Genomic DNA, 144179 nt, shown 5'->3' with positions numbered 1-144179 from the left:
ATTGACACAAATTTACTATGGAATAAATTGAATTTGACATTAGTGCCTTTTTGTGCATATATCTCATCCCATACCATCCCTTTTAACTTACTCTTAGAACATTTTATCCTGTTGTCATTAATAAGTCTCACTCCTCTGTATGAACATGCCTCAGAGGTTTAAGATGCCATACTGTTTATTTTGATTAATTGTGCTTCACAATCTGATAGTCCATTAGCAACTGGGTACACATTGTTTCAGCCTGGGCAATGTCTATACAAATGTTATCAATCAGTGTCATATTACCTTGCTGCACACAAATTGGAAAACTGACTATAGCAATTAGATTGAAACAACCAAATAGCAAATCTAGTTAATTTTTTCTGTCTGTATCTTTTAATAAATCTACAATGAAATCCCCACAAACTACTAACTGTTTCTTCTTCTCTGACAGGTAGCTCAATAATGCATCTAGATTTCTCAGAAATAGCTCATAGTTTCCTACATGGAATCTGTAGATTGTTACAATTGTCAGAGAAGTAGTCTTCAGTAACAAACCACAAGCAACTGTTTCTAAGTTCTGGCAAATATATAAAACTATTTGTTTCAATATTTTTTATTGTGTCCGACTTTTACATATTTTGCAAATCTTCCTTTTTATATGTTAATTCTACACAAAACTGATGCAAGTCTATAATTCCTGGTATTTAATCCTGTCCCCTGGTCTATAATTATTGTCTCTGGCACCCCAAACTGCAATATGCAGTGTGACCACGCTTGAGCGATCATGACCACCTGTTAGTCTGGCATCAATACCGTCTTCATGCAGCAATAAAAATGGTCTATTATGGTCAACACAAAAGAATTACCTGCTGGTGTTTCACTGAATGGGCCTAACACATTCACCTCAATGAAACTGGATTGCTCCACTGTTTCTAGCAGACTCTGTGATAGTACCTGTTTCTTACTCAAATCTGTCCACTGTGCCCAATCCACACAATTTCTGACACATTGGTTGACATCACCATTGCTTTCCTTCCACCAGTACTTCTCACCACTCTCTGATTCAGTGAGCGTCCCCCATAGCCTGATAAAATGCGATCACACATTTCACATATTACTTCTAGCTTCAACTTGGCCAGCACCACAATTCATAGTCCTACTTTTGTTTCTCTAGATGATAATCTGTCATGCATGCTAAAAGCTGCTGTTGCTTGCCGTACTGCTTACAGTCTTTATCAGCACTCTGTGTTGCTTGCCATTCCACAAGGCCCTGGACTAGTGCCTACACTACAGTTATTTTTCTGCTTAGCCTGTCTGCATTTCCATGCTTCTTCCCTGGCTTGTGGATTACTTCATACTCAGATTTACTGAGTTTTATGTCCACTTCGTCTATGTAATGGGTAGGTCCTCCAAACATAGTAACCACTTCAGAGCAGCATGGTCCATCCCTACAATGAACTTCCTTCTAGACAGGTAAAACTGGAAGTACCTCACTCCGTATACCAAGCTAAGCATCTTTCTCTCCACTGTTTTCAACTGTCTTGAGGCGAAGCCAACAGGGTATTCTTGACCATTGACCTCCTGCCCCAAAACACACCCAAGAGCATGATTTAATGCTTCACATAAAATCAACTTCTTTTGAAAGTCTGAGAACACCAGCACTGGAGTGAATGTCAACACATCTTTCAATTTGACACATGTTCCTCGTCATTCCTCTGGCCATACAAACTTAAATCCCTTCTACAACAGCTGTTTAAGTGGTCCAGCAATATCCATAGACCACTTCACAAACTTCTTATAATAATTCACGAGACCATGTAAAGATTTCAACTCCTTGGTTGTTCATGATACCAGAAACTCTTGCACCACTTATATTAACATCAGATCTGTTCTCACATTATCCTTACTAATTATATGGCCCACGTAGTTAGCCTCCTCCAGACCAAAATGACATGCTGTGCTGAGTGACGAGCAGGCTACTTGTAATCTCTAGAATCTCTCGGACATTGCATTTACTCTTACATATGTCTTGAAAAGACAGTTATATACTCAAGATATATGACACATTGATGAGGTTTCAGTTCTTTCAGCATTCCACCTAGCAACTGATGGAATGCTGACAGTGCATTTTTCAATCCAAAGGGCATCCTTATATATTGACAGTCTCCACAAGATGCTGAAAACACCAATTTTGGTCTATCTTCCAAAGCAGCTTCTAAATGATGGTATCCACTCTTCAAGTCCATTGTTGAGAAATATTGCCTTTGCCCTAGGTTATCTATCATATCCATGATGTTTGGAATTTGGTAGGAATCTGCAGTAGTTTTACTATTCAAATGGTAGTAATTGCAACAAAACCAATACTTCTTTGACCCATGCCTAGACTATTGGGCAAAATCGCAATTCCTGCCCTCCCTCCCCCCAGGGGCTATTACTCTCTTCTATAATTCCATCAGCCAATTGTTGATTTATAAATTCCTCCATAACTGGTTGCAGTGATCATGGTATTTGCATGGCCTCCAACACTCTGGTGCTTTGTTCCCTGTCAGAATCCTGTGTTGTGTAGTTGGTGTAGCAGGCAATGGCACTTGTGGAAAAAAACAAATCCTGAAATTCTATCAGTGGGTCCACCATCTGTGTTCTTTCTGTCCCCTTTAAATGCTTCAATTTCTTGCAAAATGCAGTCACAGCAGCATCCTGTGTCCCATTAAAGCCAACAACCCCTGTGTGGCAATCTTCCTCATCCAAAATCTCTAGTGTAGCAATAATGTTCCCTTCTTCAGCACCAAAGTTATAGACATTGATGGGTACTAATTTGCCTCTGTCCTTCTCTTGCATGTGTACAAGACTACATGTTACCAAACAACATGTACGGATTCAGGGGAAATTGGCCACCCTCCGTAGACAGATGGAAGCTGTGTTGACCATGGCCGACTGGCTCCAGGCTGTTGCCCTGGGCCGCGGCAACATTGGGACACCCAAAGCAAGCACTTTGGCGCCTCTGGAAACTGTAGCATTGCCTGGGATCTCTGATGCCACTGCACCCTCGGATTCGGATGTCCCTGCCGGTCATCACTTGGCTGACGGTGACAAGCAAACCGCAGTGTGGTCTCGAATCCATGGGCAGAAGGGGAAAGTTGATGCTGCCCACAGCATCACTTACACTTACACTTCCGTAACAGGTTTGAGGTGCTGCCCACTGCTGAAAGTACTTCTGAGCCAGCAAGGGTGGCCTCGCCTGTTTCAGAAATGGCTGGTCTTCCTGAAAGGTCTGGACAAGCCTAGACGGTGGAATTACTTGTCATTGGGCGCTCCAATGTTAGGCAGATGATGAACCCCTTATGGATATAGCAGCTAAGGATCGGAAGAAAGCCAATGTGCACTCTGTTTGCATAGCAGGAGTAGTCATCCAAGATGTGGAAAGGGCCCTTCCAGATGCCATGAAGGGTACAGGGTGCAGCCAACTGCTGGTGGTGGCTCATGTCAGCACTAATGACATGTGTCGCTATGGATTGGAAGAGATTCTCTCTGCTCTCCAGCGGCTATCTGAGTTGGTGAAGACTGCCAGTCTTGCTAGCAAGATGAGGGCAGAGCTCACAATTTGCAGCATCATCGACAGGACCGATTGCAGAACTTTGGTACAGAGCCAAGTGTAGGGTCTGAATCAGAGGTGCAGGCGGTTCTGCAACCATGTAGGCTGCAGATTCCTCGACTTGCGCCATAGGGTAGTGGGGTTCTGAGTTCCGCTAAATAGGTCAGGTGTCCACTACACACAGGAGGCGGCTACACGGGTACCAGGGGCTGTGTGGCATGGACTGGGCGGTTTTTTACGTTAGACAGTCTCGAGAAATATCAAAAAGGGCTCCAGTCTCAAAGGGTACAGGGCAAAGAAACGACGAGAATCGACCAAGCAACAGTCAGTATTGTAGTTGTAAATTGTCGTAGCTGTGTTGGAAAGGTACCAGAGCTTCAAGCACTGATACAAAGCACTGAAGCTGAAGCTGAAATCTTTATAGGAACAGAAAGCTGGCTAAAGCCAGAGATAAATTTTGCTGAAATTTTTACAGAAGCGCAAACCATGTTCAGGAATGATACAATAAATAAAGTAAGTGGTGGTGTGTTTGTGTCTGTTGGTAGTAGTTTATCTTGTAGTGAAATTGAAATATATAGTTCCTGCGAATTACTATGGGTAGAGATTATAATACTCAACAACTGTACCAAAATAATAATTGGCTCCTTCTATCGACCCCCCCAACTCAGATTATATAACAGCTGAAAACTCCAAAGAAAACTTGAATCTCATTACAAATAAGTACCCCAGTCATACAGTTACAATTGGTGCAGGCCTCAATCTACCCTCGATTTGATGGCGAAAATACATGTTCACAGCCGGTGGTAGACAGAAAACATCTTCCAAAGTTGTACTAAATGCTTTCTCTGAGAATTACTGTGAACAATTAGTTAATGAGCCCACACGAACTGTAAATGGTTGCGAAAACACACTTGACCTCTTAGCCACAAATAATTCTGATCTAATAGAGAGCGTCATGATGGATACAGGGATTAGTGAACACAAGGTCATGTAGCAAGGCTCAAACCATATAAACCAAAACCACTAAAAATAAACGCAAAACATATCTATTTAAAACAGCAGATAAAAATTCGCTTGATGCTTTCCTAAGAGAGATTCTCCATTCCTTCCAAGCTAATTATGTAAGTGTAGACCAGATATGGCTCAAATTCAAAGATATGGTACCGACAGCAGTAGATAGATTCATACCGCATAAGTTAATAAGAGCTTGGGCTGATCCACCATGGTACACAAAACATGTGAGAACACTGTTGCAGAAGCAATAAAAAAAAGCATGCCATATTCAGAAGAACGCAAAATCTCCAAGACTGGCTAAGTTTCACGGAAGCTCAAAATTTAATGCGGACGTCAATATGAGATGCTTTTAATAGTTTCAACAATGAAATATTGTCTCAAATTATGGTAAAAAACCCAAAGAGATTCTGGTCATTTGTAAAGTACACAAGTGGCAAAAAACAGTCAATACTGTCACTGCGCAATAGCGATGGAAATGTTGCCAATGATGGTGCCACTAAAGCGGAGTTACTAAATACAGTTTTCCGTAATTCCTTCATAAAAGAAAATGAAGTAAATATTCCAGAATTTGAAACCAGAACTGCTGTTAGCATGAGTGACGTAAATATAGATATGTTAGGTGTTGCGAAACAACTCAAGTCATCTAAGAAAGGCAAGTCTTCCAATCCAGATGGCATACCAATCAGGCTCCTTTCAGAGTATGCAGACACAATAGCACCTTTCTTAGCAATCATATACAACTGCTCACTTGACAAAAGGTCTGTTCCTAAAGACTGGAAAGTAGCACAGGTCACACCAATATTCAAGAAAGGAAACAGGAGTATTTCCAGAATCAGATTTTCACTCTGTAGCGGAGTGTGCGCTGATATGAAACTTCCTGACAGATTAAAACTGTGTGCCCGACCGAGACTCGAACTCGGGACCTTTACCTTTCGCGGGCAAGTGCTCTACCATCTGAGCTACCGAAGCACGACTCACGCGTGGTACTCACAGCTTTACTTCTGCCAGTATCTCGTCTCCTACCTTCCAAACTTTACAGAAGCTCTCCTGTGAAACTTGCAGAACTATCACTCCTGAAAGAAAGGATACTGCGGAGACATGACTTAGCCACAGCCTGGGGGATGTTTCCAGAATGAGATTTTCACTCTGTAACGGAGTGTGCGCTGATTAAGACTGGGTGCCCGACCGAGACTCGAACTCGCGACCTTTGCCTTTCGCGGGCAAGTGCTCTACCATCTTTTTTTTTTTATCTCATTTTGGTCGCTTTTGTTCGTTGCATCTCCTCGGGGCGGACGTCGTAAGACATCCATTTATGTTCGTTGTTGATCGACTGACTCATTTTTTTTATTACAGAGGGCACGTAACCCTCTGACCGAACACGCTGAGCTACCGTGCCGGCTGTAGTCCCCCATCTGAGCTACCGAAGCACGACTCACGCCCGGTACTCACAGATTTCATATCAACGCACACTCCGCTACAGAGTGAAAATCTCATTCTAGAAACATCCCCCAGGCTGTGGCTAAGACATGTCTCCGCAGCATCCTTTCTTTCGGGAGTGCTAGTTCTGCAAGTTTCGCAGAAGAGCTTCTGTAAAGTTTGGAAGGGAGGAGACTGAGGTAGATACTGGCAGAAGTAGAGCTGTGACTAACGGGCGTGAGTCGTGCTTCGGCAGCTCAGATGGTAGAGCACTTGCCCGCGAAAGGCAAAGGTCCCGAGGCCGAGTCTCGGTCGGGCACACAGTTTTAATCTGCCAGGAAGTTTCGAAACAGGAGTAACCCATTGAATAACAGACCCATATCACTCACCTCAATCTGCAGTAGGATTCTGGAGCACATGGCTTCAGAAAATATCGTTTTTGTGCAATACAGCTAGCCCTTTATTCCCATAAAACTAATGAGGTCTGTCGATATTTCGAGATCCGAAATGTGAAATAATTTGGGTGAAGGTCACGGTTAAAGCAGACCCAGACATGGTAACTGGATGTCTCTATAGGCCCCCTGGCTCAGCAGCTGTTGTGGCTGACGTTTATAGCGGGTGGTAGGGACAAAGAATCCAGTGAAATTTTTTAAAGTGCTTTATCTGAAAACTACCTTGAGCAGCTAAACAGAGAACCGACTCGTGGCGATAACATATTAGACCTTCTGGTGACAAACAGACCCGAACTATTTGAAACAGTTAACGCAGAACAGGGAATCAGCGATCATAAAGCGGTTACTGCATCGATGATTTCGGCCGTAAATAGAAATATTAAAAAAGGTAGGAAGATTTTTCTGTTTAGCAAAAGTGACAAAAAGCAGATTACAGAGTACCTGACGGCTCAACACAAAAGTGTAGTCTCAAGTACGGATAGTGTTGAGGATCAGTGGACAAAGCTCAAAACCATCGTACAATCTGCGTTAGATGAGTATGTGCCAAGCAAAATCGTAAGAGATGGAAAAGAGCCACCGTGGTACAACAACCGAGTTAGAAAACTGCTGCGGAAGCAAAGGGAACTTCACAGCAAACATAAACATAGCCAAAGCCTTGCAGACAAACAAAAATTACGCGAAGCGAAATGTAGTGTGAGGAGGGCTATGCGAGAGGCGTTCAATGAATTCGAAAGTAAAGTTCTATATACTGACTTGGCAGAAAACCGTAGGAAATTTTGGTCTTATGTCAACGCGGTAGGTGTATCAAAACGAAATGTCCAGACACTCTGTGACCAAAATGGTACTGAAACAGAGGATGACAGACTAAAGGCCGAAATACTAAATGTCTTCTTCCAAAGCTGTTTCACAGAGAAAAAATGCACTGTAGTTCCTTCTCTAGATTGTCGCACAGATAACAAAATCGTAGATATCGAAATAGACGACAGAGGGATAGAGAAACAATTAAAATCGCTCAAAAGAGGAAAGCCCGCTGGACCTGATGGGATACCAGTTCGATTTTACACAGAGTACGCGAAGGAACTTGCCCCCCTTCTTGCAGCGGTGTACCGTAGGTCTCTAGAAGAGCGTAGCGTTCCAAAGGATTGGAAAAGGGCACAGGTCATCCCCGTTTTCAAGAAGGGATATCGAACATATGTGCAGAACTATAGACCTATATCTCTAACGTCGATCAGTTGTAGAATTTTGGAACACGTATTATGTTCGAGTATAATGACTTTTCTGGAGACTAGAAATCTACTCTGTAGGAATCAGCATGGGTTTCGAGAAAGACGGTCGTGTGAAACCCAGCTCGCGCTATTCGTCCACGAGACTCAGAGGGCCATAGACACGGGTTTACAGGTAGATGCTGTGTTTCTTGACTTCCGCAAGGGGTTCAGTACAGTTCCCCACAGTCGTTTAATGAACAAAATTGGAGCATATGGACTATCAGACTAATTGTGTGATTTGATTGAAGAGCTCCTAGATAACAGAACGCAGCATGTCATTCTCAATGGAGAGAAGTCTTCCGAAGTAAGAGTGATTTAAGGTGTGCCGCAGGGGAGTGTCATAGGACCGTTGCTATTCACAATATACATAAATGACCTTGTGGATGACATCGGTTGTTCACTGAGGCTTTTTGCAGATGATGCTGTGGTGTATCGAGAGGTTGTAACAATGGAAAATTGTACTGAAATGCAGGAGGATCTGCAGCGAATTGACGCATGGTGCTGGGAATGGCAATTGAATCTCAATGTAGACAAGTGTAATGTGCTGCGAATACATAGAAAGATAGATCCCTTATCATTTAGCTACAAAGTAGCAGGTCAGCAACTGGAAGCAGTTAATTCCATAAATTATCTGGGAGTACGCATTAGGAGTGATTTAAAATGGAATGATCATATAAAGTTGATCGTTGGTAAAGCAGATGCCAGACTAAGGAAATGCAATCCGAAAACAAAGGAAGAAGGTTACAGTACGCTTGTTCGCCCACTGCTTGAATACTGCTCAGCAGTGTGGGATTCGTACCAGATACGGTTGATAGAAGAGATAGAGAAGATCCAACGGAGAGCAGTGCGCTTCGTTACAGGATCATTTAGTAATCGCGAAAGCGTTACGAAGATGATAGATAAACTCCAGTGGAAGACTCTGAAGGAGAGACGCTCAGTAGCTCGGTACGGGCTTTTGTTAAAGTTTCGAGAACATAACTTCACCGAAGAGTCAAGCAGTATATTGCTCCCTCCTACGAATATGTCGCGAAGAGACCATGAGGATAAAATCAGAGAGCTTGGGGCCCACACAGAAGCATACCGACAATCCTTCTTTCCACGAACAATACGAGATTGGACTATAAGGGAGAACCGATAGAGGTACTCAAGGTACCCTCCGCCACACACCGTCAGGTGGCTTGCGGAGTATGGATGTAGATGTAGATGTAGACAAGGGATCTCAGGTCGATTTCATATTCTTAGATTTCCAGAAGGCTTTTGATACTGTTCCTCACAAGTGACTATTAATCAAGTTGCGTGCATATGGAGTATTGTCTCAGTTGTGTGACCAGATTCATGATTTCCTATCAGAGAGGTCACAGTTCGTAGTGATAGATGGTAAATCATGGAGTAGAACAGAAGTGATATCTGGCATTCCGCAAAGTAGTGTCATAGGCCCTCTGCTGTTCCTGATTTATATAAATGATCTAGGTGATAATATGAGCAGCCCCCTTAGATTGTTTGCAGATGATGCTGTAATTTACCGTCTAGTAAAATCATCAGATGATCAATTCAAACTACAAAATGATCTAGAGAGAATTTCTGCACGGTGCGAAAAGTGGCAATCAGCACTAAACAAAGAAAAATGCGAGGCGATCCACATGGGTACTAAAAGAAATCCGATAAATTTTGGGTATACGATAAACTGCACAAACCTAAGGATTGTCAAATCGACTAAATACCTAGGAATTACAATTACAAGCAACTTAAATTGGAAAGCTACGTAGATAATTCTGTGGGGAAGGCAAAACAAAGACTGCACTTTGTTGGCAGAATGCTTAGAAGATGTGACAAAGCCACTAAAGAGACAGCCTACATTACACTTGTCTGTCCTCTGCTGGAATATTGCTGCACAGTATGGGATCCTTACCAGGTAAGATTGGTTGAGGACATCGAAAAAGTGCAAAGAAGGGCAGTTCGTTTCATGTTATCGCGCAATAGGGGTGAGAGTGTCACTGATATGATATGCGAGTTGGGGTGGCAGTCACTGAAACAAAGGTGGTTTTCTTTGTTGCGAGATCTATTTATGAAATTTATATCACCAATTTTCTCTTCTGAATGCAAAAATATTTTGTTGACACCCACCTACATAGGGAGAAATGATCATCATAATAAAATAAGGGAAATCAAAGCTCGAATGGAAAGATTTAGGTGTTCATTTTTCCTATGCACCATTCGAAAGTGGAGTGGTAGAGAAGTAGTATGAAAATGGTTCGATGAATCCTCTGCCAGGCACTTAAGTGTGACTTGCAGAGTAACCATGTAGATGTATATGTAGATGTGAACAACATGCTGTATCCAATATTTCACTAACCTTCAATGGTTCTATTACACGTAACATATCAACTCATAACACAAGCCCTAAATTCACCTGTAGCATCTTTCCAGTGCCTTCTGACACACAGTCATGTAAATCATGCCTTCATCTCATTGCTTGCAGTTGATTGTTTCGTACACGAGAAATTCTTCGTGGCAGATCAACATTGAGAACAGTTTCCCCAGCCAGAACATTTTCCCACTAAGTTCCACTATATGTCATCAAAGGTCAATTATAGCATGATGTTGATGTAGAAAGTATAGCCCCAAGATCATGCTATAGCCCTGACTGACATGAGACAGCACTTCCACACATTGTCTAAACCTGGTTACTTGGAAAGAAAAGTTCACTAATACTCACTCTAATGTTCGTATATCGCTATCCTCCACCACAGCAAATTCTAACATGGTGGATTCACCTTTTACACACTAACTGTCTTGAGGCCACTGACATGTGTGTCCCTGTGTCCAACAAAATTTTATATTTTCTGCCATCTATCACACCCATTGTGGCACATTCAACCTCTGCATTTGTTCTTACTGAATGTATTTTTCCAGGAACTTCTGTCAGAGTTCTGGGATTCCCTCTTAAGTTTAATGGACCATTTCTTCCCCCTGGACCATGTCTACCGCCACTCTTGTATCACTATCAATGACCTACACCCCCCGTACTACCATTCCCATTAAAATGTTGGCTGTCTCTGTTACCTCCATCACTCCTTCTTTGCTCATAGCACTGCCTTTTTATATGTCCTGTGTCTCCACAATTAAAACATTATACATCCAATTTCAATTCAATTTATTGCTTGTAACATGTAATTTTAAATGCGTGTGTGTTTCCAACTAAGTATAAAGCTTTTAAAATTATATTTTTTCATTGTAACTCATAATAAATTCAAATTATAAGGGCATTTTTGGTTAATCCACTGCTTGAATCGCTTTTCAAAAGTATCCTCTGTCAATATCTTAACTTCATTTGGTAGCAAGTTATTAAAAACAGCTCCTTTGACATAGCGGCTTTTTGCTGTTAAAGCTAGTCTTCTGTTACCCATATGAGAATCTTTTCTATGCCTTGTTTCACAGTTGTGAATATTCATGTTTCTTTTTGTAATCTTAGTGTCTTCTTTCACTGCTATTATAGTTTCTAGTATATCCATGCCATAAACTTTGAGAATATTGTGTCTAATGAATAGGGGTTTGCAAGAAGTTCCTGGTTTTACTTTTGCTGTAATCCTCAAGGCTCACTTCTGCAGTATGAAACTCATATCAGTCTGGCATGTCCCACCCTACAGTATCTTTCCATAAGACAAGAAAGCATATGCTAACCCATAATATACAGTCCTTAGGGTTTCAGAATTGAGATATGGTGATAATCTTCTTAATACATATAGAATGGGAGTTATATTTTATTTACAGACATAATCAGCTTGCTGCTTCCATGAAAGTTGATTATCTATGCATAAACCCAAGAAGTTACTATCTGTACAGGTTTCTGGTAGATTTTCATCAATCACAGTATTTTGTCTGTTTGGACCACTTGGTTTAAAATGAATAATATTAGTTTCTTTATGTTTACTTTTAGATTCTCTCTTTCAAAGTGAACTCTTGCTTGTTCAAAAAAAGTTATGTATATCTTCATCTAGGCTGGGCTCATTGTCTGCATAGCAGACACTAGATGTATCATCTGCATACATAATGATCAATTGCTTATGATCAAGGGACCTTGGGAAATTATTTATATACTGGGTAGCATATGAATAAGAGTGGACCTAAAATAGAGCCCTGAAGAACACCAAAATTTATATTTCCTATACTTGACCTTCTCCTCTCCAGTATTTCTCCCTTAGAGTACATAATCTTCATGCACTGTTGTCTACCCTTTAAATATGTTTCTAGCAATTGCATGAGTTTTCCAGTGACACCACTCTTCGCAATTGTTGATAAGAGCATGTCACAATGTACTCTATCAAGAGCTCTTGAGAGGTCCAGGAATACTCCTGCTGCTTGGGATTTTTCATTTATTTTTTCAAGTACATTATGCACAAATTGTACTGCTGCTGACATGGTACTTCGACCTCTTCTGAAACCTTGCTGGAAATCACTCTATATGTCAGCATTGTTGTATTGTTCCAAGATTTTTTTAAATATTGTTTTCTCTATCAGTCTGCTGAAAGTTGAGATTAGGCCAATGGGTCTATAGTTCTGTACATGCTTTATTTCCCCCTGTTTGTGTATTGATTTCACTACAGACAGTTTCAACTTGTCAGGGAATATACTATCTTCAAGAACACAGTTTATTAGATGAACTAGTGGTTTCATTAGTTCGTCTTTATATTTCTTCAATAGATATGGAGAAATTTCATCTAATCCTATTGATTTTTTTGTTTCTGGGGTTATCAGTATGCTGCAGAATGTAATATGTTCTTACTGTGGGTAGTGTACTGCAATTCTGTTTCTTACAGGACTCAAATGAGTGCTGTATAACCTGGTTCATAGATATATCATTTTAAACAGTATCTATGCAGCAATTATTAAAAATATTGCCGAATAGAAGAGGACCAGAGATATCTTTGTTATTCACAGACAAATGTACATTATTAATTTTAGTTTCTGTTTCATTGTTTCTGAAACAGCAAATCTTTGAAACATTATCTGAAACAAATAGCTGTTGGATGATTCTTTCTGATTGTAGTCTCCTGACTTCTTTGTAGTACTTGTATTTGTACTGCTTGTGGAGCTCTTTATGTAACTCTGAGTTAGTCTGTGTAAGTTATATGTGTTTTCCATATTTCCTTTCAGATCGTTTGTTTTAAAATCTAATGGTACAGGTTTTGATTTTAAAGGTTGATTTTTCTGGATACTCACTTTTCTAATGGCATGGTTCTATTTAAGTGTTCAGTCATAATTTCTGTGAACATGTTCCATTTAATGTTGACCCCAATGGTTGTCACAACTGAGTCCCATGATTCCTGGCTTAAACTATGTCTTAGTGTAGCAATGTTGTTTGCAGATAATATACATTTGTTCTTGTACATTTTTCTTGGTTTGAATTTGGTATTACATTTTAGCACTAGTGTTTGGCCTAAATGATCTGACAGGTGACTATTTATTACATAAGTTGAGATGATGTGGTCATAATTTGTGATAACATGATCCATTGAGCTACTATGTGTGTTAGCTATTCTGGTGGGTACTAGTCCAAGAAGATCATTAGCCCCATAAGACAGGATAAAATCTGTAAAATGTTTGCTTTCCTGAACATCATGTAAAGTGCTGATGTTCAGATCTCCCATTATGACAAGATTTACACTTCTACAGCCTGACATTAATTTACTTAAAACTCCATCAAGTGATTTCAGAAAAGCATCAGTGTTTCCACAGGGGGATCTATATACACCTATGACATAGAAAGGAAGAGTGCAAAATGTGATTTTAAGAATTTCATCAATACGGAAATTGTTCCCCCATAGCACTTTTTCTGTGGTGGTTAAGAACTTACATTTTCTTGATTATGTGGCAACACCACCACCTTTATTGTGTGCTCTGCAGTAGAACTTAGCCAGGTTGTAGCCTTCTAATTTGCAATATTGAATGTTGTTCACTATTTTTTGATGTTCTGTAACTATTACTACATGTGAAGATAGTCCTGTGATAAATGATTTAAGAGCATCTATTTTGTTTCCTAAACCCTGTACATTATAATGAAAAAATTTCTTCATATTAACAGTGCTAACCTAATCCCTTTGTGGAGGTCTTTACGTGACCCTGTTTACATCTTGGTGGAAAACCTTTCAGAAAGGCATTAAGTGTGTCTTGCTTGGCCTCCTGCAGCACCACTTCGTTCACCTCCTAATTCTGTGACAATTCACAGGTGTGAACATTCAAAAACCCCTAATCCCTAATCCCAGTGATGAATTCAGGGGTTGCCCGGTGGAGAAAGATATGCCCCCCCCCCCCCCCCCCAGAAATTGGAACGTCCCCTGCAAGAAATTCATATCTATAGTTGTGGTGAAACATAATAATTATCACCTGGTCTGTTAACTTGTACCGTTGTGGCAAAATTTAAACTACATTTAAACTACACCAGCTGCTGTTGCTAACAAAGTTTGGAGTCAACTATGTAGAAGTTGTGATGACATGCAGTTTTTAAAAGCAAAATGAATGTGTAACACAATAGGTGGCAGCTGGGTCCCTATAGTTTGGTTTTGTTGCTTATCGGTTTGGTTTGGAACACTTAGCGTCAATTGTTCTGTTTTCATTATTATTATTATTATTATTTCTCTTCTCAGACGTTATGTCTGGTCAAAAATGGAAAGTGACGTGAACTTTGATCAAGCGTGACTTCCTTTTAACTGTATGGTATATGTTACATTGCAGTTAGGAACTTTCGGGTAATTGAACATGTATCAATAATTACAGATTTAGGTAGTTGTATATATACGTTTGGATGTAGCTGTATTGCGTTGATGTACTGGTGGATATTGTGTGGTATGACTCCTGTAGTTGATAGTATAATTGTTACAATGTCAGCTTTATCCTGATACCACATGTCTTTGACTTCTTCAGCCAGTTGGATGTATTTTTCCATTTTTTTCTCCTGTTTTCTTCTGTATATTTGTTGTATTGGGTATGGATATTTCGATTAGTTGTGTTAATTTCATCTTTTTATTGGTGAGTATGATGTCAGGTTTGTTATGTGTTGTTGTTTTATCTGTTATAATGGTTCTGTTCCAGTATAATTTGTATTAATCATTCTCCAGTACATTTTGTGTTGCATACTTGTATGTGGGAATGTGTTGTTTTATTAGTTTATGTTGTATGGCAAGTTGTTGATGTATTATTTTTGCTACATTGTCATGTCTTCTGGGGTATTCTGTATTTGCTAGTATTGTACACCTGCTTGTGATGTGATCTACTGTTTCTATTTGTTGTTTGCAAAGTCTGCATTTATCTATTGTGGTATTGGGATCTTTAATAATATGCTTGCTGTAATATCTGGTGTTTATTGTTTGATCCTGTATTGCAATCATGAATCCTTCTGTCTCACTGTATATATTGCCTTTTCTTAGCCATGTGTTGGATGCGTCTTGATCGATGTGTGGCTGTGTTAGATGATACAGGTGCTTGCCATGTAGTGTTTTCTTTTTCCAATTTACTTTCTTTGTATCTGTTGATGTTATGTGATCTAAAGGGTTGTAGAAGTGGTTATGAAATTGCAGTGGTGTAGCCAATGTATTTATATGAGTGACTGCTTTGTGTATTTTGCTAGTTTCTGCTCATTCTAGAAAAAAATTTCTTAAATTGTCTACCTGTCCATAATGTAGGTTTTTTATGTCGATAAATCCCCTTGCTCCTTCCTTTCTTTTTAATGTGAATCTTTCTGTTGCTGAATGTATGTGATGTATTCTATATTTGCGGCATTGTCATCATGTAAGTGTATTGAGTGCTTCTATGTCTGTGTTACTCCATGTCAATACTGCAAATGAGTAGGTCAATGTTGGTATAGCATAAGGATTTATAGCTTTTATCTTGTTTCTTGCTGTCAGTTCTGTTTTCAGTATTTTTGTTAGTCTTTGTCAATATTTTTCTTTTAGTTCTTCTTTAATATTTGTATTATCTATTTCTATTTTTTGTCTGTATCCTAGATGTTTATAGGCATCTGTTTTATCCATTGCTTCTATGCAGTCGCTGTGGTTATCCAATATGTAATCTTCTTGTTTAGCGTGTTTTCCCTTGACTATGCTATTTTTATTACAGTTGTCTGTTCCAAAAGCCATATTTATATCATTGCTGAATAGTTCTGTTATCTTTAGTAATTGTTTGAGTTGTTGATTTGTTGCTGCCAGTAGTTTTAGATCATCCATGTAAAGCAAATATATGATTTTGTTTTGGTATGTTCCAGTAATATTGTATCCATAATTTGTATTATTTAGCATGTTGGATAGTGGGTTCAGAGCAAGGCAGAACCAGAAAGGACTTAATGAGTCTCCTTGGTATATTCCACGCTTAATCTGTATTGGCTGTGATGTGAAATTATTTGAATTTGTTTGGATATAAAGTGTGGTTTTCCAATTTTTCATTAGTATGTTTAGGAACTGTATCAATTTACGATCTACTTTGTCTATTCCCAATATTTGTAGTAACCATGAGTGGGGTACACTATCAAAAGCTTTTTGGTAATCAATGAATGCTTAGTGTAGCGAACTTTGTTTAGTTTTAGCTTGATATGTCACCTTTGCATCTATTATCAGTTGCTCTTTATTTCCTCATGCTCCTTTGCAACAGCCTTTTTGTTCTTCATTTATAATTTTGTTCTGTGTTGTATGTGTCATTAATTTCTGTGTAATGACTGAAGTTAATATTTTGTATATTGTTGGTAGGCATGTTATGGGGTGATATTTTGCTGGGTTTTCTGTGTCTGCTTGATCTTTAGGTTTCAGATAAGTTATTCCATGTGTAAGTGTATCAGGGAATGTGTATGGGTCTGCAATGAAACTGTTAAATAATTTAGTTAGATGTGAATGTGTTGAGGTGAACTTCTTTAGCCAGAAATTTGCTATTTTATCTTTTCCTGGGGCTTTCCAATTGTGCATAGAATTAATTGGTCGGGTGACTTCATGTTGCAAAATTATCACATCGGTCATTTATGGTATCATCTTGTATGTGTCTGTTTCTGCTTCTATCTACCGTGCATGCCTGTTATGTTGTACCGGGTTTGACCATATGTTGCTCCAGAAGTATTCCATGTCTGTTATGTTTGGTGGATTGTCTATTTTAATGTGTGTGTTATCTATTGTGTGATAAAATTTGTTTTGGTTTGTGTTGAATGTTTGGTTTTGTTTCCTTCAATTTTCACTTTTTTTGTATCTTCTAAGTCATTTGGCCAATGCTTGTAATTTCTGCTTCTTTTCATCTAATTGCTCTATCGCTTCTTGTTGTGAGATTTTACCTAACCTTTTTCATTTTTTGTCTGATATTTCATTTCTTATAAATTGTGTTAGCTGTCCAATGTCTTTTCTCAGTTTTTCTATTCTCATCTTTAGCCTGTGTTGCCATGCTGGTTTTGTGGGTTTCTTCTTTGTGTTGGTTTGCTCTGATCTCTGCCTAGTGTGTATATTTAGTGTAGTGAGTGCTCCTATATAAACCAATAGTTGTAACTCTTCCATAGTTGTATTTTCATTTATTTTGTTGTGTATGATTGTGTTGATAGTTGTTATTGTTGTTTCGGCTTGTGGGTTATTTGGTGGTCTATGCAAGAATGGTCTAATGTCTGTATTTGTGTCTTTGTATTCTATATATGTCAGCTGAAATTTTTCTTCTATATCTATTTGTGCTTGTTCTGGTGGCTGTCTTAAGATTTTGTTTTCCTCTGATTGTTTAATTGATGCATGTTGTTCTTTGTTTGTTTGCTCTGGGATGTTTGAGTCCATTACTGTATTTTCTTCTTCTTCTGATTGCACATTATTTTGTTCCAGTATTTGTTGTACTTGTTTTTTGATGTTTTCTAGTTCTGACTGGGGTATCCTGTTATTTTGGATTATTACACGGATCTGATCAGCTAGTCGTTGTTCTGTTAAAAATTTTAATTCTTGATATCTGGTAGTAAATGTTGTGTATACTTGTGATCTGTATCCAGTTGTGTTGGTTCCTAAATTTGTTGCTTGGTAATAATAGAACATGAGGTGTCGGTTAACTTCATCTGACCATCTCATCCACTGTTGTTGTTTTCCTTCTAGGGTGGTTGCAGGAAGCATATCCTGCAAAACGCCTCTATTTGGATTTAAATAATTTTCTGTGTGGCTAGCAGTGTCATTACCATTCTGGACAGGCATAGGGTTCAAGCGCCGTCCCCGACCATGACAGCGCTTGTCCGAGGCTTCATTAGTTCTGTCCTGAACCAACTAATCACACTAAAAGGTGGTTAGCCCTATTAGCGGTTTGTTCTTTTCGTCGACTTTTATGACTGGCAGAACATACCGAAGGCCTATTCTTTTCCCGGGCCTCCACAGGGTTTATTATTATTATTATTATTATTATTATTATTATTATTATTATTATTGACAACACCAACAAATGAGCAGTTGCTGTATAATAAGTGTGCATTAAAGTTAAGCATTGCAAGGTGTTTTGGTAACGCTGATTGTGGAATAAGTCAGCCTTTCCTCACCACACCTCCAATTGGCCTAAAGTGTAAGCTAATCCCTTAGGTACGCAGCCCACCCTTGCTGTGAACTTTATTCTTATCCACCACTCGTATCTATACTTTATTTGTCCTTAGAATAAACCTGATGTCGCAAAAGACGTCCCTGGGTATTGCTATGGAACTGGAAGTAGTATCTGACATTATAAAACATTGTTTTAATTTTTTTTATTGCATTACTGGGAATATTTCCAAGATTTAATAGCCATATAGATTTTTCCTAGTTGATGAGTCCAAAGCTCAAACCAAATATTTGTGTACACTTGACAATGATTTTCGCAGTGTTGATGGGGATACACAATTTTTGCCTAGAGAAGCGGTACATTCCACCATGAGTGGGACATTTGGCAATGCTGCTCTACGAGTATAATCTATGCTTTTATTGTTGTATAAAAACTCAATGCACTGTTGATATTGTTGTAAGGTTGTAACAGTCAGTTGACAGGTTACTATGGAAATGTGATGTGATTATGTAGTGTACTACATGCAGTCTTCATCAGTTTATAACTTAAAAAGAAGTGTTACTGCTGAAATACAATGTCGAAACAACAAACTTTAATTTCTTTCTTTTCTAATAAAAGGCAGTGTATTGAGAAAGACAAAGGCGAGTGTGAGGCTACTGAAAGAAGTTATAGTGATTGTGACAAGGAATTGCATAGGTCTACCAAGTCTTCAGTTTCCCTTCCACAGTTTTCAAACAATAAATGTGCTATTTCTGGCCCATCCGTAAATTGCAGTTCTAAACAAAGTATTGAACGCAAGATTAAGTATCAGCAAAAATGGGAGTGTAAGTACAATTGGTTGTACTTTGATCACAAGTGGGGTGGGGCTTTCTGCAAATTGTGTGAAATGCATTTAAAAAATGATATCGAAGCTCTACAGAAGACATTCCTATACCTTTCACTAAATTTAGAAAAGCTACTGGAAGCACAGGAAAACTAGAAAAGCACGCCAACTCAGAAAAACATGCAAGAGCCGTTGCACTTGAAAATTGTAGATTACAGGGATTAAACACTTCAATTCATACACAGATATTTAAACAAAATGTAAATGAAAAAGCTTTAAACCGCCAAGCATTGTCATCATTAATTCGAAGTCTGTATTTCCTTAGTGTCAGCCCCTGGTAGCTGAGTGGTCAGCACGACAGAATGTCAATCCTAAGGGCCGTGTTCAATTCCCCGCTGGGTCAGAGATTTTCTCCGCTGAGGGACTGGGTGTTATGTTGTCCTTATCATCATCATTTCATCCGCATCAATGTGCAAGTCGCCGACGTGGTGTCAAATTGAAAGACTTGCATCCGGTGAATGGTATACCCGACAGGAGGCCCTAATCACTCGACATTTATTTTATTTTTTTCCTTAGTAAGGAGGAAATACCCCACACAACAAAATATGAAACTCTAATTCATAAGGTAGTACTGAAAAGTGACATTAATCTTGAAAAGTGGTTAAAATTTCAGAGTAAAAGGTCCACATATCTTAGTAAGTATACTGCGTCAGAATTGTTGACTTGTTTGGGAGAGTCTTTAGACTTTCAAGATGAAACACTTCTCCATGACAAATATTTTTCATTAATGGCAGATGAATCTACAAATGTTTCCAACCAAAGTGAACTGTCTTTAGTAGTTCAATATGTTGCACCACCTCCATCGTTTGAAGTGAATAAAAGTTTTTTATGTCTCGTTGAGCTGAAAAGCACTTCAACTGAATCCATATTTACAGCAACTGATACTGAACTAAATAAAAGAAAACTTTCTTACGACAGATTATTATCTTGTTCTTTCGACGGTGCTGCTAATTTTACTGGTTCTATATCAGGAGTCCGCCCTCAGTTGTCAGGGAGGAAGGGCCATAAACTGCCATACATTCACTGTAGAGTACATGTTTTGTCAATTGCTGCCACCAACTCTAGGAATAAACACCCCAATTTAAAATCACATTACATGTTGTTAAAGACATTTACAAACTTTTTCATGGTTCTTCCAAACGAGAAAATGTTTTGCATGAAATTCAGTGTGCTTTAGAGCAACCTGTTTTAAAAATACCTGAAGCTGTTGACATCCGATGGTTAAGTACCTATCGCACAGTTCATGCTATTTTCCGAACCTACAAGTCCATTATAATGGCATGTGAACATATACACAAGGACGGTGTGGATTTAACAAGTTTAGCTGGAGGAATCTTGAACTCCAATTTCATTGTTGGTTTAGTGATTTTAGACGATACATTAAATGCAGTCTCAAATTTCTGTAAAGTTTTGCAGAGACAAGCACTTAAAATTTCACAAATCCCTCTACTTGTTTCTGGAAGTCTGGAACATTTAAGACACATCAATTGTCTTTGTGACTGCAATGGATATAGTGCAGAAAATGAAACTGTTAATAAAATTAAAAAACTGCAAGAGGACGCAACAGAAGTTAAAGGTGTGCTATTCACAAACGTAGAGAAGCATATTCAAGCTATGAAAAGCGCAAGGAAATTTGTAAAAATATGATTGATGAATTTGAGCAACGGTTTGATGAGAAGGCAATAAAAATGATAGAACTAAGTGCATATTTTGAAAGTTTTAAAAATTTTTTAGTGTTTAGTGATAATGATTGTAAAGAACTGTGCTTGATTTTGGGACTTACAAACATCAACACTGTTATTGCAGACTTGCATTCGTTTAGGTATGTTGTTAGTAATAAATTAGATGAGACGTCTTCTGATGTTGCTTCTTTCATTCTGAGAGTCGACATCAGCTACGAAGCACTACAGACACTCGCTGAATGTGTATTGTGCATTCCATTTTGACTTGCAGAGTGGAAAGGTCATTTAGTACAATGAACAGGGTGATGACAAAATTAAGGAATAAGATGGGTCAGGAAATGCTCCAAGCTTGTGTGAAGATTTCAACTGAAGGGGACGAGGAGCCAACAGAAAGTTTTATTGATGACATCATCAAGAGATATGCTGTAAAAAAAGCCTTGACATATTAGTTTGATGTAAATGTGAGTCTTTTTTGCATGCAATAAAATTATTTTATTATTTAATATAATTAACTTAGGCTTAGCCTAACAGATTAGTACTTAACCTACATATTATTTAATTATATATTAGCTATTCATGAAAAATTTTAAAAATTAATAGCACTGCTACATCTTTAGAATGCTATCGCTTAAATTTTTCCGTCAAGCTACATATCCCCGCCGGGGGATAGTGGCTGTATTCATCACTGCCTTATCCTATTCCCAAAGTCCTTCAGTACCTCATTATGCTTTCTAGACACCACAACCCACCAATCACGGAGTGGGGTGGTTGGAGGGTGAAGGAGGGGTGGCGGACATGCAGTTCATGTTCCCTGTACCATTGTTCCAACCCTTGTCTTAGTTGATCAAAAGTCTCTGCATTGTGAAATGCTCCTGTGTACCTTATGAACAACTTCGATTGCCAGGAAGTTTCATATCAGCACACACTCCGCTGCAGAGTGAAAATCTCATTCTGGAAACATCCCCCAGGCTGTGGCTAAGCCATGTCTCCACAGTATCCTTTCATTCAGGAGTGCTAGATCTGCAAGGTTCACAGGAGAGCTTCTGTAAAGTTTGGAAGGTAGGAGACGAGATACTGGCAGAAGTAAAGCTGTGAGGACCGCGCGTGAGTTGCACTTCGGTAGCTCAGATGGTAGAGCACTTGCCCACGAAAGGCAAAGGTCCCAAGCTCGAGTTTCGGTTGGGCACACAGTTTTAATCTGCCAGTAAGTTTCATATCAGCACACACTCCGCAGCAGAGTGAAAATCTCATTTTGGAAACTTCGATTACTTTATTGAATGCAACCATGCAATCTGCAATAACTGTTTATTTGACCAATCCACTATGCTAGCCAATGACTGGAGATCTTCTACAAACACTAACACATACTCAGACACCCTACCAGAGAAGGGAGCAACCAGGTTAGCAATAGCAGATCTCCTAATGTCTGAGACCTCAAAAATCCTTCTGTGTCTACTCCCCCAGATTTACGGATCCCAAGGACGGCATGGCCACAGCAGCCGCCAGAGGGTGTCATCGTGACACTTTTGAGATGACCCCATGGAGATGGAGCCTTCGTCTCCTCTGCCTCCTCTCATCAAACCGATGGAGCTGGACCTGCCCACACCTCAGCAGCCGACACCTTCTTCATCTGGTTATTGGCCTGCACAGGTGCAGGTGGACATGAACCCTTGTGGTCATTTTCTGGGTGATATTTCCACCAGAGCAAAGGCCGGATGGTGGGGTAGGACCGTAAACTTGATGCCCCCTGTAGCGCCACAGCTTCTGCTCCAGCGCAGTGTCCACCTCCCCCCCCTCCATTGTCGTGCTCCCTACATGATGACGATTCATCGCTTTGGCAGGGAGGAATACCGGTATGTCAGCCTGGAATGTAGCAGCAGAAAAGGCTGTGAGACAACGTCAGCCAATAGTATGCTGACTAAGACCGCATCACAAATGGAGCAGCCCGTATAAAAAGGTAATATAAGCATTGCTCCACATTAGGAGAGCTGCACTAGAAGACGAGCTGTGATCCAAACAATTCAGCTGTGACTTGTGATCTATATAATTGCTTGGATGGAAATTGTATGTATTGATGGACATTGATTATTTGCATGTCGCCAATTGCTGGCGACACCTCTTTGTAAAAAGGCAAAGTTAAGTGTTGCCAGTTTTGTTTACTGTAATAAATTCCATTACTATGACTTACTTGAATTGTTGTCTAGCTTTCGAAGAGAACAGCTTCATAGGCACCCTATATTAGATGAGTTGGCCAGACATGAAAGATGGGCAGTGGCTTCTGTCCACAGCTGCCAAGGCAGCACCCAGTGTTGCTGAGACTGACGGCCTTTGGAGGCCATGGCCATTGACATCAGTAGAGCTACTTGTGCTGCAGTGGTATTCTGCTCAGGGAATGTTGCCTTGGCTCTGCACACAGCCCCAGTTGTGGCATGTAGAGTATGCTGTGCATTGGATCAACCTGCTGCCCTTAGATAGGAACCTGATGACAGCTGGTACTGTGGCACCAAGTCCAACTAGAAACTCGGCATCAGTGGTGGTAGGCACGAGCAGTGGGGCAATTGCACCAAGCCACATGAGGGACTAACAGCTGTCAAAGGTGAAGCCTAGTCTTGAACCCATTGGCTGCTGCTAGTGGTGCCCCATCATCTCGCTGTCTGGCGTAACTCTGGCACTGTGGCAGTTCTGCTGTCTTCTGGTGTTTTGGAGAGGCACAGTGGTGCTACTCCTGACATCATGGTATGAAGAGCCATTGAGTGTCATGTCAGGTCATGGCTGATAGTGACTGAGAGAGCTCTGATGACTCAGTGGTATTTCATTGACATCCTACATCCTCATGTGCTGCTGCTCATGTGGCAGTATTGTGGTACCATTTTTCAACAGGATAATGCTCATCCAAACAGGGCACTTGCCTCTATGAACAGTATGCATAATGCTGAAGTAGTCCCTAGGCCAATGAGATCCCCTGCTCTGTGTCCAATAGAAAATATGTGGGGCCAGGCTATCAAGGACCAGTTACAACAGTTGTGGGCCAGCTTGCATCAGGATGGGCTCTAATGGCTTTATGTTATCCTTCCCAAGCAAACGAAAAATGCATACAGGTGAGAGGAAGTACAACATCATATTAATAAATATTGACAGCAGTGGTTTTTAGGCCAAATGTTTTCCTGTGCTCATTTAGCGATAAGTGTAATTTTTGTCATAATTACTATACATAGATACAGTTAACTCTCTTACATTAATATGACTCCTGGGAGATGTGCAAATGCATATGTCTACTGACTGCTGAGAATTTGTGGCTTTTGCATCTGCAACTGCCAGACAGTGCCAAACTGTTTATATTTATGAGGTGTTTTACCAGCTATGCTCACTCTGTTCAAGGCAATTCCAAGTTGTATTTATTTTAACTCTTTGGTACCATTGGTTTCTACCTGAGCCTCATTTTTAAGTACCAGTGCCTTTAGCAAAAAACCACCAATACTGACATATGACAGAAACAACTACTGGTACACTGAGGTACTTCTGTGAATTTAGTGCATTGTAACAGTCACTTACTGTACTCAAAGCAACAGCATTAGTTGAAGTAGTTATTAAAACAGATCAGAAAGCAAATGCAGAGGGAGAGAATTTTATCATAACAGTTATTAAACAATGGAGTATTAGCAAAGTCCCAGAGCTCACTTGTCTTAGAAACCAGTAACCCCTACATTATACTAGGAGCAAAATTCACTGAAACCTAAAGTAGAAAGTACAAATACAAAGGACGTTCAAAAAGCTTTGCACAGTGATCTCTAATTTTGCAGGAGGAGAATTAAATGTTTTTTGAACATACTTGGAACATTTAGCTACACATTGAGCATACTCAATGTAGCCTCCATCAGCTGTGATACATCTGGCCCATTGTCCTTTCCATGATGTAAATGCACTTTGGTAAAATTCTGGGGATTGACTTTTACACCATCGCTTGAGGCAGGAACTAAGGTCTTTCTCACTATAAAATATTTTACCACACAGGTGGGCCTTCAGGCGACCAAAGAGGTAAAAATCAGATGGAGCCAAGTGCAGACTGTAGGGAGGGTGAGAAACCATTTTCCAACCCATTTTCCTGATTTTCTCCTGTGCCATTAGGGCTGTATGGGGTTTGGCATTGTCATGGTGTAGTCTGATGAGCTGACCCTGAAGCTGTGGTCTGTGGATCTTGATATCATGTTGCAGCTTGTCCAGTGACAAACAGTAACAGTCCCAGTTAACTGTAGAGCCAAGTTCCAAAAACTCAATGACAATGACACCACATTGATCCCAGAAGAGGCCATCACCTTTTGGCCTGCTGTTCGTGAAAGACTTAGCTTCTTCTTCTGAGGGAAACCCAGTTGACGCCACTCCATGGTTCAGACAAAAACAAACACGTTTCTTGTGGGTAATGATGCCATCCAAATACTGTTTCCACTCTTCAGTAAAGGTCTTCATGAGACCCTCGCACACATTTTTCCTCATAGTTTTCATTTCTCTTGTCAATAATCTAGGCACCCAAAGTGCACAGATTTTTCTGTACTCTAGTGACTGTACTAGTGATACCACACTACCCAATGACAAACGAGTCATTTCCACAAGCTGTCGTGTCGTCACACACTGGTCATTTTGGATGATTTGATCAATGGTCTCCTAATTCACATCACTCACTGCCGTCGATGGTCTACTGCATTGTGGATTGTCCTGTAGTGAGAAATCACCTTCTTTAAACCTCTGCAACCACTGCTGGATACTGCTGCGATCCACTGTGTCCTCCCTATAAACAGGGAGCAACTTCCTGTGAATTGATGAGGCAGAGTCATCGCCAATCTGGAAGAGGAACCCCATCACCGACCATCATCGCAACCTGACGTCTACTTCACAGTCCACTATGGCTCACCTGTAAATAAGAGAACATACTTTTATATGCCAACTTATAGCTAAATGTTTCAAGTATGTTCACAAAAAAATTCATTCTCCTCCCGCAAAAAATATTAAAAAAATGGAGATGATGTGCAAAACTTTTTGAGTGCCCTTTGTATTTTCGACAACACATGGAACACATATGGCAATGACAAATTAGACTTTACAGGAGGAGAAGTATTCATAGTGACAAGAAGAAACATTAGGTCTGGAATGGTCAAAAATAAATCCAACTGCAAACTAATATGAACAAGATTAACCAGAGTCAGTTATTTCAGAGTAACAATAATGACCAGATTCAGACACATTGGTCACACAGTCATTCAAAGACAAGATAAACTCAGTATCATGGAAATGCCATGAGTATGAAGCAGCAGCAGCAACAGGAGTAGTTGTAATAATATGTGATGAGTTTAATGTGCCCAACATCAACTGGAAAGACTGCACATACAGTATTCATGGCAAGGATAAATAAAGAAAGGAAGGAAGATTGGGTTTAAAGTCCCATTGACATCAAGATCATTAGAGATGGAGCATAACTTGGATTGTGTCAAGGATGGGGAAGTAAACTGGTCATGCCCTTTCAAAGGAAACATCCCAGCATTTTCCTGGAGCAGTTTGGGGAAATCATGGAAAACCTAAATCTGGGTGGCTGGACACAGGTTGGAACTGTCATCCTCCCAAATACCAGTCCAGTGTGCTAGCCACTGCACTACCTCACTCAGACATACTAAAATACTGAATACATCATCTCTGATAAGTGTCTTGACCAACTTGTCCAGCAACCAACACATGTAAGAAATGTTTCAGCTGTCCTGGCTACTAACAGGCCCAATATTTTTGAGTGTCACCTGTGAAAGAAGGATTAGCCACCATGGTGCTATTACAGATATCATGGTCACCAAAGGCAAAATGTCATCACGAAATTGTTTCTGTTTGGTCAAACAGAAAATCACTAAAAATTATTTACAGGACTAATTGAGAACATTTGAGTAGCCCAGATACAAAAGCCGCTAACTGCGTGATAAACGAAACTGAGATAATCATGAAAAACTCATGCCATCCAAACTATTAAAGTTAAAGACCTCATTTCTTATGAAAAATAAGTAAAATAATAATTAATTACTTGAAATTAATGGCTGAACTCTGCAGTTATATTTTATGAGTTAAAATCTCAAGTGAAATATTGACTTAGTGGTGTTTGCACTCGATTTATGCAGTTAGCTGGTTTTGCAAATGTACTGACCTGATAATGGAACAAACAAACATTTAGTTGCAAAATCTGATATTCAGTGGTGTGTTAGGAATGACAGAAGGATTGGATTTAATTATTGCAAATTTAAACACAGTACATTTTATTTCAAAGAGAAGTTGGGAAACCCTACAAAATTGTCATATAAAAATCTAAAAGTTACATTATTTTACCATGAAAAACTAACTTATTTAACGACAAAAATAGAACAAAATGAATGTTCAACATTAGGTTTTTTCAAAAAAAATACACCATCATACTTTCAACACCACAAGATAGAAAATAAAATGAGCTTTAAATTGCATCTTAGTAAAACACTAAAAAAAATTAGAAAATGAAACAATTGGACGAAGTTGCAACAAAAAATTCTAGAAAATGAAAGTGACTGAATCAACCTCAACACTGTCCATCAACTCACAATTGCTTCTGGCTTCTTCCTCATCCTAAGGGTTGGCAATGGCAGGAGCGACTCAAGGAGTGCCTTCCTGCTCATAAGACACCTCAGTGTATAATTTGAGTTTGTTGTTGGTCGCCCAGTTTTCACCAAAGTGGAGCTCTAAGAGATTGTTGACGTCCCTGAGTTTGGCTCCTGAACATTCTACACCTGCTGTGATTGGTGCTGGGTCATTTCCTTTGCTGATATTTCTTCCCCTCTTCAAGATGCTCTTCCCCACTCCAGCTTCAAAATTGTAGAAGGGCTCTTCACAAACTAGACAAATCTTCTTGTTTTTGCTTTCTGTGAACATTATTTTCTTGGCTTTCTGAGTCTGGAAATGCCAGTTACCAGTAACATTCACTGAGCCTTCTGTGTATTCTTTCCAGAACACGTATTTTGTCCTATACATACTATCACTGCGGATTTCTCAATGTGATGTGTGTATACAGACAGGATGTTATCAAAAACCCTATCAGGTGGGATGAATGAGTGGTCAACTATCGTGAACCACAGGTCTGTTTCTTCTAGATTGTTGCAAGCTTTGAGAAAAAGCAAGTGACGTACCATGCTAATCATCATCCAGTTTTTATTCTGATCCCATATCCATTGGAAAACAATCAAAGTTTCTTCACTCCTTCAAAGTTTAAGTGAGTTAATCTGTGGTGAGCCATTGATACTGTTTTATTTTATCGTATGGGATATTCATGTCCGAACCAAATGTATGAAAACACCATACTAGTATTCTGGGGGGGGGGGGGGGGGGGGGCCTCTGAGGAGCCCTGGCAGACTCTAAAATTGTAAAGGTACATGTGACAGGAATAATAGGCCACTTGGTGTAGCATCTTTCATAATACTACATTCTTTTGACAGTCATAGCTGAGAGTTGTTCAATGCTAATTATTTTCCTTCAGCTTTGTGCAGAACGCTCCACCTCTCATTTTGTAGACTTTGTGCTAGATATATAGGTTCTCCACTTAAGCACTTTCTTTTTCCACTTCAATATGATTTTACAGCAATGAGCATGTCGAGCAGGTATCAACATATGGGGCACCAAAGCCGGTATTGAAATCTCATCAAAAAATATTTGACAATATTTTCAGAGTTCTCTTCACATTATATGGGCCACATATTCGTTATGCTGAGTTCACTACTGAAATCGATTCTTTGAGTGTTGGTTCCTCATGAGTAGTGACGTTCAAAGGATGATCTTCTTAGTGTTACTTTTCACTTTCTCTTTTCCCACTTCATACATCATTGTTCTTCTGTCAGTTTCTCTCTTCTCAGGGGGAACCATATCATGCTCTAAAATTTTATGGCACAGCCTGGTAACACTATCTTTCCTAATCTGTAAAACTGACAAAAAAGCTGCTTTGCAAACAACAACATTTTTGATCTCCTCACCCATCTTTTTTGTTAAAGAAAATTGGGTAGTGACAGGTTGTTTTCCTTTTTCGTCCCCACTGGATCTTGTTTTAGGTGACAAGAAAGGGGGAGGAAGGGGGGGAACTACATCATGATTCTTGAAAAGTATGCAGAACTCTGTACATCAAGATAAAACAAAAGGGACAGTAAGCACAACAACCTAAGTTAAAAATCATGTGGTATATATAAAAAAACATGATAAAACAACATCACTAGTAGAAAATTTCATTTTTTACTACCAAAAACCCGTCCTCCATTGGCTGCTTACAATCCTCTCCAATGAATAATGCCCACAAAACTGAAACAGGGAGCAATCTGGCAACAGTGTAACTCCTTGCTGCTCCCTGCGATATCTACTGCATTAAACACGAATTTTCTTTAGTTTTGTTATGCACTACACTCCTACTGAGTTTTGCAAAAATTGTCCATTAAATTTGTCATACTATGCCTCTGTGTAGAGCAGAGCATAGGCTGTACTACAAATTTGTTGAGGTTATGTCATAACAATCACAGCCAACACAGTTTTCATGGCATAACATTGCTTTGACAATACTTTTCATGTTCTTACCTTTCTGTTTTGGAAAAATTTCTCTTCCACTGATCAGGATACCACTTCCTTTTTGGGGAGGGACTGTCACCCTCAGTCTCATTCTGGTCATTTACATCTACTACGATGAGTTTGACTTCTTGCAGAATTCCTACTATTCCAATAACTCTCGCTTCATTTGTACCATCTTCTGCACCTAAACCATCTGCAAAATCATGCATTTTCTTCAAAACACTCATGCAAATATGTCAGCAAACACCCTTATGATCAGCTGAACTGTGCTTATCAGCATATATTTCAACAATTCATTAGCAGCGAGAGCTTCATTGTTGCATACATGTTTGCTACAGTGTATTCAACCTAACCCTGAATAAGAAAAATACCTCTTCTGATCATAAAAAAAACTTAAAGGTAGCTCTGAATGTCTAGATTGGTAAGTCTGGTGTCATTTGGCGCGCTTTGCATCTGGACATGGCACAGCGACTGCCATGCCTTGCAAATGTTGGACATTCAGTGGGCTTTGCACCTGAAGACAATGTGGGTTTAGCAGCTGGAAAAGATTTTCTACAGCAATTTTCAGCAGTTTATAGTGAGTTTTGCAACCTGAAACCTAATCCATCATGTAGGGACTGAAAAAATCTATATGGCAGTGTGCACAACTCAAAATCAACAAAAAAATCCATTTAGCAGCTTTTGCACCTGGGGTAGTTTACAGGTGACAAATATAGACTAACTGTCTAGTAGGATTTCCTTGCTGAACAATAGAATGTGAAACTATAGTGCAGTTATGTTTGAAATAATCCCTTGTATCATATTTAAGAAATGGGCTCCTTCAGTTGCATGGCCGTAGGATGTGGTACTACATAACATTTGATTCTGTGATTGACCTTACTTTGAGATCACTGAAGCATGCCATACAGTAACTTTGAAGTGTTTTAAAATTACATAAGGTGTGTAATTCTCCAAACTCCATTTACAAAAGGAACAGGAAAGAAGGCGTACAATAGTGGTATCAAAAATACCTTCGACTACATTCTAAAGGTGACTTGTGTAGTATAGATATACATGCAGAATTTATAATCAATGTGAGGCAGTGGTAGACAACCAGCTGAAGAGCTTCCACTCCTCACTCCTCCACCTGCACTGCACCCCCGCCCCCTCCCCCCGACACACAAACAATGTGTGAAGTCAAATGTTGAAGAATGCATTTTTGCCAATTTGTTGGTCCACCACAGTGATTTGAACTCCATTATTATAAGTGTGTTTGTCAAAGTCGTGTGGTTACTGGAAGCTTGATATTACGGGTTGTGTTCAGGCAACATGGTTTTGGTTTGTGACACCAAACAGTGTGGAGTTTACTGGAAGCACTGGCCACTGGTATTTGGGTGATGTTTGTTGCTGCATGGTGCACATAAGATGTGAGATCATCGTATGTTGAGGTCATTGGGGCACACTTTTGATCACACCATTGGTTATTGGTGGACGTGCTTAGTTTGTTGGTTCAAGGCGTTTTAAGTTGATCATTGAAACTTAACATAGTTTTGTGTGTTGGTAGCGTGCGCTCCCGAACAATGATGACAAGATTGAGAAACTGAATTCTGCTTCTGCATGAGTGTTTACTTGTTAGGAGACATTCGTTCACTGTGTGTGTAAAATGCTGGTGCAATCCATGAGTTATGATTTTTCGTCTAGTACCTCATTCTCTCTGTTGTATTTTTGAGTTTGCTCATATTGAATTACAGTGAGAAAGGGGTTGCCTTGTCATCCTCGTAAGAGGAGGACACTATTCGGCCACACAAAAGACAGTCAAATGATGGCAAAGGGCAAGTGAAGTCGGTTACCGAAAGGACAAAGTACGTAAGTCTGCTCCTGCTATTAATTTAAATGATTGGTTCATTCATGTTGCAAAAGATTGGCAGTTGATTCTGAGTGTGTCATGTGAGTGTAAGTTGCCTGTGTGTGAAACTTGCTTAGTTGTATTGGCTGATAACTTGAGCTGTTACGGTACAGAATCCGAGTGGGTTTCCAGAGACACTGTCAATGGTATAAATTGCTTGATATTGTATTACTTGAATGGTTTTGAAAGCATATACTGTCCAGATGCCTTGAGGTCCTGTTGTTTCAATCTGTGCTGTGGTGGCTTTGTGTTTCTGTATGAATGACTGAGGAAAGGAGGCTTAGTTACCTCAGTTCACTTTAGGGCACAGAAGGGTTTTTCGGTACTCAACCATAACTGCACGAGAGGAACATTGCAGCTGAGTGCTGTTATTTGTATGTTGTGCTAATTCATGATAATGGTGTTCACTGCCTTGTCCAGCGTGTCTCTTAGTGATTAGCAGTCAGTGATTAATTACGCTTGCTTCCCTGCATATAAGCAAGCTATCACTGAAAGTGCAGTTTAACTTGTGTTAACTGAGCTAGTACCTGACTAGTGATAGGGGGCTAAAATCTGCAAAGTATTAAGATCTAAATTAAGTTATTGCCAGTGCCAGTAGAAAAAAGGTTTGATCCTACTAGTTGAAAATTATAAGAACTAAGTGAACTTAATGCCTTGCTTTAAGTGGTATTATAGTTACTGAGACTATGTAGTTGTAAGAGAGCTCTAGGTGGGCAGTAGTGTTTTTTTTATTTTATTTTTTATTTTTATGTCTTAAAAACTGTGTGTGTGTGTGTGTGTGTGTGTGTGTGAGAGAGAGAGAGAGAGAGAGAGAGAGAGAGAGAGACCTGAGGAATCCAATGTCCTTGTACAGTGAAATCTGGTATTTTGGTGCTCACTTATTGACAGACATTTTTGAACATGGCACCACATGATATTGAGATTTAAGTAGATTTTATAATCATTATTTAAATAACCATTTTTTAGTATTGAAATTGTTAAAGTAACTTAGTTGTGACTTTTACCAGAAATTTTATAATATCAAGTATCTTGGAGTTCCAGAGTTTGCTGGAGACATTGTTTACTCATTCCATTTTTAAGTCTGGTTATGTTACAGTTGCATGACTGTATTGCTTTAAAGAGATAGATATGATGACTAGATACCAAATTGATTAGTTATTCTGGTTACAGATCAAGGGTCTGCCACCAGTTTCTTCACCCATGGGGATCCTTATAAAACGCACTGTTGCAGTCATCGACAGTGTTTGCTACAGCAGTGAGGAGCAACGGTGTCTGTTGTTTGGTCTCCTTAATCAGCACACGACTGTGCCTACATGCAAGGCTCGGAGTTCTGTGGAATTGGAATTTCAAGAGCATAAATATAATAGAGCAAGATAAATAAAAGAAATCTGAATCAACATGACTTATCCTTGATTAAAAACCCAGCACTCAACATCCCAATTTCTTTGGTATTAAGTGGTGGCACATATTTCAATTGCTGCTCTCAGGAGTTGGATCGCAATTGCTTCCCTGGTCCACACCACAATACAGTGGATGGTATCATATCTGCCAGAGCTGACACCCTCTCCACACTAAGAATGGGCAGTTCTGAGCTTCAGTATTATAAGAACTTTGCACTGTCTACTCAGAGTTTAACAGTTACTAGTATGGGTGTAGAGCAGTAAGTCTCCAACAGCTGTCACTCCACCCCTGGGATCATTCTTGCCACTGACGTTGAAGCTCCACATAATTTGACTCTCTTATGTACAAGTGCCCACCCCATGCCACAGGTCTCAGTTCTTTCAAATGATTTCAAAGTCCATTCATATCCTATTACAGTTGAATCATTTTTTGTCGAGGCTCTCCACATGTTTCTCTGTCAAATATACAGCCTACTCAGATCAGGAGAAAGTGCAGATAGATTGCTGGAACATGCTTTCAGTAATGTGTGAAATTCCATACCAGGGTAGCAACTATATGGAGTTTTGTAACCCAACAGCCACAGCTGTTTTGTTTCCTTTGCTGTCCTTTTTCATTACTTCTCCCAGAATAGTGACAGTACTGATGACATGGGTGAAGATAGTCTCTTTCAAGCAATTATAGACTGTTTTCATCTGTCTAAGAAGGAGTTTGGGGTTTAACATCCCACTGATACAAATATCATTAGAATTAGCTCTGATTGGTGAAGGAAATTGATTGTGCCCTTTTCAGAGGAACTATCCTAACATCTGCTTTAATCAGTTTAAGGAAACCAAGGAAAACCTGAATCTGGGTGGTCAGGCAGTGAAATGAACTGCTGCTGTCCCGAAACTAAAACTAGGCATAGTGACGGTCAGCGAAGTGCAATGGAAATGAGTCAAGGAATTCTGGTTGGGTTGGATTGGGTTGTTTGAGGAAGGAGACCAGACAGCGAGGTCATTGGTCTCATCACATTAGGGAAAGATGGGGAAGGAAGTCGGCTGTTCCCTTTCAAAGGAACCATTTGCCTGGACCGATTTAGGGAAATCATGGAAAACCTAAATCAGGATGGCCGGACGCGGGATTGAACCGTCGTCCTCCCGAATGCGAGTCCAGTGTTGCTCTCCTGACTGACTCCATTGTCTTAACCACTGAACACCTTACTTGGTACCAGTCTAAAGGTGAGCTGGAGATATTTGGGCTGGATTCTGTTACCTTTGTTGTGCTGTTACCTCGATCTTTTTCATGAATGATTTAGGATAAAGGGGACCACTCACTAAATAGCAGAAGTGTTGAGTCGTTGACAAACCCACACAAAAGAGAAAAAACTTGCAAAGTTTCAAATAAATTCTTTGACAAGCTTAGAGAAAGCACTCCCCCCAGCCCTGCCACATACACATATTTGTGCCCTTACATTGCTCTGGCTGGACACATAATGTGATTGCATTAAAGCAGATGAACTTGGGTGGGGGTTGTGGAGGGGAGGGGACAGGAGGGGGAGGGGTTGGGGAGGGGGGGAATGGAGAAAGAGGGTTTGGCGATGGGTAGCTAGCGGCTCACAGGGAGGCAGCAGGTTGGCTAGGAATGCAGGTGGAAGTGAGGGCAAGTGTACAGGTTAGGCATGCACAACAGGGGTATTGGAGATGGTGAGGTGCAGCACACAAAGATTATGTGGAGTGGGAGGGGGTAATATGACAGAGCTGGGTGTGACAACAATGGGTTAGCACAGAGTGAAGCCAGGAGGGTTACAGGAGAGAAAGGCTGTGAGAACGAAGGATGTGTTGCCAGGATAAGTCCATCTGTGTAGATCAGAAAATCTAGTGCTGGAGAGAAATATTCAATGGCTTGGGTTGTGAAGTAGCCATTGAACTTCAACATGTCATACTCAGCTGCATGTTGTACCACTTTGCTCTTGACCCCAGTTGGACAATGGGCATTCTTTCTCATGAACAGCTGGTTTGCTGTCATGCCACCATAAAAAGCTGTGCAGTGATTGCAGTAGAGTGGTATACGAGATGGCTGCTTCTACAGGTGGCTTCTGATGGGATAGGAAAAATCTGACAGGGCTTTTCGACAATTCGTTTTCTTCAAGGTTGTGACAAATGTTAAAGACTGTAACTCTTTATAAGAACTGATGGCTCAGCATACGTAATATGGCTAATTATCTTCAGCTATTCACATTTTTTTATTTGTGGTGACACTGGAAACGGCTTCTCATGATTGCTGAAGTGATTTACACGTACACTAGTAATGTCAAACCTTTATTTCACAGTTCATATGCACCTTAACTACAGTCTTACACCTTTTACAGTATAGGGAAAAAGTAAGGAAGATTAGGGTTTATTGTCTTGTTGACAAAGTTATTAAAGATGAAGCACAAACTCTGATTGGGAAGGAAATCAGTCATGCCCTTTGAAGAGAACTGTCCCTGTATTCACCTTAATCAAATTAGAAAAATCACAGAAAACCTACGTCTGGATTGCTAGACTTGGATTTGAATTGCTGTTCAGAATATGAGAGAGTCCTACACTATGCAACCTCACTAAGTATTTGCATCACAGGATAGTGTGGTCAAATCTAAACCTTATGGCATTGCACTGAGGCTTTAACATGTTGATTGCTGCACACATAATGATGGATGTTTCAGTCAGTCACAGATCAGGTGTGCAGTTCTGTTGTGACTGCCACCAGCCGTCATGTTAATATGTTTACGCAAACTGAACTGAAGGTAAGAATGACAGGTTACATCCTCTCCAGTTCGTCATTGACTTTCACTGAATATATTTGATTTCAATTACCCCTTCATTTACTCATCAATTTTGCAATTGTACTTCCAAAAGTGCATTAGGTTACTGTCAGTACAAAATCCTTGCTAAAATTGAATATTTTGAAGAACTGATTTGACATCTGAAGGAAATCCATAGGATTACTTATACTTAATACAAATGGAATGTGGGAGGTGTTTCCTAGTAACTGTTCAATAACACCCAAAAAATTAAGAGTATCCTCAATTCCATTGTCACAGATTAGACATTGACATTTAAATTTCTGTGTTCCTTGTAAACCAGGCCAACATTTCACTATCAAGCCTAACAGAATTTGCTGACGTATGGCATCAGAATATAATGGAGGCCGGCTGACACATTGACATCTCCCTCCCCCACTCTGAACCCATACGTTTACGCAATCATTAATGGCCGACACTGATTTTTCTACTTCGAAAGTATGAGGTACACAACTGAATAAAAAATCTAAACAAAGAAGAAACCAAGTATAGTGCGCGCAAAATGCCATGGCTGCTAGATGTGCAGACAGCTGGGGAAGTGTGGGGAAAGCGGCAGTGGTAGGCGGTTGCTCAGAGCACTGTAGGGGGACATATCGAGTGCTGGAGGGGAAGTGGTGTTCTAAACTGAAGCCTATGCTCACATTTTTTGTAAATACTAAGTGCCCCCCCCCCCCCTCCACACTCACACTTGAATGGTGACCATTCAAAAAATCTACTGTCACCTCTGATTTCATTAATATCTAAAAAGAATTCCATCGAGAATGCAACGACTTATTTTCGCCTGCCTTGTTAACCGTTTGTAACTTTCAGAGAAACATCATTAATAGCGAATTTTGAGTGAAACCTACACATTTCTCTGGTTGCCATGTCAAAATTTGCTTGTTTTGACAAAAGGCAGCGGAGTTTACACTGTCTCACCTCACCTTGTGCAGACACAGTTGTAACAGAATTCTGAAACAGTTGTTTATTAAGTTTATTAAATGAGGAACTAAGGAAAACTCAAGTCAGTAGCTTGTGAAATAGCACATTCTCTATATAAAAAAAGCCTGTAATGTCTTCAAATATGTTGTTCCAAAACCTATAGCATTTCTCGTTTCACCAGCTATCAATGGCCCTTAAAAATTACATTCTTTCACCAAAAAAAAAATCGGTAGCTATTGGAATAACACAGTAGATAATGAAGCTACTAGACAATAACAATATGGTAAAATACTCTCCTCTTTGCGTACTATCATTTGCCAAAATCTCATTTTGATATCAGAAACCATTAACAAAATACGAGGAATGTTGTGGATATTTCACTCTGGCTTTATTGCTGGCACAGCACCATCACAAATGTGTGTGCTACATCAAATCAGTTTTCTCAAGATTGGTGACATGTAGATACCTATACACATGTCTAAAGAAAATTTCAATGTTACCCAAATCTCATATGCAATAACATATTATGCAATATGCACCAAATGCAAAATCATAGAGACCCCCTATTTTTCATTGCACACTTTCTGAATTTTGCACAGTATTTTACTTTTGCATAAATCACAATAACTAAGATCATTAATGAAATGATGGGCACATCATCAGGAACATGCCATATAAAGCTATCAGCAAAGCAAAAATGAATTTTTTTTTTTTTTTACTGAATAGTAAGATCATTAACGAAATGATGGGCACATCATCAGGAACATGCCATATAAAGCTATCAGCAAAGCAAAAATGAATTTTTTTTTTACTGAATAGTTTCTGTAAAATCACTTGAAAAAGATTGCCGCGTGTACACCTCGATTCTGTCATCGCTGACTAGTCAAAAGGTGGAAAACACTTATCGGCCTCCTCTTCCAAGCAAACAAATGAACTAGCCCAGCGCTTTGGATGAAAACTGCATATTGTCCAACGTATCCTGTGAGAGGTGTACAGGGAACTATCAACAGAATGCAAAAAGTTTGTCACATGCCCCCCCCCCCCCTTTTCCCTCTAAAAATAAATATTAGGAATCACACTTATCACATAGTAAACAGCACCTCTTGACTGAAAGTAAGAATTCTAGGAGGGGTGAAACTTTCTTCATTGAAACACACAGCAGCTTTTCAATAAAACATATGTTTATTAAACATTTTACTGCATAAAATATTGTAAACATTTAACAAATGTATGTACGTAAAAATGCATTTGACAAAGATGCAACAATGGATGGATTACTTTTCACAATGAAACACAGTTTCTTAATTGGACGGAATTGTGTAGAATACTTCAAGGTACATTCTGAGTAATCAATGTTTGACAATTTTTGTGATGAAAAAATAAGAGTCAGTCTTCATGAAAGACTAACACTAACTACTATAAACAGTACAAATATAACATTCAACTACAAAATAACATTACAGTAAAAAAGTTTTATAATACTTCTCACTAATATTTTATTGGACATATTAAGAATTAGAAACAATGATGCATGTATATGATTTTCCCCTTGCAAACAGTGGTGTGCAAAAAGGTAACCACAGTTTAGTAAAAGATAATTAATAAATTTAAAGTACTCAGTGGGGAACAGAGAATGAATGTTTCAACACAGACTGAACATGCAAAATAATTCAACCCTCTAAAAACAGAACCTGTGGCATCTCTCCTTAATGCACAGTATTTATGGATTTCAAAGTATGACAGATACTTTTAGATTAAAATTTACTGTGTACATCGTCAATACACATTAGCTCCTGTGTAGCATTTTATAATGATATTACTCTATCTAAAAGTACTATTATGCTAGTCACTTATTGCTTTGTAAAGTACATTCTCTGACACTGTGTGTCTATGTTTACAGGCTATGTGAGATTAGAAATACCTTCAGATACTGATGATAACAGAATACACTGCAGCATTAATCTTATTTGTAAAATGATCGCTCTGTGTGTGTGTGTGTGTGTGTGTGTGTGTGTGTGTTTTGGAAGACAGTGATGCAACACTATTTTAATTACCGAAACAGGAAACAGGCAAAAGCAAATGATGACAAAACTGTACAACATATAGCAAGGCCTCTTTGCTGTAGAATAACTTTAAAAATAGCCAGTTTTTTCAGTGATAATTACATGTAAACTAGATAGTGGCTACAAGTGTAACAGAACACAAATTTTAAGAGTTCATTTACATTATCTTTGAAAAACTACAGATGGGTGTTATAAATACATTCAGAATACCAATGCCCACAAATGGTAATTCTAAGTCTGATTGGTTGACAGGAACTAGTTTGTAGTATTTACTGATACCGTAGCATGGAGTAAATGTTCCAGAACACAGTGTTCCAATGTATTATTCATATGAATGCAATATAAACCACAATGGTTACATCATAAGATCCGCAAATGAACTTTCCTCACAATGAAAACTAAAAATATATATAATGCTATGAACACTTTTATTTGAAGTGGAAGTACTGTTTCTATTCACGTGAAGTAAAATAATAAAGCCAAAGCATGCTGGGGAATTTTATTGGAATAATGAGAGACCAGATCCCTGTGTTCATCTGAAGAAAAAATGGAGGAAAAATACTTAACTTCATGCTAGTAGTGGCAACATAAGAAAATGCAACAAATACTTTCCCATTAAAACTTACTTGCTGAGCACATACTCAACCAACATGCATTAATTGTTGGGTTGTTTATACTAATCTTACAGTATCTAAAAATACTGTGATGATATATTTCTTTTGTGAATAATGCCATCCAGATCACTTAATACATTTTGATTGAGAGAGGAAAGAGTTAGAGCTAACTACACGATTACATCATTAAGTGAATTTTCAAAGATCTGGTAAAAGCAGCCACAGCTGGATCTTATATGCCTTTATGTGAATATCTTGGTGACTTCACACAACTTCCGAATCATACTTTCCCCATAGCTGCTAATCCTAGGAACCTCTATTTGTGAACATTTCAGTGTTTAAGCCACCTCTTGTTTTTATTTGTGGGAAAAGAAACAAAAATGAATTATAATTAACAGAACACCACCACAAACTAGCATTTTCTGGCTTATCTTACTGTTATCTGCTGGAGCATGGTGCTTGTTTTTGATTGGAACTATGTAACAATGGATCTAGTTCAGAAACAATGAATATAGGGTGCATTTGGCACAGTTAATGAGTAAAATGCATGTCACTTATTGAATTAAAGAAACCACAAACAAAAGAACTGCAAAAACAGAGATGGTGCATGTATTCTTAAATGGTATTACTGATGGCAAACTGATCATGACAATCTCATAAAAAGTTACAGTTACTATTTTATGAGTAGACTGAAGGCAATACTGGTTGCCTCAATACTTCGGTTTAGAGAGACCAATCATTTCACTGAACGAATAAAAATAAAAGCAGCACTGAACAGAAGGCAAAAAGCCACTACAAATCACTTTCTTATTAAAATAACAAAACAAAATTTATAAGAAAGCTACAGATAAAACAAATCCTTACATTATTAATGTCACAATTGATAATTAAGCTCCAAATCTCTTCCAAAACACCAGCAAAATAAAAAGCTCTTGCTTTATGAGTGCACCTGTTACTTTTTCTTTCACAAAAGGTCATTAGCATTCATTCTTTGGTTACTCATAATACAGAAGTTTCATGTCACATAAAAATCATCCTTCAAACTATACACAGTCTCTAAATACTGGAGTAAATATTCATTACAAAAATACAAAATATCAATACGAGATTCATAATTTTGTACATGAATTAAAGTTTCTCCTCTTCTAAACCAGAAACTTTACACAATCTTATTTGATATGTAACTTCCAGTTAAAAAAAAAAAAAATGTGGTCGTAGCTATATATAATCTATTCATAGATTTATATGGTGCTTTTCTGATGATCAGAGCAACTGCTATAGTTCATGGGTACAGCAGTTCAATATTTGGTGACTGCATTTCCTTAAATATCTGGTACAGAGAATACACACAGGTCCAGCAGTATGCCTGAAAAAGAAAAACAAAGCTCCAGAAAAACCTCTAATCAAATATCTTAATGGAAAAAACAGCTGTTCTTTCGTAAAACTCATCAACACAAGAACTTAAAGTTATATTAGAATTAGGTTCAAATACAATTTCATTTTGTTGCAGTGATTAAGAACACCACAGTGGTAATGTAATTGAGTAGTCCTGAGCCATTATAAGGAAAGACTCAAGACAGTTGAAATTTTGCGTTTTGTTAATTAACTGTACGAAAATTCTTAACCTCAATGGTAATCTGCAAGTTTAAAACAATATATTAAACAATAGTGGCTAATGTGTGTTCCCCACTAGAAGCTCATCTGCTGAACATAGCATTTACTCCTATTTTCATAGTCTTATTAGCTTAACATGAATCTTACGTCACACTGCAAAAAATAAAAATCATGTTTCTATGCGAAAGGTACTTCTCCATATTTTAAATAAAATATGAATGGTCCCAAGCACAGCACTGAAAAGATTTATGACTATTTGCAAACAAATGGCAAGCTACTGAATACTTGATGTGGCAAACTGCATTTCAAAAACAAAAAGTAACTACTTTAAAGTGATTAATATAAGATCAAACATCTCTTCATTTCCTTGATGTACACTACTAGTGATTCATTTTTGGAGCAACTCTATGCAGCCTCCACTGTTTACAGTGTAGTGGAATTGAGACTGCTACAGCATCACTGCATGCACCACCTCAAGATCTCTCTGCTCAAGTGACTTATTATCACAGAAAAGTAAATACGCAGAATGAGCTAGTTCCACAAACCAGTTAACTGTTGGGCTGCAAAATATCATTTAACATGCAGTCACAAAGGTTGCTACACTGAGTTGCATGTTTTATTCAGGCAACCTGTACCCTTCTGAAATTGATTACATACACCCAGGGAAACTGTGGTGTGTAGTATTATCAATGGTATAGTTGTCTCAAATAACAATACAAACAAAAATAGATGCAAGCTTGAAAACATTGTATCTTAACAAGAGTACTATGTGAGAGAGAATGTGTATGCATGCACACTGTAGATAAGGTGACAGTACTTATTTTTGTGAAAAACTGAATACCACATGGATGATTATAAAAGCATGGAACTTGTGGAACACACAAAACAATGTTAGACATGAATGTGATTAGAAAAACTGGGAGAAACTATATCGATATAGCACATTACTTCATTAAAAGGTGGTGGTAGTAGTACAGAAAACGATCTCGCAAGGAACCAGACAAAGTAACTTCATCAGTGAGCTGTAGATGGTCAGAAGGAATTCCTGTTTCAAATTGATCTTTCGCTGTAGCTAGTCATGTGGCGAAAATTATGTGGCTGAAACATCAACAATTCAACTCAGTTCCCGAAGTTCATACACTAGAAAAAAATATTAGAGGATTTCACTATGTGTGAGTGATAATAAAGCCAGAAGGGGAATCCTGCATGGTAATATGCATCTTAATATGGGTCTTCATATCCAGGGCATACCAAACTAATATGTGAATTACAGCATCTCAATACGTACAGGTGAAATGGAAAAGCTTTTAAATACAATTACAAAATCTAAACCCAAAATTAAGAAATGTAACCAGGCATTAAACACACGAACACTAACATTGCACATAAGGTGTATCATTTCTCTGTATCACACCTTTTTGGGGGGGGGGGGGGGGGGAATCTGCAAAAAGCTACCTATGGGACACTGACCAACATGACTGCCAGTTTCTGTTAAATGTTTCATAAGAAAGTATGATCAGCAGTATGTCTTTTTAAATAGTATCCTACATTTTTTCATTCAGTAATCTTCCTCCTCTCCTCAAGACCTCTTCCAACACATCATTCAAGGACATTCATTATGTTGATACCATATAAGTAGTCTTGCTGTATGTGGCACTTCATTCAAAAGACTAGAAAGAATTAATGAGAGAAAGTCAGCACATGCCTTGTGTGTTAGGTCACCATTGATGAAATAAGGGACAATAATTTTAGTAGCAAGTATCCCACACCAGAAATTAACTCTCAATTGACACTGATGTTATACATGTCTGAGCAATCTCTGGTTTTCACTGGATCAACAAATGTATGTTCTTTGTATTTATCTGCCTTTTGTCTGAAAAGGAACATTGATCAGTAAAAAGAAATTCAGAAAAAAAATCTGGTTCATGAGGATTTGCTGCTGTGTCTACTGGCAGAACTGTACGCAATGCTGGAAACCATTCCCATGCAAATCTTGGTGTAGGTCTCCATGACATAACTAGAACTCGCGACGTGTTGGAAGGCAATGTACACTGGTCCTAGGAATGCCAATAACCTGTTCAAGCTGTCATGTGCAACAGAAACAGGAAGAGTAACTTTGTTATCTTCATCTGTGTATGTTCTATGTTGTTTCTGTTGCCTCGGGTTGAAACTTCTTGTTTCCTCAAGCATCACAACAAGAAGAAAAAACATTCATCAGGAAGGTGGTTTTTGTCAAGATACTGCTGTCTGTAGAGTTCGTCTGGCCGAGTATCAATACACCTACCTCAAACCACAATAAAAGGAAAGTAATTGAAGTGCAGTTTTTAACCAAGTGCTGCATTCACTGTACAAAACATATCATTTAAACAAACTTAAGTACTGTACTACATGTACTCACATTGTAAATGTTGTTAGCTTCATTCTCTGTATATGAGCAGCATTTCTGCCCACTCTTTGTTGGTATACATTTTACAGAAGACTGTATGACCAGTGTGCTCTTTCCTTGAGTTTCCATTTGTTTACAGTCATCACCAGAAAGTGGAAAAGTTGCGCTATCTCAAGTACCTGCATTGTGTGCTGGTACAGGACACTCAAAGGCAATTTTGTGTTACATTTCTGTTAATGTCATGCTTGCATGAATTGTACAATGTGATATTTTTTAACATGTCTTGAGGTGAGGAAATGGACTGCTGAATTAAAAAATATAAGGTGGTATTTTAAAAAAAAGTTTACTGCTGGTCATATCTTCTCAACAAATAAAATTAAAAGAGACGTAATCACACTCGTTACTATATCCCTGGTAATGAAATAACATTTGCTTGATATGTTTTTTTATTTTGTTTCTGAACAAAGAGTTATTTGGGGTTGTCAAGATAATGGGAAATCCCAGAATAGACTTGCTCAATTCAATACAGATCATAGAACTGATATTACAAGAAACCAGATTCACAGATGAAGTAACACTAGAGTCAGATAATTATCAAATCTTGAAATGGAAATAAAGACATTGTGGAAGGTGTGCCACACTTACTTACAATATCCATTATTAAGTGATCAACATACATTAGTGCCAAATTTATTATCTCCAGAAATAGTTTTGGGAACAACTGGAAGAATGGTTGATTAACTAGTAGGGTTGAAAGGAAATGAACAATAAAGCCATCAGTCCTATCTTCCTCTAATAATCCAAGCCCACGAGATTCCACAAGGAGAAAAGGACAGACAGCCAATATGATGATGCATAAGTAAGAAGTACATGGCAGGACCAACAAACAAAATGAAGTAAAAAAATCAGTGAGGTGGGGGAGGTGCAGCATCCAGCAATCAGCCAAAGGACCATCGAAGGGCAGGGGCTTAGAAGGAGATTGCCCAAGAAAAGATAAACAAATACAAAAGCAGGTGGTCTACCTTTTCTTTCTGTCCAAATTAGAAGTGGTATGAGGTATAAACCACTGTTGGAGGGGGTGGGGGTTGGTAGTGGTGTGTGTTACAAAGGTGATCTGATAAGAGGATTCAATGACGGAAGGTCAAGACCACAACAAAGAGATTCCAGATGAACTTCTGCTGGGACATCCAACCTGAGTCACCATTGTGGAAAGTGAATCATCCTGACAGGAAAAAGAATGTGGTTCTGGGAAGTTGAGGACATGTATTGCAAAACTCAATAGGAACTGGTGGCACCTGATGTGCAGAGAAGGAATTCCAGCCTCTGCGAAGAGGCTATCCACAGGACTTGTTCAAAAGGCACCAGTTGCAAGTCAGATCCCACAATAGTGCACTGTGTACAGTAGCTGTAATACAAAGGTGGCCACTAGTCCATAAGCCCATCAAAATAGGACAAGGGCTTAGCAAAGTTCCAATAGGATGGAAGCCCTGGCTGAGGGCCCAGTGACTCCACTTTCCTTGAGGCACCTTGTAGCTGGCATTCAGCAATAATGGCAGATGAAGAGCTTTCATATTTACTAAAGTTGTCAACATACAGGGACAGTGAGGTAACTGGCCCACAGCCTATACGAGCCTGTTGGTTGATTGATTAATTGAGTGGGGTTATGGGGCCAATCGGCGAGGTCATCAGTCTCTCAATTCTGAAGTGAGTCACAGAAGAAAGATGGTCTGCTAAAAGTGGACGGATCCAGTCAGGGGAGTCAAATTATAAAATAACGATAATTACACACACACACACACAGTAAAGGCATAAAAGGTGAGACCAAATCTAAAAACTGGAAAAAAGGGGGCGGTCATGGGGTCACAGACCGAGAAGACTGTAAAAGAAGTCCCAACCACAACCAACCTGCCCCTGCTGAAAGATTAAAGTAGAACATTATATCGGGAAAGAAAAACCACTTTCACGGAGGAAACTGAGGACCAGTTCAACCATCCGTGGATCGTCTGCTAATATTAAATTTAGGGAATCGGGAAGACTATTTTTAACACAAAGGGCCAAAAGAAGGGGTCATTCCACCAATATGAGAGATATCGTCAGTCTGGCTCCACAACCACACTGTTGGGGTGGGTCGTTATGTAGGAGGAAACAATGGGTGAGCTGGGTATGACCGATGCATAAACGGCATAAAACAGTTGACTCCTTGTGAGAGGAGTAGAAGGAAGAGTGCCAAACTGCAGTAGACTGCTTGATTGTGCAGAGTTCATTGCCATGAGCAGTAGAGCACTCCACATGGCATTCCACTTTTGGGCAAAGAGAGATCTGACCTAAATTTTTGCATATCTGCAGATGGAATCATAAAAGGAAATGGGGGGTAATCATCTGCTTCTCTAGCCAAACGGTCAGCCAGTTTATTCCCTGGAATGCCCACATGACTTGGGACCCAGAGAAAGACACTTTAACAGGCAGCACGCTCAAGGACAGCGAGAAGGTCATGGATAGCAGAGACCAAAGGGTGATGAGAGTAGCATTGGTCGATAGCCCGTATGCTGTTGATGGCGTCTGAACAAATTAAAACACTGTGGAGGGAGGCCTGAGAAACAAAAAGGAGGGCCCTGTGAATGGCTAAAAGCTCTGCTGTGAACACACTACATGATCCAGGCAATAAATAGTGTTCGAAGACGGTAGGGAACATGAAAGTGTATCCCACCTCATCGATTGTCTTAGAACCATCAGTGTAAAAGATGGTGGCACCCTGGAACTCTGCAAGGATGCCACATACAAGACGCCAGTAAACCATATGAGTGACAGATACCTTAGGACCCTGAAACAGATCGGTCCTAATCTATGGTCTAGGCGCCATCCAAAGGGGGTATGGGAGGAAAGTGAGTGCAGTCCAGTGAGTGGAGATGGAGATCCCGATACAGGGAAGTGAGACGCATGCCAATCAGCAATCCCACCCATGGGTGGGTGTTAGGAGGGAGACATCCCTTATTGGTGAAGAGCACAGGATATGCAGGATGGTTAGGGAATTGGCGAATGACAATTGTGTAAGAAACAAGGATTTGGTTCCATGGGGGAAGGGGAATTCCCGCTTCAGTGACAAGACTATCAACAGGACTAGTGCAAAAGGCACCAACAGTGAGACGCACCACACAATGATGGACTTTGAAGGAACTGCTGAGCCGTAAAGCTGACTACCATAATCAAGTCGGGACAAGACCCAAGACCACAAGATGTGTGGGGCAGAAGGCAGAGAGCTTTAAGCTTCCGTATACATGTAATCTTTAGGTGATGAATGTGGGGCAGCCATGTCACCTGGTTATCAAAAATAAGGCCCAAGAAACAGGACTGTGCTACAACATCGAGGAGCTGGTTGCCTAAATAAAGTTCTGGATCAGGGTGTACTGTGGGTCAACAACAAAAATGCATAACCAGCGTTTTGGAGGGAGAAAACGAAGCCATGGGCGGTGGTCCACACAGAGGTGTCTTAGAGCTGGCAGTCAGCAGATACTACTGAGTGAGAGTTGCCTCAGATGCAAAAATCATCAGCTTACAGTGCTGGGGTAACCAGAGGCCAACAGAGATCACAAGCCCATTGATGGCAATGAGGGAGACTGTCACATTTAGCACAGAATCCTGTAGGATACCATTCTCCTGAATCTGAGGGGCAATGAGTGGAGTGCCAACTCGAACCTGGAAGAGCCGATGAGATAAACACTCATGGATAAAACTCTGAAGGAGGTCACGGAACCACCAGTCATGGAGGGCAACTAAAATGTTATGGCACGGAGCCATGTCATACGCCTTATGTAGGTTAAAGAAGACTGCAACAAGTTGCTGGCCTGTTGCTGGCAGTAAATAAAAGCCTGTCAGATGGCTGATTCCAATCAGAGTAAATGGTCAGTTGGAGATCGCTTGCCCAGAAGCCACACTGATATGGGGGCAAAAGGCCCCGAGATTTGAGTACCCAACATAATCTGAAGCCGAGATTCGAGTACCCAACATAATATGAAGCTGACCATCCTTTCAAGCAGTTTACTAAGTACATTCATCAGGCTAATTGGGTGGTAGATGTCCAGAGACATTGGGTTTTTCCCAGGCCTAAGGACGGGGATAACTATACAGTCTCACCATTGTGACGGACAAGCACCCGTGAGCCAAATGTGGTTGAAAACCCTGCGGAGCTGTTGCCTCTGTGGAATGTCCAAGTGTTGGATCATCTGGTTGTGGATGGAATCTGGGCCTAGGGCTGTCTCTCGTGAAGAGCTAAGAGCCTGCACCAATTCCCATTCAGTGAAAGGTGCATTATAGGGCTCAACGTGGTGTGGGATGAAATAGACGGGGTCTGTTTAACTATGTGTTTCTGCCGGAGAAAGGTAGTAGGGTAGGAAGAGGAGGACAATGCCGTTGCAAAGTGTGCGCAAGGTGTTCTTGAAGGACTAATTGATTAGTGCACAGAGCACCTTGGAGGTTCAGACCCTCGATAGTTGACTGTCTCCTGGTGGCCCAGAAGGCTACAGAGCTTGGACCAAATCTGCGATGAAGAGGCATACGTCCCCAGGGAGGTAACATAGTGCTCCCAGCATTCCTTTTTACTCCACTTAATAAAGAAACGAGCCTTAGCACGGAGATGCTTAAAAGTGAGGAAGTTCGTCTGTAAAGGGTGTTGCTTAAATTGCTGCAGCACCCGTCGGCAGTCCTGGACAACAAATGTGACAATCTTGGCCCACCACGGTATCCGTCGGCGATGAGGGGGACCTGTGGATAGGGGGACAGCAGTGCCAGCAGCATAAAGAATAGTGGTAGAGATGCCTCGCATGACAATGGAATTCGAGAGGGAGCTATCAAAGTTGACAACAAATATATATAAATGCCAATTGGCCCTGTGCAATGACCAACGTGGGGGGCTGTCTGCCTGGCAGCAGCAGGGAAACTTTAGACTCACTGGAAAGTGGCCACTGTCACAAAGGTCATCATGGGATGACCGATGTAGGGAAGCCACGAGGGCAGGAGAGGAGATCGTGAGATCGAGAGCAGAGAAGGTGCCATGAGTGGCACTGAAGTGGGTGGGGGAACCATCATTGAGGAGACACAAATTGAGGTCTGTGATAAGTTGGTCAATTAGGATACCACTACCCGTTGAAGTAATTCTCTCCCACACTGGATGGTGGCCACTGAAGTACCTGAGAAAAAACAGGGGCGGGAGCTGCCGGATTAAGGTAGTCAGTGCAACGTAAGGAAGTGAACTACCTGGAGGGAGGTAGACATTGCAAATGGTGATTGCTGGAGTCGTTTGCACTTAAAACACTATCAGTTCCAAGTTGGTACATAGGGGATCCAGTCACTAATGACATCGGAGCAAACCTAAGTGCAGACCCCACCAGATGCTACCCTGGGCCAGCATGGTTCTGACAGAACATCCGATAACCACGAAATGTTGGAAAGTAGTCATCACGGAAATGCGTTTCTTGAAGAACAAGACAGAATGCAGAATAGGAGGAGACATTCCAATTCCATTGGATGATCATGTGGCGAAAGTCCTAGGTAGACATGAAAAAGCCAAGGAGGAGGTCAGGTCACTCGGTCAGTAGTCAGTAGTCATCACCGTCAAGGATAGGGTGATATCCATAAATAAGATGTCAGACTCACATTGCGAGGGGGGAGATGGCACCTCTGGGGGCACTGGGGGCACCTTGTCTTGGGATTTATGTTTATTCTTCTTCTTCTCTTTCTGAGGTGGAGGAGGGCAGGGCACAGGGGGAGTACAGGCTTCTGCAAGATCTGGAACTGACAAGAGCGCGAACAACCTTGGGGTGCACAGATGGTGCGCCTCATGGCCGAGTGGTGGTAAGAGTCTTCTGGCCTGAAACATGCCGGGGAGAGGGGTCCCAGGTGGGAGTCTCTCATACTTTTGGCAAGCGTCAGCGTAAGACAGGCAATCCAGGGACTTGTATTCTTGGATCTTCTGTTCTTTCTTGTACGTCAGGCAATCCAGCAAGCAAGGGGAGTGGCGATCAGCACAACTGACAAACACAGGTGGCAAAACATAGGAGCTTCCCTCATGGAGTAGGTGGCCATAGTCAACACACAAAGGGTCCGCTGTACATCAGAAAGACATATGCCCAAAACAAAAGCACCGAAAGCACCGTATAGGTGGAGGGACGTAGAGATTCACATCACATCTGTAGCACATAACCTCGAAAGCAAGAATGACGGCACCAGTGTCAGTGCGGTTGTCTTTGCGACCCATCTGCACATATTGAACAAAATGAACACCAGATTAGCCCGGATTTCCTCATAAGTTTGCAGGATAAAGTACCCATAAAAAATTACTCTGTGGACCATATTCAAAGACTGATGAGGGCTAATAGACACCAGGACACTGTCAAGAAGATCACAGGCACAAAGGGCTGTGGACTGGGTGGCAAAAGCAGCTTTGATCAACAGGCAGCCCGACCACATCTTGCTAAGAGACTCCACTTCACCAAACTTGTTCTCGATATTTTCCACGAAAAACAATGACTTTGTGCTGGTGAACGTGTCCTCATTTGTCCTAGTACAGGCGAGGTAAAAGATAAAGGGTTTCATCCCAAGACTGCGAGCCTGGCCCTCCTCCCATGGTGTAGCCAGGGAAGGGAAGTTTTCTGGGTCATACAAAGCAGTGTTCAATGACCCTTCACCATTCAAAGTGACGGCTGTTTGAGAATGACCAGATTTTTATAGCTTGATACACTTCATGCGCCAAGTATCCTCCCTGATACTACCAACTCCAAACAGGGGCTCTCCCCATGGGTGCCACTCAGACACAGCAAGGGCCATCTGGCATGGCAGCTGTTGCCGGGAGTTCAGATGCTCCAAGAAGATAAGCAACCACTCCTTGGCATACATGGGGAGAAACAGCTCAGGTATCAGTAGTGTGATCCCTGTGTTGACAGGGGGTTCAGCCATATGGGTACATAACAACCCCACCACAATGGCTGGTTACACATGCTGGCGACATAGCAGGGTTGAAGGGACTACAGTGGGGAAGGGAGAGGGGAGAACAACACACACCATAGATGCCAGGGAGGGACTTTTTCCCTATATGGCTCACACTAAAAAACAGGAAATTTTGGAGGTCAAAACTCAAGGGAGGATCTAAACGCCTAAAAGGATGAAAGAACAGGCTAAAGGAACAAAATTGCAATCAATAGATGAAATCAGATGGATAGTAAGGTCAACACAAATCAGGAGGAGGAGGAGGAGGAGGAGGAGGAGGAGGAGGAGGAGGGAGGATAGGAAGGGTTGGCAGGGTGAAGGAAATGCAACCAGGGAAAGAAGAACTGGCTGCAATAGCTCGGGGCCATGCGCGATCTCGCGAAAGAACTGTGAGCCCCCTGGGGAGAGGGTGGAGGACAAGCCTGTTAATCGCTATCACGGCAGAGACCAGTGTGGCCTCCAGTCTCATGTATATGGTCTCTTGGATAGGGAGGGTATTGTATGACAAAATAAACACATAAGAACTGTAGACACGCAAACTTACAGAGAAAAACTGAGAGACAACCTCTGAAGCCCACCCTCACACAGTGTGTTACAGATATAGTAAGGTCATGAAGTGTCGTTGGCCTTTCTTAAGTAAAAAAAAGATAGAGAGATCTTGAGAGGCTAAAGCTGTCATTATAGCTGGCTCCAGACAAATTAAATGTTCAGTTCTGGACTGGTCCTTTTGAACTCCACATGGAGTTGGATGAAAGACCCCATATTCAAGAGACCACCAGCCGCCAGTTCACCACACATTATGACAGCTTGGGTCATTTGTAAGGCAGGCGGTTATACATCTCTGTAACTCATATGGGTTTCTACCTGGTTTAAAGACTGGGTCAATAATTGTGCTTTTCCTTCACTGGCCCTCTGGCAAGGTATCGTTAAAGACTTGAAAAATGGTAAGACAGTAACAGCCAGAGGGCTTAGGAGTTCCCATTAACTGTAAGGAACATTACATGACTCTAGACGAACCCTAAACTGTTATGCTCTACTTATCTTCTGTGTAGACAGAAGACACAGGAATTGTTGTCAGACATATATTTTCATCAGAAATGCTGGCAAAGGAGGAATCAGTGTGCAGTATAATAATATCAAAATTTTATATATTACGAAACATGGTGTGTCTGACAGTGCAGTCGCCTAAAAAGTGATAAAGAGTGGTTGTAGGCCCTTGAGGCAGAACGCGTCAAGTGTTGACTGAGCATGGGCATTTAAGCTGATGGCAGTTCCACCTCAGTGAGGCAATAATCTTTTAGTAGTTCATCTGATGTTATCATAGTGTAAGAAGTTACTTCCATTGGTGTTTCAAAGTTATATTTTTGACTGTGACAATACCTGCAGCTTTAGATGTCGGTAATTCAGATGTACTAAGTTTACGTTGCATTCTTCCATCACCTCTCACTTTGATGACGGTATGTAGGACGATGCTTATTTTCTCGCTGTGAGCTTCCTGTGTTGTGGTAAATAGCTGCTGATGTAGTTGTCAGTTTTTATAATTTTGGTGAATATTGATTGTTGCAGTGCCCAGGAGATTCAGAACTTTCCTGGAGTTTCATTTACAAAGCCACACATGGCAGCAATATTAGCGTGATTTGAGACTGGAGTCAAAAGAGTCAAACTGAAGTGTGATTATCATCAACAGAAATTAGCAACAACAGTAAATGTTCTATGGATTTTGGTGCTTGGCACTTTTGTCTTTGTGCCTGTATTCTTGTTACTGTATATCAAGTTAATCGGAGGACACAGGGTCCTGATAATGCAGTTTGATTTCACCAGAGTAGCGTGATATTTATTTGATAGTACATAAACCTATTCCTGAGTTGGTATTGGTAACGCGAAGAGTAACTGGGCCACATCGATTGGACTGCAGTGTCAGAACACCTGCAAAGCATGTAATGGCAGAACCAGAGACTGATCATGCACCTGTGTTATTACATCATTCACAGCTGCAGACAGTTGAACCTAAAATACGCTGCACAGATTTTTTTGTCATATTCATCCTATTCATTCAAAATTGATGCAATAGTTATTAATAAGTACAGAGGACTGATATTTCAAGGTGAGAAGGCCAGAGGTACTGATTGAGAGATTGACAGCTGATACGTTCCACATACCACACTAAAATGAGTTGGACAGGCACTGTCCATCTCTAATTACTTGTTACATTAGATGCCCCAGTCAAATATACTGACACTGCTTCCCAGTGGACTGTAAAAGCTGAAATCACCTAATAAGAGAAAAGGTGAGGATAGTTCATGGATTAGGTTAACTCTCTCTTGATGTAGGTTTCAACCTGATGGCAGATAGATATTACGGTGAGTAAAATCCTAGTTGTCCATCTGCGAACAGTTAAAGACTCTAATGCTGTAAAGTGTCATGTCTGATCACTAAAAATGTCTACATGGCCTGAAATAGGCACTGTTATTAAATAACATTGGGTCATACATTTCAGGGAATCTAGTTTTTTGAAGGGAAATACATATTTTCGTATAAAATAAAAGTAGGTGCCTGAGTTCTACTACACGGTGAAAATAGCCATTACAGTTTGACTGGATAATGTACCCAGGGGTTTTGTGAAGGTTGTGGTGAGATGGGGCTCACTTCTGATTGCATCAGCTGAGACTGGGAGGGATCACCATCAGGACTAACCCCAGAGCGCCTCCTGCTGTTTTCAACCACTGCACCTATTCTATGTCACAGTATTTTCCTACTTTTTATGGCTGTTTTATCTTTGCTCTTCTGACACTATTTTGCACTTCAGATAAAATTACTGAAGATTGGCAATGTCATTTTCTCCTCAAGAATGTACCAGCTTGACACAAATGGGAGATTCTGCCAATTGGATCATCATCAGTGTGTGTGTGGTGGTGGTGGTGGTGGTGGTGGTGGTGGTGGTGGTCCAATGAACCTATGGCTGCCAGATCCACCTTCATCTTTGATGCTTTTTTCTCTTTTTACTTCCTTTTGTCTATATTTCACTTGTAGAGTTTTATCTGTTATTGGGGATACAAGACTGTATACATGGAAGAAAGAATGAGTGAACTGCTCTGTGGTCCATATACCACGCTCCATCAACCACAAAACATATTTGACACGAAGCCAGAAATTTTAAAAACGAAGCTACGGCAGATTCTGTGCGAGGGAATGTCACTATTAAATAGAAGAATTCATAGAGGATGAAATGATCATTTGAGCAAGGAGTAAATAAGTGCTGGATTTTATTGTATGTCTGTATGTACAGGGTGTTTAAAAAATGACCGGTATATTTGAAACGGAAACAACAGATGGTGCTGCGGTCTGGGAAACTCTATAGTACGATATTTTCCACATATCCACCATGCGTAGTCTCTGAATGAAATTACCTGAAACCTTTGACAACGTGTCTGGCGGAATGGCTTCACATGCAGATGAGATGTACTGCTTCAGCTGTTCAATTGTTTCTGGATTCTGGCGGTACACCTGGTCTCAAGTGTCCCCAAAAAAAGAAGTCACAGGGGTTCATGTCTGGCGAAAAGGGAGGCCAATCCATGCCTCCTGTATGTTTCGGATAGCCCAAAGCAATCACAAGATCATCGAAATATTCATTCAGGAAATTAAAGACGTCGGCCGTGCGATGTGGCCGGGCACCATCTTGCATAAACCACGAGGTGTTCGCAGTGTCGTCTAAGGCAGTTTGTACCGCCACAAATTCACGAAGAATGTCCAGATAGCGTGATGCAGTAATCGTTTTGGATCTGAAAAATGGGCCAATGATTCCTTTGGAAGAAATGGCGGCCCAGACCAGTACTTTTTGAGGATGCAGGGACGATGGGACTGCAACATGGGGCTTTTCGGTTCCCCATATGCGCCAGTTCTGTTTATTGACGAAGCCGTCCAGGGAAAAATAAGCTTCGTCAGTAAACCAAATGCTGCCCACATGCATATCGCCGTCATCAATCCTGTGCACTATATCGTTAGCGAATGTCTCTCGTGCAGCAATGGTAGCGACGCTGAGGGGTTGCCGCGTTTGAATTTTGTATGGATAGAGGTGTAAACTCTGGTGCATGAGATGATACATGGACGTTGGCGTCATTTGGACCGCAGCTGCAACACGGCGAACGGAAACCTGAGGCTGCTGTTGGATCACCTGCTGCACTAGCTGCACATTGCCCTCTGTGGTTGCCGTACGCGGTCGCCCTAACTTTCCAGCACGTTCATCCGTCACGTTCCCAGTCCGTTGAAATTTTTCAAACAGATCCTTTATTGTATCGCTTTTCGGCCCTTTGGTTACATTTAACCTCCGTTGAAAACTTCGTCTTGTTGCAACAACACTGTGTTCTAGGCGGTGGAATTCCAACACCAGAAAAATCCTCTGTTCTAAGGAATAAACCATGTTGTCCACAGCACACTTGCACGTTGTGAACAGCACATGCTTACAGCAGAAAGACGACGTACAGAATGGCACACCCACAGACTGCGTTGTCTTCTATATCTTTCACATCACTTGCAGCGCCATCTGTTGTTGAAAATTGTAACTACTGTAATTTCGAAAGTTTGTCCACTTGAAAATGTACTGTTGTCCCAAGCATATTGCAACAAACGGTGTATTTCTATCGCTGCTCGTTTATTTTTTATTGCCGTTTTAAATATACCGGTCATTTTTGAAACACCCTGTATACCAAAATTGTATTATTATTATTATTATTATTATTATTATTGTTGTTGTTGTTGTTGTTCTGTTTGTTAACATCAGCTGTTCTTTGTATGTGGCGAAATTTTACCACAATTTGACGTCTCTCCTGTGCCCGAATAAAATGATTTAGATTATGTAATTATCAGACAAACTGCAATTCACAATGAATGACACTGGCACATGTGGCAGTGTTTAGCTTGTCAAGTAGGTCCAGATGAGGTAACCATCCACTGAAGTTTGCCAGCTGAGTAGGACTTTTCTACCAGGAGGTGGGGAAATGAGGTCCCTGTAGTTGGTGTTGTGGTAATGTATCTTTCCAGGTGGCCACCTAGGCCCAACATTGAGTAGATGTGGGTGTCTTCACCATCGCTACATACAGAAAGCTTAGTCCCAATGTTCTCAAACTTTTCTGTCATTTCAAATCGGTGTAGGGCTTCACTTTTTTCCTTTGCTTCAAAATACATGACACACATAATTTTCAAAAGATTGAAAATCTGACACATTAAAACTTAAAGGTAATAACATGGAATTCATAAAGCACCTTTGAAAATCGGATTCAAGAAATTTGGAAGAAATAAAACAGGAATTAACCTGTGCAGAAGAAGAAATAAACCAAGTAGAAAGAATAAGAAAACACTTCTCGTGGTAAACTGATTGTGGCAAAGCAGAAGAAAGTCTAGTGGCCTATAATCGTGTTACTAAATATGCAAACAAATCATTAGAAGAATCTACAGCAATGTAAAAAAAAAAGAAGGAAAGCTACATAAATTTTAGCCACCAGATCAGTGTTTTAGGGACCAAGAAAATTTCCTGTATATGAATAACAGAGGCAAATGTAAAATTTCAGCTAGATATTAAAGTTATGAAAAAATTTGGGAAGACACAAAAGTTACAGGACAACTGAAAAATAGTACCAAACCACACAAAATTGGGCAAAACATGTCAATAACTTAAGTGGTATATCCTTACTCATTGCAGCCATTTTTTCCTGCAGCATTTGTCAGAAGTGCTGAACAAGTGGATGCATAATCCCGAAAGCCTTAGGCAGGGTTTAGGAAACATAGATACTTAGTAGAACCAAGGTGTGTATGTGGACAAGGGAAAAAAAAATCCCAGATTTTCCTCGGAACTATGAAACTTATCAATCCATAGAATCAATATGGTTTTATACACTGGCATAACATTTCCTGGCACTTTACAAAATGAAACTTAGGTGGAAAAAAAAACCACATTTTGGAAAGATCTGTGATGTGCAGCAATGTGTACGCTGCATATTTTCATATTATGAAAGTGTAAATTTGAATTCCACCAAACACCTCACCTTACTTTCTGAAGCATTGAAATCGAGATTGCGAGGCGATTTTGTAAGCCAGCCATAGCTCATGTCACATGATCTCACCAGCCAATGATGGCAGATATTCAGAGCATAGGACATGTGATGTAGTCAGCCAATAGCAATATCACTGTCAAGATGCGCGACCACACAAATTGGAGAAGTTAATGGTTTAAATAAATGTACATAGTGTTGCTACAAGAAAAGAAAAGAAAAGCTTTCACATATAATACTGGCCTCAAAGATTAATAAGCTTTCACAGAATCTAAGCTTGCACACATAACGTTGATCTTTTATAAGCGTGTAACACTTTAAGATACATCACAAAAATGTGCCAGTAAAATTTTTGATGATGGCATACATCTCTGATCATCTTGGCTTGAAATTCTTCAAAAGGTTGTCCTCCAAGAGTTGATTTTTAAATGAGAGTCAAGAAATTTATTGTATATTCTCAGACGTCCTGCGTAAAAGGAAATTTACTTTGAAAGTAACGCTTTTCAAAGCACCATTCTCAATATTTTCCCACGGCCTGTTAGAAATAGGTTCGTTTCAGCAGTTGTCACAGAGTGCCAGATAATAGGCGTCACCGGGCCTGCGGAGCTACGATGACGATGGAAGCCCATATATTTGTATGCGTAAAACATTAAAATATCTTACATTATGTCATAAATTAAACAAGACATCAGAGGATACTCCAAGAGCATCGGAATTTTGTGAACCCTACTAAAATGCATGATTCGGCTTAAAGTGCACAATCGTGTTTAAAGTGCACACACTTATGTCCAGATTCAGATGTAAATTTTCTTGGAGTACCAGTAGTGTATTATCACATGGTTCTTTATTATGGCATAATGCCATATGTGCTAGAAAATGAAAATGCGCACTTGAAATGCAGAGAACGTTTTAAATTAGCCAATAGTGTGGAATTAAATGCTTTGTTTCAAATAAATGGACTGCCCTCAGGAGAAAAGGTTAATAAAAGCCAAATTGCTTTAGCAAACCGACAAAAATAACTACACTATTCTACAAGGCGATTAATGCTTGACTGTCAGAAAGGTGGAAATAAAATAAAATCTGAAACTAATAACTTGTTTTAGCCTTCCATAATTATGTGAATGTATTTTAATTCATGTAATAGCTCCCAGCTACAGAAACCCTTCTTGTTTTCATTTGACGTGAGAGCAATAAACAAAGAGGGAACAGCAAAATCACTAAACATAAACACGGATCACGTGGAGACTACCCCCCTCCCCACTACAACTCTGACTGCTTGGTTGGTTGGTTGGGTTAAAAGAGCGGGAAAGGGACCAAAGTACGCCGTCATCAGTACGTTGTTCCGAATAAAACATTGCCACAAGTGTGAGAATAAAACAAACGAGACTGACTACTCAAAACGGAATGAAAGGAAAAATCACAAAATGATGAAGGGCAACAAATATGTAAATGGACAAAAGGGGACAAAAAAGTCACAGAAATGCAAGAAACGGGATGAAGAGATTAAAACAAAAATGCAGATTACCATGGCTGGCTGAACATGAGAATAAAAAAGGAGAAGCCAGCCACTCTGCAACACATTGAAGCTCAAAATGGCTCAAATGGCTCTGAGCACTATGGGACTTAACTGCTGAGGTCATCAGTTCCCTAGAACTTAGAACTACTTAAACCTAACTAACCTAAGGACACCACACACATCCATGCCTGAGGCAGGATTCGAACCTGCGCCTGGAGTGCAGCTCCAGACTGTAGCACCTCAAACCGCTCGGCCACTCCAGCCAGCCACATTGAAGCCTCCACTCTAGAAGCACTAGGGTGTAGGACAGAGAGGGAGAAAGGACATGCACTAAAACTTAGATCTAATGATAAAACTCACCCTCACGAATAAACCATGAAACTAAATCAGCTGATGAGGCACAGTCAGATGAAATTAGGGGCAGCGAGTCCGGTAACCCAAGATTTCATCGCTGGGCAGTCAAAGTGGGATAGTGCACCACACTATGGGTCACTGTCAACCGGGTGCCACACTGACACTCAGGCAGGTCTTCACGATGCAGGGGGTAACTGTGGGTCGCCCAGCATGGCCAATGCAGAGGACAACTGATTCCCTGCGAGAGGCCTGCATGGAAGACTTCCACACATTTGTAGTCTCCTTAATGACACACAGTTTGCTGGGTGTACTGTTATGCCATTTCGTCTCCCAAAGCCGAAAAACCGAATGGCGTAAGTCAGAACGCAGGTCATGTTTAGATATGCCCATCTCCAGAAGCAGTTTCCGCGTAGCCTGTTTGGCCAGCCTGTCAGCTAGTTTGTTGCCTGGGATGCCGACATGTTCTGGGGTCCACGCAACCACCACTGAACAACGGGACCGGTCCAGGCCATAGATGGACTCCTGGGTGGACGCTACCAAAGGATGGCGAGAGTAGCACTGGTCGATAGCTTGTAGGCTGTTCAAGGAGTCAGTACACACAAGAAACGATTCGCCGGCGCATGAAAGGATATACTGAAGTGCACGAGAGATGGTCACCAGCACGGCAGTGAATACACTACTACCATCGGGCACAGAATGCTGTTCAAAATGGCCTCTGTGGACGTAGGCGAAGCCAACATGACCATCATCCATCACAGCGTTGGTGTAAATCACTTCAGAGCCACAAGACACGTCAAGAATCGAGAGGAAGTGACAGCGGACAGCAGCAGGAGTAGCCGGGTCTGTAGGGTCTTGCGAAAGGTTCTCACGAATCTGCAGCATAGGTGTACACCATGGATGTGTATGCAGACGGACCTGGATGGGAGGTGGTAAGGGGAAGGAGACTCCAGTTCAGACAGAAGGGATTGCAAGCGAACCGCAATAGTTAGCTCTAACCTGGGCCGCCGATGCAGGAAGGGGTCATCACACAAAAGCCGAAACATGTGAGACTCCTTTTAGTCACCTCTTATGACAGGCAGGAATGCCTCGGGCATTTTCTAACCCACAGACCAGCAAGGGGGGACTCTGACTGCTCTGCGTATCAGTCCTGGATCTACGATATTTCCAAACCAGGGCAATACTAGATAGTGGTGTCCCCCCCCCCCCCCTTCCCCCTATCCAGTGTTTGAGATAGCATGCCAAAAATTAAATCAACTTCTCAAAAAATGTTCGTTTTGCAGCGCACATGTCTCTGAAGATGTCTCATACATAAAACATATGTCTTCCAGGAAATGAAAGCTATGTTATTTGGTCTTAAGTGTTCCAAAGTACAGTGCCACGCCTCTTCACACGGCATTCTTCTACTGCACGTCACTGTATTTCGCGCTGTCGAATTCAAACATGTTTATTTTGTAATGGATGCCATTAAACTACACTCAGAACAGTGGAAATTAAAATGTCCCGTGATGTCTCTCCTGCACACTGTCAACCGGCTTGACAGCCCAACCACCCCCCCCCCCCCTTTATAAAAAAAAAAAAGACCTCACAAAAAATAGTACTAGCTGGGATTATTTGTAACCGAGAGAACAGAAATCCTCAGAAAATTGGCACTATTTATCATCTATTAGCTAATAACTCTCTCTTTGATGTGACATATTAAATATACGATACATTAAACCAGTAAAAGCAAGAGACCAGCAAGACGTACACACTTCTCCAATCCTTAAGTGCCAGCATTTTTTCCTCTCTAAATTTGCTATGGCTTTTCATGGTGTGCTTCCCTTTCTGCGAAAGAATCTATTACCCCATCAAAGTTCCTCAAACGTTTTGCTACATGAAAAAAACGAAATGTCATTGTATAATACTGAAAAAGCTGTTAATAAAAACAGTACCCAAAACTAGTGTGGTTTCTCAAGCTGATTATGTGTATTTTGTCACTGTCTTCTAGGTACAACAAAATAGGCCTGTCTAATATTGCAGCAATTTCAATACACACCAAATAAACAAGACTGTTTTGGAACAAATGGTCATATAATTCACAAAGTTCCAATAGCAAACGCCAAGGCTTACTACAAGCAAAAAGCTTTATGTTAGGAAATAGCTTCACATTTCATTCATAGGCGCCAGCTTCTCAAGCATGAGATCGAAAAGTAATGGTTCAAAAGGTTTGTATAAATTTGGAATTGTCATATTCTTCCACAACTTGTGTGATGTCCCCGTTTTGTCTCCTTCCTCGTTCTAACAAACTATCTTGTCATCACTAATTCTGTAACTATTACCTGCCAGTGTCAAAACTCATTCTCTGATTAACTTCACCAACCCTGCCACAATCATCAGTTTAGTTATCCTATGTTTATTCTCAGGTTAGGTGTTATTACGCGTTCGTACAATGCATTTCCCGTGTTTCTCCCACAATAGAACTTACACGCCCGCTAGCCGGGGACTGTACAACTGGCCCTTACTAGAGTACTGCTCTGGCCAAAAACTCTGTCAAAATTTCATTTTCTTGGAAACACCGGGAAAATAATACATAATCTTTCTTACTTGTTATTCCTGTTAGTCCTTTATTTACACTCTGGCAGTCTAAATCTATGGCTTTTGCTAGTAATTATAACAACGCTGAACAATCGCAAACCCAGTCAACCTCATAAATTAACTGCAATTGGCATTCACCCATTCGGCTATATTCCGCTCAGCTCGTATAGCCCCGTTACCTTTTGTTTACAGGAAAGTTAACTTCTAGATGCGACAGGGGTTCTCCTGGCAGAGGGATCATGTACAGTACGCACGCATTTAAAAATCAATTTATGATACATTCAGAAATCAACTTCGAATGTTTTCAAAAATTTTCAAAAACCAACAGACGTGTTTCTAAATCATATGAAGAATCAATAGACCAATGTCACTATATGCTAGATACTTTGTGAAAAAAGGTTTTTCCTCAAGAATATGAATTTGGCCCCACCGCCTCGGAAATTGCCGCCTGGAGCAGATACCCAGGTTTGTCCCTGCCGTCTAGATCTGTGCCTGTTGCGCAAGTGTGAATCTGGCAGCTTGGGAGTGGCAGTAAATTTTTTTGGGTAGCGTCTGGCTGCTTGCTGCTACTGCTTATACAGCTAACAGCCACACTTCTGTAGCCAGAAGTGGGAGAAGGTACTACTCATACACAACTCAATTGCGGATCACATTCATTGGAGGCAATTTGTTGTTCTGAAGTATGGCATAGTCTTCCTAAAACCATTGTCACATTTTGCTCTTGTAAGGCGTTTGTACGAACACTGTTTTTTTCTTGTATATGGCACATTTCCTTTGAAACTTAAGTTTTATTTTCATTTTTTTCCCTCTCGTTCATGTTTTATTGCTGCAATATTATTCTGCAGTGCCAAGATATGGTAATATCCTTTGTTAGAATATTGGTTCTTACCAGTCAAAATTACAAAAATCTAATTGAAAAGTGAAACCATGAAGAATTCCCCAGAATCATAAAAAATTTACGGGCTTTTCCCAGATTTCTCCCAGATGAAAAAATTCCCGGGGTTTACCTGGATCTACTGGGTTGTATACACTCTGAGAACAAATCAGTAATTGCTTCTTCTTCTTCTTCTTCTTCTGTCCAACAACCAATTTGATGCACTGGACAGACTGACATGCTCGGCACGACCTCATTCCCTTCATCTACATTCAATTATCCTTGTTTTACTTTTGTCGATACTTGTACAACAACTTCCCTTCAAGAAACTGTCTGGTCTGTTCAACTAAATTGTATAACCTTTCCCTTTTTATCCTTCTGTTTTAAAGCACAGGCTGAAAAACATTGATGTTAGGCTACAACGTTGTCTCAGCCCTTTGATTCTTGTAACTGCAGTCATGTTACCGTACAAATTGTAGCTAACCTTCTGCAACCTGCATTTTACCTACACTACATTCAGAATCTCAATTTGTGTATTCCTATCAACATTATTGAAAGCTTTCCTGAAATCTAGAAGTTCTTCAAACATAGGTTTGTCTTTCTTGAGTCTATTTTGTAAGGTAAGTCATATACTTATTTATTCTCACAGAACATTAATTCACTTTCAAATTCCTCCTCAGGTTGCTCAATGTACGACAAGTCATCAATTACCTGTAGATCAGAGTATCTCAGTCAACAATGCTAAAAGCTTTTGCACAAATGTTATAAACAAAGGTTTATTTTCCTTCAGCCTAGCTTCTAAGATGAGCTGTAGGGTCAATATTGCCTTGCATGGTCCTACATTTCTCCAGAACCCACAGTGACCATCCCTGTGGCACGCTTATACCCAATTTTCTGTAAATAATTCGTGTCATTATTTTGCAACGATGACTTGTTAAAGTCCTTTTTATGACTTCCCTTTTGTAAGGTTGTCTTCAAGTTTCTTTCCTTTATACAGCCTCTCCGTACATGACTTCCTCTTTTCTGACATTTCTTTTTTGCTTAGTACTGACTTACCATATGCACTTTTAATATTCATGTTGGAGCGTCTCTTGTTTCCAAATGTCTCTTTAATTTGCCTATGGGCAGCTTCTATTTCTCATATTCATGCATGCTTCTAAAGTTTTGCTTTTCTCCTCTAGCAATTTCCTGCTTTGTCACTTTGCAGTTTCTGTCAGTCTAATTTTTATCTGGTTTTTGTTCACTTTTGCTTTCAATCATTCACTTCAGTTTCACACAGTCTCCTTTTGTCAAATTCGGTATCTCTTGTGTCACCCAAAGATTCCTACCGATCCTTGTCCTTTGCTCTGCTACCTTCATTATTTCATCTCAAGATCTACCCACATCACTTTTATTGCATTCCTTTTCTCTGTTTCAGGTCAATATTGTGCAATACTCCCAATGAAACTCTCAACAACCTTAGCGTGTTTCAACTGGTCCAAGTACTCTCTCTGAAATCTCATACCTTTCTGCAGTTTTTTCACTTTTCATCCACAGTTCATAATCAGTAAATTATGGCCACAGTCTACATCTGCCCCTGGAAATCTTTCGCAGTTTGAAAACTGTTATCAAAAACTCCATCTTACCATTATATTTCTTTTAAGTAGATAACCTTTTTTCGTGATATTTAAAGCAGGATCAAGTATGATCAAATTGTGCTCTGTGCTAAATTCTACTGGGCAGCTTCCTCTTTTATTTCTTTTCCCTTCAATTGAATGCCAACCTCCCAAAGGTCAATAATTTTATCATTGAATGTCATCTTGTTGTATGTATGAATCTAATGTTGCTAATGAGAATGAAAAGGCAACAGAATACTGATGAATATTTCTAAATTTTGAACAATGCTTATGACCCTATACACATGCTGGTTTTATTCCACAATATGGAAGAATTTGGAATGGAAAATAAAATACAAGGGCTATTGCAACAAACCCTAACACAATGTCCCAGACAAAATTCATGGAATAAATATCAGATCCATTTCACATGAAGACACAAGTTTGACAAGATTATCGACTACTCCCTGTTGAACAGTGTGCTGTAAATAGCTAGGGAAAATAAAGTCAAAACTGGCCGTTTAGCAGTTGCAGATAATTTAGCAAATACTGCACCATCGAAATTAAGCACGAAGTATGGAATAATCAGAGAGTTCATAAAAATTTAAGTCCAAAGAATAAATTATTATGGACAATGCAGAGGCTAACAGAGCAAGATTATGAAAATGCATTAATAAAAACATCATTCCCTTTAAACATAAAAAAGTTTATCACTAGAAGACTGTCATATGGCTAAAATGCGTGTATGCATCAAAAACACTAGTTTTTGATGATTAAAGAAGATGAAAAAAACAACAACAGAAAAATGAAAAGAAAGAAGTGATGAGGACATTAGGAAACACTGCAACAGCAGAAACATCTAAATTAAGAAGTAACTCTGAGGTATAAAAATACACAGGAAAATATTGCATTAGAAATTGGAAAATAAAACTAATGTTTTTTGAACATTGACAAAGAATGAATCCTACCATACTGACAAGAATTTTGAAAAATTAAGTCGAACCAAACTGATTCGGGTAAGTGCATGGAGATGAAGTTATTGGCATAAGTACACAAGATATGCACAAAGAACAAAATACTAACTAGTAATAAGGTTTCCATAAAAGACCTGGAGGGGGGCAGTTACTAGATAAAGCTGGTTTGTAATGAAAGAAAAAGAAACAAATACATAACACTAATTCCAACTGCAGAGTTTAATTTTTTTATTTCAAATGCAAAGTTAATCACGTCTCTTACATTTCTTATGATGTAAAAACCAGCTGGACATATGGACTGTAAATGACAGTTAAGAGATCACCACCCAAAGCCAATTAAATCATTGTGGGTGCACGGCTGTGAATTGCTTTTCAACTACTCATGTTAAGCAAATTATTTTGCGAGTCCAACAATTTTACATTCACAATAAAATCTCCACATGTTACTTGCCATGTCAATTTATGTGAAAGCATTAATACAAAAGCAACATCTCACTCGACATTTTAAATAACCACAGCATTTTGTCTTTTTGTACTAATGGTCCCCTTTCATGCTTTCTACACACAGATCTGCTAACTTGTCTTTACCTCACTGATACAAATGTAGGCCATGAGAAGAGTACCATGATCCGTCTATAGAATCCACTGCAATAACATTGATGTGGTACCTTGCTTAAAATCTAAGATGCTTCCTCATCTCTACATTTATACACTTTAAAACATAGTCAATAGCAGCAATGGAAGTGGAACCATAGGGCTTCCACAAAACACACATTTGTGTGTTCAATATATGTTCTTATTTTGTCCATGACACACAAGACTATATTTTATGCCATTAGCTAAATCACTTCTATTTCCCACCTTACAGCACTAACCTTCTTAATAAAACCCTTACAAATTTTTCTCAAGTTTCATGCTGGTATAGTCTAGGAGCTGGTTTCACGAAGCTTGAGATCTAATACCCTGAATCTAATTTTTCATGTAGCAGCTAGCCTAAACTACTTCCACGACTACTACTAGGTGGCAGGACTCTCATATTATACCAGCTGATCTTTAGGAAATCAAGCAATGGCTTGTTGCACCCTTCATTCCTCAACACCTTTATGATGCTCTTCATTGTCTCATTCACATGAAAAACAAAGTGTGAACATCTGTACTCTTATAGATATTTACATGTCATTACAGACAAAAACTCAAGATTTAATACAGCACAACAAAAAATATTATACCATTTGTCTCAAAAATATCTTAAATTTAGCTCCTGTTATTTACATTTCACTAAGTTTTACTCAAAATTTTTAAAAAAGGGAGGAATGAAATAACAGTAGTCCTAAACCAACAAAACTTACATTGTATGCCATCCAAAGCCAATCAACAAGAGCTGCCATAACGGAATCCAGCTGCAAAAATAAGGGTTTAATTTATTTCAGTGTAATCATTGAGTTACCACCATTAAAATATGCTTGATACTAACTCATTGAACAATAATATTCTTACATATATGTAGTATCCACCAAGCAACCACAGGCCAAAAACTAGCTGAAACAATATTACTATTCCAAAGCAGATCATCCATGGCAGCATCATTCCTCGATTAGTTTCCACCACACCAAAAATGAGGAATACAGAGAATGCAATCAGCAGCAGAAGGTAGGCAATGAAAAACCCTCCAACACCAAGCATAGCTGCAAAACAAAATTGTAATCAAGTTTTTGCAGTACTTTCTGAGAAATAATACAAATGAATTAAAACATTATGTTTGTTAGAGACACTATTCCTCTAACTACACAATACATGGCAGACCATCCAAATCGAGGAGGACAAGTAAATATTAAATAATCAAATTTCAATGTTCATTCCATTTACACACTTGACTTACTTCCACAGATGTTTATCATTACTTTCTATGTGCACGAGTTATTTACTTTTGCATTTACTACTAGCTGACTGCTGTTTTCTACTATGATGCCAACAATGAACATTATTCACTGCATTCTTGTTCATAATATTTAAATAAGTTTACAATTTAAGAATGCTCAAAACCTATAAGTACTAAAACGGTTCACCCTTTAAGTCAGAGAACATGCTACATTAGGAGCAATACCAAACTATTTGCATAAATACACTTTTTATGTATACTGATTGTAGAAAATTGTGTATTTATACTGCCAAATTTTTATTTCTTTATGTTACTTATCTAAATTGTTCTGCATTTTTGAGTACACAAAAACTCCATACTATTTGAAACTTCCTGGCAGATTGACACTGTGTGCTGGACCGAGACCTGGGACCTTTGCCTTTTGTGGGCAAGTGCTCTACCGACTAAGCTACCCAAGCACGACTCACGACCCATCCCCACAGCTTTAATTCCACCAGTACCACGTCCCCTACCATCCAAATTTCACAGAAGCTCTTCTGCAAAACTTGCAGAACTAGGACTCCTGGAAGAATATGCAGAGACATGGCTTAGCCACAGCCTGGGGGATGTTTCCAGAATGAGATTAATCTGCCAGGAAGTTCCATATTAGTGCACACTCCACTACAGAGTGATAATATTCTGGAAATATCTCCCAGGCTGTGGCTAAGCCATGCCTCTGCAATATCCTTTCTTCCAGGAGTGCTATTTCTGCAAGTTTTGCAGAAGAGCTTCTGTGAAGTTTGGAAGGTAGGAGACGAGGTACTGGCAGAATTACAGATGTGGGGCGGGTTGTGAGTCATGCTTGGGTAGCTGAGTTGGTAGAGCCCTTGCCTGCGAAAGGCAAAGGTCCCAAGTTCGAGTCTCGGTCCAGCACAAAGTTTTAATCTGCCAGGAAGTTTCATGTCAATGCACATTCCTCTGCAGAGTAAAAATCTCATTCTCCATACTAGTTGTTGTTTTCAGGCTCAAGACTGATTTGATGCAGCTCTCCATGCTACTATGTACTGTGCAAGCCTCTTCATCTCCAAATAACTACTACAACCTACATCCTACAGTGAAGTTGTCTGATCACATGTAACAGGTCTAGGTGAAATCAAATTAACCATTTGATGTTGTTACCAGCCTCCTGATTCTGGTATGATGGTTTTAGATTATATGAAATAAAGTCTATGGTCAACAAACGGAAATACCCAGATCATGTGATATTGATTGGAGGTGACTTAAGCCTACAGAGTATAGACTGGGACATCTATGGATTCATTGCAGGGGGCACAGATAGACAGTCTTGCGAAGATCTTTGAAACACATTTTCCGAAAACTGTCTTGAGCATCTAATTTCACACAATGGAAATATTTTAGATCTTGTAGCTACAACCAAGGCTGACCTAATCAACGGCATCAGTATCAAGACAGGGTATTTCTGCTGCAGAGAGCAGTTAGACAGCTGTTATCATGTCACTTAGACATTAGACAATAAACTGGCGTTATTCAGTTCCAGTACAATGGATGGAGAGGTATTATGGGAAAAGTTTAAATGGATAGTAAATCATTCTCTTGAAAAGGATGTTCGAGTAAATGGATTAAGGAAAGAAAAGATCCACTGTGGTTTAACAATGAAATTCAAAAAATGCTGAGTAAGCAAGGCCTGTTGCATTCTTGGATCAAAAGAGAACATGCAAATGACCATAGGCAAAAGGTAACAGAAATTAGTGCACTTCTAAAAAGACCACTGTTTGAAGCTTACAACAACTACTAGCACCATACCTTAGCAAAAGATCTTGCCGAGAACCCGAGGAAATTCTAGTCCTACTTAAAATCGCTAAGTGGCTCTAAGGGTTCTATAGGGGCACCCATTGTCCCGTCTGGTGTGGCAGAAGAAGAAAGCAAAAGTAAAGCCAAAGTTTCTCATTTGCATTTAAGAAATCGTTCATGCAGGAGACTTGTACAAGCACACCATCATTTGACCATCGCACAGACTCCCGTATGGAGAAAATAGCAACAAGCCTCCTTGGCACAGACAAGCAACTGAAGGAGTTGACAGCAAATAGGTTGCCAGGTCCTGAGAATTGCCATTTGGTTTTTACTAAGAGTCCCCTATGGCACTGGTCCCTTTATTAGCTAGCATTTATCGTTAATCTCTCGCCCGATGCAATATGACTGGAAAAAAGTGTGTATGACTCCTGCATAGAAGGGTAAAAACACGGACCTGCAAAGTTACAGACCAATATCCCTAACATCACTTTGCTGCAGAATCTTTTAACATATTCTCATTCAGAACATAATAAATTTCCTTCACAGGGAAAAGCTTCTGTCCATAAATCAGCACGGGTTTACAAAGCATTGCTTGTGCGAAACCCAGCTAGTCCTTTACTCACATGATATCCTGTTAACTATGGATGAAGATCAACAGGTAGATACCATACTAAAAGATTTTCGTCACGTTTTTTCCACAGTACCCCAATTCTGACTGACAATGTAGGTACAAGCATATGGAATAGGTTCCCAGGTACGTGAGTGGCTTGAAGAGTAATAGGACCCAGTAATTTTTCCTCAATGGTGAGTATTCATCAGAGACGGGGGTATCACCAGGGAAATATGATAAAACTGCTACTATTTTCCATAACACAAATGATCCGGCAGATAAGGGTAAACAGAAGTCTGCGACTGTTGATGATGCTGTGGTGTGATTGTATGGTGTCATTGTTGAGTACAACGCAAGATGACTTAGACAAAATTTCTAATTGGTGTGGCGAATGGCAGCTAGCTCTAAATGTAGAAAAATCTAAGTTAATGCAGCTGATTAGGATAAACAAATCCATAATGTCTGAATACACCACTAATTGCGTCCAGCAAAACTCTGTCACTTCAATTAAATATCTAGGTGTAACACTGCACAGCAATATGAAATGGAATGAGCATTTAAGGGTTGTAGCCGGGAAGGCAAACAGTCAACTTTGATTTATTAGGAGAATTTTAGCAAAGTGTACATCTGTAAAGGAGACCACTTATAGAACAACAGTGCGACCATTGTTGGGTACTGTTCAGTTGTTTGGGATTCACAACAGGTTAGATTGATGGAAGAAATTGAAGAAATTCAGAGGCAGGATGCTCGATTTGTTACTGGTAGATTTGAACAACATGCAAGCATTACAGAGATGCTTCGAAAAACCTAATGGGGAAACACTGGAGGAAAGGGGACATTCTTTTCGAGGATCACTATGACGAAAATTTAGAGAACTGGTATTTGAGGCCGACTGCAGAACAATTCTACTGCCGCCAAAGTATACTATGTGATCAAAAGTATCCGAACACATGGCTGAAAATGACTTACAAGTATGTGGCACCTTCCATTGGTAATGCTGGGATTCAATATGGTGTTGGCCCACCCTTAGCCTTGATGACAACTTCCTCTCTCAAAGGCATACGTTCAATCAGGTGCTGGAAGGTTTCTTGGGGAATGGCAGTCCATTGTTCATGCAGCGCTGCTCTGAGGAGAGGCCTGGCATGAAGTCTGTGTTCCAAAACATCCCAAAGGTGTTCTACACGATTCAGGTCAGGATGCCATGGAGGCCAGTCCATTACACGGATGTTATTGTCATGTAACCACTCCATCACAGGCTGTGCATTATGAACAGGTGCTCAATCGTATTGAAAGATGCAATCGCCATCTCCGAATTGCTCTTCAGCAGTAGGAAGCAAGAAGGTGCTTAAAACACCAATGTAGACCTGTGGTGTGATAGTGCCATGCAAAACAACAAGGGGTGCAAGCCCCCTCCATAAAAAACACGACCATACCATAACACTGCTGCCTCCGAATTTTACTGTTGGCACTACCCATGCTGGCAGACGACGTTCACTGTGCATTCGCCTTGCCCACAGCTTGCCATCAGATCGCCACATTGTGTACTGTGATTTGTCATTCCACACAACGTTTTTCCACAGTTCAATCATCCAACGTTTACACTCCTTACAACAAATGAGGCATTGTTTGGCATTTACCAGTGTGATGTGTGGCTTATGAGCAGCCGCTCAACCATGAAATCCAAGTTTTCTCATCTCCTGCCTAACTGTCTTAGTACTTGCACGGAATCCTGATGCAGTTTGGAATTCCTGTGTGATGGTCTCGATAGATGTCTGCTTATTACACATTACGACCTCCTTCAACTGTCGGCGGTCTCAGTCAGTTTGCAGCATCACATTTCAAAGCCCTTTATTCTCTTACTGACTGAACCGTTTATCGTCCATGTTACACTTCCACACATGGCTACACTCTATACAAACACTTTCAGGAAAGCTTGGTAACACTCAATTCTATATTCAATGTTAAATTTCTCTTCTTCAGAAACACTTTTTTTGCCATTAGCAGTCTATGTTTTACGTACTCTCTATTTTAGCCATAAGCAGTTATTTTGCTGGCCAAACAGCAAAACTTGTGTACTACTTTCAAGTGCCTCGGCCCTGAGCTAATTCTCTCAGTGTCACCTAATTTAATGTGACAACATTCCATTATCAATGTTTTGCTTTTGTTGATGTTCACCTTATATCCTCCTTTCAAGACACTGTCCATCCTGTTCAACTGTTCTTCCAAGTCCTTTGTGCCTCTGTCAGAATTATGTCGTCACTGCCCAACCTCGAAGTTTTTATTTCTTCTCCCCGAACTTTGAAATTTTTCTTTGGAATCATTTATTGCTTGCTCAATGTACAGATAGGACAACTTCAGGAACAGGCTACAACCCTGTCTCACTCCATTCTTAACCACTGCTTCCCTTTCATGTCCCTTAACTTGTAACGGCTGCCCGGATTCCATAAAGTTTAATTAGCCTTTCACTCCCTGTATTTTACCCCCGCTCCCTTCAGAATTTCAATGAGATTATTCCAGTCAACACTGTCAAAATCTTTCCCTAGGTCTACAAATGTTATAACCATAAGTTAGCCTTTCCTTGACCCATCTTCCAAGATAAGTCATAGGGTCAGTAGTGCCTTTTGTGTTCCTACATTTCTCCAGAATTCAAACTGATCTTCCCCATGGTCGACTCCTACCAATTTTTCTTATCTTCTGCAAAGAATGTGTGTTTGTATTTTGCAACCTGATTTATTGAACAGGTATTTTGGTAATGTTCACACCTGTCAGCAGCTGCTCTCTCTCTCTCTGGAACTGGAATACTGCATTCTTCTTTAAAGTCTGAGGATATTTAACATGTCATATATATCTTGCACACAAGATGGAAGTTTTGACATGACTGGCTCTCTTAAGTTATCATTAGTTCTGATGGAATGCCATCTACTCCAAGGACTTTGTTGCAACTTAGGCCTCTCAGTGCTCTGTCACATTATTCTTGCAGTATCATAGCTCCCATCTCATTTTCATCTCCGTCCTCTTAAATTTCTTTAATAGTGCTGTCAAGTTCATCTCTCTTGTACAGACACTGTAGATCCTCCTTCCACCTTTCATCTTTCCCTTCTTTGCTTAGGACTGGTTTTCCATCTGAGTTCTTGATATGAATACACCTACTTCTCTTTTTTAGAAAGGCCTCTTTGATTTTCCTAAAGGCGGCATCTATCTTTCCCCTATTGAAACATGCTACTAAATCTTTACATTTGTCCTCTGGCCATTCCTGCTTAGCCAGTATGCATTTCCTGTCAATCTCATTATTTAGACATTTGTACCCCCTTTCACCCACAAAGGATTTCTAATAGGCCTTTTCTTTCTACCTATCTGATCCTCTGCTGTCTTCACTATTTCATCTCTCAAAAGCTACCCATTCATCATCTACTGTATTCCTTTTCCTTTTCCTGTTCTGGTCAGCTGTTGCCTAATGCTCCCTCTGAAACTCTGAACAAACTCTGGTTCTTTCAACTTATCCATGTGCCAGCTCCTTTATTTCCAATTTCTTCAGTTTTAATCTACAGTGCATAACCAATAAATTGTCATCAGGGTCCACATCTGCCCCTGAAAAGTCTCACAATTTAAAATCTGGTTCCGAAATTTCTGTCTTACCATAATATAATCAATCTGAAACCCTCTGGTGTCTCCAAGTCTCTTCCACACATACAACAAATTTGTGTCCCTCTTGCCTTCAATAATGTGTTAGGTATGCTGTTCATAGTAACTAACTCGCATTAATATTTTCTTATTCAATACTAAAATTATTCCTGTATTACCGCTATTTGATTTTGTGTTTATAAAATTGAATTTCCCATAACAGAAGTCCTGTTCCTCCTGCCACCAAACTTCACTAATTCCCACTATATGTAATTTCAATCTATCTATTTTTCTTCTGAAATTTTCTAACCTATCTGCCCCATAAGGGATCTGGCATTCCATCCCCCAATCTTTAGAATGCCAGTTTTGTTTCTCCTGGTGACAACATCCTCCTGAGTAGTCCCCACATGGAGATCCGAATGGGGGATTATTTTACCTCTGTAATATTTTACCCAAGAGGAGGCCATTATGATTTAACCATACAATAGAGCTGCATGCCCTGGAGAAAAACTGCAGCAGCAGTTTCCCCTTCCTTTCAGTTGTTCACATTACCAGTAAAGCAAGGCCGTTCTGGCTGATGTTAAAGGCCAGATCTACATCTACATTTATACTCCGCAAGCCACCAAACGGTGTGTGGCGGAGGGCACTTTACGTGCCATGTCATTACCTCCCTTTTCTGTCCCAGTCGCGTATGGTTCACGGGAAGAAAAACTGTCTGAAAGCCTCCGTGTGCACTTGAATCTCTCTAATTTTACATTCGTGATCTCCTCGGGAGGTATAAATAGGAGGAAGCAATATATTCGATATCTCATCCAGAAACGCGCCCTCTCGAAACCTGGCAAGCAAGCTACACCGCGATGCAGAGCGCCTCTCTTGCAGAGTCTGCCACTTGAGTTTGGTAAACATCTCCGTAACGCTATCACGGTTACCAAATAACCCTGTGACGAAACGCGACGCTCTTCTTTGGATCTTCTCTATCTCCGCCTGAACCCAATCTACATCTACATCCATACTCCGCAAGCCACCTGACGGTGTGTGGCGGAGGGTACCCAGAGTACATCTATCGGTTCTCCCTTCTATTCCAGTCTCGTATTGTTCGTGGAAAGAAGGATTGTCGGTATGCTTCTGTGTGGGCTCTAATCTCTCTGATTTTATCCTCATGGACTATCCGCGAGATATACATAGGAGGGAGCAATATACTGCTTGACTCTTCGGTGAAGGTATGTTCTCGAAACTTTAACAAAAGCCCGTACCGAGCTACTGAACGTCTCTCCTGCAAAGTCTTCCACTGGAGTTTATCTATCAACTCCATAACGCTTTCGCAATTACTAAATGATCCTGTAACGAAGCGCACTGCTCTCCGTTGGATCTTCTCTATCTCTTCCATCAACCCTAGATTTCTAGTCTCCAGAAAAGTCATTATACTCGAACATGATACGTGTTCCAAAATTCTTCAACTGATTGACGTTAGAGATATAGGTCTATAGTTCTGCACATCTGTTCGACGTCCCTTCTTGAAAACGGGGATGACCTGTGCCCTTTTCCAATTCTTTGGAACGCTTCCCTCTTCTAGAGACCTATGGTACACCACTGCAAGAAGGGGGGCGAGTTCCTTCACGCACTCTGTGTAAAATCGAACTGGTATCCCATCAGGTCCAGTGGCCTTTCCTCTTTTGAGCGATTTTAATTGTTTCTCTATCCCCCTGTCGTCTATTTCGATATCTACCATTTTGTTATCTGTGTGACAATCTAGAGAAGGAACTACAGTGCAGTCTTCCTCTGTGAAACAGCTTTGGAAGAAGACATTTAGTATTTCGGCCTTTAGTCTGTCATCCTTTGTTTCAGTACCATTTTGGTCACAGAGTGTCTGAACATTTTGTTTTGATACACCTACCACTTTGACATAAGACCAAAATTTCTTAGGATTTTCTGCCCCAAGTCAGTACATAGAACTTTACTTTCGAATTCATTGAACACCTCTCGCATAGCCCTCCTCACACTACATTTCGCTTCGCGTAATTTTTGTTTGTCTGCAAGGCTTTGGCTATGTTTATGTTTGCTGTGAAGTTCCCTTTGCTTCTGCAGCAGTTTTCTAACTCGGTTGTTGTACCACGGTATGGATCCCACACTGATGAGCAATACTCAAGTATAGGTCGAACGAGTGTTTTGTAAGCCGCCACCTTTGTTGATGGACTACATTTTCTAAGGACTCTCCCAATGAATCTCAATCTGGTACCCGCCTAACCAATTAATTTTATATGATCATTCCACTTCAAATCATTCTGCACGCATACTCCCAAATATTTTACAGAAGTAACTGCTACCAGTGTTTGTTCCGCTATCATATAATCATACAATAACGGATCCTTGCAACTACTGAAAAGTCTGATGTCCCTTTTCAGGAAACACATGTTTGTCTGGCTTCTCAACAGATACCCATCTGCTGCCGTTGCATCTATGGTACAGCAATTTCTATCACTGAAGCACACAAGCCATCTCACCAACAGCAAGGTCCATTGTTGAAGGGGGGAGGGATTCAATTCACTTTTCCCTTTATTTCTCCTCAACTGAATTCTCAGTGCCAAAGAAGAATTATCTGGAGCATGCATGTTTTCAACTCTTATGATAATCATTTCATATACAGGTGATTACTTGTTATACAGGGCACAGAAAAATTCACACACATTGACATCACAGCATGATTCCTCACATACTTGCAATACAAAAATGTCTGTCACAAAATTTCATCCTGCACATATTTTTGGCAGTAAATGGGTATTACAGATTGGCTATCACACTGTAATCACAATCATGGTGTCAGCATATAGGCACAGTGCTGTGCAGCTGGTATTGTTTATGAGGTGGGGGGTTTGATTCTGTTTGAAGCATATTTGTTTTCATTTGCCATTTTCATTCTGCCATATAATACTGTACAATACACCATTTTTAAGCCACACATATCCAACATTTACATTGTACAGTGACTTCTAACAGTGAACATAACAAAAACATGATCAGACAAGTCGTAATTGGATAGTTGAAACGAATGACCTGTCACACAATAAGACAATTACAAAAACAACAACAATTTTGAGATGGCGAAGATGATTGCACTCAACATCTTCTAGTCATTTATACTACATGCAGTACGTCCACCCAGATTTAACACATTAGCAACCTTTGACAATAATAATTTCCATTTACAAATGACAGAGCACAGCAGTCAGTCATCCTTTGTTGCAGGTTTTATTTGGCAAATTTAGATTTTGGCTAGTTCCTAGCCATTATCAATGCATTATTTCATAGTATCAATGCATGTCAGTCCCTTATTGTTCGAGCGTCACTGTTTTTTCAAGACTACTCTTGAAAGAACTGCAACAGACGTCCGAACAACAGGGAACTGACATGCATTGATATTATGAAATAAAGCATTGATAATAGCTAGGCACAAGCCGAAATCTAGATTTGCCAAATAAAACGTGCAAAAAGGGACTGCTGATTGCTGTGTTCTATCATCTGTAAATCGTATCACAGTTGCTGAGTGCACCCACACTCCTAGTGGAAGGTAATCTGATGAATAATTTCCATAGTAATGACCACACAATGTTCACAAAAGAATACACTGCCCTCAGAGCAGATGCTCAATGCTACCCCCCTGCAGCTCTGAACATTGCACAACCCGCTGTATTGCACAGCTGTGATATCTTCACAACATGGCTGCATCCAAAGATACAAGAGCTATATGAACATGTGCTACCAGATCTTCCACATGCCCCGATGGAGTATAATACTTTTGCTCCTTCAAGTGTGCCCCAGGAAAAAAATTCAGTGGACTTACAGGTCATCTGCAGACAGGATCCAGGTATTGCATTAAAGAATAATGATAAGGGTGCAACGTATGCTTGTACAGCACAACAACAACTGTGCACTGTGAGACATGCAGCTACCTTGCTACACTACGTGTACTTTGCTGGCATTCTTCATGTTTAACCTACAGAATAGCTTCCTCAGTAGCTGGAGTACGGCGAGTCCAAGGGCGACCTCTATCACGTGATAGTGGAAGGAGGGAACCTGTCTCCCAAAGATGAAGCTCCAGACGATGAAACACATTTTTATCTGGATGACTTTGACCAGTACACCTAGGAACATATTCACAAGCAGCAACACCAATCTGGTTATCAGCTGCATAATGGACCAGAAGCATATCCACATATTCATTGTTTGTGTATGCCATACACCTGCCACACTGTTTTAGAATAACACAAGAAGAAAATACAATATGTGTACGAATACACATGGAGTCTGTCACGGGTGCATTACTCCACTAGCTATTAGTTCTTGTCTGGTGAACAGTGCATACAGTATAAACATGTCATTATTTGCAGCAGGCTGTTCCACTTTACGCGCATCGCCTCTTACAGCCTCTGTTCTGCAGATTCATCCAGACACTGCTAATTGTGAAATGTGCTTTTTTTAAAAAAAATTACACTGTTTCCCTAATGGTAATGGACATGATGTTTCTACATTTCCATCAATTATAATAATGAAGACAATGATACTAACACGTGGAGATAAATAACAGCAAGTGGTTATCAGAATCAGTATTGAAAGGCATAATTAGTGGTTCAATGGTAATAACACACACACATGGTAAATGAGTTTGAAAATTATTTGAAAGCATGTTGCTAGCCCTACTGGTGATGTAAGGCCCTAACGAAATGTAACAGACCGGAATGTGGCAAGAATAACAGTTCTTACTAATCGATGGGACCACTGTGGGAGAGTACACAAAAACAAGTTTGGAATCTAGTACACAGTGCTGCGAAATAATTTGCGCCCATGACATGCAAAAGATTTCTTTAAACGCTGAGCAATGATATCAACTGGACTTACATTTCTGTGTTCATAGTACATAAGTGAAAATGTTTTGTATAAGACCAACTGTAATCGCTGTATGACGATTAAGACGTCAGGTACCATACCACAAAAACTACATTCAGCAAATAAAAACAAATGTGTGTCGATCTAGAATCAAACCGCTGACCCCCCTGCATAGTAACCCAAAATGCTATGCACTACACCAACTGCACAGCACTACTACTATATATTGTCAGAGGTAGAGGCTGACATGTGACTACAGTGATGCCAGATTGCTAATCTGTGACATCCATTTACTGCCAGAAACATGCGAAGGACGAAACTTTAGAAGAGACATTTATGTATTGCTTGTACATGAGGAAATGTGTTGCGAAGTATGAGTGTGTGAATTTTTCTTCACCCTCTGTAATTTATCCTAACACTTTATAGATTCCTTAAAAAACTGTAAGCCCACTGTTCACTGACTATAACAAGCTACTCACTACTGCATATGATGTGCTCTCATACAGCAATGTTTTATGTTTTTAGCTGTCTCTCAACATGGGTGAGGTTTCTGTATGAGAAGTGAATTCAGCGCTAGTATGGTGACAAAATGTGTACACTATTAAAATGGGGAATTCAAAAAGTTCAGAAAGTGATCATACCATGGACACAGGGTGAATTTGTGGATGATGCACAATGGTGAGAGGCCATACTGTGTTGTTCAGAAAGCAACATACTTTGTCTTCCAGACAATCATCACAATCAATTCACTAAACTATAATCATACCAAAAAACCGTCACTTATTTTTCTTTGACCACCAAAGATGCAAGCAGTCAATTAGGGTATGGCAGCTGGGGCACAAGCCCTAGGCATGTTTTGTGAGGGTGAGTGAAAGGAAGAAGTGGTAAGCTCTTGCTAAGTAAACATGGCCCCCATCACACGAATCTCTCCACTGCCTTGTGTAACTATTGCTATGTACAGTGGATAATTGGACTCCAGCTGACACAAACAAGTCACACAATGACGCAAAAAGTGCAATAAAAACTATGTGATGCTAGTTGCTGTTAGTGTAACATCCTCATACACTCGCTGTACAACGTGAGCCATGAAGCTGAAATCCCAACAGGAAAATGTCATGGCAATACACTGTTTGTATGGATGCAAGGATATCATAATTGTCTTCACTCAGTTTCAATACATCTAATGAGTTTCAAAGTACCTTAAAAGTTAAAAAAGGACTTACAGAGGCAATTCTTATTCATTAACAAGAGTCACTTCTAGCACCTACAATGTTTTCAAGCACTTACATTCACATAAATATTAAAGCGCAGAAAGATACTATTTTTCAAAACAGTACCTTCACAAATACAACGCTGACTTTACCTTATCTACGTGTGATTATAACTAAATACAAGGTCCCCGCATTATACATATAACAATATAAAAAATAACAACTTGACAATTAATTGATGCATTTATTGACAGTACGTTCCTACAAGTATGGGAACTCGAAATGTTGTTTATCATACCTAACACACCCTGATATGCAGACCAACAGTAGCGTGAGAGACATGTAATCTGTATTCCAATTCTATCCAAAGGTGTTGCAGCACTGCAGGTGAAACATACATGATGGTGCAGGTCTGGTATATTATGAAATGTGATCTGGTACATTTGATTCTTGAAAAACCCTCAACAGAAAAACATCAAGTGGGGTAATGTCTGGACTTCTAGGGGACCAAGCAATCGATGGACTACCTCTCCCAGTCCAACAATCCTGGAACCCACAATTCAATAAATACTGCACAATGTTCGCAAAATGGTATGGTGCACCATCTTGTTGACATATCATGTCACAACATACCAGTGTAAAAAGACTTTAGCTCCCCCAGAGAAACCACATAGAACACCTGCTGTGGAGTCCCTACAGGTACTAATGAGCGTTCACATAAAGCTGTTACCAACTGCTGCAAGCAAACACACAATATATTGTAATAAAATAAGAAGCATAAAAGAAATTTAATTTTTTTACCAGTTTCGGGCACTTAGAGCCCATTCTCAGAAGGCTATGCCTATCGCATTTGTGGATATCAAATAAAGTGCATACAGCACAATGCCATGATCCTAAAAAATATATGCAGGGGCAATAAATATTACAATACTGAACCCATTAATACAATAAGAGCTCTTAGATGCCTACATACAGTTTGGTGTTTGCATAAAACTAGCACAAAGAAGTAAAACCAAAATAACACGCTCTTAAATATTGTAACAGTTTATTTGATTCAGAATTGTATTACTTATTGCTCCTGCATTAATTTTGCAGGACCAAAGCATTGTGCTGCACGCACTTTAGTACTGACACATGCAAATAATGCGATACGTGTAACCTTCTGATGGAGGTCACTAAGTGCATGAAACCAGTACAGAAATTAAATTTCTTTTATGCAAATGGTTGCTTATTATTTCATTACATACAACTACAATTGCTGAGGATGGATAAAATACTAAACAATACCTTTTGAGATAGCATACTTGTAGAAGAAAACTGTCAACAAATCTCTCAATTATGTCTCAAGTAACTACCTTTTTATATTATAAGTTTAAAGCGGACACCCTGTACTAAATTATTGGGTGACCTAATTTGTTGCTATAAAGATTTTTGTACTACTTATAATATCATATTAACTTACATCCTCTGACATCCGTCTCAAATAATGGTGAATATAGCTGGGTTGATTCCCCACCACTCATCATATATGCAATCAGTGTAATTAGGACAACACTGAAGGACTGGAAACAGAAACCATATCAGTACACATAAACAGTTACTTTTGATAACACATCTAAAGTGAAAACTTATTATGCACAACTTAATTTAAATTGTGTAAACACGTCATTACAGTCGGTGGGCATTGTTATAGATCACTTCACATTTTTTAATGTGCCTTGAAGAAACATAATTTACACCTTACTTCATCAGTATAGAGCTATGTATGTGCACTGCCATCCTATGACTATAGTGCTCATCACAAGCATCAAAAAATCTCAACAGTCAAACATAAATTTTCTATTGTATGATCTCTTGCAAAGCAAGTAACTTAAAAAGGAAAAAAAAAAAAAAAAAAAAACAACAGGGAAAGACTCAGAAGCTCCCCAGTTTGGACAATTGAATGCTTTTACACACAGTTACACATAACTTTGAGATAGTAATCTGAGTGCTTTTCTTCAATAAATGTATACAGCTAAATCAAAAGGGACTAGATATTAAAAGTGATCCCAATGATTTTAAACAATTAGAACTTTATGACCAAGGATATTTCATAAATACTTGACAACTCCCATCCACTACATGGCAACCAATGTAGAGAACATTGCACGTACACAAAAACTATGCCACCACACAAATCCATATCACCATACACATTTTTCTTCCACAGACATTATTCTGCCTACAGTCAGAGAACACTACTTAACTTCAAGTAATATAATGTTAACAGAATTTTAATTCCACACAGTGCGTTACAACTGTCCCAAGAATGCTTTTATTCAGTTGTTATATGCACTACAATGAAAGACTTCTGTATGTCTTTCAAAATGCTAGCTTTGAGGTCCAAGAAGCATTTACCTCAACAAGCAATGAGCAGTAACTGTAATAAAATGGACACATTGTGAACAAATGAGTAAGTTCATTTCCTTTTTCTGACAAGTACACATGTCTATCCACATAATAGATTACAGCTTCAAATTTCTGTCCATAATGAATTTATCCATGGCAAATTCCACATTGATCAAAAATACAAATTAGATCAATACATGAAAAATGTGTCACAGCATCTATGAGTCAAACACTTACTGCAGTATAAGCTGCAACCATGTAGGTTCCAACTTTGACATTGCTGTTCCATATACAAGGAGACCAACATGATCTTATGGCAACCATTCTTGTTCCAAATATTCAAGGGATATCAGGATCTGACAGCAACAAAAAGGCAGCAGCTGGTGCTAAAATGGAAAAAGTTTTTTTTTAAATATATTATGCATGAATTTGATATCTAGTTTAATACTTCCATGTCACTCAAAAATAACATTCTATGCACTGATTACAAAGCACTGTATGCAATGCAAGAATGAAGTTTAAACAACATGACGTCACAGATGAAACAACTATGCAAACTACAGTAAACTAGCAATTAACTCTTATGTATTAACTACTGCATAAACGCCTATACTGAATATTGCCAAACCACATAAAACTCAGGTGCAGTTTTACAGGCGGGGTACAAACTGCATTACTTTAATCACGTTGCTTCTAGAATTTTTGTTGTACCGTGCCCATAAATTGTCGTAACGGTGATCCTAGAACTCAAAAAACAACGCTCCGCCGTCGGGCTAAAATAGCCTTCTGTCTTAAGGTGATTCTAATAGAAGGTTCAAATTACTTCGCACTGTAGTACTCGCATACTACACAAGGCACAATATAATTTTGTTATTAGGTAGTGAAATTAAGATATGTCAAACAATGACGACGAACATAATTTACTTTAACCCTTTCGTAAACGCAATCTTGAATATAAGCATGTGAACCGTGTACCTTACATGTCTCCAGTAATTCAGCCCTAATTCCAATCGATTTTTCAATATGAACTGGTTCCCTATTAGCCACAGATGTAAACATATCTGTGGGCCAGCTGCCGCAAGGTGCACATGCATCTCTTCAAATGGTTCAAATGGCTCTGAGCACTATGGGACTTAACGTCTATGATGATCAGTCCCCTAGAACTTTGAACTACTTAAACCTAACTAACCTAAGGACATCACACAACACCCAGTCATCACGAGGCAGAAGAACACATACATCTCTCTCCCCCGCGCCAGGTGCGCATTTACAAACACAAATACATGGTACCTTAGGCAGTCAGATCCACGCATGTAAGTCAACCATCGCGAATAACATACTATGACAACGTATTCCATAAAGCTACAGTGGCATGACAACCGTGAAAAACAACATACTAACACAACGTATCTCATAAAGCTATAGTGGCTTGACAACTTCTGCCAACACGAACTGCTAATAAATAAAATATATGCCTGTATCTTTTGTCACCGGAGTAATGAGTAGGATTATACACGTAAGGTCAGTAGAAAAAGAACTTCACTCTTTTAGTTCAAAAAAATCCATGGCCTTAATGAGATATCCCGAAATACAAAAATATTTAAAAAAATCGCTGTCACTTTACGCAAATACACAAGATTTCTCCGACCAAATGAAAATAGTTACTTTCAGATGAAGAAGAGATTTCGCAAAGGACATTTTAAGGACTAGCAAATGACACTGAACAGTGGAGTGCAACGCGAAACAACTCTCTTAATGTCAAGCAATGCTGGTATTTTCATGAACGTGCATAATAACCTCTTCCACATATATATATTACAATCGGCTAACATTATTCTAATTGTAGACGAACATTATAATTCACGTTGTTTCGGAAACACCAATAAAGATTTCTACATTCAGTGCATTTCAACATAATTATTGCGGATTGCGAGGCATATTTTGAATTTTTTCAGAAGATATCCGATGTCTCAATTTCTGTTAACAAACCTCACTTTAGAATAATAAGCAACGGCAATAGACACACTCGTAACAATTTTTCACTCATCAGATGGCTCCACGATCCATCCAAATAATTGTATTCATCTCAACATTATCTTAACAGCAGAAATCAACAAAACAAGGCAACGCCCTGGCCTAACGGATTCAAGCATTCCGACGACGTAAACACCAGAGAAGTAGTATATGAGAAACTGCGCGTGTAGATAGAAATATAATCGCTGACTTCTATCGAGTCAGCTCAATTAAAGGTGAAAAATACAGTCGTGTAAGACGTTATTTGCTAAGTAGAGAGAAAACATAATAGATTAGCTAACCGGGCTCTATGTATTCTCTTATAAATACTGTATGATGTGTATATTTCCGCCAGAAAATAAATGCCTGTGTTTTCAAATGTTTCATTTCCCAGCAATTTTCCGTACAAAACTGATAAAAAAAATCCGTTATAAAGTTTGCTTTGACCACTAATAGGCTTTATAGCTGTTAGTTCTTATACTATATTTTGCCTTTTTGTGTCATGGATGGTGCTCATAACCTCACTTCCACGGTTTGGTATTGGACAAGTGTATTGATGTCGTGTTGATTTTCCGTCTAGTGTGAACCGTCACCAATTGATGGTAACATTGGCAGGCCGTCCATTGCACTCCATCTAGTATGAACTGGTCTCTAGCGACATCATGAGGTAACGAAGGAGGTTAACCTATTTTCAAAGAGTCCACACATGTTACAGTAGTAGATTTTGAGTTTTTGTTTCTACTCAATGTTTATTTATTCTTTGCTTTGTTTTAGTGGAACTCTGTAAGTGTTTCATGACAGCTTGGATATTTTTCCATGAGTGTCCTTCCACAAAATAGACACCATATTAGAAAACAAAAATTATTTATAGTTTACAGTGCCTAGGGGTCGCTGCACAAAGGCAGGACAACCCTGTTCTTAAAATAATTATGGAATCGCATTGTACTAGTTCGAAAGAACGCTTAGCTGACGTATAAAGTTCGACGAGCAGTCAAAAATAGCTATACAACTTTACATTAATGATGAGGTTTTTCATAATTACTGCCCGGCAAAATGAGAAGACATAAACTGAAATGTTGTCACCATTCGTTTGAAGAACAGAGCGACTCGTAATTTTTAACTAGACTGTGAGCCAGTTATACAAGCTACCAGCTAAACTCTGTTCTCAGACGAACGTAGAAAATGCTTTGTACAAGTGTGGAATAAGGCCTAATAGGAGTATAAACACGAGGTAAGTTAATTGGCGACATTGGCTGGGTTAGCAAAGTCATCTGGAGAATAAGTTTGATAAGTAGTCCGAAACAATTATAGAATTGACGCGTAGTTACAAGATTTTCAGATAGTTAGTCAGAATGAAATGGGATAAGAAAGTGATGTTGGCCCAGTTATTTAGAAAGTATATGTGGACTCAGAATTTATAACTACTTTTTCTCTGTTAGAGGAAACTGACCTTAGCATTTTCGATCTTGTAAATGAGGAATTGGATAATATGATACAATGAATCTGGAGCTATGTTTCAACTTAATTCTGCTGTTTACTGTATGTATAGTACACGGCGTTAACTGAGACATACGTTTTTCTTTGCCATAATTTCAAGGAGAACATCTGGTAGTGTTATTTATAAATAAATTGAGTACTTGTCCATTTGCGCTAAAAGAGTCCAGAATGTTTCTCCTGTCCAACATTCCCGTGTCCCTGTGTTACCAATGCTACAGTATTTAGCAATTCATCTTTCAATTTAGAAAAATCATGTTACAGAGGCCTAAGCAATACTAAAACAACCATCATTTGCGGATAATTACAGTTGGACAGAATATTCCGACCTTTTTTCTTACCTCGCTAATGATAAAGGTAGTTTCTAATGTTCCCACAGTGGTAGTATTTTGATATCAGATAATGTTATTCCCTTTACAGGTCATACTTTCTGTAAAGAGGTCAACAGTACTAGAACAACCTTCTTTTATTTTGTGGAAGTATTACAACGACAGGCTCATGCTGAAAAGAAACAAAACTGTATCTCACCTTGTATCACTTTCAACACTACTGCTGTCAGGGTTATATATTATGATCCATATGGACTACATTTTGTTTTGCATGTGTCCTGAAGAGTAAGTGTTCCAAAATTGATCCAAATTGAATTGGCAATGTTTCCTATAATAACTATGACTGATGCTGATCTATATAAAAAAATTAAGTTGTCAGCTGGTTGTCTCATATAATTTTCCGTTCAGAAATGACTTTTCCATCAATGAATCAGCTGCTTCTGACTTTTAGACATTTCTTCTGCAGATTTAGTTCTGTTTCTTGGAGATTTAGGCTAGATTGATAGTGATAAGGCGACAACCAGCAGGACAAGTTTTAGTCTAAGAATCCAGTATGTAACTTGCCCTTGCACACATCTAATTTTCAAGCACACAAGAATGAACTGCTAGTGCAAAGAGTACTTTTTATAAATGGCTCCATTCCTCTGAATATTTGTTACTATACAGTGCTCTTTATAAAAATGAAAACACAAGGTAGTGAAATTATGGTTTAATCTACAGTACATGATATGTATTTTATGTCATGTACTGCATTCATTTTGTGGGGCAGCTCAATGAATTTCACACACTTTGATTTAAAAATGACATTGTTGCAGAAACAATAAAACTATATAGATGATAAAATATATGTATGGCTTGTTTCCTTAAGCACAAAGTACCATATACAATTTCCAGTTGTAATTGTGAGGGTCTATTTGAAAACCTACAACAGTGTGTTTTTTATAGTTTGCAAGAAATGGGTTCCAAAATTTTTACAACATTCATATTTCTGACATTCTCCAGACGCTGTTATATGTACAAGATCCCACAGTGCAATGGATTCAATTTTTTATGAAATAGCTTTTGTGAATCTTGCCTGCAGATTATGTGGTTAAAGTTACTGGTATACTAACTGACAAAAAGACAGGGAATAACATCTCAGAGTTGTCAGCAGATAAGTTTCGGTCAATTATCCCTTTGTTGTCAAGAAATGAAAGACACTCCAAAAAATACCACATACTATAGAGTAACATTTTCACTTAAAATTTTAATTTCAAAACCTTTATTGCAGTATGTAGAATTACAATAATCACAGGAGCTGTAGCATTATGTATCATATAGCATTTCATGCTGGAAAGTAAGCTTAATTTGATATGCATCAAAACTCTGTTATCTCAAATATTATACTGTACATTACACAAGATTTAAGTTCTGTGCACTGAACACCACCGATCTGAAACCCATATTGCTTTTGCTAGTCATAATATTTCCTTGTTTATTTGTATGAGAGTCATACTTCTGCCTCAACTGTCTGCCTAATCATTTTCCTTTTTTTTCCCTGAAATCTGCACAAAAAAGTTCGGGAATTGAAAATCTTACATTCTTTTACCCGTTTCCTTCCTTTAAGACGTATCTCTCACTGGCTAAATAACATACAGCGTGCGTTGCATAAATCCAGACAAATTTCAATCTGAATTTCCGGCCATATCGTAGTTCCGCCAGAAGTCGTGGTTAGCGTTCTTGAAAGCCATAGGCTACACTGTCAAAACCTCAAAATGGACGAGATGCTACGGACTAGTGTGGAGTACAACTGAAGAGCCGCGATTATCGAAAGTCTTCGTGACAGGTGTTCGCCCATTGAAATAGTTCGATTCTTTGGGTACCTGATATAAACTGTTTACGATATTGTGGCCAATTACAATGCTTCATAGAAGTTTGGGGAAGGTTCCACTAACTCGGCGAGGAAACCTCATTTGAGGAAACGCATGTTACGAACTGAAGCAGTCATCGAAAAGGCTCACGCACCAGTTTTGCAGGACCTAGGGCAATTTCTAATGAAACTGGCGTCGCTATTGAATCTCAGCGAGCGAAAAATGCGTTGGATAGCAGAAGAGGACCTCATATGGGCTACTTAGTCTAAAACTGGCTCTTGGATAACGTTGACATGTTTTGGTCAAAGGAGTTCAGGCTCCCTTGACTACTATGTTTGGAATTTAGTCGAAAGAGTTACCAATAAGATGAGGCACCCTAATGTTTCATCTCTATGCACTGCTATGAAAGCAGCATTCACGAATATGGACAGTGCTGTTTTAAAGAGTGTGTGCGATCGCTTCAGGGCAAGATTGGAGTAGTCATTGCGGCTGAAAGTGCTTACATTGAGTAATGTTACTCTTGAAAGGTACCACTGCAGATATGTAAAAGGATTTTCATTTTCGTATGTGTTGTGTTTTAATGAATTTGCTTTTATAAAAGTTTCATTTGTCCAGATTTAAGTGCTGCATCCTGCATATCTGCTTCTTTACTTAACTGTCTATAAAATAAGAGTGGTGTGTGATATGTCCAGATTGTTTTCAAGTTTAGTGAAGAATTTCTCATTAATATTTTCATTCGATGAAAGAACTTTCCGATTTTCACAACATTCTTGAGGCCCATAATGATGTCCACTGGTTTCATTCTTCTTAATGGCGTAATTCTATTATTTCTATGGCTATCACACATGTTTGTAATTTATATTTCCTGTGATGATGACGAAATAAACTGAATATCGCGAGTTTCACATGCAAAACTGCTCCGTAAGCTGAGTTTGCTTTGGCACTCTAACTGAATTGGAACACCATACCAGGAATAACTAATTAGGAAATAAAATGGCATGATGCAGTGTTCACAGCATATAATGCAGTTATTCCAGGCTTTATTCTGTGATTAAACAAGTGGTCCCTAGACAAATAATAATATTTGATGCATTTACAGGAATATAAATTGGTTTTTACCGTAAGTAAGCATTTTTAATAGTGAAAAAGCAGACTATATTTAAAGTGAAAAGTACAATTGCTTTTGATTTACTTAGTAAAAACGCAATGTTGGCTGAAGGTATCTGAAGCAGGGTGTTGCACCAAAGTTTTCACTGTTGCAGTTTATAAGAGATGCTTGGAAGGGAAACGATTTCTTGACTTGGAGCATCATTTTCCAAATTCCAATACCAATAAATTATATTTCATAATATGCCTTTTTGAGAGGTTGTGAAGATTACCAGCACATAAAAAACTCTTAAGACCAGACACGAGATTACAAGAAAACAGAATATGTCAAGTAAGATTATTTAAGTTAAACCCAGTTTGTGATTTTTGAAGTTTCCCCAGTGTAATGAATATTCCAAGATATTTCAGACTTCTAGCCAAATGATGTTGACAGTTTTCCATGATGCTGACTAGCTATCAGCTGAAATTCTGTAGCAAGATGCTGACATCATTAAGTTTCATGGAATAAATTCAATATGTTGGGCATGCAGAACCATGAGCAGCTAGGAATACAGAAACATCACATAACACAATAGCCATATAAAACCACAGCACTTAATCTTTAAAACACGGCAAAATTTGCACCATGTTATAAACATAAATACAATGCCCACAGTTGCACCAACAATACCATGTTGCCATAGGTCAAGCCACTTTAACACTTGAGACAATGTTGGCACTAAAATCAATTTACAGTTGACAAAAATAAGAAATGAAGTTTGCTGATCAGAAAACATTTGTGTGCTGTAATACAAGAGGGAGCTAACCCTCAAGTTGTTAAAATGAATTATTTACATATTTGGATATTATTGTTATATTTTACTGTTCCACAATGCATGAATAATTATAATCTCCTTTTATTTTTCCACTGTAGGAAAGAAAGATTCGGAATATCTCTGAGCAACAATCTTTTGGTGGGAGAGGTAACAATACATCAGCTAGAGGTAACCAACAGCACATCCACTTGCAGTCGTTTGTTTTAATGTTGATATTATCGGTGATGTTGGAGATGATTCTGTGCCTATTAGTTGTGATAAATCTAGAAAAGTGCAAGAAATGAAAATTGCTGGAAGAAAAGAAAGACAAATGTATGAATAAACAAGAGACTAGACTACATGAATTGAAAAAGAATCAAAACCGTTCCAATGATAAAACAGGGTAACCATTGCGATTGTGGTGTGAATTTTATGAAAATTAACCTCATTTGGTACAAATATCACACATTTACAGTGAATGAAAGGGACATTCTTTTATTATACTCTGTAAAATGCTGTTTTGTGCATTCTTGTACATGATGGAGGATATAACAGAGAGTATAGAATTAGTGCATATTTTGATTGTGTAAATAATTCAAAGTTATTTTTTACGTGTTGTATAAAGAATTCAAATGTTGTTTCAATAGGGGTGTATGATGAATTATTTTGTGATATATTGCAATATCCAGAAAGCATCTGTCTTCCACCAGCGGAGACTGAAGACACAAACATCTGATATTCATCAAGAAATGTTTAATGACATTGATGATTCCAGTGATAAGTCTCACAATGCAGAAATATTAGTAAACAAAGCTTATGTATCTTCTCCTTCTGTTAACCAAAAACGAGAACATGGCAAACAAAAGTCAAAGTTTATCGATTTAGAAAATGGAATAATTGATCAGACAAAACGATTTTTTCTTTGTAAAAGAGCCATTACAATAGGAAGAAGTCGACAAGGAAAGATAGACATTCTGTGAAATCTGTAGCTGAAATTACAAAAAAGAAATCGAAAGGAATGGTTTTTAGAGCGTCAGGTGTAAATTAGATATGACATTCACAAGAAAATTTAATATAGGTATAAGGATGTCTCATATCGATACATGTAAGGTGTGTGATGTAGGGATACCCAAGCAACAGGGTATAATACATCAGCTACATCAAACACAAGCCATAGCTATTTATAATCTTCTGAGCCAGTATTAAGATGAATGTCCCAAAGAAGAATCAGACTATGGTTTTGTATAATGCTTTTCCAACATCCACATTACCTACGAAATTTGTATTCCGTTTGAGGCAAGTTTGTGTGTATGAGTTTGGTATCCACATATGTAATAACAATATAGATGTTATGTGTATGTGGCTTGAAAATATGACTTCAAGATGTGCTTCAGAAATCGTGTCTTGTTTGTTTAAATTTATAGTTATCCTAGAAAACATACTGAAGAAGAAAAATTTACATTTTTTTACACATTCCTGCTCAGCACACTGCAAGAATAATGCATTGTACATGGTGTACTATGTCCTTGTACTTTAATGACTTGAATTTTTGATTCCATAGAACATTCTTGCTTAATTCTTTCACATACCGTTTTGATTTCTTACAATGACATTGGTGTTGCTGAGAAAAAGATTAGGAAAACGTACTGTATCTTTAACCCAGAGGACTGATACAGAGTGGTAGAAAAGTCCTGTATATAGAATCCTTTCCATGTGCAGATGATGACCACAGAAACGTTTCGAGGTTTGCAAGCTGCAACTTCAAACGAAGATAAGAGACAAACGTGCACATTTGAAAAGAAAAGGAAATTTCGCAAAATCCGTTGGTTAGTTAGTTTCATGTTCCTGTTATGATTTCCTTTGTATGCTGTGTGGTTCTTTAGTAGTGGATACAGGAGCAAGGAACATGTGCTGCCCCTGAACGTAGAATTCATATGTTGATATAGTGATTTATTCTACATCTAATATCAAACAGTGTAAATTAAACATAGATTTGTTACTACATTTGCAGTATCAGTTGGTAACAGTAGCTCTGAATGTTGAAACATATACAGATGCAAAAGATGTATAAATCTATCACTCTCCAGTACAATGTCCATCCAGCAGATGTCGAGCACTGGCCACTATTGAAGTCTGTAAATGTTAATGAACTGGCAAACATAGAAAATGGGGACAGTGCATGAATGCTCGATCTTAAGTACAACAAACGCTTGAGCTCTGGAGAGGGGATGCTTACATCTCACTGGCTGCAGCGCAATCGATCATGGCAGCGCCCTTGTGCTGCAGTGGTGACTTTAGGAAACATGGTGCCATAACCGATGGTGGGCATATTTGAAAGTTCAGCCAGCAAGATTGCAGCTGATACTGCAGTTTCATGGATTATTTTATATGATAAATTGCAAAGATGTGGAATGAGTCATTTACTTTACCAATCTGTAAATAAGGCTATATGCTGAACTTGTTTTCAAGGAGAAAATTTTTTCAGTTTGTTTTCAGACTTTACTTTGCTATCAGTCTGGCATTTTATATCCCCAGATAATTGATCAAAAATTTTATTTGCAGCATTTGAACACCTTTCATTCTAAAGACAATTTTAATGTGGAGTAATGAACATACTTTTTTCTTCTGTACTGTAATCATGTACACCAACGTTCCTTTTGAAGTACAATGGATTATTTACAACAAATTACATGAGAGGATAAATATATTGTGAATCAGTAATAAGGATGTTGAAGTCCTTGAACAGATATCTACAAGATGATTGTGAGTAAGCACTACATATTGTTCTTACAGCACGTTTTTGAGCTATTAAGACCTTCTTGTTTAAAGATGAGTTACCTCAGAACATTATTCCACATGACATTATTGAATGAAAATATGCAAGATATGTAAACTTACTGATTTGTCTCTCCTCAAGATTTTCAGTGATCCTAAGTGAAATTGTGGCTGAATTAACTAATTGTTTCAGGTATTCCAAAATGTGCTTTTTTTCTAATTGAAATTCCCCTGTATTTAGACACCTAAAATTTTTGAAGTTACCACCATATTCATTATTTCCACACCATATATTGCACTTATTATTGATGTAGCGCCATTACTTGTGCAGAACTGAATATGACAAACCTTTTTAAATTCGGAGTGCAGAGTGTTAGATATGATATTATCCATGGGTTGACTATAACACCAGTCCGGTAAATCTTCAATTTATCTAGGAGAATACTGTGATTCCTACATTACTTGTTCCATAGATCATGAATATGACAATATGTGTCAGTTAAACATAAGTTTACACTACACAATTTACTTATTTATTATACAATTACTACTTCATATCTAAAAATTCGCCTACTCGTTAGAGGGAGTTGCCATTGAGAAATTCGTTTAATTTGTTTATAAGTATTGGTTGGCTGTCTGTCAGACTTTTAATGCTATTTGGCAAATAAGATTTTTGTGGCAGCTAAATTCACCCCTTTCTGTGTCAAAGTCAGATTCAACCCAGGATAGTGAAGATAATCCTTTTTTCTAGTTTTGTAGCTATGCACTTCGATGTTATTTTTCAATTGGGATAGGTTATTGATAACAAATTTCAAAAGTGAGTATATGTATTGCGAAGGTACTGTGCACATCCTGAGTCCCTTAAATAAATATCTGCAAGATGATCTTGGGTGGGCTCCACCTATTATTCTGGTTACACACTTTTGTGCAATGAATACGTTTTCTCTTGATGATGAATTACCCCAAAATATGATGTCATACGAAAGCAGTGAATGAAAGAAGGCGTATCAGGCTAACTAATAGCAGTCAGCGCTATTTTACTATTTGATACTTGTAAAATTTGATGAGTGTATGCCAGTCTCAGTAGGACAACTCTTCTAAAATTCAAACTATGATTTTCTGAGGTTATTATTATTGTTCAGGTTGCATCTATTCCAGAATCAACCACTTTCTCAAATATTTTGGAAGTGTTGTCAGCAGTGAAGTAGGTCAGTAGTTATTGATATCTCTCCTATCACCTTTCTTAAATGGAGACTTGACTGTGGCATATTTCAGTCTCTCTTCTAAAAGTGCCTTGAGTCAGTCATGTGCTAAATATTTCAGGCAAAAACCACTCTTATTTTATGGAAACAAATCTTTAGTATTCTATTTGAAAGCTCACCAAAACCAGATGCGCTTTTATTCTTGAGAGAATATATAATTTTCTTAATTTCTGAAGGAGAAGTAGGTGATACATTCATATGAATGAATTTTATGAATATTATTTTTTCAACATACTGAATACTGCTATAATTTTTCTCTTTAACTGTTTGTCCCTATACTTCCTCCTATATTTAAGAAATGTTTATTAAATTTGATTGTTGTCTGTGACTCATCATTTATAGCTCTTCCTTTCATTTCAGTTTTGTGGCTTGTTGTCATGTCTCTCATTTCACTACATTCCATACAGTTCTAAGTCTGTTGTTGGAATTACTAATTTATGACACTATGTGTATGTTCCCTGATTTTTTAATAACCTGTCTTAACAATTTTGAGTAGTTTTTGTAGTGTGCATTTTTGAATTTTTTTGTGTTGTTGAAATGAGGTGTTGAAATGAGGGACAAAGAAAGCCTGTTGAAATGAAGTGTTGAAATGAGGAACAACGAAAGCCTCTTACAAAAATTCAAGTGGCACAGGAAAGAAAAAGTCATTTTATACAATGTTTCTAAGTGAAGCGGCTTGGTGATTCCAAAATTTTTATGATTTTCCTCATGCTGTCAAATGGTGGAAGTGACAATATCTGTCTTTCAGTGAACTAACTGTGTTCTGGCATTTCTCATGTCCCTAAGCAGGAAACAAACCATAAACCTGGGGAGGAATGCACCCACTATTTTCCTACAAAATTGACAATTGAGTCTCCTCGTTTAATTTAGTGTACAAATGTTACATATTTTTGTAGACAATGTTTGTTGTTGAGTGGAGATACAACAGTGTCAGGAAAGTCGCCAGATTGATGTGCGAGTGATGCTTGCTCACAGTCAGGTGACATTTGAGGTACATTGTTTACATTAAATTTGTCAAGCCTTCTTCCACATTGCAAAAATTTAGCAAAAGTGAATTTAACAGCTCTATGCACAAAATTAACTATGAATAAAGGAAATTTCTGGCTGTTTTGCGTCTAAGAACAAAGTTGTCTACTGGGCCATCCCAAATGCAAGATGGTGTCAGGTACGCAAATACCAGTAAAGTGCTTTGTAAAAAAGCCAGTTATATACAACTTAAAGTGCATAAACTGTCAAAATAGTGTTTACAGTGTTATTCGTTTGTGCTCTTTCACACATCTATGGATCCATAAATCGTGCATGAAGAATATTCAAGTGATAAATCCGCAATGTGAATTAGGCTTTGTTCAGTGCAATTGACGAGATAATGCAATTAAAAAAGTATAACGCCGGTACTGAAGAATTCGTCTCAGATGCGCTGTAAGAAGAACTCTTAATGGCTAAAAACTACATTAAAGGTATTGAATCACTAATAAATACACTGAGTGTCGATATAAACATAAATTCTTCGTGTTTGAAAAACGAACAAAGTGCTGTCTACAACACCAGTGCGGAAACGGTTTGCGCTAGACAAAGAGCTTCAATATGTGCTACAAATATGAGAAACACATCTCAACTCCTTGCACACGAGAATCATGCAAAAAAGAAGGCTGAAATCACAAACAGGTCATGTATTTTATGTGATGTAAGCGTGCCACCGAAAGTTTCAAAACAGAAGCAAATAAATACTATTGAGAGCAACTCTAAAGGCGTGTAAAGTTGTTGCATTATTTGAGGTGTAAGCAGTGCTGATGTTCAAGACCATAAAAGTGGGTTAAAAGCTGTGAGCTGTCTGGGAAACTTAACCTTGCATTACTGAGCAACTGTTTCACCAGGTATCCAAATTCCCAACCAGACTAACATTAATTATAATCTTTTAAAATATATATATATCAGAATTTAAATAAAAAGAAAAAATCAGTTTGTATTTGGAAATTTATTTTAACATTGATCATTGAAATTTCAGCATATTAAACTTGATTCATAACTAAACTGGTGCCTTATTTAGGATTGTGAAAATGTGAGTTTGTAATCATACGGAACACATCAAATATGAAGCTAAGATTGGGAGACTGCATACAAAACGGCATTCATAAAATAACACACGAAGAACATTGAAACATATGATAGAGGAAATTAACCACACCCAACCGATTCAATTTTCACCCAAAAGAGTTACGTTCATAGCGCAATCCTGTCCATCATGAAATTACCACACACTGGTATACTAAACTGATACTAACTCTCTGTGAAATCTTGCCAACAAGAATAGCTGAGGGCTACTTTGATGATTACACCACATGCTTAACCTGGTCAACTTGGTTTACACAAAGAGTGTAACTCCACAATGATTTTCATCATTAAAATAAATTAGATCGAAAAGCAATTTACAAAAGAAAAACCTCAAACTGGCTACTATCATCTTACTATTAACCTGATGGGTGAAACAATTGTATAAGCACATGGTGCTCGTCTCACAAAGTACACCCCACCTGGGTTGAACATAAAGAAAAGTTGCTATATTGAAAAATATTGTTAAGACGAGATGTTATAATGTCACGCACATTCGCATTTAAGATTGATGATCTTAGTTAGAGTTTCTGATCAACACGTGGTTCCACTTTACTCACAAAATAGTGACAAAGCAACTAGTGGAAGATATTCTGAAGTTCACACTCCAAATACACTGCGTTGCAATTTTAGATAACATTAGATATTTTAGAGCTATACCTGAAATAAAGGTGATTAAACTTTCAGTTAGGCTGAACTTAAGAAATCCATTGTCCTGCGGACTTAGCAGACACGTGCTTAGCCAGAGATATTACCACTTCAGACGCTCTCCGTGGACAGACTGACCTGGGCTACTACCAAGGGTGCTTCCCTATACAAAACGGAAGTGACTAGAGAGGCAGCTTCCTACACCAACATGACAAGGGACAGACAGGACCATACTAAGGATAGAAACCTCTTTGCTTTTAGAAAGTGTAGCTACCTGTTCCGACATTGGTCCTACTGTTCTCTAGCAGACAGGCTTGTCTGCTAGCATCCAGCATGCAACTAGAAATACATTTGCTCATTCATCCTCTCACACAGAAGGGAAGGGGGATATACATCATATACAGTATATAAAAGAAAGTGGATGTAGGTTCTGTATGAGACTGTGTGATATGAATTACATATAAAATGTGTTTGAAAGTGTAGTAGTGTGACAGATCGTTCTTGTTTATATGTAAAAGTAACACGTTTCACTGCTCAGTCTCCTCCCAGATAGTCAGAAACACCACAGTAAATTTAGAAGAGGAATTTATGCCATAAATGACAACAGATTTAAGAAATTAACATGAAAGGAATCCAACAGAGACCTTTCATAACCCCAATGCTCCGAGAAAAGACTGTGCAGGGAGTTTCTGGCCATGCTAGAACATTCCCAAGCAGGCTTTACACACCCAGGAAAATTTATGACTGTTTATTAAAAAGTAGAATTTATGAAAATAGCAAGGGTGCCACAGCAATTTAAATAAAAAGCATGAAAATAACACCAGTATTATAAAGCAGAACATTACAATGCACAATCTGCAAAAGCAACAAATATATAAGAGAAAAAATGTTTTACAAAGTGGTTATCACAAAAAATTCTATATCTTATAAAACTAATAATTTGTACAATTAAAATAACTTTTTGGCCCTAATTCAATGACTCTACTATATTTCAGTTTTTTACAAAACAATGATCACTGTGTCGTTATATTGAAACTACAGTTAATTATGTGATTGTTACCCTTATAGGGTTCCTCACTATAAATATACCACATGCAAATGCTAATCGATAACAGTACAATGAGAATGAATAGCTATCTGACTGATAAACGAAGCAATGCTACAGGAATGAATTTACGAAGGAAAATATCGCAAATCTAATGCATCACACAAAAACAAACATTGAGAAATAAAACAGCTCTGAAAGTACAGTAGTCAACGTCTAAAAAGAAAAAAACACCAATAAATAAAACATCTGCAAAATACAAGAGTCAAAGTCTAAAAAAGAGTAAATAGAATACCTGCAAAATACAAGAGTCAGTCTAATAAACACCAATAAATCGAACCCATGCAAAACACACGAGTCAAAGTTTCTTTGACAGAACACACGTATATGCATTGGACTAAGAACCGTATAATCACTGTCCACTGGCACACTCAGTAGTTCCACTGTTCTGAGGGACAATATAAGAGGGGGGGGCGGTTCGTCGCCGCAGCTGTCAGTAGGGATTTTTGTACATCTGTTGCGTGCAATCCCATCGTCTCTGCCCTCTCATGAAGTTTCTCTTGGTGGCCCGTGTCACCTACACCTCTATTTGGTTCCATGTTTGTGTTGTCAAATTAGTGCGGTATCCTCGTTTGACACGCCAGGTTGATATTCCTGGGCAAGGGTGACACTTAATGGCTCTTCTTTGTGCCACCCTTAGCAACCAGAGAACACCGAACCATTATTTATTGTCGCTTGACAATGGGCTTCCGCCAAGAAATGTTGATAAGCGTCGTTGACGTCTGCCAGTTTCTCTGGACAGTATGTGTCAAAAGGCTCCACGCCCCTTGTGTTGTTACATTCTTGAGTTATCCTTAATTGGCTCGCCAGTTTGATATTGCTTGGCAAGGATGACACTTAATGGCTCTTCTTTGTGTCACCCTTAGCGACCAGAGAACATCAAACCATGATTTACTGTCGCTTGTCAGTGGGCAACTGTCAGAAAATGTCGATAGGCGTCGTTGACGTCTGCAAGTTTCTCTGGACAGTACCTGTCAAAAGGCTCCACGCCCCTTTATCCCTTGTCTTTTGTCGTTTCACCGCGGCCGTCTCGTCACGGTCGCGAACGTGTGGTGCGTTGCCAGCAGATGGATTTCCGCGCGGTGGACCACTCGGCCATCTCAGGTCATCGCCTCCATGGAGGGTCGCACTGGTGCGGCCGGCCATTATCTCTGGGTGCAAGGGAAAGTGTTTGCCCTGCTGCCCTTCTTCTGCTGACGAGCGAGCTCCAGAAGTGGCCCGGCTGACAGTGTGTCCTGCTGGGAAACCCGCCTGTTTACAACTAATCCTCCTCCTCGATGCTCCCGCTGTCTCGTAAGAGTTTAGCCGGTACGCTTGCACGTTCTCAACTGCATTCACAGAAATTGTTCATCATAGTTATGTGATTACAAAATCTCATACATAATACCACTTAGTACTGTCTTTCACAATTTTTAAGAACAAAAGTTAGACTTCATTTTTTTAAATAAAAAAGTTACATGAATCGACAATATAAAAATAAAAGGTAAATGACTTGACAAGATAAAAAAAATAAAAGTGAAATGATTTGACAGTATAAAAATAAAAATTAAATGAACTGACAATATAATATTTAAATCCACATCACTAATGTGGTTCACTTACGTTTTAATAAATCAAATGCTACTTACTAATTCACTAAACTGAATAGAATTACGCCTTGTGCAAGAATTGGTCAGGACAGCATAGGGTTCACATGTTATTTACACACACACACACATTCAAACCTGTTGTCTATTCTACAAACTAACTACCCATAAACATGCATTACTCAAAATTTTACTTCAATCCACTACTAGTTAATCCAACAAACTACTTCAACGCTACTTCAACACAGTGTCTATACCACTACAACATTATTCTAATTTGTCCTCTTCCTGACGCTCGCGGCATACGTCTTGTCACATGATAATTATGGAGAAACTTTCCTTAAACACAGACTGTAAAAAGAGCGATGGTTATCGATTTGTTCAAATGTACGGCCCAATTCTTTCATAATATCACTTTTTATTTCACTGGCCAGATTGTTTATTCTTTGTGAGATATCGTCGGACACTCTCTGCATCGACTTGTAGACTTTATTTGTCTGCTAGATTAGGTTTTCGTCTATTTGTCCGCCTAGCTCGCGGATCGATTTTTCAGATGATTCTTTTTGTTCTCTGAACGATTTTTCTGATTTCTGCGTGATTTGTTCGCCTAGCTCCCGGATCGAATCTTGAGATTTTTGCTGCATTTGATCGCCTAGCTCTCGGATCGAGTTTTCAGATTTCTCTGCGCTTTCTTTGATTTGTTGCAATAAGGCTTTCATGAGTTCTGCCAAATCAATTTGGTTAGTTGGAGGGAAATTAATTTCTAGCTCTGATGTGAGCCCGTTCGTCCTGTTTTGCATTTCGTCTGAAGTATTCCCCATTGCATTTTCGGAACCGTCCAATGCGTTAATATTCGAAATCAAATTATCCCCTTGGTCCATGCTGCTTAAGTTATTGGACCGCCTAGACCGCCTACTTTTAGCTTGGTTACGTGTCTGCATTCGCTCAATTTATACCCGGTACGCAACACACTAATCACAATAAATGTATCCCCCAAAAATTACGACAGTTATACGAAAGGTACCCAACCTAGTACGCACTTTTTCACATGCAAAACAATTTTTTATCTTTCATCGAAACAGAGCAGTTTACAAGAGAGAAAAAACACACACATATAAAACACACAAATATAGAAAACGAAACGACAAGACAAACAACACAACGCCGCTCGACAACGCCATGAATCATTTGAAAGTCTGCTCAGAAACAACGCAGAAGTTGTTTGAGCGCTGCAGGGAAAAAATTAAGATTATACAACGCTCGCAATCTAACGTTTGAGAGATTCTAGAGTCTAGCGGAATCACAGAACAGGGTCGCCATGTGTAACGTTGTTGCATTAATTTGAGGTGTAAGCGGTGCTGATGTTCAAGACCATAAAAGTGGATTAAAAGCTGTGAGCTGTCTGGGGAAGTTAACCATACATTACTGAGCAACTGTTTCATCAGGTATCCAGTCTAGCTTACCAAATTCCCAACCAGACTAACATTAATTATAATATTTTAATAGTCATACGACAAACGCTGATATATATATATATATATATATATATATATATATATATATATATATATATATTACAGACTTTAAATAAAAAGAAATAAATCAGTTTATATTCGGAAATTTATTTTAACAATGATCTTTGCAATTTCAGCATACTAAACTTGATTCATAACTAAACTGGTGCCTTATTTAGGATTGTGAAAATGTGAGTTTGTAATCTTACGGAACACATCAAATATGAAGCCAAGATTGGGAGACTGCATACAACACTGCATTCATAAAATGACACACGAAGAACGTTGAAACCTATGCTAGAGGAAATTAACCACACCCAACCGATTCAATTTTCACCCAAATAAGTTACGTTAGTAGCACAATCCTGTCTGTTATGGAATTACCACACAGTTTTTTTTTTGTCGTAAGTCTACTGACTAGTTTGATGCGGCCCACCACGAATTCCTTTCCTGTGCTAACCTCTTCGTCTCAGAGTAGCACTTGCAACCTACGTCCTTAATTATTTGCTTGACGTATTCCAATCTCTGTCTTCCTCTACAGGTTTTGCCCTCTACAGCTCCCTCTAGTACCATGGAAGTCATTCCCTCATGTCTTAGCAGATGTCCTATCAGCCTGTCCCTTGTCCTTATCAGTGTTTTCCACATATTCCTTTCCTCTCCGATTCTGCGTAGAACCTCCTCATTCCTTACCTTATCAGTCCACCTAATTTTCAACATTCGTCTATAGCACCACATCTCAAATGCTTCGATTCTCTTCTGTTCCGGTTTTCCCACAGTCCATGCTTCACTACCATACAATGCTGTACTCCAGACGTACATCCTCAGGAATTTCTTCCTCAAATTAATGCCGGTATTTGATATTAGTAGACTTCTCTTGGCCAGAAATGCCTTTTTTGCCATAGCGAGACTGCTTTTGATGTCCTCCTTGCTCCATCCGTCATTGGTTATTTTACTGCCTAGGTAGCAGAATTCCTTAACTTCATTGACTTCGTGACCATCAATCCTGATGTTAAGTTTCTCGCTGTTCTCATTTCTACTACTTCTCGTTAGCTTCGTCTTTCTCCGATTTACTCTCAAACCATACTGTGTACTCATTAGACTGTTCATTCCGTTCAGCAGATCATTTAATTCTTCTTCACTTTCACTCAGGATAGCAATTTCATCAGCGAATCGTATCATTGATGCCCTTCACCTTGTATTTTATTTCCATCATTGCTTCCTCGATGTACAGATTGAAGAGTAGGGGCGAAAGGCTACAGCCTTGTCTTACTCCCTTCTTAAGACGAGCACTTCGTTCTTGATCATCCACTCTTATTATTCCCTCTTGGTTGTTTTACATATTGTATGTGACCCGTCTCTCCCTATAGCTTACCCCTACTTTTTTTCAGAATCTTGAACAGCTTGCACCATTTTATATTGTCGAACGCTTTTTCCAGGTCGACAAATCCTATGAACGTGTCTTGATTTTTCTTTAGCCTTGCTTCCATTATTAGCCGTAATGTCAGAATTGCCTCTCTCATGCCTTTACTTATCCTAAAGTCAAACTGATCGTCATCTAGCGCATTCCCAATTTTCTTTTCCATTCTTCTGTATATCATTCTTGTAAGCAGCTTTGATGCATGAGCTGTTAAGCTGATTGTGCGATAATTCTCGCACTTGTCAGCTCTTGCCGTCTTCGGAATTGTGTGGATGATGCTTTTCCGAAAGTCAGATGGTATGTCGCCAGACTCATATATTCTACACACCAACGTGAAAAGTCGTTTTGTTGCCACTCCCCCAAAGATTTTAGAAATTCTGATGGAATGTTATCTATCCCTTCTGCCTTATTTGACCGCAAGTCCTCCAAAGCGCTTTTAAATTCCGATTCTAATACTGGATCCCCTATCTCTTCTTAATCAACTCCTGTTTCTTCTTCTATCACATCAGACAAATCTTCGCCCTCATAGAGGCTTTCAATGTATTCTTTCCACCTATCTGCTCTCTCCTCTGCATTTAACAGTGGAATTTCCGTTGCACTCTTAATGTTACCACCGTTGCTTTTAATGTCACCAAAGGTTGTTTTGACTTTCCTGTATGCTGAGTCTGTCCTTCCAACAATCATATCTTTTTCGATGTTTTCACATTTTTCCTACAGCCATTTCGTCTTAGCTTCCCTGCACTTCCTATTTATTTCATTCCTCAGCGACTTGTATTTTTGTATTCCTGATTTTCCCAGAACATGTTTGTACTTCTTCCTTTCATCAATCAACTGAAGTATTTCTTCTGTTACCCATGGTTTCTTCGCAGCTACCTTCTTTGTACCTATGTTTTCCTTCCCAACTTCTGTGATGGCCCTTTTTAGAGACGTCCATTACTCTTCAACTGTGTTGCCTACTGCGCTATTCCTTATTGCTGTATCTATAGCGTTAGAGAACTTCATACGTATCTCGTCATTCCTTAGAACTTCCGTACCCCACTTCTTAGCGTATTGATTCTTCCTGACTAATGTCTTGAACTTCAGCCTACTCTTCATCACTACTATATTGTGATCTGAGTCTATATCTGCTCCTGGGTATGCCTTACAATCCAGTATCTGATTTCGGAATCTCTGTCTGACCATGATGTAATCTAATTGAAACCTTCCCGTATCTCCCTGCCTTTTCTAAGTATACTTCCTCCTCTTGTGATTCTTGAACAGGGTATTCGCTATTACTAGCTGAAACTTCTCACAGAACTCAATTAGTCTTTCTCCTCTTTCATTCCTTGTCCCAAGCCCATATTCTCCTGTAACCTTTTCTTCTACTCCTTCCCCTACAACTGCATTCCAGTCGCCCATGACTATTAGATTTTCGTCACCCTTTACATACTGCATTACCCTTTCAATATCCTCATACACTTTCTCTATCTGTTCATCTTCAGCTTGTCGGTGTTGGTCTGCTGTCGATTCTGATTAGAACAACCCGGTCACTGAACTGTTCACAGTAACACACCCTCTGCTCTACCTTCCTATTCATAACGAATCCTACACCTGTTATACCATTTGCTGCTGCTGTTGATATTACCCGATACTCATCTGACCAGAAATCCTTGTCTTCCTTCCACTTCACTTCACTGACCCCTACTGTATCTAGATTGAGCCTTTGCATTTTCCTTTTCAGATTTTCTAGTTTTCCTATCACGTTCAAGCTTTGACATTCCACGCCCCGACTCATAGAACATTATCCTTTCGTTGATTATTCAATCTTTTTCTCATGGTAACCTCCCCCTTGGCAGTCCCCACCCAGAGATCCGAATGGGGGACTATTCCGGAATCTTTTGCCAATGCAGAGATCATCACGACACTTCTTCAACTACAGGCCACATGTCCTGTGGATACACTGGTATACTAAATTCATACTTACTCTCTGTGAAATCTTCCCAAAAAGAATAGCTGAGGGCTACTTTGATGATTACACCACATGTTTAACCTGGTCAACTTGGTTTACACAAAGAGTGTAACTCCACAATAATTTTGATAATTAAAATAAATTAGATCGAAAAACAATTTACAAAAGAAAAACCTCAAACTGGTTACTATCGTCTTACTATTAACCTGATGGGTGAAACAACTGTATAAGCACATGGTGCTGGTCTCACAAAGTAGACCCCACCTGGGTTGAACATAAAGAAAAGTTGCTATATTGAAAAATATTGTTAAGACGAGATGTTATAATGTCACGCACATTCGCATTTAAGATTGATGATCTTAGTTAGAGTTTCTGATCAACACGTGGTTCCACTTTACTCACAAAATAGTGATAAAGCAACTAGTGGAAGATATTCTTAAGTACACTCGAAATACACTGCGTTGCAATTTTAGATAACATTAGATATTTTTGAGCTAAACCTGAAATAAAGATGATTAAACTTTCAGTTAGGCTGAACTTAAGAAGTCCATTGTCCTGTGGACTTAGCAGACATGCACTTAGCCAGAGATATTACCACTTCAGACGCTCTCTGTGGACAGACTGACCTGGGCTCCTACCAAGGGTGCTTCCCTATAGAAAACGGAAGTGACCAGAGAGGCAGCTTCCTACACCAACATGACAAGGGATGGACAGGACCATACTAAGGATAGAAACCTCTTTGCTTTTAGAAAGCGTAGCTACCTGTTCCAACATTGGTCCTACTGTTCTCTAGCAGACAGGCTTGTCTGCTACCATCCAGCATGCAACTAGGAAGACATTTGCTCATTCATCCTCTCACACAGAAGGGAAGGGGGATATACATCATATACAGTATATAAAAGAAAGCGGATGTGGGTTCCGTATGAGACTGTGCGACATGAATTAAATATAAACTGTGATTTAAAGTGTAGTAGTGTGACAGATCGTTATTGTTTATGTGTAAAAGTAACACGTTTCACTGCTCAGTCTCCTCCCAGATAGTCAGAAACACCACAGTAAATTTAGAAGGGGAAGGTATCCTGTAAATGGCAACAGATTAAAGAAATTAACATGAAAGGAATCCAACAGAAACCTTTCAAGGTTCCTACTAACACTGACTGCACTGTCAAAATTATAGATGTTGGTTTTTCAGATCACAGTGCATTAATAATATTTTTTAATCCACCACTCAGTGTACTCCCAACAGGAGAAACAGTTATTAAATGTAGAAGTTATAGTGATAGCAACATAAACAACTTTGTACTTAGCTTAGAGAAAGAAGACTGGCAAAGTGTATTTGCTTCCTCAACAACAAATGAAAAATATGACAATTTTCTGTAGATATTTGAATATTACTTTAATTGCTATTTCCCAGAGAAAACAAAGACTATCAATAACAAAAAAAAGAATGCTTGGGTCTTGAAAGCTATTAAAACTTCATCAGAAACGATGAGGCTGCTGCATAGACTTAGCAAACTGGACAGTGTCAAATGCAGAGAGTTCAAAGTATACTATAAAAATTACAGAAACACATACAGGAGAGTTCAAATTACATCAGTGGACCCCTGTCAAATATCATAAATACCTCATTTCTAGAGGGAACATATCCAAACCAGCTAAAACTTGCTAAAATTATACCTCTCTACAAGAAGGGAGAGAAAATGGACATGACAAACTATAGGCCAATCGCTATACTATCTGCCTTCTCAAAAATATTTGAATACTGTATGTTAACTAGATTAGATATGTGTCTAAATTCTAACAACATAATGACATCTTCCCAGTGTGGATTTCTGAAAAATAGGTCCACCACACATGCTCTGTATGCATTTCTAGAAAAATGCTCAAGTTTTGTTGACCATAAACAACCTGCTGTCGGTATATTTCTTGATCAGTCCAAGGCCTTTGACATGGTCGACCACAAGCTGCTGCTTATGAAACTCCATAAGGATGGGTTTAGAGGTGTAGCCCACAGTTGGTTCCATAGCTACCTTAGTCAAAGAAAGCAATATGTAGAAATAAGAAAATCAGAGACATTCAGGCACTGCAGGTCAAATATACTACATACAACAACTGGCGTCCCTCAGGGATCTGTCCTTGGCCCTTTTCTTTTCATATTGTTCATAAATGATCTCCCAGAACACATACCAAATGCCAGCTGCTTTCTGTATGCAGACGACACAAATAGCCTGATAAGCAGTAGAGGTGACACATTGAAAGATGCAGTTAATGAAACTCCTTGCCATTTACAATCGTGGTTTGTAGCAAATAGATTACTCATAAATACTCAAAAAACTGTAAGCATGAACTTCCATACTAGACAAAATCTAGCCCCCTTCAGTGCAGTTATAGTTACTGGCAAAGATGACATTACATACAAGCAGGACTTACCATCAGTAACACACTAATCAAAATATCCACGGGTGTACTGCCGGTCTATAGTGTCCAACGGGCACAATATTTCGGCGATCAAACATGTCGCCATCATCAGGTGAACTGACGGACTGAACTCCTGTGAACGTGCCGGCACGGAGATCCGTACGCTATGGCTGCTCAGAGGGAACTGGGTTCGGTCGCGGCGGCGGCCGATTTAAATACCCTCCGCCCGCGAGGCGCTCCCTCCGCCGTCCGCGCCCCACGCCACGGTCGCGAGGTGGAACAGAATGGAAACCTACTTGCTTTTTCCGTTACGTGGACGACACGTTCGTCATCTGGCCACATGGTATGGATAAACTCCTTGACTTCCTTACACATCTAAACTCCATACACCTCAACATCAAAATCACTATGGAGACTGAAACGGAGGGTAAATTACCTTTCCTTGAGGTCTTGATCAAGAGAAGGGTTGACGGCACCCTAGGTCATGGGGTGTATCGGAAGACAACGCACACTGATCTGTATTTGCACACAGACAGCTGCCACCACCCTTCACAGAGGAATGGGGTACTTAAAACTCTAGTACATAGGGCGCGCACTATCTCTGACGCAGAGAGTCTACCCCAGGAATTGGAACATCTGAGAACTGTATTTCGAAAAAATGGGTACTCAGAGTGGCAGATTCAACGTGCTCTCCGCCCAACCACTGCAGCACAAACTGTTGAGATGGATGAAGTCACGAGGGAGGAGGTAGGCACTGCATTTATTCCATACACAGGCGCACTCTCGGGAAAAATCGCCCGCATTCTGAAGAAACACCGGGTCGGAACTGTGTTTTGTCCTCCGAATAAAACTCGTGCACTGGTGGGGAGCGCCAAAGATGACCTCGGTTTGAGGAAGGCCGGCGTGTACCAGATTCCGTGTCAATGTGGCAAGTCGTATATTGGTCAGACGATGCGTACCGTCGAGGATCGATGCCGTGAACACTAGAGGCACACTCGCCTGATGTATCCGAGCAAGTCGGCGGTCGCTGAACATTGCTTGTCGGAAAATCACGCTATGGAGTATGACCGCACGAGGATTCTGGTACACACGTCGAGATACTGGGACAGCGTTGTTAGAGAGGCCATCGAAATTCGCACCAATGAAGACCTCATAAACCGTGACTGTGGCTATAATCTTAGTAAGGCTTGGGAACCAGCGATTGGGTTAATCAAGAGTAAATCGAGCAAACCTATAATTGTGACGACTACGGCGGACAGAGCCATCACACCGACGTCATCTCAGACGCCGTCGGAATCTGTTCCACCGCGCTACCGTGGCGCGGGGCGCGGACAGCGGAGGGAGCGCACCGCGGGCGGTGGGTATTTAAATCGGTCGCCACCGCGACCGAACCCAGTTCCCTCTGAGCAGCCATAGCGTACGGATCTCCGTGCCGGAGCGTTCACAGGAGCTCAGTCCGTCAGTTCACCTGATGATGGCGATATGTTTGATCGCCGAAATATTGTGCCCGTTGGACACTATAGACCGGCAGTACACCCGTGGATATTTTGATTATCAAATACGCCGGGAGAAACTCAAGAATCACAGTAACACACTAAATAGGAAACCACATATTGAGGCATTGTCACAAAATCTCAGTAAAACCTGCTATTTATTACGATCATTAAAAGGCACAGCCAGTGTAGATACCTTGAAGCTGGTGCACCACTCCCTGTTTGAGTCTGTCTTGAGCTATGGCGTAATCTTCTGGGGAAAGAGCTCTGATTCTCTCACGATTTTCAAGTTACAAAAACAAGTAGTAAGAATAATGAAATGTAAAAAAAGAACTGAACATTGTAAACCACTATTTCAACAGTTAAAAATCCTGCCACTGCCATGCCTCTATATATTGGAACTAGCTTGATTTACAGTACAGCACTTGGACACCCTCAACACAAATGCAGACCGCCACACACATGACACCAGAAACAAAACACAGTTACAAATTATAGCCCACAACACAAAATTATATGCGAATGGGGTTAAATGTATGGGCATTAAAATATACAACCACCTCCCAACAGTCATAAAAACAAGCAAAAACCCAAAAATAATGAGAACTAAATTAAAGGAATTGCTACTAAATCACTGTTTCTATTCCATACATGAATTTCTTGAAACAAAATTTTAATTACTTGCAATAAGCTGTTTATTCAGTTGTAGATGTTTCTACTTAGTAAGATAATTTAATTATTGTATCTCATCCATATTCTGTCTGTATCTCATATAGGCCTATGTATTCTGTTATGTGAACTATGTACCACTATATTTTAATTACTTGTAATAAGCTGTATATTCACTGGTAGATATTTCTACTTAGTAAGATAATTTAATTATTTATTGTTACTCCTATTCTGTGTGTATCTCTTATATGTATTCTGATATGTGCAGTACGCACCATTGTCATCTCTCATCACACACCACCCTTTTCATATTTTGTCTATATATCCTGTATGTATTCTGGTATGTGAGTTATGTACCACTACTGTCATCTCTCATCATATACCATCTTAACATAATTTTCAAATTGACTTGTCCTATATCATGATGTGCTTTGCTTTACAAATTGTATGGTCTACAGGACCAATAATAAATCAAATCAAATCAAATTTCCGTTATAGCTTCCTCCCTCTGTTTTAGCGCATCATTGTTCTTGTCTCCTTTGGATGGGATTATTGATAATGAAACAAAGAACAATATGTAGAATAGTTTCACAATAATCGAACCTTTAAAACACGATGGCCAATGTAACATATCACATACAAAGACCGAAAATAAGTATATGTAATATATGGTTAATGAAGTATGTCAGCTTAAATATCAGTACTTTCAACTTGTGATATGTGTAGAGGACTTAGAGTAAAAACTAACTGCAGGTCCTCTGAAACAGTCTCTAAATGACATTACCTTCGCTGAGAAGTGTGATTTCTTAGCAGATGTACTCCACATCTGTATGAGTACACTGTGCTTTATAGTACATTTTAAAGGACTTTTTTTACAACAATAAGACATGAGTGAGCGCTCAAATAATGATCAAGACTGCTATGAGTAAGAAATGAGCATGCTGAAACAGTAAATGATTCTTTTTACCTTTTAAACATTAATTCCCATCAAAATTGAAATTTACACCAGCCTGTGGCACTGGTCCTGTATTCAGTATGAGATTAATATTAAGTGGACTAGTCGAGCAGTGGTGTCTAATTGCATTTGTTTGCTTAATGGCTGACAAGGGAAGAAGTGCTGAGGAACAAGAAAAAGAATGAAATTCACCGAAAACAACTGGTGGACGAATTTTCAGTCAAAACGCTTCTCTGTAAGCGTGTACTGTCCCTGCTAACAACTAGGGTGCTCTATGTAAATATTACTAGGGTAAGTCAAGTATTATCAGCAAAGTAGTTATAAATTTTTATTATAATCAAATAGAAAACTTGCAAGAACGTAATTTTTCGACATAGTCTTCTTGCGTTTCCAAGCACTTGGTCCATCGTTGTTCAAGCTTCCTAATGTCCTCATGAAAGAAGGTTCTCGGTTGAGTTGCGAGACAGGAATGCACCGTATCTTTCACTGCTATGTCCGAGGCAAATCGACGGCCCCGTAATGCCTGTTTGAATCGACAAAACAAGTGACAGTCAGAAAGGGTAAGATATCGAGGATGACCCATTACTTCAAATTTGAGTTTCTGGAGCGTTTCAGCAGTGTGGGCAGCGGTATGCGGACGGATATTGTCGTGCAACAAAACGACACCTTTTGACAGCAATCCTCGGCGTTTGCTTCGTATTGCAGGCTTTAGCCTAGCAGTAAGCATCTCACTGTAACGTGCACTTTTTATTGTTGTGACTCTTTCCCAATAATGTTCCAGTACTGGACCTTATGAGTCCCAAGAACCCATAAGCATCAGTTATCCTGCTGACGGTTGGGTCTTGAACTTTCTCTTGCACAGCGACTTTGGATGTTTCAATTCCATACTCTGCCGTACACTCTCCAGCTGGTAATGATGGATCCATGTTTCGTCACCAGTAATGATCCTGTCCAAGAAGTTGTCCCCTCCGTTACCATAGCGATCCAAATGTTTTTTGCAGATGTCCGAGCGCACTTATTTATGCAACTGCGGGAGTTATTTTGGGACCCATCTTGCACAGACTTTATGAAACCCAAGTATGTTGTGGATGATTTCGTAGGCAGAACCGTTACTAATTTGCAGACGATATGCCACTTCGCCAATAGTTAATCGTCTGCCTTCAGGTGTGGTATCCACAACAGCTTCGAGCCAAAACTGAGGCCCAACGCCTGCACAGATTTCTAAAAAGGAAAACGGTGTTCCATATATGCAATTCAGAAAAATAAAAAATACGACAGGAACGATTAAAATGCACACACACACACACACACACACACACACACACACACACATACACATACACACTTCTCTGCAGAAAGCGTAAGGCAAGTCTTTGCATCCCACTTGTCAATCCCTTTACTGTAAATTGTGACTGACGAATTGCTGCTGCGGTATTGGAGAAGGAACACTGCAAAATCCTGCACAAATAAGGATTCTTGTCCAGTGTCGTACACCCCAACAATATCAAAGACTACACCTATACAATGCCATTTACGTAGGAAAGACTGTTGGACAGCCGCCTCCAGCAGGGCCAGGTTATCGATGGTGAAACGACATCTGAATCCACATTGAGAGCGATTTAGCAGCGGCCTGTCCTCTAACAACTAGACCAGACGACGGTTAACCATTTGTTCCACGGACATTCCTATACAGATCGTAAAGCCGATGCTCTGGTGGTAACTACTGGGACGTGTTCTGCCCTTTCCTGGTTTCAACAGAAGTATCAAAACTGCCTCCCTCTAGGAGTTGGGGAAGTAACATGTTTGCCATGTCTAATTAAAACGCTGTGAGGGGACTTCTTTCAAAGCTCGTTTCAAGTTCCACAGCAAACTGTACCGGAATTGCTCGTGACCAGGCACAGTATCATGAGCCACAGACAGTGGTGAATCCAGGTCATACGTGGAGAATTTCCAGTCATAGGACTCCAAATTGTTGGACCTCAAGTCCAGCTCACTCCTTTTCATGGTGACACGGTAATGATGGAACACTGGATCCTGGCTGGCAGTGGCTGTAGCCGTTGCAAAATACTCTGGCATTGTCTGTGTGATATCTGAAGGTGTTATTTGGAGACATCTCGGTTTCAACAACGCCGCTGTAGGCAACCGACTACATTTACTGGAATTGCTCCTGATGGCTTCAGTACTGTTGTAAAACAAGGGGAACGGCTGTCAGAGTCCAGGAACACTTGCCATGACATTTCCCTGGTTTCCTTGATGACGCATCGAGCTTTGGCCCTTGCTGAGCGAAAGGCCGCAAGTTTTGCAGCCACTGGGCGGCATTTAAACCGTCGCAAAGCTTCAGGCCTAGTCCAATTTACTGAACGAAAGTCATCAGTCCGCCAAGGGACATGTGGCCTTCTAGGATGACAAGAGGACTTTGGGATGGAAAAGTCAGTGGAATAGTTGATTACTCGTGTGATATGGTCCACTCACTCCTACATGCTGTCATGGTGTTCAAACAGCCAGGTGTCTAATCAGCTCCAGTTAGCTCTGCTGATCATTCATCACAGCAGCGTCCTTTTAAGGAGAGCTCCATTCTGTAGGTGAATCCAGACTGGGAAGTGGTCCCTAGAATGAAGGTCATCAGTGATCTCCCACTGAACAGAATCCACGAGGGCTGAAGAGCAGAAAGAGAGGTCGTTGGCTGAGGATGACCCAGTAACAGCACAGAAACGAGTGGGAGTGCTTGTGTTGAGGATGCACAGCTTCTGAGGCGAGAAAAGGAGTGGAGTGCATTATCGACGAACGCAGTGGCCTCTTCCTTGGCCCTATCCTCCGTTGGATCATCCTTGCATCGTACAGGAGTGTCAGACAGTTTAAAATACGTTTACTGCAACAAGCACTGGGGTATCTCCTGTGCTGGGAGTTTCAGTTCTTTCATATGTGTCCTGAGCTCATTAATGTTCCACTGTCATATGGGAGCCATTTGTCACAGTAGTAGCACATTCATATTATCTTTCCGCCAGAGAGGGGAACCGATAGTGGGTGAAGGCTCGGTCTTGGGACGAGATGAGTGCTCCAGGCCAATATCAATGTCCATCAACTCTAAAAATGAATCGTTGGAGACGTCAGAGAAAGTGACTAGCCAGACTAGTTACTTCCTATCTCCGCCAGCGATTGATTCTTTGTCTTCACTTTTAGTGGTCGACCAGACTGAACTTTCGGATGGGCAGGGAGCTCCGCAGCATTGGCAAGCACAGCCTTTTCTGATGTGGAGGTATGGGTTTCGAAGTAACTGCAACAGGCCAAGAGCACTGACAAACACAGACACTAGTGCTGATACCAGCAACTACCGTTTTTGTAGCTGCATTAGTCTTCTGAATTGGCTGTTTAAGAACAAAATCAAAGGAGGTAGCGAAGGGAGGGGGGGGGGGGGGGAGGGACATGGCCTTATACACCATTTTGACCTCACCATATAGAATGAGCTTTGTAGTTTTAAATTCTTGCATCTTCAATCTTTCAAGATATCCGCTTCAGTCCCTACTCCAGAGAGGGTAAACGTTAGAGCAATTGACGCACTTCAGAGGAGATGGACAAATAACTCCTTCATGGGCAAGCTTACCACATTTTCCACAAATGGTTGCTTCCTTACACCCAAGAGTATACTACAGACAGGGTAAACCCCAGAGTAATTGACACAATTCAAAGGAGATGAACGAGTGACTACTTCATGGACAGCCTTACCACATTTGCCACATGTGGCTTCTCCCTTACACCCAAGGATAGTATGCCCAAAGAGCTGGAATTTGAAACAGTGCATTGTGTTGGGGACGTATGGGCACACACTTATGTTAAAAAAAAACCTGCCTTGTCGTGCTCTGGAAGTTTTGTGCCGTTAAAAGTAAGTATAAACGATTCTTACTTAACCAGATCGCCATTCATTCATTATATTTTGGGCATCAACAGTGCCCTCTTGGGCCCATTCAGCTTTAAATTCATCTTTGGAAATGTCCATCATATCCCTACACATCACTGCATCTTTGCTGTAGCTCAATATGGTATGGAGTTCAGTCTCAATGGCATATTCCCCAAGGCTTTTGGCTTTCTGGAGATTTCTCGCTTGTTGGGAATGTGAGGTTTCGACTAAGAGTGTTCCATCCCGCAGGCACTTGACAGATTTTAATGTACCCGGAATCTCCTCTAAACCCTGTTAAATATAAAAAGTGAGATTTTTCAATGTTTCCCTCTTTACTCGTAACTAATAAAAACACATTCCGACTAGCAGCACACATTCCATTACCATATACACTAGAATTATGAAATATTCCTGTGTCTGGAGGACCTGCTACATAAGCCCTCTTCTAGACCGAGTGTTGATACCTAAAAGTGGCCAACCCACTGCACTGGGTGGAGGTGGAGTAAATTTCTAGGGTTCCATTTCGGAAGTGAGTAAGCATTATAGCACTGACAAGGGAAACTCCCCAAGGCACCCCTCCTCAGATTTAGTGGTAAAATGGCCCAGTGGATAGCTCATAAAAAGCTGAATACAGAGCAAGTATGAAAACAGGAAGGAGGTGTACTTAACTATGAAAAGAAGTAAAACAGAAACAGTGAACGGTCCAAACTCAAAATGTGCAACATCGATCGAACTGCAAGAACCACGGCGTCATGGTAATGTAGTCATGACGTTGGACCGCAAAGTGAGAGATCCGTGTTCAAATCTTCTTCAAGGCCCCATTTTCTGTTCACAAGGTTATGCATTTTCCCTCTGGTCATTGATGAATCTGTTCTCCTTCTGTAGTTTTGGCAACTATCCTACTACACATTAGTTATAACGTGAGTCATATAGCAAGAATATGTTACCATCGGAGGTAAATGTGATGAATAGTGAGAGCAAGCGAGATGCTGCATAGACCTCTCACAGAAATGAAAACAACAAACAAATGGGTGTAGACTATGTTGTAACAAAGAAATTCAAGAGTCAAAACTCCCAAACCGAAATAAAAGAGTCATGTCATGTCATACTTCTGTAGAACAAATATGAGGTACATATGTCTGGAGGTCTCTTCCTTACACCTCACTGTTGCAGATGGACGTTACACCATGGCACAGATACAAATTTGAGTACAGCAAGCAGACACGCCAATGACTAGACAGGCAGTAAATAATTTCGTGAAAAAAAAAATGTGGGACACAAAGTAGATCTGAACATCGATATCTCCCTTCGCAGTCGAACACCATGACCAAATAACCATGACTATTCAGATTCGCTCGATGTTGCACATTTTGAGCTTGGACCATTCACTGTTTCTATTTTACTTCTTTTTTCGTAATTTAGTACACCTTATTCCCACTTTCATTTTTGATCTGCGTTCAGCTTTTGATGAGCTATCCACTGGGACATCTTATCACTAACTGTGTGTGTGTGTGTGGGGGGGGGGTGAGGAGGGGTGCAATGGGGAGTTTCTTAGATCTTGACTGCTAAGGTCTTTTTTACCTCACAAGCCATACATCTATTCTGAATGAAAAGATAAGTAAATCAAGACCCTAAACTGCCGACATGCGGTGATATACATCAACAGGGACAGTTGAAAATGTGTACCCCAACCGATACTCGAACCTGGGGTCTCCTGCTTACAGGGCAGTCGCTCTATTCATCTGAGCCACCAAGGGTACAGAGGATAGTGCGACGGCAGGGACTTATCCCTTGCACGCTCCCCGTGAGACGTACATTCCCAGCTTAATGTCCACAAACTACATTCGTAGTGCACCTTCCCATTACACTCATTACTCGCGGCAGACAATCTGCCCGAGTCCCACAAGTGTTCGGGCAATGTGTGTGCATTGGCACAGAAGAAGGTTAATGGCTTGTTAGCCTTAACTATATGAAGATGGTAGCTGTTCTTTTGGACATGTCTTCTGTGCGGATGCACACGCATTGCCCGAACTCTTACGGGACTCGGACAGATTGTCTGCCGCTAGTAATGAGTCTAATGGGCAGGGGCACTGCGAATGTAGTGTGTGGAAATTAAGTTGGGAATGTGGGTATCACGGGGAGCGTGCAAGGGATAAGTCCCTCCAGTCGGACTATCCTCTGTGCACTCGGTAGCTCAGATGCATAGAGCGTCTGCCCTGTAAGCAGGACATCCCGGGTTCGAGTCCCAGTCAGGGCACACATTTTCAACTGTCCCCCATTGATGTGTATCAATGCCTGTCGGCAGCTTAGGGTCTTGACTTAAGTATCGTTTCATTCCGAAAGAACAGATACCATGTTCATATATTCACACATGCATCTATTTGGTGCACAGCAAATCTTGAGACTGCAGTTTTTTTGTAGAGTTCTTAACCATCCTCGCAATCTAGGCGATCAAACCAAGATACCTAATTCCTGTGACACACAATGTTCCACTATCGTGCCACATGGTGGTCGTTAAAGCATGCCCAGAGCTTATGGAAGACGAGCAGTGCTTACCAATTTCCAGCTCAGGAACCCCATGGTCGCCAAGCCTCTACATAGCAAAAGAATGTTGAGCCCCTGAGTTTCTGATTTTCTTATTGTATTGCGTGCTTACTAACACAAAGTACAGAACGTTTTCATATTATTCACAACAGTACCATGAGGTTTTGTGTCAGGACTGAGGGGAACATCGTTTGCCCATGCTAGAAATCAAACAGATACATAAATTAATAAAATAAGCATACATGTCAAGTTTTTGATGCACAGAAATTATTACTCCTATTTACAGCAACAAATCCCCAAATATAGTAAATTCTTCTAACATAAAATAACATAAAAATTTTCGCAGACCATGATCATCCCAAACGAACTAAAAAAAAAGGGTTTTCGTAGCTTGGAGTGAATCACTTGTTAACTGGTCACAACCTTCATTTTTTGCATTATCTCAAACGTAAATATTGAAGTAAACCACTGTGTGGGAATCTGCTGTTACACCAACTGCCAACAGCGAAGCAGAACCAATATAATATAAAGTTCTGTGAAGTAGGTATCATGCACTGGAATATTACACTCATTTATAAAAGAAACTAACAAAACTTAGATGCTGCATATATGACAGAGAGTATGAAAAATGCAAAGCATCGTGTCATCTCTGATGTGAACACATCACACCAAAGTTGGACCAATGTAGCTTCACTGAAATGCTCTGAGCATATGCTATAACTAACTGGTGTTCCATATTTCATCACCAGCCTTGATACATAAACTTTTCCTTGCACTGTCCATTGGGAACTTCTATACTGTACACATAAAAGTTTGAAACTAATGGACAAAATTATCGAAATGAAGAGTCCATACTCAAACAAAAGGTATTAGTTAACAGGCTGTTATGGTAACAATAAACACAGGAGAATTTTCGGAAAATTAGTAACATGTAAACATTATATTTTATTTACATTTATAGTTTCATTCAGTATATATTTACAAAATTTGATACATTGGCAAACGAATTAGCTTGCCTGAACTTTGCCTCCTATTGAAATACCCTGTGCAGCAGCTATTGCTTTCCTTGTGTGCTTTTAACCTAACATGAAGATTAACAGTAGCAGTGAGGGCGCTGATGACCTCGATGTTGAGCGCCCATAAGCCTCAACTACTACTAACAGTAGCAGTGTGTCATATCAACAGTGATTCACACATAACTTCACAAACAACTGCTAAGAGCTCAATACTAAACTTTCAGTGTATGATACCATTTGAAAAACTAAAGCTTCACTAGTCAATTCTCCAGCATCTGTATTCACTGTGCTACCCAAGCAGCCCATAGCTTAAGTACACTTTTTTGTGATTGTTCCATACAAGGTGCTTTCTTATTGACATACTATCAGAAATAAGTGCACACTCTTTAACATACTGTTAGTTACGGATATTCTGTTTTAGATCATTGAAAACCTCTGTTTGCTAGCCAGGTTCACAATTTATCCAAGCACAAAGAACGCTGGGGTCGGGCAAAAGAAAGATTGAGTGCACAAAAGTATGTTCCATATGAATACAAACATGCAGAGTGAGGGAAGATTGTTTAGTTCATTCACTATATCACCTGCATTGATGCCTTTCACCACTGTTTAATTTGAGTTACAATAAAATCTGAAGTAAATCCATTAATATGTTTTTGAGCACACTCTCAACTTTATCATTCATACAGTTTCTTTTCTTGGCTATTGCAATCAATTCTGAAAAGCTTTCCACTTTTTTCGCACTACTTAAGTTTCATCTACAATATTCTCATTTTTTTCTCTAAGAGCCAAGATCTTGGAAGTTACTTCAGTTTAAACACTTGCACCACATTTGCCATGACCAATGACTGACAACACAAAGTATTTATTGTTTATAGCTCATTCATCCCCTGAAACCAAATTAAATCAATCCAGCATGGATAATTATGAACTACAACAACGACTTTTTATGATTAATAATACCAGGCAAGACGCAATAATTTAATTAGGTGTGCTTCTTCTTCACTATTAGCTTGTTTTGTCTATAGCACCATTCTCAAGTAAACCTGTAGATGTTACATTTGGTGAGTCTATTTACATTTATAAAAGTTGAATATAAAGATCAGATTATATATATATTTATATCTAGTTGGAAGATAAACTCATATTGCATCAGTGAGTAAACTGTCGATTGTCTGCTTGTTGCTAGATTGGTGTAATCAGGTTAGTTATACCAGGGTCACTCCAAAAGAAGTACACACTGTTTTTGTAAAAATACAGTTTTCATTCTGCATGTGTGGAAGTTTTATAGTGTATAGATATATCCTTCCCGCTTGTTTTCAAACTTAGTTCAACATGTTCCCGTGAGTGGCGCAGTCACAGCATGTCTTCAAGGTGGCTGCTGCACTTGACGTTTGTCAGAAGCAACGTGCTGTCATAGAATTCCTGTGCTGTGAAAACGAGACAGTGGGAAACATTCACAAGAGGTTGAAAAAGGTGTATGGAGATGCTGCTGTCGATCGCAGTACAGTTAGTTGGTGGGCAAGCAGGTTACGTGATGAAAGCGGGCACGGCAATATTGAGAATTGTCCTCGCAGCGGCAGGCCTTGTACTGCACACACTCCAGACAATGTGCAAAGAGTCAACGAATTGGTGTCTGCTGACAGACGCATCACAGTGAACGAATTGTCACGCTACGTTGGGATAGGGGAAGGAAGTGTTTGCAGAATACTGAAAGTGTTGGCGTTAAAAAAGGTTTGTGCCAAGTGGGTTCCCAGGATGTTCACAGTGGCTCACAAAGAAACAAGAAAAACGGTATGCGGCGAACTTTTGGAACAGTACGAGAATGATGGAGATGAATTTATTGGAAGAATTGTGACAGGTGATGAAACATGGCTCCATCATTTTTCACCACAGACGAAGAGGCAATCAATAAAGTGGCATCATGCAAAATCACAAAAAAATATTCAAAATCACACCTTCTGCTGGAAGAGTTGTGGCTACAGTGTTTTTCGATTCCGAAGGACTCTTGCTTGTGGACATCATTCCAAGTGGAACCACCATAAATTCTGATGCATATGTGACGACACTGAAGAAACTTCAAGCTCGAATGCGTCGTGCTCGATCACATCGGAAAAAGCAGGATATTTTGCTGTTGCACGACAATGCACGGCCTCATGTCAGTCAAAAAACCGTGGAAGCGATCACAGAACTCGGATGTACAACACTGAAACATCCGCCTTACAGTCCTGACATGGCTCCATGTAACTATCATCTATTTAGGAAACTGAAAGACTCTCTTCGTGGAACAAGGTTTGAAGATGATGACTCCCTTGTGCACGCTGCCAAACAGTGCCTCCAACAGGTTGGTCCAGAATTTTACCGTGCAAGTATACAGGCGATGGCTCCAAGACGGGGTAAGACAGTTGAGAGGGATGGAAAATATGTGGAGAAATGAAAATATTGTTCCTAAAGGATGTATCTACACACTGTAAAACTTTCAAACATGTAGAATAAAAGATGGATTAAAAAAAAAAAACAGTGTGTATTTCTTTTGGAGTGACCCTCGTATTTGCGTAGAACATTTTCATGAAATAACTTTTGACAGATGGACGACAGTTTATTGTAGTTGATGCTTCATGTTTACTGTGTAATCTTTGCTGGTCAGTAATATTAGAGGTGTGTCATTAATTTTATAATGTTGTTATGATTTGTATCTATGGTTATATTATGTTTTTGTTTAATTTGTTTTTATCTCTTGTCGTTTTCTAAAACGTCAATTAAACTTCCTAGATAATTTTTATGTTTTGAGTCGATTTGTTCATCAAGCATATCGTTTGAACGATTTTTTGTGTGCACATATTTATATTTATAATACTTCCTAGACATTCATGCTATGTTCATTTTTAATATTCTGAGTAGAATAAGTAATATGTGTTCTTTGTGTTCTGCTATGTGGCTTTGGTTTTTGAACTGCAGGTAAAAGGTTGATCGATTGCTGTCGCCATTTCTTGCATGTTCTTTGAATTTAATGCTAACGCCCATCCTGTCTCACTGATATAGAATTCTGAACGTGTTTAACATGAAATAGTATATGTGCCTGGCTTGACAAAAACCAAGAGTTTGGCTTTTCCTGATCTAACTTTTGTTGCATGTTGTACTTAAGACCTTCGCTAAGCAGATTTATTTCTTGATCTGTAAATTCTACATTTTTTTAAACTTTACAGACTTAGAAAGGTGACATAATTTCATGAGCTTACTCTTCTTTGCGGTGCTGGGTGTGCATTAAATTATTAAATTTCTAAACCACAAAACTACTCTATCATATAATTGCATCAAGGTAGCAGAAAAATCCAGTTCAGTGACACATCAAGATTACAGAGCTGTTGAATGGATAAAACAAGAAATCAAGAACAAATTATGTCATAAAGAAGAATTGGATCAAGAGTTGCATGCAGCACACTTATGCCTAAGTAACAGTGTAACACCAGTGATATACGATTACATCGATAAATTTGTAGGCAGGTATATGTGGTACACCAGTCAACATGATTGCCCAGCACATAAAAAGAAATGTAATAAACTGCACAAAGAGCGACAACTTCAAGAAAGTCTGCCACCTTTCCAATTCTGTACATGTATTGTTTGTACTGGTTGATCCACAGCATTATTTTATCTCAAGGTACACTATCTTCCTTATTAAATATGACACATTGGCCATACTCAGATTTTGTTGTCATACCGAGAGCCTCATATATACCTTACTCTGCACATCTTTTTCCTATTCCTATAATGGTGCTTTCAGTTATGGAGTGCATTATTATTTTTATTGTGATTTCGTGGCTAGATCAGATATGGTTCAGAAATATATGTTTCACGCAGGTTTGACACAAACCTAATTTCTAGTGAGTTCAGCCAAAGATGTATCTGTAGTGGTGGAATTTTTGGTGGTTTGTAGGAAGTCCTTTCCTCCCCTTCAGGAATGAGTCGAGTGAATCAAAGAGGTCAAAAAATAGGGAGCCGCCCTTAAGAGGACTGGGCATGTTCAATATTTATAGACAATAGTAGTCTGTCAAACCTTCAATACATTGGAGTGACCACACACTATCAATAATACTGACAAAAATTTGGCAACGCTATTTTACAAGGTTAACATGTCGAACACTCAACAGAAACTGTTAGCTGCAATTATATTAGCTATTACTGACTGAAGGCAGAATCATGGACCCAAAAGCTCTCATGAATTATTTTCCAGTGAGTATGACAAGTTAGTACTGTGATATGAGATGAAACTGAGAATCAAAATAAGTTAATGAGAGAGGCAATCGCATTTAACAAGCGAGTAGATGCAAGACAAATCATTCTAATGCTCGAAGTTAAGTTTTGTAATATAAGCAAACAGAATTAGTAAAATTCTGTCGAAAACTGTAAAGCAATTATATATTCTTAGCAAAGACCTGTTCAAGCAATTAACGTAAAACATATTTTTATGCTTTGTAATAATCTGGTGACACTGACATGCATTTTGCCGACCTCTTACTAGTCACTGCAGATACATGGCATATCTTTCGAAATGGAAGCGTTTTTCTAAAACTGCTATATAACATAGTAATCCATATTTCATTTTCAAATTAATGAAGTAGGTAAGCAGTATCACAGAGAATCCTCCATTAATCCTCCTAACGTGGCATATAGAATGATTATCTTTGCATAAGCCCATTGAAATTCTTTTAGGTTAAAAGACTCCTAAAACTGAGTCTGAGGAATGACACACAATAGCGAATTGAAAAAATAAACAGTGCACAACAACACTGCATGGCTGGTTCCTGAAGCTTTGTCATCGTCTGAATGGAGAATATTGTCAAACTGTCAATATTTGACCCCACACATTCAGTATGTATTGAAAGTATTGAGAACATTTTGAGGTCTGACAATACAGCTCATCAGTTGTTCTAGTGTTGATAATATGCCAATACGTTCTTCATGAAGTGTTGATTCATTGTGCTGCTTTTCGAAACGAAAGAGTATCATAAATTCATTAAGAATGGTTTATTGTGTTGGCTACAGAAAGTGTCATCAATTCTGTCTCTAAGCAGGTTGTAGGTTGTATTCTAAAAATGAACAGCATAGAGACAATGATGACACTTTCTGCAGGACCTGACCGCCATTTTGCAGGACAATGCTCAAGCACGTACAGTGTAAGCTGTTACTGATTTGCATGACTGATCGGGCTGTTAAATGTTATACCATCTATTGCACTCGCCTGTCTTAAAACCTCGTAAGTTCAGCTCAGTTTCTAAACTGAAGGAAAGACTTCATGGCATTCGCTTCAGAACTGCTACAAATTCGTCGGGCAATAGACTGCGCCACTTGAACAGTCAACACAACTGCCACTGTTAAGAGTATCCTACGACTTCGACATAGCTGGCAGTGGGTTATACATAATGCTGGTGACTACTCTGAAGGTCAGCAAAACTTTGAAACACGTATCTATTTTGTACGAGCTGTAATAAATAGTTGCCACTATTAAAGTTCCAACCCTCGTATTAATGACTTGCCACTCTATGTTCATGAAGGTGCAAAGCTAGTTCTTTATGTTGATGATACAAATACAGTAATCAGAACTAACAAAGAAGAATGAGGTAAGGAAATTGTAAATAATGTCTTTCAGAAAATTATTAAGTAGTTCTCTATAAATGGACTCTCACTAAATTTTGAGAAAATACATTACATACAATTCTATACAGTAAATGGCATAACACCATTGGCAAATTTAGACTTTGAACATAAGTCTGTTTTTAAGGCAGCATATTCAAAATTTCTGGATGTGCGCATTCATCAGAAATTTAATTGGAAGAAACACATTAATGACCAGCTGAAACAGTTAAGTTCAGCTACTTATACTATTGGGGTTATTGCAAGGTGTGGTGATGAACATATCAGTAATTTAGCCTACTACACCTATTTTCATTCACTGTTTTCATACTGCATCATTTTATGGGGTAATTCGTCATTGAGAGAGAAAGTATTCATTGCACAAAAGCTTGAAATCAGAATAATAGCTGGAGCCCACCGAAAATAACCTTGCAGACATTTATTTAAGGCACTCAGGATATTCAAAGTACCTTCGCAATACATATATTCACTTACGAAATTTGTTAGTAATAACCCATTCCAATTCAAAAATAATAGCGTAGTGCATAGCTACAACACTAGAAGAAACGATGATCTTCACTATTCTGGGCTAAATCTGACTTCACCACAAATGGGGGTGAATTATGCTGCCGTGAGGCATTTGAACTTTTAAAAGTGAAAGCTGTTGCAGATGAGTCAGATTATCCTCCCTTCTGCAGTCTCACAATAGAGGATATATCAATAAAGCAACATATAGAATTTGATGGCCGTTGGCACTTTGGCTATGTTGATATTGGATCTGCAATCGACTCAGATAGTTTGCCAACAGCGAAACAGGCAATAGGATTCTTCCTTGCGGGTGTAAATGGCAGCTGGTAACAACTAGTTGGATATTTTTTGATAGGAGGAATGAATGGAGCCCAAAGTGAGGAAGTGTATTGTTCTATCTGAGTCTGCAGGTGTAAAAATTATATCTGTAACGTGTGATGGTGTTGCATCAAATCTTTCCGTGGCAGCTGGACTTGGTTCTTCTTTGGTAGCGTCAGCTTTGCTTTCTACTTTCAGTGTTTCTGAAAAACACAAATCTGTCTCACTTTTGCTAGATCCCCCACATGTGCTTAAGTTGATAAGAAATACTTTAGGGGACAAAAGAGATTTACTTGTTTGTTATGAGAATACCGTATAATGGGGCTTTATTGAGACAGCGCACAGACTTGAAAAAAATGAGAATGTTCATCTAGCTAATACGTTATATGCAAGCCACATCAACTGGGTTAAAAACAAAATGAAAGTAGCACTTGTCACTCAGCTCTTTAGTGATGCAGTGGCTGATGCTTTAGAGGAAGTAGCTTCCCTAGGAATATTAGCTTTCCATCGGTGCATTGCTACTGTAAAGTTCATCAGAGTAATTAACTGGCTTTTTGACATTATGATTTCAAGAAGCATGGCATAGTCTGGTTGGAAGAAACCAGTCAGTGTTTCTAATTATGCTGAGACCCACTACTTCCTTATAGAAGCAAGGCAATACATACTAAAACGTAGTAATGAACTGGTCATTTCTGCTGAACAGGAAAACTGGATTCGTTGGAATTTTTGGTATGTATATCAAGTTTATTGTATCTATATGAGGTGTTTGTACAGGGCAATGTGTATACACTTGTGCTTAAGTATTTTCCTCTCAGCAAATGTTCACAGGACCACTTAGAAATAATATTTGCAACGATAAGGTCTCATGGAGGTTGGAACCTATTTTCTTAGAAGATCTGGGCACGAGTGAGGCTATCTGAAAAGATTTTAACATCTTTCTAACAGTATTTGCATTTCTTAAACGTAATTTCTTTATTGTATATTAAAGTACCCATAGCTTACATGTGGACCTAATAAACATTTCCTCTTATTCATCGATTACTGCATCCATATTCAAACTAAATTTTAATTATTTCTCTTAGAACAGGATAGTATCACTCTAAAATTGCAGAAAAACTACAAAGAAGGACGAATGCCCCTCTCCAGTATGGAGACTATTCAAGACTTTCACGGTTTTCTAGGCAGAGATGCCTTTGAGTAGTGTCTCCAGTTTAGTATGGAGCTCTCTAGTTAAGGAATGTCCATAGGTTTTAACGTCCTTGGGCATAACCTAGCGCTGTGGAATGAAACTGCCATTATGAGAAGCGAGAAAGAAGTGATAGAGTCTCCTCAGTATAGTGCAGTCTAACAGGGACATTTGGAACTGTTTCCCCACAGGTTGGTTGCTGGCATGCTGTAACACCCAATGGTAGACAGTGTCCTACTGCTCTGGGACGCCGTGGTAGCTCTACTGGCAGACACCAGACACAGTACATGAGACTCAGTGGAGCATTTTGGATCTGGCATCTAGCTGAGGGTGGCAGCTTTACCAGCAGAACTGCCACTGTGAGTTTCTGATGGCAGGTCTACTAGCCTACGTAGCTTTATTCGAATTCCACACGTGCGATGTTGATAGTTTTGACATCGAATATTTTATCTGCGAGATTGAGATGAGACCAATGATTTGAGACACTTCATCTCAGTGCTATTCAAGCCACAAACTGAAGTAAACATGTTGAGAACAAGTTCTTGAAAATTTTTGAAGAAAACAATCACCTTTGGAAAGGAACGAGCTGGATGTCTCAAAAAAATTTAGTTATATTTTGCTTCATTTTAGTGAACATAAATCTGTCTGTCACTGGAAGGACATATCATCGTTCTCTGTCTCAATGCCTAACGCATTTCTTATAGGCTAAAAAGGGTTCTTTTGGTAGTGAACTGTACCGCAGGATATCCGTTAAGTCGGGATTAAGTGCATCCATAGTAAAGAGTAACTATTCTTGGTGGTTATACTCCGATTAAAATTACTTTGTGATCGGCACCTCAACGAGTCGAGTGGTAAGGGATATCCACCAGCCAATAGTATTTCTTTCTCGATTGACACTTGCATGCTGTTTTGTAGATATGTGGAGCGCTTTGTGAAGTGTGTCTGGCTGTACGCCGGCTGGCAAAAACGCTAGCTGGCAACACTGCTCGCTGCCACTGAAGTCTGTCGACCACAAATTGATTTTAATAGGAATATAAGATCACAGTGCAGCTACTCACTGAGGTCTAGTGTGGGATGTAGTTATCGTATGGCAACGAAAGTTGTTAGATATGCTAATCCGTTAATACAGAATTAATTTATGATGAGAAAAAAAATTAATCCAGTTTTATCCACCACAGTTGAAACTGACGCTGTACAGCATCTCATAGATGTCGCCAATGGAAGCGACAGTTAATTATAAAATTAACATTATGTCTTTCTCACTTATTTGACCTTTTCTGCCCACATCCTGTTTCCAATTCATTGCATAAGGCAACATTTCTATATGTATTTCTTACATTCACAGCGTCAGATATGCATCTGGTGGTCAAAACTAGAATTATTTTTTTTCCCAGTGTAAATCGATTCCGCGTTAACGCATTAGAATATCCACCAAGTTTCGCTGCTATACGATAGTGCCAGCCCATACTGGATCTCTGCGAGTAGCTGCATATCACTTAGAATCTCCATGTATACGAGGGTAATCCCAAAAGTAAGGTCTACTATTTTTTTTATAAGTACATAGACCTGTTTATTTCTACAATGGTTTGCATCAGTTTACAGCTTGAACATCTAGCTATTTTTCGACACAATCACCATTTCTGTCGGTCCATTTATGTAGACGCTGTGGCAGTTTTTGTATGTCCATGTCATACCAGCTCACCGTCGTGCTGTTCAGAAAGTTATGAACCTCTTCTTTCACCTCGTCGTCGGAGCTGAATCGCTTTCCGGCCAAATGTTCTTTTAACCTAGGGAACAAGCGATAATCACTGGGCACCAAGTCAGGACTATAGGGTGGGTGGGTGACTATGTTCCACTGAAACTGTTGCAGGAGAGCAACGGTTCGCCGAGCGATCTGTGGGCTAGCGTTGTCATGGAGAATGAGTACGCCCTTGCTCAACATTTCCCTTCTCCGGTTCTGAAATGCCCGTTTGAGTTTTTTCAGAGTTTCACAGTACCTGTCAGCGTTAATTGTGGTCCCAGAGGGCATAAAGTCGACCAACTATACTCCTTGCCGATCCCAAAAAACGGTTGTCATAACTTTACCGGCAGACTGTGTTTGTTTGAATTTCCGCAGCTTTGGCGAAGAAGGATGCCGCCACTGCGTGATTGTTACTTGGTCTCAGGTGTAGAGTGATATGCCCAGGTTTTGTCACCCGTGAGCCCAAAAACGTTGTCCTGTTTGGCTTCAAGACGGTGAAGAAATGCGTGGGAAGCATCAACTCTTTTGGCATCTGTGCACTACTCACCATTCACTTCCGTCAATTGACGATGGATTTCAATCGGCGCAGTGGCCTTTGCGTTCAAAAACCAAATAACTGCGCGCAATTCGCACTTGGTGGTAACATCCAACAGGAGCTCCATTCTCAACGGCCGTCAAGCCAAGACTGAGAGCCTCAGCTCGGCGTGTGCATGTTTACACATAGCGCGTGAAGCACTCTTCATAACATTGTGACCAACTGCCACACAGACCGAGTTCTGTACTTATGAAAAAAATAGGTGCCCTTACTTTTGGGATTACTCCCCATCTCCTTATGATCCAACACAAAGCCCACAATACACGCCACCTCCTGAAACTCCTGTCTGGCCAGACATGGGGACAGCATCCTTCTACCATCCTTCAACCTACAAATCCTTGATCTTTGATCCTTTGTTATGCCAATGTCGCTTGGATTTCCAGCCTGCCCAGATTATATAAAGGCCTCCAAATCCTTGAACGCCATACACTCCACACCGCCTTCCATATCCGCCTCCTGTCCCCAATACAGATCCTGTATGACCTTATCCCCTTCCCACATCTTCTTCTTTCCCTCAAACACATCCACACCCTGTACGTCGCTCACAGACTCGTTACTGTGATGTCCTACCCTCTCTCCATCGTTACACACTCCACCTCCTTTCCCAATGCAACTTCCAGCGTCTGTCCCTCCTGGCTGATGAGCTTCGCCCTGATATGTACCCCTCCTACCAACTCTAACCTCACCTACCCCCTACCCCTCCTCAGGGACCCCTCTCCTCTCCTCTTCCCTTCCCCTGAGAGGTTTTTCCCTCCATCCTCCACCCCCTCCCCTTCCAGTGCATCCCTTCTGCATCTCTATGCCCCCTCGTGACCTGCTTTCCCCCTCCATCTCCCACCGTGACTGCCTCCTGCCCCTTGGTGCACCCCCGACCACTTTGTTTTTATCCCACACTCTCCATTCCCCCTCCCATGCTACCCCCTCCTCTCCCAGTTTTTCGCTCCTCTCGGGCCTCCCCTCCCTCGGCACGTCCCTCCTGGCAGTTTTCACTCTTCATCATGTATGCTCCGTCTCATGGAATGGTTTTCAGTGTTGTTGTTCTGGTGTGTTTAAAGACTGTGACCAACTTTTAGCTTGTGCACGTGACTTCAGAGTATCTTTATGTGCTCGCACACCACCAGCTGTGCGTTTTAGCTTTGTGTGGACTTTTTTTTTTACTATCCTACAGTGAACATCTCCAAATAAGTGTATATTTTAATCCCCATTTTCTCCCGTTATTTCTGTTCTTATGTCCCCCTTTTTATCGCCTTGTATGTATATCAGTTTCGTATTTTTAATTGTACTGTCACTCGGCTGAAGAGCGGTGGACTGTGCCGCTGACAGTTCTCCTCTTCCCATGGGGCATATTATCGACCATGGTATCATGAGGAAACCGAGGAGCTGCCAGCGCCAGCCATAGGGTTAAATGCTGTAACGTTTATCTATTTTCTTTTAACTCCAGATGTAATAGTACTCTTTGCAATTTTTGCTACAGCTTTTCTCTATCTTATTTTAATGCCACGTGTAATAGTACTGCGACTTTGCTGTTCCTACCCTTGCAGGACCAAAAATTCTGAAAGTAGATTCAGCATAAGCCGAAATCGGTAAGTAAACAAATATTATTGCGATCTTGACTGTTGGTTTTAATCTAAGTATGCAAGTGGCAAGCCCTAGAGGATGAAGAAAAAATGTTTGTATTATCTCTACTTACTTCGAAGTATTCTCAAAGAAAAGATAATAACCACCAAATTCTGAATCATTAGTGTCATAAACGAACCCCAGTTCGAAGAATATGTCCCTTCACGTTGCAACCACATTAAGATTATTAATAACAGCGCACATTCAGGTCTGGCCAGTTTGAGAATGTGGAAATTATTCTCCATGAATTTCCTCACAACCTGTTCTTGGTATTCCATTCCTATCACAAGAATTCCACAAAACAGACAAAGCATATTACTATCCAGGATTTGGACGTTTTTCTAAAACCCTAATCTCAGACCGAAATAGTGCAACTATGTCTCCTGCTGCAGCAAGTGTTGCTAATAGGTTTGATACATCAGATGTCGAAGAATTGTTTTAAGAAATATTACGTGTCAAAAAAGGGGTCTCATACTTTTTGTCCCAAATATTTATAGTATAGAAACTGAGTTTATTATAAAGCACATCTGAAATAAAACTGAAATATCAGTTCTATGTACACAGACGGAAAGAAAATGGCAGCACCAAAAAATAATAAATGCAGAGTAACGAAATCTAGCGAATACATTGGGCTAGGTAACATATTTAAGTAATTAACATTGCAAGATCAAGGGCTAATGTAAGTGCGAGATAAGTCATAGCAAATGTGAAATGCTGATGCATTAATAACAGATGTAACCGCCAGAATATTTAATGCAAGCATGCAAACGTGCATGCATTGTGTTGTAAAGGAGTCGAATGTCAGTTTGTGGGAATGGAGTTCCATGCCTGTTGCATTTGATCAGTTGATACAGGGACGGTTAATGCTGGTTGTGGATGGCGCTACAATTGTCGTCCGATGATGTCCCATACATGATCGATGGGTGATCGAGCAGCCGGAGCAACACGTCGAGACATGTCGATACTCTGTAGCGCACTTTGGGTTTCAACAGCAGTATGTGGGAAAGCGTTATCCTGTTGGAAAACATACTCTGGAATGCGGTTCGCGAATGGCATCACAATAGATCGAATTCACCAAATTGACGTACAAATTCGCATTCCGGGCGCGTGAAATAAGCACCAGAGTGCTCTTGCTGTCATACGAAATCACACCCCAGACCGTAACTCCAGGTACAGGTCCAGTATGTCTAGCACGTACACAGACTGGTTGCAGACCCTCAACTAGCCTCCTCCTCATCAACACATGGCCATTGCTGGCACCGAGGCACAACAAGCTTTCATCAGAAAACACAGTAGACCTCCACCCAATGAACTCTCGCTTGACACCACTGAAGTTGCAAATGGCGGTGGGCTGGGGTCAGTGGAATGCATGCCACAGGGCGTCCGGTTTGGAACTGTCCTTAAAATAACCGATTTATAACAGTTCGTTGTGTCATTGTGGTACCAGCTGTTGCTGAGATTGCAGCTGCAGATGCAGTACGATGCGCCCCTTACGCTGAACTCGGTAGTGCCACGTGGCCGTCTGAAGCCTAGTCTTCTTGCAGTCGTACATTGTCGTGACCTCCGCTGCCAGTAGTCACGTACAGGGGCTACATTGCTAACAAGTCTTTCTCACAGACGCGGCGTGCAGAAGTGACGTCCGTCTTCTGGTAGCCATATTACGCGATCTCAGCGAGGTGTCGATAATGGTGTCTTTGTCGCCTTAAAAGCATTTTTGACCAACATCGGCTCACCAATTCCAATCTCAAAGGTAACCAACGTTCACTACCGTCAGAGCATGTGTTTAAAGCAAATTTGATTTGCATCGTGGTAATGGCACTACTACAGCCACTCTTACGCGGCCAGCGCGAAATTTGAATAGACATCATCTTTTAGATGTAGAAACGCGCCTGCTAACTTTCGTTTATGTCGCACAGCTCCTTCTTGGCGCAGCGATTTTTTTCCTTCAGTGCATGTGTTACAATTTTAACTTAAATTTTAAAAATCAGTGCAAACAACAGATAGTTAGCTACTGATTAATGTCACGAAATCTTTTCATCTGGCTAGATGGCTAGCCTTAAAACAGTGTTCTTTCTCTTCAGTTAATTTTGGCCGATCTCCAGATCTCCAATAACTCGATGAATGAACGTACTGACACTCTCACATAATTGAAAGTTTTATCGCAGCAATTTCTTAAATAATTGCGCAGTGTGTGAAATAACCCGTTTTGTCACAATCTGCAATGAAATAATGTACCAAGAACTACTTGTTCCTGCATTCTCTTTTTATTTCAACGTGGCACACAAAGCACAGTTACTAGCTGTTCCACGTCCATTCTGATACCGAGCGCAATTTCTCCGACGCCTGTGCAAGCGTCTCATAGTGGCAGGCTGGAGAGCTGGCACCACACTTGTTGTGGCGTCCCAATTTGGTAGAGCCCAGAGATGCAAGCGTCATACCTGCTGCTACGTACAAGCTCAGGCCCATCTCTGCTGAAGCTACAGTGTCTGCTGAGGATTAGCAGTAGGAAAGCAATCCCAACTTGATCTTAAACATAAATGTCGACGTTCTGAATATAATAATAATAATAATAATAATAATAATTATAATTATTATTATAATAATAATTATTATTATTATTATACGTGGTTCAACTGGACCACACTTCAGCTTCTTGCATTTTCCTAGACCACCACAAGAATCCTACCAGGGAAAGAGGACCTTCAGTTCAACAAGGAAACTGAACCACGTGTCGGTCCTCATGAATAATTACGTCATTGAGAAGTGAAGGCTAGGTTAGAGGCAGACTGAAAATTCCATGATCCAGTCATTATTCGATCTCAAAACCTTTCATTTGTAAACATAGCTTTCATCTCTAGTTTCCCAGGATTGACCGATGTTTTAAAATGTTTAGGCGACACTTTTCCTATCGTTGCATTTCTCAGCAGAACAATTCCAATGCCGTTTGATGAGGAATCGGAGGCTAATATGAGAGCTCTGGCAAGGTCAAAAGTAGCATGGCTGGAGGCCTTTTAAAAGACTGTTTTAATGCTACAAATGGTGATTGACAGATGTCTGTCCAAACGAATCGTGCTCCTTTTTTGAGTAAAATGTTTGAAGAGCAAATAGTTTGAAGGTTTAGTAATCTTAGATGCCTTCAATATGAATTTAGAGTAATAATTTATTTTTCCTGAGAAAAGGTTTACAGTTCCTCAACGTTTTTGGTAAAGGTGCGTGAGTAAAGGCTTCCATACGTTTTTGCGTCGGTTCCAAACATTTACTGCTTAGGATGTGGCCTAGTTATTCTATTTACAGTTGGAAGAATTCACATTTATGCAAACTGGGCCTTAGACGATTCTGCTGGAGTTTGGTAAAGAGCAGACGCAAAATGTTAAGGTATTCGGCTCCCATGCCCCTTGACTATTATACTACCCAAGTAATTACCACAACTGTGGCTGTCACAAATGAAATGGTCCAGGCAACGTTGGAAAACCACTGGGCTGCTAACAGTTTCGAAAGAGAAGCAAATGTAGTGATACTGACAAAATGGCGTCTTGACGACCATGTACAGGAGAGACTGTTTGTCAAAAGAAAGCTGGAGGTATGCATCCGCCAGATAGTTTTTGGAACAGGAGCAGCCACCTGTCAGTTTAGTCAGACCTTCTGGGCGAGGGATGCTTATGAATCAACTACAGATTGAATGTTGACAGTGGATTTAAAATCCTCCTTAAGTTTCTTATATCTAGGGGCGTAGCCCACTGACTGGGTGACACCGGCATCAGAATGTGTTTCCGTTCTACACATCAAGTTCTTGGTTGAGGGGACTGTGGAGAGCGCCAGGAATAGGGCGATTGCGGTAGAACTTGACGGCGCCGTGGATCTGAGAATGTTGCTGTTTGTTAGTTAGTTACATGTTCCATAGATCATTTGAAAGATTATTTAATGGAAATGATACGAGTTAGTTTATATATACTCTCCTACAATATCTCTTGCAAATGGCTTAAGTTTTCCAAACATTATGAAACATAGAACATACACTTAAAATTTGCACGCTGCCATTTTTAGAACGGAACTGACAGTTGAACGTGACCTCTCTGGACTTCAACTTAACATCAAGTTCTTGAAACTTTTTATAGCTTTATTATTTAAAGGGTTTCATCAGGTGCTGTAATCAAAAATATGGGAAAAAGAGGGAATCCCAGAAGAGTGGAAATAAGCTGTCATTATCTCACTGCATAAAAAGAACAGTAATGAAACTTAATAACTCTTGAAAAAACAAAACTAACAATCTGCTGCATTCTGTGTAATGGGGCTTGTTATAAAAATAGTATCATCTGCAAAAGTAGCAAATCTGTTTAGTGGATGTTGTTTGGTAGGTCATTCACATGTGTAAGGAATAAACATGAACCTAAAATTAAACCCTATAGGACTCCCTTTGTGATTTCTCCCCAGTCACTATAAGGTACTCTCTCCTTTCAGCACTGTTTGAATTATTCAGCACAATTTTCTGCATTCTGTTTGTTAAGTATGATTCGAACCAGTTGTGTGTAAACAAATCAGCTCCATGAGTTTTTCTAAGAAGGTAACGTGATTTACACGATCAAACATGTTGGAAATGTCACAAAAAATGTCACGTGGTGATCTTTTACTATTTAAGGCTTACAATGGTTCGTGAGTGAATGTGTAAACAGCGTTCTCAGCTAAGCAGTCCTTCTGGAGTGTACATACTTAATCTGCGGATACTATCATAATAAAATATCACCAGATGATATTTTATTATTTAAGACATGCAATGGTTCGTGAGTAAATGTGTAAACAGCGTTCTCAGCTGAGCAATCCTTCTGGAATATGTGATGTAGTTAGTGAGTTGTTTCTACTTAAATGTAAGACTACTCTTCACTACATTACTTTTTCGAATATTCTGGAAAAAAACTAACTAAGGAAACTGCACAATAATTGTGTAAACCTTTCCTGTCACCATCATTATAATGAAGTTTAGCAATTGCGTATTTTGACCTGAATGGGAAAAGTCCTTGTGCTACTGATGCATTACATATACAAATCAAAAAAGTTTTGCATCAACAGTTCCCAGAACTCCTGAAGATAGACGTTGACTGTGGACATTGTATCAAGGACACAGTCCCTTTCAGTGTTCGGAGATATCACTAAACCCGACCAAAGACGTAAACAACCATGCATGAGAAGCGCCTGTTAGACGGAGGAAGTCCGACAGCCGATCAGTTCCAGTCATTCCACCAGGAAGGAGGTACATGGCTCGTGTTGTCTGTAGTTTAATCATGCCTAGACGGTCTATACCACGGTCAGATCGCGTCCGCATTGTTACTTTGTGCCAGGAAGGGCGCTCGATAAGGATAGTGTCCAGGCGTTTCGGAGTGAACCAAAGTGGTGTTGTTACGGAGGAGATGCAGAGAGACAGGTACTGTCGATAACATGCCTCGCTCAGGCCGCCCAAGGGCTACTACTGCAGTGGATGACCGCTACCTATGGATTGTGGCTAGGAGGAATCCTGATAGCAACGCCACCATGTTGAGTAATCCTTTTCGTGCACCCACGGGACGTCGTGTTACGACTCAAACTGTGCGTAATAGGCTGCATGTTGTGCAACTTCACTCCCGACGTCCATGGTGAGGTCCATCTTTGCAACCACGACACCATGCAGCGCAGTACAGTTGGGCCCAGCAACATGCCGAATGGACCGCTCAGGTCTGTCATCACGTTCTCTTCACCGATGAGTGTCGCATGTGCCTTCAACCAGACAATCGTCGGAGACGTGTTTGGAGGCAACCCATTCAGGCTGAATGCCTTAGATACACCGTCCAGCGAGTGCAGCAAGTAGGAGGTTCCCTGCTGTTTTGGGGTGGCATTATGTGGGGCCGACGTAGGCCGCTGGTGGTCATGAAAGGCGCCGTGACGGCTGTACGATACGTGAATGCCATCCTCTGACCGATAGTGCAACCATATCGGTAGCATACTGGCGACGCATTCGTCTTCATGGACGACAATACGCGCCCCCATCGTGCACATATTGTGAATGACTTTCTTCAGGATAACTACATCGCTCTACTAGAGTGGCCAGCATGTTCTCCATACATGAACCCTAACGAACATGTCTGGGATAGATTGACAAGGGCTGTTTATGGACTACGTGAACCACCAACCATTCTGAGGGATCTACGCAAATCGGCGTTGAGGAGTGAGACTATCGGGACCGATAGTGCCTTGATGAACTTGTGGATAGTATGCCACGATGAATGCAGGCATGCATCAGTGCAAGAGGACGTGCTACTGGGTATCAGAGGTACTGGTGTGTAGGGCAATCTGTCCACCACCTCTGAAGGTCTCGCTGTATTGTGGTACAATTTGTGGTTTTCATAAGCAATAAAAAGGGCGGAAGTGATGTTCATGTTGATCTCTATTCCAATTTTCTGTACAGGTTCCAGAACTTTCTGAACCGAGGTGATGCAAAGCTTTTTTTTATGTGTGTCTTACTAGGGCAGGGGTCCCTGAACTTTTTCTGTAATGGAATACTTTGAGAATTCTGGTACTTTGATGGAACACCTTATTTACGAGGGTTCTTAAATAAGTAATGTCCCATATTTTTTCTCATTACATATTTATTATTAAGAGTCAGAATTTGGTGACAATATACATCAACATTTCTTGTATATGTTCTATTTTTCTATGTAGTCTCCATCACGTTTTATGGCCATACGCCAGTGTTGTGGAAGAGCATGTATTCCCTGCTGGTAAAAGCTCTTGTCCTATATGCATAGCCATGTTTTCACTGCATGACTGACACGATCCGTGACAGAAAGACCTCTTCGTCGGTCTCAAAAAAGTGGTTCAGATGGCTCTAAGCACTATGGGACTTAACATCTGAGGTCATAAGTCCCCTAGAACTTAGAACTACTTGAACCTAACTAACCTAAGGACATCACACACATCCATGCCCGAGGCAGGATTCGAATCTGCGACCGTAGCAGCCGCATGGTACCGGACTGAAGCCCATATAACCCCTCGGCCACCCATCGGTCTCAAAACGCTCCAACAGTTCAGATGAAATGGCCTTTCTTTCAATCTTGTGGTCTGCTGTGAGAATTCGTGGAACCCATTGTGAGAACCTCTTTGAATATCCGAGAGTCTCGATCATTGCACACGCACTTCCAATTCTGACCGACAACTGTGGAGCCAATTGTCGAGTTCTGATGCGCCGATCGGCACGAATAATGGCATCCCCACGATTCAGCATGTCTGGAACAGTGGCTGTGACAGGCCGTACCGAGCGTGGCTGATCGTGGAGCTCTGTTTCTGCATTTTCCGAAGCTGTGACTTTGCTTACCCATCGCCCAACTCTACTTCTATCAACTGCAGCGTCGCGATACACTCCACACACACGTTTATGAATGTTCACCACGGTTTCTCTATTTACACACAGGAATTCAATAAGAGCACGCTTCTTGTAGCGTGAGTCGTATGTAGACGCTATTTTGACGTTGTGATATGGCTATGCCATCTGGCAGAATGGTTCGAAACAGCATCGGCGTACCGAACAAACATCAAATGTTTAGCACCATCTAGGACGTTCGTCTATGTACATTAATGGCATTTTTAAAGGATGTGGGACATTAATTATTGAACTACCCTCGTATTTTGAAGGTTCGTGTAATTACCAAAACTGAAAAAATGACAAAAAGTGTTTTACTTAGAAATTACATGATTGTTAAATCATAATTAATAACAGAGAAGTCATAATGATGTGTTTAAAAATAAGAAAAATTAATTAAATGTTTCAGACATATTTAGTAATTACTTTAATTTTTTTCTTGACACATAGCAACAAATTGGAATAAAATTTTCTGTGTTTCAGTGATTTTTGGATCCTTTGGATTCTTGATATCAGGTACAACAGAAGAAAGAACTCTAATATCTGGTCCTGCATCGAACTTGCTCCTGAACTTTGTCTTCATTGCAGCATAATAAGAGTATCATGCTTCACATAAATATGTTGAGGTAAACAGAGGTAAGACACTGTATTTATTTTATATTTTATTTTAAGTGTATATTGCAGAAGATTTTTTTACAAGTCATGTAAGAGCTCTATAAATAGTTTAGAAAAGTCTTCGTCTCTTTTAACATTGTTTCCAGTCAAACATTCATGCATTGTAGAAAGAAGTTAAAATGTTGTCTTGAACTGAAATAATCCATAATTTAAATTTTCTCTCAAACGATGTATTTTTTTTTCATTTGCCCTAAAAATTGTAACAACCTTTCCATGCAATGGCGAGTTAATTACGTTGCACTTTGTAAACATATTTGCCAGATATGCGAGTCGTATCGAACATAATGGATTTGTTAAAAATTAAAAAATGCTACCGAATTATAAAGTGCATTAAAGAAGGTTAAAAACTTACTATGAAGTTCAAAAGCCTCAATAGTGCTTTTCCTCTGGATAGCCATCTCACTTCTGTATGTAGTAAAAGTGCATTATGTTCACTACCCAATTCCATTACACAAAATTTTAAACAGTCTGGAGTGTAGTGATAGAAATTTTACATAGTTTATCATTGTGACTGCTTCATACATAACATATTTTAAATCAGTAGGTATTATGTTTCTGTTACCAGAGCTTGTCTATGCAAAATACAGTGGCCGCTGGTGGGTCTTGTAGCTAGCTATTTATATATAGCTCCATTGTTTTTTTTTTGTTTTTTATGGCTGTAGCACCATCCATGTAAATATCAATACACTTCTGGCAACCGATCACAATTTTTATAATATTAGTACAATAAGTTAATACATCTTCTCCTGTTGTTTTTCGTGTTAATATGCGCTCATGAGTAAATATTCTTCAATTCTTTGAAAAGTGATAAACTGTTTGGCTCCTAGCTTTTAATTTATTTGTGCCAAACAATTAGACTGAGTTAAATGGGCTATGTCAATATAAAAGTGTAGATGGATTAATGAGATTGTAGTGATTGTATGTGTTGATTTCATTTCTTTTTTAAAAGTTTTTAATGTACGTGGTGCTGACTATATTAACTGTTTTTTTTTCTTTTTTTTTGGGGGGGGGGGGGGGGAGGAGGGGAGCTTCAGAAGTAAGGAGGGTGAGCTTCAGAAGTACTGAGCGCTGTGGATACAGGACAGGTGAGATGTACAGAGACTCAGCGAAATACTCTTTAGTGAGCCGAGGAAATACGGCCTTTCACAGAACTGGGGGAAGGGAGTGACAGGTATAGCCAGCTTAGCGTTGACGTAGAGAAAGTCGTTTGGCTAGCGTCATGCGGGCGCCCAGGCTATTGTGCAGTTGATTGTATGTATCCAGTTGGAAGGCCAAGATGAAAGCATTTACTTCCGGTGACGGAACTCTGTCAGCAGAACGTAGGCGTTTGAGTCATTATAAGGAAAATGACTTCAGCAGATAACCATCTCTCGACTTTCCATAGCTCATGGGAAAGCAGATCACACACACTACTCGTTCAGGAGATGCTCCAGAGTTGACGGCTAGCCCCGAACACAGTGTTATACAAAGTATTGAGACACTATCTAAGGATGAAATTAGAAATTAATGTTGCTTTTTCAAATTTTGTCAATATATGCTTCAGTATATCAGTGCTTAAATTGTTAAATCTCAGAGTGATCAGATGAACATATTTCCATAAATACATCGTTTTAAGAAAAAAATAAGTGGCGCTAAAGAATAAAGCTAGAAAGCCGAATATTTTTCAGAATGAGCAAATGTACGTCAAAATCATTGTAACAAGTCTCAACTTGATTGGAGCAATAATTTGGTTAAAAAAAAAAGTTCAAATGGCTCTGAGCACTACAGGACTTAACTTCTGAGGTCATCAGTCCCCCAGAACTTAGAACTACTTAGACCTAACTAACCTAAAGACATCACACAAATCCATGCACGAGGCAGGATTCAAACCTGCGACCGTAGCGGCCGTGCGGTTCCAAACTCTAGCGCCCAGAACCGCTCGACCACTCCGGCCGGCAATAATTTGGTCAAAATCAGTGTTCTTACGAGAATTTTAAGCCACTAAATATTAGACTCAGAAAGATGAAACTTGGTATGAAGGGTCGGTTTGATATAAAAACCTTAACTATGTAACCCCATTAAGCTACCTCTAATAGTTTTCAAGTAGTTGACTAAAAACAAAATTAGGGACAAAAACGTCCCTATTTGTAGCAGATTAAATATAAGTTATATATTAATGATAAAAAGTTCTGATAATAGGACCTGATGAAAACCTTTAGCTATAACAAGTTTCAAGACCTTGATGTAAATTACAAGGTCCATTAAAATTGTATGGCTCTGAGCACTATGGGACTTAACATCGATGGTCATCAGTCCCCTAGAACTTAGAACTACTTAAACCTAACTAACCTAAGGACATCACACAACACCCAGCCATCACGAGGCAGAGAAAATCCCTGACCCCGCCGGGAATCGAACCCGGGAACCCGGGCGTGATTAAAATTGTAGTTCAGAGATGTCATGTTCTACTGTCACTTCCGTTCTAAAAGTTGCAGTCTGCAAAGTTTAAATGCAGTCAGGCTGAAATTTTTCAATAATTAGAGCCAAATTTACGCCATTCATATAAAATTTCGAAGACCATAGAGCGGATGATGGCAGTTGTTCCCTTCACCGTCCGCTGCGCCCATATACACTCCTGGAAATGGAAAAAAGAACACATTGACACCGGTGTGTCAGACCCACCATACTTGCTCCGGACACTGCGAGAGGGCTGTACAAGCAATGATCACACGCACGGCACAGCGAACACACCAGGAACCGCGGTGTTGGCTGTCGAATGGCGCTAGCTGCGCAGCATTTGTGCACCTCCACCGTCAGTGTCAGCCAGTTTGCCGTGGCATACGGAGCTCCATCGCAGTCTTTAACACTGGTAGCATGCCGCGACAGGGTGGACGTGAATCGTATGTGCAGTTGACGGGCTTTGAGCGAGGGCGTATAGTGGGCATGCGGGAGGCCGGGTGGACGTACCGCCGAATTGCTCAACACCTGGGGCGTGACGTCTCCACAGTACATCGATGTTGTCGCCAGTGGTCGGCGGAAGGTGCACGTGCCCGTCGACCTGGGACCGTACCACAGCGACGCACGGATGCACGCCAAGACCGTAGGATCCTACGCAGTGCCGTAGGGGACCGCACCGCTACTTCCCAGCAAATTAGGGACACTGTTGATCCTGGGGTATCGGCGAGGACCATTCGCAACCGTCTCCATGAAGCTGGGCTACGGTCACGCACACCGTTAGGCCGTCTTCCGCTCACGCCCCAACATCGTGCAGCCCGCCTCCAGTGTTGTCGCGACAGGCGTGAATGGAGGGACGAATGGAAACGTGTCGTCTTCAGCGATGAGAGTCGCTTCTGCCTTGGTGCCAATGATGGTCGTATGCGTGTTTGGCGCCGTGCAGGTGAGCGCCACAATCAGGACTGCATACGACCGAGGCACACAGGGCCAACACCCGGCATCATGGTGTGGGGAGCGATCTCCTACACTGGCCGTACACCTCTGGTGATCGTCGAAGGGACACTGAATAGTGCACGGTACATCCAAACCGTCATCGAACCCATCGTTCTACCAATCCTAGACCGGCAAGGGAACTTGCTGTTCCAACAGGACAATGCACGTCCGCGTATATCCCGTGCCACCCAACGTGCTCTAGAAGGTGTAAGTCAACTACCCTGGCCAGCAAGATCTCCGGATCTGTCCCCCATTGAGCATGTTTGGGACTGGATGAAGCGTCGTCTCACGCGGTCTGCACGTCCAGCACGAACGCTGGTCCAACTGAGGCGCCAGGTGGAAATGGCATGGCAAGCCGTTCCACAGGACTACATCCAGCATCTCTACGATCGTCTCCATGGGAGAATAGCAGCCTGCATTGCTGCGAAAGGTGGATATACACTGTACTAGTGCCGACATTGTGCATGCTCTGTTGCCTGTGTCTATGTGTCTGTGGTTCTGTCAGTGTGATCATGTGATGTATCTGACCCCAGGAATGTGTCAATAAAGTTTCCCCTTCCTGGGACAATGAATTCACGGTGTTCTTATTTCAATTTCCAGGAGTGTATAAATACGGCCTGAGAGACAATAACAAGACACTTCTCACCCAGTCGTCAGTCTGTCTGCGTCCGTCAAACGCCTACTTAGGCGCTGTCTCGTATGATGGCACAGCTATGAGCTACTAAACTCGTTTTCGGTTCAAACAGGAACTGAACTCGCGATGACTGTAGACCGTCCTGGATTGCTTAGATTTCACGGAAGTAACTGTTTGTGTGCCGCCCATAAAGGTAACAAAACCGCTTCGCAAGTGGTGAGACTATTTTCCACTTTTGTGGCGAGCAAGTAACTTTGATGCTTAGAAGTCAGGCGAAGGCCATTTTAATTAGAACTTACCGTAGAGGTCGCCTCTGAACTGCTCATAGTGCTGTTTATGATAGGAACATTATTAGTTTTATTGTCAGGAATATTATTATGTTTTGATTGTGAAATTTTTCTGAATGTAATTGAATCAGTTAGAACTCAAAACTTATTTATAATCATAGTTCCTTATCCTGCTGAGTAAATAGAGAGTAGAAAAATTTCTTTCAGTGAGCACAAGACGAATGTGGAATTGCAGACTTATAACTATAGTCAGTATGTTCTCCATCGCTTTCTGGCTAACAGCAAAAATAGGTTTCAGGCTCTTGTAAAAAACGACTAATGTTCTGTTTCATACTACTATGCACCCGCCGCTCCACAGGAGGAAATTGAGATAAATGGTTTTTTAACATTGTGCCTATTCTTAGCGGCAGATTTCTCACAACGAAGCAATTACGCCAGACCTATAGAAGTTTTAGGACAATTGGTTATCGAGCTTCTTGGCAGGAAGAAGAAATTGGTCAGTTCTGTACTGACTAGAAAGAAGGATTATATTTCTACATTTGGCACTGATCACATCAGTACCCCACCAGCTGCACTCTCAGCTGGAACAGCCTACTGTGATCAGTTGTTCTACCCCTCAGCAATGTGGCTCTAGCATCATACTTGGCATGATTATTAACCAGTTCCGATCCTCATCAAGTAATTTTGTAAACCGGTAGTTGTTTTCTAATTCTCACAATTAATTTTATGTTTGTAACTTTAGTGATTTGAAGACTGATTTAGGTGCTTGTCCATTCTAGTAGTTTTTGTAATAAACTAAAGAGTTTATTTAAATTGTCATTATTATCACATTTAATATATTCAATGATAAAACACGAACTCCCTACCTTAAGATTCGTTGCTAAGGCCACAATCTTTCAGCGCTTTAAGAAATCTGTTCAAGTCATTTATTCCTGCATTTGGTCTCAAGGGTGTGTCTGTATCACGATTAGTTCTGATTCATTTAACTACATTTTCGCACATGCGGGGTTTAACACCTTTTTTTTTACACTCTTAATCTAACTGAAACTAATTTACTTTAAGGATACACACACACCTAGGCCAGAGCGAGGACTCGAACCTCCGACGGGGGCAGCCGCGTGAACCGTGACAAGACGCCCCAGATCAGGCTGTTTTGTAACTTTTCTCAAAGGTATAACGTTCAAATATTAGTAGTACAGCTAGTCCTGAAACATCTGTGCATTCATCCGTTTGTGGTGCATGCATACTACACAGCCCATGTTGATAGATTAACTCCTGTATGGCAGCAGGCTGGTCTTTGATGCATCATGAAACGGTATTATTAGATAATTGTACCACATAGTTTCTGTCAGCCTTCTTATTAATAACGCATGACACTAAGTCTTTTAAACATAGCTTAATAAGATTTTCTCCAACTGAATGAGCTTCACTGTTAAGAGCAATGCAGTAACTTAAAAGGTAAGACGCTCTGGTTAAATTTTAGTTTTCAGTTTTTGCAAAAGTAATTATTTGATGTTTTGAATTTTCTGTTGAGTCCCGCCGTCTTTTAAAAAAGTGAATATTTTTTCCTTTGTGATCAGCATGCGTTGTTTTTAAGTGCCTGTGAAGTTTTGCTGGGATCAAAGAACAATTTGCGCGTTTTCTTTGACATAAACACACACACTGCCACAGGAGCATCTGCCTCGCCAGTATAAGTGAGCCCAAATTTTAAATTACTTTCATCATACTCGTACTTCCGTTGGGGACACATGTTCTTTAATACTATCTTTTGAGGAAATCCCGGCTTGTGAATCCTTTTCTTCGTCAGTAAGAGATGTATCATTTGAATTACCAAAATTTCCTTCGGTTAAAGTGCTTCTCTTTAAGCAAGGATCCATGGATATATGAAGTCGGTAAAAATAAAAGCAGTTTTATTGAAATGCGTTCTCTACACTTCAGATAATGTATATACAAAAGTATATAGGTGTATAACTTGTCACTGCTAAGCTGAGATTCAGCCTCAAAGCCCACAGAAAGTGGAGCAAGGACATAGCCACTGCATGGTGTAGGGAAGTAAGAGTGGAGCGTTACTATGTTTGTCTTAAAGTGGTGACGTTAACGTTCAAACACATCTATTACGTTATTTAGTTCTCTACTGACACGTACAACACAACTCCATCACGACAGTGCAACACGCGGTAGATCGTTGAGGTTGGCAGGAGTCGGGAACATGAAGCAGTGGATGCAAAGTGTACTCACTTGTACTGACATGTGTTATATCTGAATTCGGAACGTTGCATGTCAAGACCTATCCCAGCATGTAAGTCTGATCATTTGCAGGGCCAAGCCAGGGTGAAAACCCAATTGCAGGACACAAAATGTTATCAGGAATCATTATGTGCGCTGACAGTTTACTAGCAAATCCGGCTCATAAGTGAATGTTTAGTTGAATTTAGGTAAGAAAATAGAAACCAGTCATTAGTCACTTTTGGTTGGAAAAAATCAAATTTCGTGCCAGTGAGGTAAGAGTGGCGGCGCCAGTAGGGCCGCTATCATGATGCAAATCTTGTTTGCTTTAAATACAAGCTCTAACGGTGATGACCGTTAGTTACCTTTGAGATTGGCCGTGGTGAGCTGAGGTTAGTCAAGAATGCCTTTAGTCTGCAAAGATGCCATTATCGACGCCTCAAAGAGGTCGTGTAATAGAGCTACCAGAAGCTGGATGTTCCTTGCGATACTGTAGAGAGACTGGTTAGGAATGGAGCCACTGTACATGACTGGTGGCAGTGGTGGTCACGGGCACGTATGTTCACAAAAAGACGAGGCTCCAAATACCCTTGTGGCACTACAGAGTGAGAAGACCATCGTGTTCGGCGTATGGCTCTGGCTCATCGTTCTACATCTGCCGCACAATATGTGCAGCAATTGGCACCACAGTGGCACAACGAACTGTTGCAAACAAGTTGCTTCAGGGACAGCTCCGAGCCAGACGCCCTGTTGCGTGCATTCCATTGACTCCAAACTACCGCCACTTGCGACTTCAGCGGTGTCAACCGAGAGCTCATTGGAGGGCACAGTGGAGGTCTGTTGTGTTTTCTGATGAAAGCTGGTTCTGTCTCGGTACCAGTGACGGTCATATGTTGATTAGAAGGTGGCAAGTTTGGGACCTGCAACCAACCTGTCTTTGTGCCAAACGCACTAAACCTACGCCTGGAGTTACGGTCTAGGGTGTGATTTTGTGCGGCAGCAGGAGTACTCTCGTTATTGTTCCACGTACTCTGGCTCCAAATTTGTACGTCAATCTGGTGAGTCGACCTGTTGTGCTGCTAGTTATGTGTGTGTGAATTCCTAAGGGACCAAACTGCTTAGGTCATCGGTCCATAGACTTACACACTATGCTAACTTATGCTAAGAACAACACACCCACCCATGCCCGCTGAAGGACTCGTCCCTCCGGCGGGAGGGGCCGCCAAATCCGTGACATGGCGCCTCTAACCGCGCGGCCACTCCGTGCGGCGCTGCCATTTATGAACAGCATTCCAGAGGATGCTTTCCAACATGATAACGCTCGCGTACATACCGCTGTTGTGACTCAACATGTTCTGCAGAGTGTAGACATGTAGCCTTGGCCTGCTCGATCACCAGATCTGTCTCCAATCGAGCACAGGGGGGACATCGTTGGACGACAGCTCCAGCGGCATCCACAAACAAGATTAACCGTCCTTGCATTGATCCGCCAAGTCGACAGGTATGGAATTCCAGCCCATAAACTGACATCAGGCAGTTCTACGACACAATGGATGTTGCATGCTTACATTCAACATTCTGTCGGTTACACCGGTTATTAATGTACCAGCATTTCACATTTTCAGTGACTCATGTCGTACTTTCATTCACCTGTGATCTTGCAATGTTAATCACTTAAATATGTTACCTAGACAAATGCATTTCTGAAATTTCATTATTCTACATTAATTATTTTTTAGTGTTGCGATTTTTTGCCCATCAGTATATACTCGTACATATACAACTATTCAACGTAAACCAAGTCAGTGGAGAACAAAACGCATATTAGTTGATCCATTTTTTTCATTCTCCATTAAATTGGTTCATCTGGCAGAATTTATTCAGCTATATTACTATCAGAAGCTCAGCAAAGGAAAATGATAAAATATTATATATAAATGTTTTATTTACTAATTCATACGCCAAACTATTGCACATGGAATTCTTTACTTTTTTCTGTCTTTCAGTTAACCATAATTGGCTTTTTTCTTCAAAATTCATGAATTTAGGCCCGCAGATGTAAATGTAGTCCAAATTAAATTATTTTAAAAAGTCATAAAGCCATTTTAAAGCACTAAATACTGTACCGAGCCTGAGTGTAGGTGGGTATAATTCAAGTTACATATCGGTACGTATTCTGCCGACTTTCACAGTACAGCTACGAGCAAACGGAGATTAATTTATTCTGAGGAATGGATCGTTTTCTGCTTTGTTTCTCTACATTTGCCGATCTACCAACAGATAATTTTAAGTATTTTGTAACATTTATCCAGGATGATATGGGCGTAGATTGCCATACTTTAATTATATAGGTGGCCAGTTATACCGAACGAAGCTAAGTCCCACGTACCCAACCACCGTCTCATGCTATTGTCGTAACAGCCCCTAGCAAAAGTAGGAAACGTCTCCTAATGGCACGGATGAATTAAAGCAAAAATGTACCTAGCGAATATATATGTCGGCTGCCCATCCTACTTCGTGTATAAAAGTGAAACAGAAATGAAAGGAAAGTGATTACTGCCACCCCAACGTTAAATTGTTTTAGTTCGGATTA

At 40.0% G+C, this 144179-nt stretch overlaps 1 protein-coding gene across 3 annotated transcripts; it reads right to left on the bottom strand.

Moving 5' to 3' along the window:
• Positions 1–37593: 37593 nt before the first annotated feature.
• LOC126298411 (uncharacterized) lies at positions 37594–82583 on the bottom strand. Of its 3 annotated transcripts, none has more exons than XM_049989732.1 (6): positions 82387–82583; positions 80635–80783; positions 79472–79571; positions 65514–65701; positions 65366–65416; positions 37594–40473 (listed from the first exon to the last, which is right to left on the bottom strand). In XM_049989732.1, the coding sequence occupies exons 2-6, from the start codon at positions 80719–80721 to the stop codon at positions 40390–40392; spliced, it is 510 nt and encodes a 169-aa protein (XP_049845689.1). In that variant the 5' UTR covers positions 80722–80783; positions 82387–82583; the 3' UTR covers positions 37594–40389. The 3 variants fall into 3 exon arrangements, with proteins under 3 accessions (XP_049845689.1, XP_049845687.1, XP_049845688.1); XM_049989730.1 differs by having other exon boundaries at positions 82392–82574; XM_049989731.1 differs by lacking the exon at positions 82387–82583 and adding an exon at positions 81688–81905.
• Positions 82584–144179: the final 61596 nt, after the last annotated feature.

This window comes from Schistocerca gregaria, chromosome X, assembly GCF_023897955.1.
Source record: "Schistocerca gregaria isolate iqSchGreg1 chromosome X, iqSchGreg1.2, whole genome shotgun sequence".
In the NCBI taxonomy this organism is placed as follows: Eukaryota; Metazoa; Arthropoda; class Insecta; order Orthoptera; family Acrididae; genus Schistocerca; species Schistocerca gregaria.
This window is presented reverse-complemented; position numbering and strand designations above follow the sequence as displayed.

Bases quoted from the DNA above. Each gene is read 5' to 3' on its own strand.
- LOC126298411 (XM_049989732.1), bottom strand. From the start codon at position 80,721: ATGGTTGCCATAAGATCATGTTGGTCTCCTTGTATATGGAACAGCAAT. The intron at 79,572-80,634 runs GTAAGTGTTTGA...TTCTGTTTCCAG, and splicing joins TGGTTGCAGCTTATACTGCA to TCCTTCAGTGTTGTCCTAAT. The intron at 65,417-65,513 runs GTAAGAATATTA...TTATTTTTGCAG, and splicing joins TTGGTGGATACTACATATAT to CTGGATTCCGTTATGGCAGC.